The sequence below is a fragment of the Sturnira hondurensis genome, unplaced genomic scaffold, assembly GCF_014824575.4.
Source record: "Sturnira hondurensis isolate 20B ecotype Veracruz unplaced genomic scaffold, ASM1482457v3 Scaffold0006805, whole genome shotgun sequence".
Taxonomy (NCBI): Eukaryota; Metazoa; Chordata; class Mammalia; order Chiroptera; family Phyllostomidae; genus Sturnira; species Sturnira hondurensis.
Window position 1 is genome coordinate 1917817 of NW_028079436.1, and position 141005 is coordinate 2058821.

A 141005-nucleotide genomic window follows, 5' to 3' on the forward strand; every position below is an offset into this window, starting at 1 on the left:
TGATGTCCCCTCCCAGGCACTAAATAATACACGGGAATCCCTGCTGACTGGCTCAGCTTGAAGTTCACGTGCCCCCAAATATTCCCTCTACTTCTCAAAGGAAGGAAATGAAAGATATGGAAATGAAACTGGAGATAAGTTCAAATCACTCCTGTTTCTGCGTGCTTGGGCTGCATGGGGGGAAAAAAACCCATCCATCTCTATCTCCAACCCAGACCGGACCAGGACAGAGTAATGCCCTGAAAACCATGCTCAAAATAAATCAAGGACCAGCCTCACAAGATTTCAGGAAGGAACACACAGTTAAACTGAAAACTGTTAACTGGTGTTGAAGAAAAAAAAAACATAACAAACAGCCCGGAAATGTTTTTAGGAGTGTCTGTCAGCCCCCTCAGGGGCTGCCTTGTCCTCTGACACCTGCTTTACTAAAAACCAGCAGCCCAGCACCGGTGCCTCGTGAGTCAGAAGCAGAGCGAAACCGGACACAGAGGGCCTTGGTGGGACGCGTGGTGCTCAATGGCCACGCCATTAGCGGCCAGTGCCCTGTGGCCACCAGAGTGGGTGGTGGGGAAGCCGAAGCAGCAGCAGACAGGTGTCCCATGTCACTCAGACTCCCCCCCCCCCGCCCTACCTTGTCTCTCCTCCATGCCTCTACTTCCCCTCCCACCTGCTAAATAAAGACATCTGGAAAAAAGTCCTTATGCAGCCCTTCACCCAGACTAATTCCACATTATTTCGAATGAGACCTCAGAACCAACAGAGTTCTTTCTGATGCTTTTTAGAAAACAAAACCAAGGGAACTCAAGTGATATGAAGAATTAGATATAATACCTTTTGGTTTTTAACTTCCTATTAGATGGTAAAACTTTTTGCTTGCAATTCTACGCCTGCACAAAGCAACTGTTCCCTTAAATTTCAAACAACTGGAAGACAGACTACAAGTTCCCTGCAAAGAACACCTCACACTTCCCACAGACCACACATTTGTGGGACTGAAGGGCATGTCCTGGGTGGGCACCACCTTCCTGGATGACAAAGGGGACGGGCCCACAGTGCAGACAGGAAGGCCACTGCACTCACAGTGCAGAGGGTGACCCCCCGGACCCCCATGCCTTCTGTAACATTCTAGTAATATTTCTGGTTCCACTGGGATTGTTGCTTTTGTAAACAAACTATGAAAATCGACAAACTACCTCAAAATCCAGCATGTATGATTTACACCAACCCCTATATATTTTTTTAAAAACTAAGAAAAACGTGGGACAAGTAAGCATAAAACTCTGGTCAAGCCCTACACTCATCCACTGCAGGCATTCACTCACTCATGGGAGCAGAAGGGAGTCCATTTTCTCCTTTCCCTGCCGTGCAGAGCCGTCCAGAGCGTGCTGCCATCTGCAGGCAAAACACGAAAAAGCACACGCTGAGGCTTGCGTGGCCCAAGGGAAGCCCTTGCCTGGGGGCCCATCCCGGTGCAAAGGCCTGGAGAAGTCTCTCAGTTCTGTGTTTGGGATCCCACCGGAGAGTGGCAACAGACACAGTAAGAATTCCAAACGATCAGGAGCTCAAGGATTTCTGAACAGCAACAGCAAACTCTGACGCAGGGCCCACCCTGAGCCAGACGCTGCTCTAAATGGGTTGCACCCATTAGCTCACTCACTCCTCACAAAGACGGGTGAGTCTTTTAGGAGATCTCTGCCACTCTGCCTGGGGAAGGAGTTGGGTCAGATCGTCAAAATGGAGAACTTGCTAATACTGATTTCAAGCAGGGGTCAGGCGAGAAAGCTCCGTGAGAGATTCTGAGCATCCTGTGGGTCGTCCACTCCCCGGATATTTGTCAAGTGACTGTCTGGGCCCAGACCTTGCTCTGGAACAGAGGGGAACAGAGGGGTGAACCCAGAGACAAAGTCCCTGCTCTCGTGCTGCTGCCCTTCTGGAGGGAGGCGACATGAGACGAGGTGACAAATGCTCTGCAGAGGACAAAGCAGGATGAAGGGGAGAGACAGTGAGGACAAGGTTGTCTTGTCGTTCATTACGCATTCATTCCCGGGTTTCCCAAGTCCTTACTAACCGCCCAGCACAGCCAGGCGCTGTGCTGGGAGGCAGGGATGGGCAAAAGCAGGGGTGCTCCCTGCTCACACAGGAGAAGCACCTGTGAGTCAAATGATCACCTAAACAAGCGCAGCCGTTGACTTGTGGTGCGTGCGGTCGAGGAATGGCACGAGTCCCTCCGAGAGCAACCCAGGGAGGCCTGACCTTGTGTGAAGGCTCCGGAAAGCCTGGGATGGAGTGTGGGGAGAAGCATCCTTGGCAGAAAGCGCACCATGTGCAAAAGGCTGGATCTTGGACAGCGAGCCAGAGGTGGAGTGGGGAGCGAGGAGGCAGGGGGAGATGGACAAGGGCTCAGGCAGCTCTGGCATGGTACCCCCAGCCCAGACAGGTCCCCACCCTCTAAGAATGGCAGCACCACTCCAGGGGCCTGGCAGAGAGGCAGTGTGGCTGCATGTGTGTGCTTCTAAAGGATTACATCACAGGCTTGGCTGAAAAACGGCCCCACCAGGGATGTTGATGTTTGGATCGCTGGAAGCTGTGAATATGTCCCCTTACAAAGGGACTTGGCAGATATGATTAAGTTAAAAATCTTGAGTTGGAGGGATTATCCTGGAGTGTCCAGGACAGCCCAATGCCACCACAAGGGTCTTCACAAGAAGGAGACGAAGGGAAATATGATTACAGGAGGGGGGGTCCGAGTGACCCTGTGTGAGAAAGACTGGTGGGTTGGAAGGATGAGGAAGCAGCCCTGAGCCAAGGAATGCAGGAAGCCTCTAGAAGCTGGAGAAGTCTCGTTTGTTATAGCAGCTATAGGAGACCAATGCACACTGGGTTCTGTGAGGAAACACCCTGGAGGGAAGGGGAAGGGGAGGCAGGGACCAGCTGGAGGTCACTGCATGACCCAGGAAGGCGATAGGGGAGCCTGAACCACAGCCGCGGCGGTGAGGGTGGAGGAGATGGCGGAGGGGAGGAAGGGAGGAGCTAGCCAGTCAGAGGTCTTGCTGCAATCTGGCAAATGTTCCTGGAATGCACTACCAGGCTCCTTCCAGGCTCAGGACGACGTGGCTGGCTCATCCTGGGCAGAGCCCAGCACCCTTTGTAGACAGAGGAAGCTGTGCCCGGCTGGAAGACCACTCCTGGACCCACTTGATGGGGACCTGTGGACCCCATTCCCACAAAGGAGTGCAGGGGGTTCCAGGGACAAGCTCTAAGAAACAAGAGCCTGCCCGGGAATTTCCACTGGACAGAAGGCAGGACAGTTTTCTGCCAAGCGTTCGGCCTAGCAGTAGAAGTTTTTTCTTCCAAACAATGGATTTCGTAATCCTGGAAGTAAGGCATTCAAATTCAAATACACACATCTCCAGCCCAGGTGACGCATAACCGCAATGATATCCAACACGTCAAAATTTCCTGGTCAGTAGGATAATAAAGAAATGAAAGGAGGAGATTAAACGGGGAACTAGGAGACCCTCTCTCAGCATCTACTCCACTCCTGTCTAACAACCCAGACCTCCCCAGCAAGTGGAGTCCTGATCTGGCCCTGCCTAGTAGGGCTGTTGAGAAGGAAAGGCAATACGAATGGTTCCAGAGAATGTTAGATATATTCTCCCTATTTTTCTGCAAAAGTATAAACATACACCCACCAAGACCAAGTACTCTGGAGGCTACCGAGGGGTCACAAGGAAGGCTGAGGGCACTTTGCCCCCGTCCCCACGCCAGGTAGCTTTGCATCAGGCCTCAGTGGCCCAAGTGGGTTCCAGGAGCAGGTGAGGACCTAGCAGTGCCCACAGACGGCAAGTTCCAGGCAGTCCCGGCAAGGTTGGAACAGGTCAATTAAAAGGTAGATACATGTATGCCCACATTGTTTTTCTGGGGACAGAGTGCTGTGTGTTTATTATTGGAGAACACAAAAATCTCCTGAGTCCCAACCATCCAGAGAGAACTTATTAGGAAACATTTTCTTCCGATCTTTTTTCCAGTAATTTCAGTGTGTATGTATCTATACTTTCTTTTCTTTAAAAAATAGATTTTACTTATTTATTTTTAGATGGAAGGGAGGGGAAACGGTAGAGAAACATCCGTGTACCCCCTACTAGGGACCTGGCCTGCAACCCAGGCATGTGCCCCGACTGAGAATCGAACTGGTGACCATTTGGTTTGAAGTCCAGTGCTCAATGCACTGAGCCACACCAGCCAGGGCTATAGTTTCTTTTTAACCATATTAGGATACTGTGTATATTTTTATTTTGCAACCAGTTTTGTTTTGTCTAGCGGCATATCATTTTTCCGTGTCATTAAACATGCTTCTTTAATAGTTGGCGGTACTCCATCATGAAAAGGTATCAGAATCACTTAACCAATTCTTTACCGCCGGACAACGGAGTGGTTTCCAACTTTGTGACAGCAGAGGTCGCCCGGCGGGGAGCGGCCCCGCGGAGGAGCACCTCCACTTCCGGTTTGTGGCCGAAGCTCTGACGCTCCCTGGGGTGGCGGTTGACACGTTTCCGTCACCTGCACTCTGCCATTGCTAGTTTGCCGTCATGACGTACCCCGTGTCATGCTTCTCTTTAAATCAACTCATTTTCCCCTTAAATAAATGCGTTTTAAAAGCAAACTGTATTTACTATTGCAAATGGGATATGTCATAAATAAAGGGAACGGCAAAAGTAAATACAGTGGAAGACAAAGCAGTCTGGTAGAGATGCATTTAAGACACTGCCCTCCCTCTGCTCGGTCCTTTACATCAGAAGGCAGAGTAGGAAGATGTCGGGAGGTGTTAAAGACACGCTAGCACCAAAACGAGGTTCTTCTCCTCCCCTTGAGCAGAAGATGGAGAGCGGGAGTGACTTCTCGCGGAGGGAGTCACGGTTAGACGATGCTGCAATTGCGTCCCTCCCAAAACGACTGCACCGTCTGAGATGACCCAAGGTGGGAACGTGCCTCAGGAAGGACTAGTAGGGGCGGGGAATGATTGGGACAAGCAGTGTGGACACTGTAAAAAGCTGTGATGAAGACCATCCAAGTCAGTTTCACTGCCATTTTACCACGAGAGTGTCCTTTTGACTTCCCTTTCAAATAGTAAGTGTGGTAAAGAAAAACGTTCAAACGTTAAGCTCTTAAGCGTCACATATTCAGCAGCTGAAATTTCAGAGCTATTCCCGTTCTCCTCTCCTCAGTCTCTGATCCCCAGGCAGGGCCATTATGTGAAGCTTCAGCGAGTGCTAAGTCCACACCAAGCTGGTGTCGCACTTTTTAACCATGCTAAATAAAGTGAGCTCAGTCCAACATAACGAAGAGACTTCGGCATTTGCAAATAGTTCAGGATGTTTCTGTGCCAACAAAGGTCAAATGAGGATCAGAGTAGCAGGGATTCCAGAGCACGCTTTTGAGAAATCAGAGATCCAGAGGACATTACTCATGAGACACAAATCACTACGAATTTTCAGTAAGTCAATAAAAATGCTAAGAGAAACACGTGTTGAAGCCTTCTTATCCTGGTATGATAGGCAACTGCACAAACAGGTTATAGATTAATGCAATTGTTAAGAAAAGATTTTGAAAATAGAAAAGGAAAACTGTATTTTGAAGCATGAAGAGTTAATAAAAATGGGAAGCTTCTAGATTATTTCAATATTTCTGGGCAGGCACCCATGCGAGTATGTGCATGTGGGAGAAAGGTGGGGGAGGAGAAGATAATTAAAAACATGCTAAAAAGTTTCTTATGTTTGGAAGGAGGTTAGAAATTCTGATGAATTTTGTTATTTATAGGAAAATGTAAGTTTATCTATGCTTAAGGACTTCATGAGAGCTCTAGTAAGATACAGAATTCGAAGTCAGGGAGGAAGGAAGGAAGGAAGAAGGAAGGAAAAAAGGAAGGAAGAAAGGAAGGCAAAGATACTTGATAAATCCAGAAAAAGTCACAAGAAAAAAGGAAGAACTCATGATAACTATATGGCAAAACAAGATGGCAGAAAGAAGGCCACACTTATTAGTGATTAAAATAAGTATGAATGAATTATATTCCACTGTTAAAAAACCAAGACTTTCAATCTAACTGCCCACAGATGGGAAAACGAATACATAAATGATGATACTCCATTGTAGTGGGTGTGTGTGTACACCACAGGAAGAGGCCCGTGCCTTATATAGGTTAGAAAGTTGTAGGAAAATGTGCAAGCATAGAACAGAGTTCACAAAACACACCAGGCTGGGAACTGTGGTTGTCTATCAAGAGAGGGACTATAGGAAATGGGAGTGGGCTTTCTGATCTAACTTTGTAAGTGTCTACACTGCTTGAATCAGAAGCAGCATGTGACCAGAAAAACAAGGTAAAATGAAATAATAAATATAAGGGAAGAGTCAATGAAGTAGAGGATACAGAGGACAAAAAAATCAAGGTGATTAACAAAACCCAAAGTATTTCCTTCAAAAAAGACAAACCTCTAGGGATACTGGTCAAGAATAACTAACAGAAGCTCTGGCTGGTGTGGCTCAGTGGATCGAGCGCCAGCCAGCCTTCGAACCAGTTTGATTCCCAGTCAGGGCACAACCTTGGGTTGCAGGCCAGGTCCCCAGTAGGGGGCGCACGACAGGCAAGCACACATTGATGTTTCTCTCTCATTCTCCCTCCCCTCCCCTTTCTAAAGGTAAATAAATAAAATTTTAAAAAAATAGCTAACAGAAGATGGAAGAAAAAAAGACCGCAGAAAAAAGAGGAACTTACGAATATAGCAGACATTTAAAAACTTACAAAAGGATAACATAAATAACTATATGACAATACATTTTGAAACCAAAACATAGATGGAATGAACAAATTTCTAGAAAATGGCACAAAATGATAGAAAATGTGAATAACCATTTAAGAAATTGAAACAATTTTAAGAACCACCCTCCCCCGCACACACACACAAAGTCTCAGGCCCAGAAGGTTTTACAGGTGCCTTCTACCAACTTCTGAGGAACAGAAAATCTCTATCTGAAGTGTGTTGCCTCAGAAAAGAGAAAAAAGAGGAAATGCTGCTTCACTAGGGTTGCTCTAATTTTGAAATTTGGAATATGGACTGTTCAAAAAAAAAGAAAAATACAGGCCAGTTTCACTTATGAACATGGATGCTAAACACCTAAATATTGTCTAATTAAATCTAAAAGTATATTGAGAATATATCACGACAGGCCCTGGCTGGTGTGGCTCAGCGGATTGAGCACCGGCGTGTGAACCAAAGGCGTGTGAAACAGTTCGATTCCCAGTCAGGGCACACGCCTGAGTTGCCAGCCAGGTCCCCAGTAGGAGGCACAAGAGAGGCAACCGCACATTAATGTTTCTCTCCCTTTTCCTCCCTCCCTTCCCCTCTCTCTAAAGGTAAATAAATAAAATCTTTTAAAAATATATATCACGACAAAGTAAAAAAAATGAGTTCAAAGTCAGAATATCTCTTAATGTGTATCACTCCATTAACGGATTGTGGGAGAGGCTAGCGCTGTTCACCTCGGCTCTGTTCTCCTTCGCCTCCCGGTGTCACAGTTACAACTCCTAGCCACCTCACAACTAGGTGAGGCCATGTGACGATGGAATGCCGGTGCAAGTGATATTTGCCATCTCTGGCCAAGACAGAGGTTCCCATGAAGGACTCAGGTCCCAGGAGCAGAGGCTAGAAAGAGCCTGGGCTCCTGAGCCACTAAGCGCAGAGGAGCCCACCGCCTCGCCAGCACGGGCGACCTGCTGTGAGTGGCAAAGTATCTGTATCGGGTTAAGCCACTGAAATGCTGAAGCTGTGACAACAGCTCATATCATATACCCCTAATAACACACGGAAAACCGGGGAAGGGTCGCATGATCATCTCACCAGCTCCAGGAAGGGCATCTGACAAAGCTCAATGACTAATTCGTGATTTAAAAAAACCACAATAACAACGACTTTTACAGAAGCAGCATTAGGAGCCCAAGTATACCTGCCCCCTCTTTCCTGCAGGGCTGGGTCATTCACTGGTGTAGCCTCCACACTTTGTTATTATATTTTTTGTTAGAAAGTAATACATGGGATTGTATTTATTTTCCTTTTAGCTCAGATCCTAAGGAATAAGACTTCCTTTACTTAATAAAAGCTATCATCTACAGACCTATAGCTATATCATACTTAATACAGAAACTATATCTATTTTCTTTAAGGGACGGAACAAAACCAGGATGTCTGCTATCACCATCGCCACGTAATACAATTACAGAGGCACTAGCCCCTGTCAGGAAATAATAAAAAAGAAAAACAAACATAAAGCCAGAAGGAGGCAAAAGTTATCAGTGTTTGCAACTAGTGAAATTATTTACATAGAACTCAAGAGAACCCACAGAAAAACAATCAGTTGTATTTCTCCACACCAGTAGGAACTAATGCCCATCCAAAAAAGAGGGGAAATATGGGACAGCATAAGAGGCAACAGTGTAACAAAATAAGAAACCATTTATAATAGTAATATTATTCAATTGAGAAATGATCTTAAAAAAGAATGCCAGGAGTCCATGCAGAAAAATGTAAAACTCGATTAAAGTCCATAAAAGGAAGCATGAACACATGGAGAGGCAGACCACGTTCATGGGTGAGATGACCTGACATCGAAAGATACCAGTTCTTCCTGGGTCGATCTATGATTTCAATTAAATCCCGATCAAAATTTCAGAAGGACTTTTTGTTAACTTTCCAAATAGATTTTAAAGTGTTTACAGAAGAACAAGTCCATGACAAGCTAAGTAGAGCTTGAAAAAGATTAAAAGTACATTTTAAAATATATAACAAAGCCATTATAATAAAAAACAAAACCCAAGTGATTTAAGATGTAAATCTCTTCTCCTACTAAAGTCAGTAGGAGAAAATATAGAAAAAAAATTTTTTTACAGTCTTCAGGTAGCAAGGATTTCTGGAATAAGATACAAATACCACAAATTAAAAGTAGAAAAATGATAGATATGACTGCCTAAAGTTTAAAGATTTTTGTTGAAAAAAAGGGAAGTGACCCACAAAGCTGTAAAAGCTCTGAGATGAAAACACAGAATGACTCTTCATGAACTTGAGCTAGGTAAGGATTTCTTAGATACGACACCAAAAGCACAAGAAAGAAAAGAGGAGTTTGATCAGCTGGGCCTCAAAAAAACTGAATTTTGTTTCTTCAAAGGACATCATTAAGAAAGCGACAAGCCAATTCACAGAACGGGGGAAACTCTTGGTCACTCACACATCTGGTAAAGGACAGACGTCAAGACTACACAAGTGGGTGAAAGTAGATTTACAGTTGTAATACGGACAAATAACACAGCAATTAAGTCATAATAATACAAGAATAAACTCTGTGTCTTGCGTTCTCACAACTCAATAAGGGACAAATATTCTCATTTAAAAAATAGATTGGAATAAAACATTTCTCCAAAGAAGACAGACAGATGACTAGTAAGTGCTCAACGTCGTTAACCACCAGAGACGTGCACATCGAAGCCACGGTGTGCTGCTGTTTCACACCTGCTGGGGTGGCTATAGTCAAAAAACCCGTCAGCAAGCGCCCGGGAGGGTGCAGAGAAGTTGGAACCCTCGAGCCCCACTGGTAGGTTGTAAACTGTCACGGCAGCTTCAGAAAACAGTCTGGGAGTTTCTCGAAAGTTTAAGCAGAGTCACCACATGATTCAGCAATTCCACTTCTAGGTATATACCCAAGAGAAATGAAAATATATGTTCACATAAAAGTGCGTATGTAAATGCTCACAGAAGCATTACTTGTAACAGTCCCAAACTGAAAGCAACCAAAACGTCCATCCACTGATGAATAAATCTACAGAATGGTGTTTATCCATATGATCGACCGTGGCTGAGCGATGCGAATGAGCAAAGCACGTGCTGACACCCGTGCTGTCATGGGGGCAGACCTCCAAAGCACTGCACTAAGAGAAGGAGCCAGTCACCAAAAATCGCCTACCGTATAACCCCAAGTACATGAAATGCCAAGCAACAGGCAAATGTGTACAGAAAGTAGACTGGTGCTGGCCTAGGGCTGGGGAGGAGAATATTGAGGGATATTGGAGAGTGACTGCTGGTGGAGTAATAAAAATACTCTAAAATTAGATCATGGTGGTAGTTACACACTCTCTAAACAGACTACAAACCACTGCACTGCATACTTTACACGGATGAGTTTTATGCAATGTAAATTAATCTCAATCACACTATGACTACTAATAAAAGAAGCCCATAGATGAAGTTAACAGATGGGCGACAGGGGGAGAAGACTTACAACATCTACCTCTGACAAAGGATTAATATTTTATTATGTAAGGATATCAATGAGCAAGGAACAACATGAAAACCAGAGAGAAAAATACCAGAAACCTAAAAGAATAGAAAAGCGGATGCGCTGGCTAGTCAATCCATCCACGAGCGGCAAGGCAATTGGATGGGGAGCTCCGTGCAACGGAGGCGGAGCAGTGCTTGGACTACCAGTCAGCAACCACGAGGCAGGCAATGGTGAGTGGTGACAGGTGCTAGGGAAGGACTCTTCATAGACCCCCGGTGGGATGAAGCTGATGGGGCCATTCAGCAGCACAAAGTAGCAGTTTTAAGAAAAAGACATTGTGCAAATGTCCTAGAACCAGAAATCTCCCATCATCTATCTAACTGTCTGTCTATCAATCAATCAATCAATCAATCATCTCAGAGAAATTCTTGCACAAGACCGCATGGGGACAAACAGTGTTTGGTGCAGCACTGTTTATGGAAGCGAGGAGTCGAGAGGCCAGCCCAAACCTCGCTCAGACGGCTGGTTAAGGACTTGTGGTGTCCACTCGTGATAGGAAACTATGCAATAGCTAGGAGTCATGAACTGGATTTACACAGAGCCATGTGGTTGGACTCAAAAAACGTAATGCTGCAGGAAAAAACCAGGCAGGATGAGATGTATGGTTCCGAGCTATTTATTCAGGTAAGTACAACCAAAGCGAAACATGACAGTTTTCAAAGACGCACCCTTTCTGAGCAGATGTAAGGAAAGGCAGTCGGAAGAGCACGCAAACACGCCGGCACGGCTCCCTAAGCGTGTGTGCGCCTGGGGAGGAGGGTGTTGGCGGAGAAACGGATGGTAAAGGGAGGACATAACAGAATAAAAGAAAATGAGAGGCAGGCTGAGGAGGAGAAATAAAATCCCCTGCACTACTTTCTAGTGGAAAAATGTAATAGCAAAGGTCGCCCTGGGCTGGTGGAGGAGAGAAAGGCGTGGGAAAGACAGGGGCTTGCTAGGTCTGGGAGGGCTGAGTCATCCAGTTTTCAGGGAGCTGGAAGCAAGAAGCTGGGGTGGCGAAGAGGCAGGGGATGGGGTCCACTGTGCCACTCCCTCCTACCCAGAGATGGAACGGAAGAGAGTGTGGGGTGTAAAAAATAATTTTTCTCCCACCTTTCTAAGTTCTTCTGGCTGGACTAGTAATCAAACCAACACGAGACAGATTAATAGGAGAAAATGCCCGCATTTATTGTACTTGGGGGAGGGGTCCATAAGAGAGAAGACTGAGGATGCGCGGGGCAGTTGAGGCTTATATGCCTTTCTAGACTAGAGGGAGGAAGGCAGAGGTCTAGGATTTCAAAGGGAAAGGAGGCGATTCATAGGTAGATGACAAGGAGCAGATGTGTGGCCCACAAATTCTTCCTGGGCCACCCAGCATCAACGTGACACACAGGGCAGTCCCGCAAGCTGGCTCTGCTCGATTTCTGCCAGCCTGCCGCACTCAGTTCCCAAATGCCAAGGTGAATGCGTATACACACCAAGGTCAGTGGGCTAGGGCCCCTCCTGGAGCTGGCTCTCCTCTCTGAATTCCCGTGTGCAGAAAAGAATCGAAGGTTCTCTCAGAGTCTTTTCTTTCTTCAAAATAGCCATCTTAAAGTCAGTATCCCAAAAGGCATGCCTTGAGCTGACAGACTTTGGTCCCCCTCAAGGGGAAACAGAGAGAACTGTCCACGGCAGTTACATTTTAGCAGGAGGGAGAGAAAGGGACATTGGGGAATTCAGAAGAAAAGGAACCGAGCTCAGTGAAGGTGAGTCACCAAGTCAAAGAATCCGATTTTCTGGCTCCTGATAAAGGCGGTGTTTTCTAAAAGTAATGAACACTCACCACCCTCCAGAGGGAGGCAGCGGGGGACTCCACGTTTTAAAAATTAGAGCGTTGAGTCATCTTTGTTGAATTCAGATGGCTGTTTTCAAACGCACGAACATCCCAGTTTTGTTTCAGTGATGAGTCTTATGAGCAGATCCATGTGATTAAGCCGAATTCTTTCTCATTGAGACAAAAGTAGATTCGAAGGGGCCCTTGGCTACAGAAATCGGGCGCTACTCAAAGGCAAGGCAAGAGCCTCCTGATTTGTCACTTTGTTTTCACCACTCGGTGCCTCATCTGCTCTGAGCTTGTCCCACACGACAAGTGGAAAACTTATTTGAACAAATAATAAAGGAGAACTTCCCCAGTCTGGCAAAGCAAATGGACTTCCAGGAAGTCCAGGAAGCTCAGAGAGTCCCAAAGAAGTTGGACCCAAGAAGGAACACAGCAAGGCACATCAGAATTACATTAGCCAAGATGAAAATGAAGGAGAGAATCCTAGAAGCAGCAAGAGATAAGGGGACAGTCACCTACAAAGGAGCTACCATCAGACTGTCAGCGGATTTCTCAAAAGAGACCTTGCAATCAAGAAGGGGCTGGAAAGAAGTATTCCAAGTCATGAAAGGCAAGGACCTACATCCACCTCCTAGCGAGCCACCTGCTGACATACCTTCTGTCGCTAGGGAATGGGGAACACCCCAAGGGGATGGGGAACACCCCAAGGCTGTCTCTACAGCATGGAGAGGGCACCCACTTCCCTCATGCCACACGCGAGCAGTAGACATGACCAAGGGCAGACCAGAGCCCTCATCTTTTACCCTTCTGCTGGCCGACACAGTGGACAGAAAGTTTCCTGGTTTGGGCAGGACTGGGTTCCTGAGGACACCCATCCCTAGCCACCTATGCCAGCCCTGGGGCTGGGGTCCCTGCAGAAGGAGCCTGGGGCTTCACATGGGCCCGGCTCTGGAGAGGAGCAGCATCCTGGCCTAGCTGCTCTCCAAGCCTAGGACCAAGATGGGAGCTGCCAGACGCTTGGAGGGTACCCTAGGGGCGGCCAAGAGCACCAGATCTGAGAAACGCAGGAAGTCAACGGCAGGAGGGACAAGTTGGGTGGGGAAGAGGAGGGGTCTGACGGATAGATGAGAAGGTGAGAATGATGAGCACCTTTCTCCCGCTGAGCTCCGGTGAGGCATTTTACGTGCTTCCATCCTCTCACTTCGATTTTTCAATACCCGGGTTGGGGAACGTGTGCTGGGAGCCGGGAGGGGAGTTGGGTGTCCTTCAAAAAGGGAACCTGTGCTGGAAGCGGTGGCCTGCCTGGGCACAGTCCCACCTCGACCCCAGGCTGCCGGATCTTTGGCACGCTCGTCGGAGCTCCCCCCAGTCTTCCAGCTCAGGCCCGGCGGACCCGAGCCTCGAGAGCCCCAGCAGGCTGCATCGCAGGCCCTCCCAGCTCCGAAGCACGACCCCAGGCCGCTGGCCCCCGTCGCACGCCCGCCTGGCGCCCCGCCGGCCAGGTCCGCAAGGAGGAGCCCGCGAGGCGACGGCGAAGGGGCTGCGCTTACCTCTCGCGCCGCGCCCGGGCTCCGGGTCCCGGGCTCCGGGTCCCAGGCTCCAGTCCCGCCGCTAGCATCGGACCCTGCGCCCCTCGCCCCGACGGCAGCCGCGCCAGCCCTGGTCACGGCCACTTTCATTTTCCTCGACTATATCGGCAGGAAAACGAAAGCGAAAACGGCTGAGAGGCGGGCCCGAGCGCGGGCCGGGAGCCAGAGGCGGGGGCGCGGGGCTGCGCGCGGCAGGAGGGCGGTGGGGCCGGGCCCCGTCCACCCGTGGGCCGCGGCCCAGCAGCGGGCAGAGCAGGCCGGCGGCGAGCGGCCGGGCCCGCGAGCCTCGGTGCGTCGAGGCGGCCTCCCCTTGGTCCAGAGCCTCCTGGGCCTCGTGGCTGGCGGTAGCCGGGCCCCCGCTGCCGGCGCCCCTTCCTGGGTTTCTGGCTAAGGAGGTGGATCCAGGTTGGAGGCTCTGAGCGAACTGGGGTCGGTTTTTCTCGCAGACCCTAGGGGTCAGCTCGGCTCCTAGCCCAGGCATACGCCCTGGTCTCTCTGCCAAACTGGCGCAGGAGGTACCAGGACTCCTCATCCGGGGTCAGTGGAGAAATCGAAAGTCAATGATGTCAGTGAAATGGGGGATAAGAAAGACTGGAACAGCAAGCTTAAGGTTTGGACCTCCTGGTCTTAACGGTGCCCACTGATACCCCAGGTTTAGAGACTCCGGGGTTCAACCCCAGCTCTGTCCGTACTGGCTCTGTGATTTTGGGCAACATATTTACTCCCTCAGCCTTAGTTTCTCTCCCTGCAGGACGAGGATAATAACTCTACCTACCGCGGGGTTGCAGGAATTAAATGAAGCCATGTGAGGTGGGAAATACTTGGTGTTTTATCTTAGGCTCTAGGTGCGTTCTTTGAGGGCAGCGACCAAGTCATGGTTTTTCTGGATGCTTGGTATACATTCTCTTAATGGTCAGCGGATGAACTTGGAGGTCTCTGTGGTAACAGCAAGGAAAGTTTCCGTCCAAGTCTGGACTTCTTGACTTGGAAGGACTGAGGGGGCTCTGCAGCTTTTCTGGAAGGCACCTCACACCAGGCTTGACAAGCGGCCCACACAGCGAGGCCACAGGGCCAGGCTTTCACCAGAGCAGAGAGCGCCACTCCGGCGGGGGTCAGAGGGCGTCCCTGCAGCCCCCTGCGGCCTCCGCCTCTGAGGTCTGAAAACACTCCTGTAAGCATTTCTGCTTGGAGAGCACCGGTGATACTCCAGACTCCAAGCACTGTTTGCCGGGTGCGTGTTTGCTCGTGTTCATCAGACAGCAGTCCGACAACCACAGCAGAAAAACAAAAGCTGCGTAGTCAGCCAGAGGCACTTCGGTTTGCCTCTTTGTGATTCTGGCATGTTCCCCGCGTGATGGNGCGCCACTCCGGCGGGGGTCAGAGGGCGTCCCTGCAGCCCCCTGCGGCCTCCGCCTCTGAGGTCTGAAAACACTCCTGTAAGCATTTCTGCTTGGAGAGCACCGGTGATACTCCAGACTCCAAGCACTGTTTGCCGGGTGCGTGTTTGCTCGTGTTCATCAGACAGCAGTCTGACAACCACAGCAGAAAAACAAAAGCTGCGTAGTCAGCCAGAGGCACTTTGGTTTGCCTCTTTGTGATTCTGGCATGTTCCCCGCGTGATGGAAGCATGTGGCTGATGTGGAAGCTTCCCACGGTCCTGACAGTATTTTCCTTAAGAGCAGGTGGGGGTGTAGGGCAAGCCAAGAGATGGCCGTAGAAAAACGAAAGCCCATACTTCCCCTCTGGAAGATGATGGTTTTTCTCTGTAGTACGAAGGAAAAAGGAAAAAAAAAAGTCAAGGCAAGGCCTGGAGGCTCTTCCTTGTTACCGGACAATAATTCTTGACTCTAGGAGAGCAAAGTAGAGCCAAATCTGCTTTTGCACCAAAAAGTGTGTCTGGGAGATGAGGATCAGGAAAAGAGAGGGAGAGATGCAAGGAGATAAGGCCAGATCCTGGTTGCCCGTCACAGATGTCACACCGGTGAGCAGAGAGTGAGCACAAGGTGAGGGCAAGCCTGGAGTCTGTCCCCTCGGGGACTTCCCAAGGTCCAGGTTTCGACCTTGGCCTTGTGGGATCAGTGCTCCAGCTTTGATTAGAAGTCAACATTGTGTGTAATCAGAGGCCAACTTACTGATTTCATGAACTGTTTGCTAGCCGCTCTGCTAAGTGCATTGCATCATTGCTTTATTTAATTGTCCCTGCAATCACATGCTATACTGTGATGTTTTTTTCACTTGGGGAGTGGGGGGAAGTTGAAGGAAATTCCCAGTTAGTGTGTTTATGTAATGGCAGAGTCAGGGTCCAAATGAAGGCCACCGGACTCCAGAACCTGGAGCTGAACCATTCCTGTCAGAAGCAAACTGTCAGGAACTTTGGGCTCATCGGGTTGCCTGGTGAGTGCGCTCTGTTCTCGTTACTGTGCAGTGTGTAGCCTAATGGTCAGAGGGTAGTGGGCAAACTTGAAATTGGAATCAGAAGAGCGAATCATCTGATTTAAACATTTAATGAGATCAGCCTTGCGCAGCCTGGTGCGTCTTTTCCAGACCAAAGGTCAGACAAAGTGGTAGGAGGGTTGGTCACTCATTCCTGCTGGCCTGGCCGGCTCCTCTCCATGGGGTGATGCCCCGTGGGCCCTCCACCTGTGCTGCCTAGTGTCTCTTCATTTTGCTACCTTGGCTGCACCTCCTCAGGTGGATGCATTTCTCTTTTTAAAGATAGAGCAAGGCCTTACCAAGTGTGACAGTACTGTTTGGGTCCTTGAGTCCTTATATCTCTTTATGGAAGCACTTTGTATAGCTTTGTTCTGATTGGCTTGCTATATAACTTAACTTCCAAGGAGCAATGTTGTATTCCCAACTCTTTGGGAAAAATTCACTTTCTTTTCTTTTCTACTCTCCCTTACCTTCTAACTCTAGAATCAAATCTTATGCAAACAGCAAGTTCTGGAGCAAGCACTTTATCCAGGCTGAAATGCTCATTAGTGAAGACCCAATATTCCGAGGGCTAGGACGATCAGGCAACAGAGCAGGAGAGTGATATACATAAAGAGAGAAATCAAATTTGCTGATTAGAGAAGGAAACACCTAGTGTGTGATTCAAAAAAATTATTTTAAAAAGAAGTCAAATAAGTGCTTTATTTATTCAACAACTACTTTGTGACAGCTACAAAGTGCAGCCACTCTGCTAATGCTGTGATTCAATGAGCAGACACAGTCTCTGTCCTCAGGAAACCTGCCTTAGGGAGGCAGACAGTGCCGTAGTCAGTACTATTCTAGATGCTACAAAGTGGATTTGGTTCGATAAGAGGGAGTAAGAAAGAATTTGAACTTGCCTGGGCTCAGGTAAGTCTTCCCTGAAGAAGTGTTGTTTGGATTGGGAGCAAGAGAATGAGGATTAATGAACTGGGTAAAGGGGAAGGGGGTTGGAAAAGAGATAAATGGTGGTGGGGTGGGGGAAACAGCATGTGCCAAGGTCCTGAGGCAGCCAAGATCGTGGAGCACGGGGGAGCTGGAAACAGGCTGGATTTGAACCATTAATTCTATCTGATGCCTAAAGGTTAAATGGAGCACAGAGTCCACAGGAGGCTGGAGAGTAAGGCAAAAACTGTAACAGGCAGGGTCTTGAAGTTCACGCTAAGGACTTCGGTCTTATGAGCACTGATGTTTAGCTTTGTCCGCTGTGTGGCCCATGGGTTGAAACACAGTCACAGCCTGGGAGCAAGATGACGGTGGTAGTGGTGGAGAAGACGAGGGGAAGTGGACAGGTGAGAGAGAAACTTAGAGGGTGAAATGGGCAGAAGCATGCGATGGATTGAGTCTTAGAGACCAGGGAAGAGGGGTATCAGGCAGGACTCCCAGGGAGCACAATGAGTGAGTGGTGGTGGCAGCCCCGTGGGTCACAGGCCTCTCTCCAGGCGGCCTGCTACCAAGAACACAGCTGCCAGCAGCTGCCCCTTCCAACCCGCCGCTGTGCGAGCACGAGGCCACGCTTTCTGGCTGCTCCCAGCCAGTGGGTGAGCACAGTGGGGTACCAGAGCCAGGCCGTTTCTGCCCGAAGTGGGGCTTCTCCAACAGGCCGTCTGTCCACTGCGGGTCCCATCCGGGTGGCCAGCACCTTCTCAGACCTGCTGGGTGTCTGCTCAAGGGGGAACTACAATGACGATGCCCTTGACTGAGCTGCAGCATCTTGGGAGAGGACCACGTCTCAGCGGGCTTGGATTCTGCACGTGTTGGGTGGCGTGTCGGCGGGCAGAGAACCTCCACTTCAACTTTCCCATGCACGCTACATGTGTGTGCTTCATTCTGAAACTATCAGCTGTGTCGCCCGTGTGAGCGACTGCTTGGCCTTGCGAAATGCTTGTGGCATGGATAATTTCCAGACTTCAGTTCAGAACTGGGCCCCACCGCTATGTGCCTCTAGGAAGACAGGACCTACCAATAGCAAAACTATTCTTTAACTTTCTTGAGGAGGAGGCAAAAGTCAAAACATAGAAAGGGAGCGAGCAGTTGTTGTTGAACAACTGAAGGTGAGTCATTTTACTCTAGGGGCCCCCGTTTTCTGGGAAAGAAGAGTCGTCCCGGATAAACGGTCCTGAAGAAAAGCGGGCTCGCAGTTGGCAACGCCGATGGAAATCTCTGTAGTTCCCTAGGAAAAGAAGCCAGCACCCCTAAAGGCGCCTTTGCTCTGACCTGTCTCCCTGAGCAAGGTGCCCTTGGAGTGCCCTTGAAGAGCTGGGTGCCAGGAGAAGACCCTGCCACAGAGACCACGGGCAGAGCTGCTCAGGCCAACATGGGCTCGTCCCATCGATTCGGTTTTGAACAAAATCACCTGACACGGGGCTCTCTCATGGGTCAGCTCGGAGACCCAGACAGCCCGTGCCCACCCACACTCGAGTGTGGGGGCCAGCAGGACATGATTTACACGTTTCGTTCGCAGGCTTTCAGGAAGCCCAGGAACCACTGGTCTGTGTGGACTGAAAAAAAGAAAAATGCCCCGATCAGTGTGGCGCGGTTGGTTGGGGGTCGTCCAGTAAAGCAAAAGGTCGCTGGTTTGGTTCCTGGTCAGGACACGTGCTTGGGCTTCGGGTTTGGTTCCTGGTCGGGGTGCGTATGAGAGGCAACCAACCGATTGATGTTTCTCTCCCTCTTTTGCTGTCTTTCTTCCCCTCTCTCTGAAAATAAATAAAATATTTTTTTAAAAAGTAGGTGTGTGCATCATGAGGTATGTTTTTCTGAGAGCTTTGTCTCTCATTGAAGATTGAATGAGGGAACATATTTGTTAAAATTTAAAATTTGAGTGAAGTGTATCTTTTCATGTGCTTGTGTATCTTCTTTAGAGAATGTCTACTTGTGGGGGCGACTTTTCCCGCAAGTCCCCCTGTCTGCCACAGATGAAGTAAATAAGACATGATCTGCTTGGGGAGGAGAGGTGGCCCATCCCTCAAAAGGGAAGGGCCCCAAGCCCCTTCCTCCAGGGGCTTTTATTGGGTAGTAATGCACAGGAATACAGGGTGGCAAGGAACAAACAATAGATAACATTTCAAAGAAATCTGAGGGCTTAGTCTGAGTTGGAATCTGTCAGAAAGGGAGTTTTGCAAAAATTTTTAGGGTTTCCTGCTCAAACCCTTAACATATGAATGAAAGCACTCTTAGCAGAGCAGATTTCACAGGTTTTTCAGGAAGTCTTTGTGATGCCAGATTTTCCCCCAGGATCTGCTCTGGCAAGGCAAGGAGCTGCACCCCTCCCCATCAAGTATTCAGGCTTAAGGGGATTAGAGCCAGGAAGCACTTCCCCCAAAGGATGTGGGGACTCAGGCTGTGTCACATAGCCAGGGGGCATGGGTCTATTGCTTGCTCTTGGTTGCAGTCCCTCCGAGTCCTGTTATATGGCCTCCCAAGTGATCAGGTCTGGCTTAGGTTGCCCCTGCTGTGAGGAGACTTACCCGTCAACAACATAGACCAAGCTTTGGGGGCAGGGAGAGGAAACTGAGGCAGCATTTGCTACCAGAGACAAGCTTTGTCTCCTGTGGCTCACATTCCAGAGGTCACTCTCTCATTCTTAGCCACAGGGGGTAGAGTTACAATTCCTGAAACTAGGCAGAGCGGCCCACAACATTTTACACAAGTGTTTGGCTCATTTTTGTAAATTTTGAGTTGGAGGAGTTTTTTCTATGTGTTCAATAGAAACCCCTTATTACACACTCGCTCGTCCTGACAGCACTGCATGTGCGTGGCAGCCTGTGTACGTGTGTACAGTGTGGCCCACTCCCCCGCGTGTCCGTGGAGAGTTTCTCATGTGATACAGCTTCTGGGGTAACAGTGCCGGGCAGGTGTGTGGCTGCTGCCCTCTGGCTGACCTAGCAGAGACATGGTGTCCCCATGTCCCCGGTAGCTTCTTGCACAACCATCCTTTAGATCAGGCTCCTTCTTCCCAAGGTGAGACCTTCCGGGGCGGGTCTGTCCACGACTCTGGGAAGATGTGATTTCCTCTGAGAAACCTCTGATTTGGTTGTCCGAGGCCTCCTCTGTCAACCTCATTCAATTTTTTAAAAAAGATTTTATTTATTTATCTTTAGAGGGGAAGGGAAGGAGAGAGGGAGAGAAATATCAATGTATGGTTGCCTTTCATGCGTCCCCTGCTGGGAACTGGCCTGCAACCCAGGCATGTGCCCTGACTGGGAATCGAACCATGATCGTCTGAGCTACACCAGCCAGGGCTACGATCTCATTCGATTTTCGTGGAGATCAAGTGAGAACACAGATGTGCTTCCCTGAGGCCTTTTCGGTAGCACTACCAGGTGTTGCCACACTGTTGCTCGTGTCGTGGGTGTCGCATTGAGCCTCTGCATCAGCACAAAGCCCTTCAGGAAGCTGAACTCTGCGAAACGCCCAGGGAAAGGCTCACTGTGCTACTTACCACCCGACAGAGCCGGGCCCTCGGCCCAGCCCAGTCGCAGCATTGGGACTTGGTGGCAAGTGGAATAATTCTCTTTCTGCTCTTCGGGAGTTTATGAGAATGTGCCAGGAACTCCGATGGGGACAGGAACTAGTTCCTAAGTGTAGGAAAAGAGGAGGAGGTAATCCCTTCTTTTCACTTTGATCTGTGGTAGAATATTCTTTTCTTGTTTTTAATACGAATTGTTTCTCTACCTCCTTTGCTTTATCCTTGGTATTCCTATAGGCACCTGGCTAATTCTTACCGGGACTCACTGAGCCCCCCCCATAACTCACCACCATTCCCGCAACCCCCGATGATGCTTGTCTCTCTCTCCGAGGGGAGAGCCCTTGTCTGGACAGCAGTCAGTCATCCCCGAGTCATGGCTCCCAGGGGAACAAGCCACATGAGTCCAGGAGGCCGGGACGGAGGCCTCCCAGTTCCAGGTACGTGGCTCCCAACTGGGGTTACCATTCCCTTAATCAGAGCTCTAAACATTCAGGTAACATTGCCTTTGGCTCCCAGAAGGGCACAAATAACTGGAATCAGTGCTGCTGAGAACCAGAAACCATTCCTGCAACAGGAGAAAGGGCGGCCAGGCTGTGATTCATGTTCAGGGGCCGCTGTGGAACCGGGGGCCCAACACAGGCCCGGGTCTGCCTGTCGTTACGCATCATGCCAACTGGGTTCTCTCTCTGGCAGTGGAGCTGTTCACACAGATCTGTCCACACGTTCTAGCTCAAACTGCCCTGTGACACATCACGTGTGCGCGAGTGTGTGCGCCCCACCATTCGCTCTAGCCATTGTTGCAGACCAGCTCACCGCAGCTTTGACCATCGTACGCGGCCCGATGGTGCCTCACTCAGCTTGCCATGTCTTGGAACCTGTTTGGGGCTTAGGTATGTGCAGCCTGGGAACGAAGGGAGCTGACCTCTGTGGGACTGCCTTTAATGAATGGGGGATGCACGCGGGTATAGAAATGATCCCTCTTTTCCCCACACCGGGTGGTTTTGAGGTGGATTTCCTCAAGTTCCTCAGAACTTCTGGCTGCCTGGAGCTGTGCCCTCGGCACTGGCCAACCTGAAAAACGCATCCCTGTGCAGGGTCTTGCCCCTTCCCTGTTTCCTCCCCCGCCCCATCCTTTACTCCTGTTCCCCAGACTCTTGCTTCCATGTCACGGCACAGAGCGCCGTCCCAGCCCTGCTCTCCGTGGGGCCCAGACCGAGACGCACGTGTGAGCAGGCCGGCTTAGTCCTCGGTCGATCAACACGGTGCAGGCTTCTAACACGCGGGGGTTACTCTCAGCCTCAGAGACTCATTCCCAACCACTGCTAGAACTATCCCGAGGTGACCCAGAGAGAAGCCGGGTGATAGTGTGGCCTGGGTCACCAAACGGTGGAAATAAAAGTCGTGGGCAGTTGCTGTTATTTAAAAATTATTTTCTTTATTAAAACAACTTCATTTTCAAGGCACTTCAGGAGCTTTCCCAGACATGTGGATTGGAACCAGGTGGAGTGCGCGCTGCAGGAGTGCCACGGTAACCATAGTAACGGTCGGAAAAGGGAAGACGGTTACACCAAACACAAGTATCTCCTAATGTCACATGACTGAAGCGAGCAACTCGGAAGGACTGTGAACAGGATCTACCTTTCTTCTTCGTAATTCCCCCCGTGATTAGGTATCACAAGAGGAAGCCACACAACGATGTCTGTTTTGGGACTTGGAGAGGTGCCAGTGGCTGAAAGTGCCGAGGCCTTGCCTGGGAGGCAGCTGCAGACCATTATTACCCGAGTGGTTCTGGGTTGACAGAAAGAGACACAGACCAGGAGACTGACACCAGTCTCCCCCAAGTCTGTTCTGAAGGGCAAATAACTTAAGGAGAAGAAAACATTACAAATCAACAAGCAGACGTCATACGAACAAACAAAACCTCATTATCGTTTTGAGAGAGGAGACAAGTTTGCTTGTCTCTCTCTCTTCCTGATGTGTTTCCTTCAAACCACACGTGGAGACCGTGATAGCCAGGTTCGATTTGCCCGGCAGAAAACGGGAACAGTAGCTTCTGTGGTACATTTGTCTTGGGCCTGGACAAGCCCAGTGCTTTGATCAGATGTAAACAAGTCTACCCAGCAGTCACAATGAGTGGCCCCGGAGCTCACTCGGGGACACTGGCCTGTGTTCTATGCCTGCTCGGGCCCCTCTGCCTACAGGCTCCCCCGGCCCTGGGCTCCCCAGCCCTGGGCCCTCCTGCCCTGCAGCCCCAGCACTCCCCGTTACTGAGAAAGGGTGAGAAATCCAACTCCCTGTGAAATGATGTCTTTTCCTTTAAAGTGCACCGTTAGAGGGGAAGATTTGGGGGGTGGGATTAAGACCTTCTGTCTTATTGGGGGGCCTTTTCAGGGAGTCGGAGTTAAAATGTAAATTTAGCAGGCGCCTCTCGCGTTCTTCAGAATCCCACTGGTGCGAGTCCACTTCTTGGGCGGTGCCCCATCCCTTGCTGTGTCAGGGTGCTTCTGAAGCTGTCTGTTGACAGTCCCAGCATCACTGGAGGGAAGGTGGTGTTCCAGGACCACACTCGGCCTCTGAGTCCAGGTGCCAGTCTGCCAGCAGGTCAGACACAGGGACACCAGGATGAATAGCAGGGACCTTCGTCCCTGAAGGGCCCTGTGTCCACACAAACCACTTCTGACGGGATTCGGTCTTTCGTCTTTGCTGGCTTACCCCCTGGGGGGAGGGCTTTATAAGGCTGTGCTTTTAAGGACTATCGGGCTCTCTTCACCATCTTTTAATATCTTTGTGTGGTTTGAAGTTTGCTGGTATTTTATTCTATAAAAACAAGCAAAAAAAAAAGTTAGTAACAAATCTGGAAGAGACATCCTCCAGTCTCCAAACAAATAAACCAAACCTAGAACCGTGGCTATCTCTCGGAAGGGGAAAAAATCAGACAGCAGGTCCTGAAGGTCTTCTCTGACCGCACTGTCCCTGAACTGCTGCTGCTGTGGGGATGGGGATGGGGACTGACGTGGGGACGTGGTGGTCTGGGTCCGACCGGAGTGGGCAGAGTTCCACCTCCTCGCCATTGCTAAACCTCTGACAGCTTAGCGGGTCTATGGTGTTTCTGAGAGGTCATGGGGAACGCTCTGCCAGGCCCAGGCCCACCGCATAGGCATGGTGCAGGGGGAGGCTCCTTACCCTTTGACCCTCAGCATTTGGTCGATGGTGTCTGGCAGGGAGGTGCCGGAGCTCTCTGGGAGGAATAAGGTGAGGATGGCTGTCAGGACAGTCAGACTTCCCATGAGAATGTAGGGTAGGAAGCGGTCGTAGGCACCTAGGGCGAAGCAGACACAGCCCAAAGCCGGGGTGCGGTTAGACCTGGATGCCCTCTGGCCCTTTGGCTGCCAGGACTCTCTAAAGGGGGTCACCTGTCCTCTCAGCCTCTGCGTGTCCCACAGTCTGAGTTGCCAGACTGGAATCCAGCACCCAGACAGGTCTCAGCACCTGGGTCGGCACTGACATGCCCAAAGGCCCAATAGGGCCCCATAGGGCAGGGAAGGGGCACAGAGCCACGACAACTACCATCCCTATTTCCCAATGCCAGGTTTCCGAAGAACTCCAGACACCTGTCCAGGGACAGAAATAGCTCCTGCACCTCTCCAGGTGTGGTCCAACCCATTCGCTTTGCCCACAGGCCAAGCAAGATGTTTCTGCTTGTCAGATCTATAGAGGGTGCTGGCCAAGCATTCTGGGTACTCTCAAGCTGGGTGCGCCCCTGCCTAGAGATGTGCCAGTGAGGGGTGTGCGACACAGCAGCTGCCAGGAGAAACAAGCCTGGAGGAAGAGGAAATGGCGCCCTGCTATGGAAAATGGCGCAAGGCATGCATCTTCACTCGGCCTGAACCATTGAGCCACAGGCTCCGAGTCACAAGAAGTCTCAGGTTGTCAGACGTCTTGAATGGACATCTTTCCTTCTTCCCGTTCCTTTTAAACTCTGATTCCAAGAAGAGACTTCTCCAGTTACAGGCACTGCCTCCCTTAGTCGCTCTGCAGTTTCTTAGGATGGGGGGCTCCTGCTCTCTGATAGAAGGGGCGAGGCTAAACCAGGAACAAAGCCCCCTCCATCTCTCCCCTGGTTTCTAGCTAGTGCACAGGCTGTTTTTCACATGCAAGCACATGCCGCCCCCGCAGCCCCCACACCTGGATGAGAACCTCCTCCCCCAGGCACAGACCCAGAATCAGATGGGTCCCACCTGCTGTGCAGGCCTGTTGTCCTCTCCAGCTCACGGGGAAGCTCGGGAAGCTCGTGGCGCCTCCACCCGCCCCTCTCTCGTGCGCTCGCCCCACGGGACTCACCGAGGTAGATGAAGTAGGGAGACAGGATGCTGCCCAGGCGGGATGCAGTGGAGCTGACCCCCACACCCATGTTTCTGACCACAGTGGGGTACAGCTCGGCCGTGTACACGTAGGCCATGGAGAAGGCAGATGTGATTCCAAACTTGCCCACCATCACCAGGGTGGTAGATAGGTAGTATAAGTCTGGATGGGCAAAGGGAAGAAAGTAGGTGACGGCACCAACCCAGGGTGCACTGCAACTGGGAGTTGCAATTTTGGGGGGCAGGCAACTTCTATAACTCCGTGTTGTGGGTTGAGGAGCTACAGCCGAGGTGCCACTCCAAGTGGTTACTCCCGAGAGGAGGCTGGGATCTGCAGCTGTGTGGGGACACATGCTTCCCCTCTGCCTGAGGACCACCAGAGTGAGTCCCTCAAACCCCAGCAAGCCCGCATCTCGGGCCAGAAGTCACAACATGCTGCCATCAGGGGACGGAGAGCTGCAGGCACTGTGGGGCTAAATGAGGGCCTTGCATGGACGCGGAGCTTCATTCTCACTCGCTCCGTGCTTTTGTCCTGCTCAGACCTGACAGTTCACAGACCTGTGGACCCTGGAAACGCTCTGTCCTGCCTGCCAGCTGCAAGTGGCCTATGGGTCGCCCGGGGATTGGCCATGAACCTGCACACAGTCCTGTGCTCCCCCACCGTGCCACAGCGGGGGCTGTGCTGCCAGCCCTGGGGACCCACAAATGATCCTCAGAGGCCACCGAAGGCATGAGTACAGTGACAACTCTAGGTACCACAGGGAGTCCAACTGTTCTAGCAATTGTCACAGGGCTGCCTCCCCAGGCAGTCTTAAGAATCAAATCCTGTTAATGGCCTAGGCGACCCACTCTGGGACCTGGCCCCTCCCTTCATCTCTTTCCGGCTCGTTCTCTGTCTTGAACACTGGGCAAGCTCCCTGCTCCCTCAGGGCCGCTGCCTTTGCTGTCTCTTCAGCCCACAGGGCTCTGTTCCTAGCCTTTTCCACGGCGGCGTTCTAGAACCATCGCTCACCCGCCCTCCCCAGGACCACTGTCCGTGACCGCCCTCCATGTGCCAGCTCTCCCAGTCCTCCTTGTAAAACACAGTCTGCACCACACGAAGCTTTATTTACTCGTTCGCTGCCCGTGTTCTCAACCAGTGTGGCAGCTGCAGTGGCGCCCCGGGCTCCGCAGGGCTTCTCACTCCCGCGCCACTCACTGGCCACTCACTGGCCGAGCGCAGGGCAAGCCCACTCATTCCCTAGCTCCTCGTGGGATAAGCGAATGATCAAGGGCCAGGTTAGTAAGTGATGGAGATGGCTGTCTTTGCCTCCCCTTACCCTGCAGAGAAAAACAGGTATGCCCACACTAACTTGGGTCAGCAGGAAAACTGACCACCAGCCCGGTCTGGTAGCTCCCCCCACTTCCCCCAGGCCCAGGCCAGGAGGGCTGTCTTTCTCTTGATTTTTGGGCCAAGCAGGAGGTTACATAGGTGACTGCTGATGGCACGACCTTATGCCTTTTATTGACCGGGGGAGACAGCCTGCTAGAGACTGAGTGACTGGGCGAAGGCTGCAGACACACGCAGTCCCTACCTGGGGGCACCAGCTGCACAAAGAGGAGCACGATGCCGCCCAGGAAGAGGGCGGTGGCTACGGAGTAGCGCCGGGGCAGGTACCGCAGCAGCACCCAGGCCAGCGTGTACGCCGGGACTTCCACCACTGCCGACAGGAAGCAGTTCACGTAGATGTCGCCGTGCAAGTTAGGGGTGTCCAGGGAGAGCCCGAAATAGCCCACTGATATGGTCATCCTGAAACAGAGCGCAGAAGCTGGAGGAGCAGCGTCCGCCTGGCTGCCTCCCACCCGGGATGACTTTTCAGATACAAGTATCGCAGGAAATGCAAAACCATTCCTTCAGGAGGGCTGCAGGTTGAGGTGAGTCTTACCTCATAGAACAAAAGAGAACTCCCCCAGCCTGGTGTCAGCTCCAGGCCAGAGCACTTTCAGAGTGTCCCAAACATCAAAGAGACACGTATGAGTCAGAGTTACTTTGTTGGGAAAAAACAAAACAAACAAACGAAAAATTCAACTCCAACCTGCCCCTATGGGCTCTAGAAACCCTAAGCGGAAGCTCTCACGACACCCATTTCCTGGCTCTCTGCACATCCCCAAACCCAGCAACTGCAGAGCAGCTGGGGAATGAGTCAGGGAGCAGACAGCAGGTGGGGTGGGGCAGGGCTGGAGGGACAGGATTGGACAAGGAACAGTCGTGGGGCACAGCACCTGGAGAAAGAGCCAGAGCAGACCCTCCGTGGCACCCCACTAGGGAGAGGCTGGCCAGAGGCTGCAGCCTCCAGCACCACCATACTCTCAGAGGGGGCTGCAGGGTCGCTCATCTGCATGCCCCACCCTGGGGTCCCTGGCTGGTGCATGCCAGTAGGCACTCTCTCTGCAGACTGGGCTCCTCTGCAGGCTGAAACCACAGTTGTATGAGCAGGGGAAAGGCACGTGCAGGAGTTTCCAGGAAACGGGAGCCAGGGCGAGTCTGGTGCAGGCTGAATGCTGCCCTGTCTGCAGGCGGCTCCCGGGTGGGGCGCTGCCCTGTGGAATCCTGGGCCATTCCTTGGAAACAGGTGACTCATGGTAGTCCCTAGGGGCCAGATGGCCAGCTGCCCAGAGACTGGCTGACTAGTAACAAGGACTCTGAGGCGAAGTCTGCCTTCCTCACCAAGCAGCACCAGGTAGAGGCCTCTAGTCCCAAGGGTTCGTTCGGCTGCTGAACAAACGCTCTCCTGATACTTGGCTGCACTCCCTCTCTCTGCCAACTCAACTCCCTCTCTGACACTTGGTGAGATGCCTCACTCGTTAGAAGGAACCTGGCGAGGACATCCAGGCCGTGGCCCTGCTTCCAGGACAGTCTCCAAGCATCCTGGAAGGAGGGATCCTGGGCTTCCACATACAGTCCCAGAAAGTACTCACGGCCTCTGTAACTGAAAGAACATGGGGTCTTAGAGCCTTCTGGAAGACCTCGCCTATCGCCCTCAGCCACTGTCGGAGGCACAGGGGGATAGGACCCAGAGCGAGCAAGGGTTCTCCTCAGGACCTGGAAGGGTCCCCAACGGTCCCATATTGCCCCCCAAAAGCCCCACAGCAGATTTTGCGCTCCTCTTCTGAAATTCTATCCAGGATTGTGTCATGCCCATTTCTTGGACGGCAAGACACACCCCTTTCCCTTGCGGACAACATGGGCTTTTGGTGCTGGTCTTAGACACGCCTGCCCACTCGAGGCGTGCCAGCCACGGCCAGGGGCTGTGTGTGGCAGCCTCGGGCGGGTCCCACTTACGCACCACAGGATGATGGACATGACGGTGATCACACAGATGTTCCGAGTCCGCAGCAGATCCAGGATGTTGTGGGCCTGCTGCTCCTGGGAACCGAGGTCTTCAAGCTGCAGGACGGAGAAGCGGGGAGGCTCAGAGATCCAGTGACCTGCCCGGAACCCTGGCAGCTTCGCTTTATGCCCTCTGGGCTGGGGAGATCTTGTTTCTTTCTTGAAAAGAAGAGTCCACTGGCCTAACCTCGGGCAGCGGAAGGCTTCCCCTGGCCTTGTCAATGACAAATTAGTGATCAAGGGTGAGGAGGAAAAACAGGTGACCAGTGCCCTCAGGGGACGCAGCCAAGGTGAGGCCCAAGCTGACAGCTCCATCAGACAGCACCCGACAGTGGCCATGTTCCAGGGAGTCCTTGAGCACCAACCCCCCCACCCCCCCACCCCCCACCTCGGCTGGATCCCTGCCCTCTGGGTCGGAGGGAGACGGGGCTGTGGAGTCCTACTGATCTGCTGTGTTACAAGAATTAATGTTTTCAGTCTTCATATCATGTAGTTACTGGTCTACTTCCAAAAGCAAAAACATCTCAGATAGAAAAACAGGAAAATTGACCTCAGCTTCACCCGGAGTAACTTCCTATGAAATTCGGCACAGCCAAGGACATTAATAAACCACACGTCTAAACACACTGCTGTTTCTTTCTTAAGCAAACCCAGCTTTGGAGCTTGTTTTTCCCAAGTTAGCAGTTCAACGAAAGGTCAACTTTAGACTTAATGGATCCCTTGAAATAGCCTCATTTCCTCAAGGAGGCCAGTGGGACTCAAGGGCTCACCCGACAGACCCTCCACTGAAAAGCCACCAAACCTATCTCACTTCAGAGCTCTCTCTGCCATCTGCTCCTGCCCGGACTTTTGTGCACCAGAGCCCTTTCCAACCCGCGCCAGGAGACTGGCAGGGCTGGTGGTGGCCAGCGGCTTCTCTGCTGCGTGTACCTGGTCCCTCCTCTCCCAAGCCCCAGGGCTGCGTCTTGAGTCTCGAGCGTCTCTGACGAGCCTTTCGCACACACCCCAGCAGGAAGGCTGATGGCCGTTCTCACAGCCAGTCCTCTGCCTTCCTGCCAGACCAGACACACACTCCAGGACTGTATCAGCCAGCAGTTACAGCGTCTGACCACTTGGCACTGTCACAAGACTGAAGAGAACGAACGGCATGTTTCAGAGAGGGCGGAAGCTGAGACAGTAGGGAAGCAAGCCCCGGGCGTGCAGGCAGAGCCGGAGGTTGCTCATGGCGTGAGAACACGGTTTGCAGGGAGGGGTGGGGTAGGGCGAAGGCTTGGACATTGCAAAGGCCTGGCTCCAAGGTCACGCAACTAACCACAGGGTGGGGGTGGGGGGAGGAGACAGAGCACTTCTGACTCCAAATCTGTGTTTGCTTCACATTTTATCTGCATTATCTTTTTACAACAAAAAACTATGGTAGGAGAAACAGTGACTTCCCAAAATGCCAACTTTGTGGAAGGATACTGCTCATCAAGAGTGCTTATTATTAAAAGTGATGGTAAGACTATACAATTGCCTGGAAAAGAAGTGCAGAAGTATGAAAGCTTAAGATCCACAGGAAAGGTGAAGAGATTTAGGCAGTTGGCACCTTCTTGGCTTCTGAGATGCGACAGGGCCTGCCGAGGACAGCCTCAACGCGGGCAGGGAGAGGGCTGGGCGCCGTGTGAAGGGAGGGCTTCCGGCCTTTGTGCTGTGCCCTCAGACCACTCCCTGGGACCCTGCCACCCGCTCCCACCAGCTCCGGGCGGTGTTTACCTCATTCGGTTCGAAGATGGTGGAGGGGGCAACAATCCCGTTCATTTTGGCTGCCCTGCGGATGATCACCTCTGCTTCTTTAAATCGTCCCTGAGAGATGAGCCATCGGGGGGACTCAGGGATGAACCTGAAGTGCAAGGAGCAAGTCTCACGGAGGCATTCCTGCCCAACAGCCAGTGCAGCCTCAGCTGAAGCGGGAAATGAGGGCTCAGAACCAGAACTAGCTTTAGGGGGTATATGGTGTTTCCCAGCCAGAACCAAAGAGATGGTCCCCACTACACCCAGTGATGACCAGAAGGGCGAGCTTCGGAGTCTGCTGGAGTGCACGGATTTCGGAGGGGCGTGCCCAGCACTACGGGATTCAGCCCCTGGCTGGCCACCTCCTCATTTCCAAGGAATAGTAGTGCCACCTGCTGGACAATGAGGAGACCAGGCAAAATGGGCTCCTGAAGCATGGCTCCCGCCACTGGCTCTGCCGGGGCCCAGACTCGTGCCCACCAGTATCCCTGCTTGTCCCTGGCATCCACAGAAGTTTCTGCACTGGACTCTTAGCCTCTAGTTTTTCCTCATTCCCACCAGATTCATCCAACTGACTTGTCAGACTCTCCGCCTACNGTTGGCACCTTCTTGGCTTCTGAGATGCGACAGGGCCTGCCGAGGACAGCCTCAACGCGGGCAGGGAGAGGGCTGGGCGCCGTGTGAAGGGAGGGCTTCCGGCCTTTGTGCTGTGCCCTCAGACCACTCCCTGGGACCCTGCCACCCGCTCCCACCAGCTCCGGGCGGTGTTTACCTCATTCGGTTCGAAGATGGTGGAGGGGGCAACAATCCCGTTCATTTTGGCTGCCCTGCGGATGATCACCTCTGCTTCTTTAAATCGTCCCTGAGAGATGAGCCATCGGGGGGACTCAGGGATGAACCTGAAGTGCAAGGAGCAAGTCTCACGGAGGCATTCCTGCCCAACAGCCAGTGCAGCCTCAGCTGAAGCGGGAAATGAGGGCTCAGAACCAGAACTAGCTTTAGGGGGTATATGGTGTTTCCCAGCCAGAACCAAAGAGATGGTCCCCACTACACCCAGTGATGACCAGAAGGGCGAGCTTCGGAGTCTGCTGGAGTGCACGGATTTCGGAGGGGTGTGCCCAGCACTACGGGATTCAGCCCCTGGCTGGCCACCTCCTCATTTCCAAGGAATAGTAGTGCCACCTGCTGGACAATGAGGAGACCAGGCAAAATGGGCTCCTGAAGCGTGGCTCCCCCCACTGGCTCTGCCGGGGCCCAGACTCGTGCCCACCAGTATCCCTGCTTGTCCCTGGCATCCACAGAAGTTTCTGCACTGGACTCTTAGCCTCTAGTTTTTCCTCATTCCCACCAGATTCATCCAACTGACTTGTCAGACTCTCCGCCTACTCTCACAAGGCCCCCCGGGTGCTCTAGAGACTATGTGGAGCTTATTTTCTTCCTCACAGGGTAGCCCCCGCCCTTCGGTCACGGCCAGGACCCACGCTCGTGCTCTGAAGCATTCCCCGCCACACGTGGGGCAATGCCTTCCCCACCCCACCCACGGGGGCCACTCCCACCTCAGCCCCTCTGCCACACTCCCTCCCTGGTAAGGAATGGCGTCCCCCTTCCCAGTCCAACTCTTCTGCGTTGAAGCTTGGGCGGAGCTTGACTCCCTGTGTAGCCACCCTGGGGACGCTAGCTCCCCTTGCTCTTCCTCTTCTCCCAGCGCCCGTGTCAGGAGGTCCCGGCGGCAGCACACGGCCAGCAGTGGGGCTGCAGCTGCCTGTCCTCAGTCTGATCACTTCCTGCGACCACGGAGGACCCCATCGCCCGCCCGTTCCCGCTCCTTCCTCTCCCTGCACAACGATCTCCCCTCTCCCCGGCACAGGGCCGAACACAGGTCTGCTGATGTCTTGGGGTTTTGTTCTGTCTTTGGCTTTTCTGGGTGTGGAGAAAACATTCTGAAACAACTCATAAAGAATGGGTATTTCCTGTCTCAGAGATCCCACATAGGGATGGATATGTGGGTTGCTGCTGCCCCCTAGTGCAGGCTGGAGAGAAGATGTCCTGGTGCCACACTTACCACCAGAGCAGCGCACACAGCACCCCGGGCACGGTCAGCGCCAGCAGCAGCATCCGCCAGTCTCTGATGAAGTAAGCGAACAGTGGCAGCAGCATGTAGCCAATGGCGTAAAATATGCACACTCCTAATGTGGAGAATATGATACGCACTGACTTGCCGAGGATCTCCGTGCCTGTTCGAAACGAGGGAGGTGCTGTGTGAGTATTTCATTTACGCTGTTTCCTTATTAATCTTCTCTTCTATAAAGGCAAGAAAGCAGCAGCCAGGATTGTCTCTAAGTTTCAAAGCCCTTGTGAGGGATGGGATTCTGAAACTAGCCCAGGTGACTGCTTGCTGGGGGTGCCTTGCTGTGGCCTCTCGGTCACCTTTCGGTTGCTCCCGAAAATGCCATCACTTCCTGAAGCCATAGGCTAAAAATGCCACATCAGGCTTCAAAAGTTAATCCTCACACGGGGAAGAATTCATCAAAGGGGAGGTCACTGCCACAGCTGCCCAGGCTAACTGGTCTCCTCCAAGGAAAAAACATTCTGTCAAGTGTGAAGAGAAAAGAAATAATCCTTTCAAAAATACAATAAGCTAGAGTCAGGTTCCTGCACACAGGGGGACCGGTTGTTCTTCCAAGAGAACAGCTTGGAGCCCTGCAGCCTGAGCTCTGCACCGAAGCCCAGAGGTCCCACGTGGGAAGCCTGCTCCTCCTGATCCTTCCTGCCGGTGTTTTGCAGAAGAGGCAGTTTTCTTCCTCGGCCCTTGCTGCTCATAGGCGCCTCCTTCTTCCTTGGATACCTCAGCCCTGGGCAGTGGCAGGCCCTTTTCTGATGGAGGGTCTTGGGTGAGTTCTAGTAAAATGGCCGTCAAGTACCAGTGAGACCGAGGCCCCACGCCTCAGAGGCCAGGACAAAACTCGGGGCAGCGGTTAGGCTCTTGTGCTACGGGGCCCACAGCTGGGTAACAGCTGGGCTTGGTTTCCCTGCCTACAAACGGGGTTCTCCCAGAAGCCCTGGTTGGTGTTGCTAGAGGCCACTCCCCCTCAGAGAGTGGGGGACGGCTCGGCTGTCTCCCGGAAGTGGGTGGTGAGCGGCTGGTCAAACACAGGGTCGAGTACTCAGCTCCAACCAGATGGCCGTACCCAGGACAAACGCAGCCACGTAGTTGGAGATCTGGCCCATGCCTACAAGGAAAAACAGCACGGAAAACATCTCGAAGTTCTTGGAGAAGACCTGCAGGAAGCTGAAGCCCGTCTGCATGGCCATGGTCACGAACAACACGTTCTTCCGACCGAACCTGGGAAGGAAAGGGGAGCAACAGAACCGGCTGGGAGGAGGTGGCAGGAACACATTCCACCAGAAGGGGCTTTTCCCAGGACCATTTGGCAGGGGCGGGCAGGACAGAGCTGCCAGGGCCTCCGCTGGTGCAAGGACAGTCCCAGTCTCCTGGTCCCTATGCTGTTATCCACCCCATCCCTCCTCTTCAGGACCAACACGGGGCCTGGGCAAAGGCAGTGCCACAACTGTGTTCAAGTTCGCAAAGGATCACAACATACTTACGCTGCTTAAAGCCATACATTTATAATGCATTAAAAAAAAAAGAACTGGTTTACTTTGGAGAGTGGTGGAGAAACAATTCATGATAAATGAAAACTGGTAAATAAAGGGGATGAAACATTTGTCCTGTGTCAACTATATGACTAACCAATCATAGATGAGAAGAAGCATCATTTTATAAAAGTCTTCCAACCATTAAATGAAAAAGAAGTGATCAAACCATCATATTTTGCAGCCCCCGACCAGGGGGCAGATGTGGGCACTCTGTTTCGGTGGCTGTCACGCCAGCAGGAGACAACCGAACACTGCCGGGCTCCTCCTGTCTCACCTGAGAGACTGAACCTGCATCCGACCACATCTCTAGGTCTAGCTGCTAATTTGCAAGAAGTACAGAGAGAAGAGGAATCTGCTGGACCACACCATGAGTGGGCAACCAGTCGAGGCCAGCCGGGGGAATTCGAGAGGCGGACCAGCCCAGTGTCCTTCAAAACCAACTGAGAGGCAGAGGCAGGGAAGGCGGGCAAGCCCCTAGATTGAAGAGACTAAAACCCACAGGGAAGCCATTACAATAAAAGTCAGGCTGGTGGTTACGTGTGGGGTGAGGACATGCGGACACGGCTTCCCGGTGGCCAGTACAGGTCTATTTCTTAATCTGGTGGAAGTTACAAGGTTATTTTCCTGGAATAATTCATCAGGCCACACATTTGTTCTATGTGTTTTTTTTTGTATCTGTGTTCAATTTAAAATTTTTTTAAATGTTGGACTTTTTCGTGGTTTTTTTTTTTTTTTTTTTTTGGTGGTGGTGGTTGTTGTTTTAAAGACAGTGCCACAAATGGGGAAGAACGAGCCAGCCTAGTTCATTTAACCCACCAGGTTCAGCTTGAATCTGGCCAGGGCAGCGACATCCATTTCCACTTGATGAATGCCTATTTGAACATCTATTATGCACTAGGCACCGGGGATATATCTGCGTTAGAGAAAAGACACAGTTTCTGCCCTCAAGGAGCTTACAGTCTGTAGGTGGTGAGACAGACAGCGATCACATTTCAGTCAAATGCCCTGTTACTCAATGCTCAGGCCCCCATGAAGGCAGGGAACGAAGGGGCCTCACCCAGGTCCACGGGTACACAACCAAGGAAGCTGCCCTGGATGGGCAGTAAAGGCAAGGGGTATGGGAGTTCACAGAAGGTCTCCCTGATGGCGGGACACTGAAATGAGGTCCCCCCAAAAGTAGCTGTTGACAAGGGGCGAGCAGGGCACCGAACTTTCAATGGTGTTCACCGTACAGTGGGGAACCCAACGTGAATCACATTGCCATTTCTGATGTGTGCTCTGAAGGAAAGGTGTGAGGAACCAGCGTGGCGTAGACCAGGGACCCTGGGTCAGCCTGCAGGGTCCAGGAAGGCCACCGGGCGGGATGGGGGATGCTTCAGACCGAGAGGAGCACAAAGTGTGGCTGGGAGGGGCACGACAAACACCAGGGGGCAGCGTGGCTGGTGCTGGCCGGTCACCAGGAGACTGCAGGGTGGGTAGGAGCCGCCCTTGCAGCCAAGGCGAAGAGTCTGGTACTTCTACTCGGTGCACTGGGGTTGTTTTAGTTTTGGGAGTTTTTTGGGGGGCATTTACTAGGCAGAGGCCAGAGATGTTCTAGACACCCTAAAATGCCCAGAATAGCCCCTCACAACCAAAAATTCTCTGCCTCAAAGTGTCAACGTGGGGAAGCCCTGGTCTAGATGGAGACCGTGTTCTCCCCCACCCCCACTGTCATTTTCCTGTTACAGGAACACCCCACATGCCACCCAAGGGCAGCCTCTCACTGCAGGCAGGGAGCTGTAACCTCTACCCCTGCCCTCCCCACCCACGGGCTCCCGGGATGGCAGCAAAGAGTAAGACCAGGGAACACTGACACAGCCTCAGTCCCTTGGCAGTCCAAGGCTGGGGCCAGAAACACTCAGGCTTAAAGTATGTCAGCAAACGTCCAACATACACATGCCCGCAAAACCAGGAAATATCAGCCTACTTCTTCCCAGGGCTCTGCCTCTCCTAATTCCTGCACATAAAGGTAACTCAATATCATATAAAAGGCTTTGACAACCCAGGGCTATTTTGTTGCTCTTGAATTTCAGCCTTCCTCATATGTCAGAATGAAGGCGAAACCTTTGCTCTATATAAAAAGTTGCTAGTGGTATCCTAGACAACAGGTTAAGGTAATGAATCTTTGGCGCTTAGGTAATTTGTTTGGCTTAGGTTTTGGACTGGCTTACTTAGAGGTAATGAGAAGAGAAACTTCCCCCGCACAGAGCCCCGCACAGGGCCTTCCACGGGGTGCAGGCAACCTAGAGGGCTGGCACTGGGAGCTGGTGGCAGGGGCTACAGCCAGAACCACCCTGCTCACAGCTCTTGCATTTACTGGGCTCCAAAGATCCTGCCAAAAAGCAACCTGCTGACAGAATGTTTTTAGAGTTTTGAAAAAAACACTAAACTAGCACTTCCAAAGGCTAATGTAGTCCTTAACACACTCATTAATTTTGTTTCTGTCTCCTTGGGAGACCCCTGGAACTTAAACACCTTCCTGAGGCTGTTGGGGTCTTAGGCTAGCCCCCAAAGACCACCTAACCTGTGACACAGCCGACCCAGATTCAACTCTGATCCTGGGCTGACTGCTCTTTGTTTTTCCCTGCAGAGTGACTCCTGAGCCTTAGCTGCCACGCAGCCCTGGGAGGGGACCTCCCGCCATCACTCCTGGATGGACACCCCTTCTCACGCCGCATCCTCCCCAGGCAATCTCGTCCCTGTTTGGGGCTGTGACGAAGGCTCCATGAGCCGACAGTTCCCAAGTTCGCTTCTGAAGCCCCAACCCCTCACGGACCACCAAGTCCACACCTCCAACTACACACTCAATTCCCCGACTCAGGAGTCTCGTGGTCACCCCAAACTCGGTACATGCACACCAACCTCACCCTCTTCTCCCACAAACTCGGTCCTCTTCAGAGTTCTCTGCTTAGAGAAGGGTGTTGTCATCTCCTGGGCTGTAGGGGCCAGAGCCCTCCCTCTCCTCACCTCCCGCACCCAGCCCACAGCCACGTCCTGCTGACTTTGCCTGCCACCACCCAGCTGTTCCGCCTGCAGTCGCTCCAAGCTACCACCATTCCCCCGCATAAGCTATTGTGATCATTTCTTAATTAGTCTCTCCACAATCCTTCCTCCGTCAATCCTCTCTCCACAAAGTTATCAAATAACCTTTCAAATACTACAAATCTGATTATGTCACACTCCTGCTTTAAAAAGCTCTCAGTGGCTCCCCAGGGCTCTGTGACCAAAGCCCAAGCCCCTGACTCTCGTCAGCTAAGCCCACCTGCTCGTGTGTACGGGCCTCCGCCCGCCTCACCGCTTCGCCTCCGACCACTCTCCGTGCTCCACAGAGGATGTTTCTGCAGCCCTGACGTGCACCGTGCCTCTTCTTGAGTCTAGGCTTGAGTTTGTGCTGCTTTCGGCACCCGAAACACTCTTTCTTCTCTCCACCCCGGTAGCTGGTGAACTTGCACTTGTCTTTCAGCTCCTGGCGCGTGCTTCCCCTTCTTGGGGCAGCCTCTCCTGGCCTCCTCTGTCAGACCCTCTCTTCGCATCTGCACCTCGTTGTGTCCCTTACTGCCACCAAGGATAACAAGAGCTCCCCTCAATGAGCTATTAATGCATTCTGCCTCAGCAGAAGGTGAGTTCTGGGAGAGCTGGGCCCAGAACAAAACAGAGGACCAAGACTCTCTGGGGCCCAAGCCCAGCTCTGCCCCCGCTGCCCCTGTGACGCAGGGCGGGTTGCTGAGCTCCTCCGGGCTCATCTTCTCCGCTCATAAAATGAGAATGCTGATCTTTCTTCCTTCACAGGGTCACGGAGGTTAAGTTATTATTTAATGTGTACAGTGCTTCTCAGCGTGCATGGCACATATTAGGTGCTATGTGTGTGTTAATAAATATCAGTGATCGGCTGATACATGCTGCTAGATTAAGGATCTGCGCACACACAGACCTTGCCCGGGAAGGGGCAAGTGTCCACGGCTCGTCCAGACTCACCAATCAGTGGCCATGGCCTACTTAACTCAGTGCTTATTGGTGATGACAGAAATTGGTCCCTCCTTTTTTAAATTGCTGGGTGATACTCTGGAAAAAAACAATCCAGGGGAGAAATGCACATATTTCTCATGAGGAAAGACTCTCAGGTGAGGACAATAAGCCACAGACAGAAACGTGCCAAAGCGTCACCCCGAATCCGTGCTACAGGGTCAGATGGCTTTGTTCTCATGCAGCAAGACAATCCCGTCCTGAACTTCTCTCTTAGAGACCCCAACCAGCCGGGACAAAGCTGGGCGACACAGGGTGGCCAAGCACCTTGCTGAAGGTCACTCCCCTCACCACGGGCTTCTCCGACAGACCCTGCAGCTCTGGGGTAGAGAGATAATGAGATGACAGGCCCCTGAGAACCTCACAGAAACTGTACCTCTCTCCAGAAAAATGCTCACGCACAATTTCTAAAATTATTGCCTTTAATTTCAAGAGCACATGAACTCCCTAAGTCATGAATGGACATGGGCTAACGGCCTTGGAATTCTAGAAATAGCCTGCTTATGGGTGAAGCAGCATATTTCCTGCTTGTTGTGAAAGAAGTGCCCTAACCATAGGCCGAGGGAAGGGGCATCGACCCTCAGGGCCGAGTCCCGCCCACCCCGCCACCGCTGGCTACGGGCGTCTTCTCTCACTTCGCAGAGGGCAGTGGCTTTGGGAACACGGCAGAAGCTAGCGTGGTGCGCCTTAGGGTCTACAATACAGTGTGTGCGCACGCATGTGGTGTCCAGCTTTCCCATGCTTGGGGACATGAAAGAGTCATGCTCACTTGGCGCAGAAGTAACCCACAGCCTATTTCCTGGTCAAACCCAGCCGACCCAGCCTAGACACGCTCAGCTCGGGCCTTTGTGTTCAGCAGGAGTCGGGGAGAGGAGGTTGTGAGCTCTCTTTACTCGGCGTGGAGTCTGGACTGTAGGATGGGCTGCCCTTTCTTTCAACACCACAAGGCCCTGGGCTGAAAGGACACTACCATTTGAAGTCGGGTGCCAGGCGCATGCACACTCCCTGCTCAGTGCCAGGGTCCCCTGCCACTGCAGCAGATTGACACCCACCTTACCTGTCTGAGAGCTGCCCCGAAATGAAAGAGCCCACCAGCACGCCCACGAAAAACAAGGAGATGGAGAACGGGGCCTTCCAGTCGTCATTACACACCAGGTTCCACTGTAAGAGAAGCAAAGAGATGTCTCACTCACTTCTTTTAAAAATGCTCAAAATTTAAGCTTTCTTGGAAAATGCAATCAGAACATCCCGTATCCCCACAGTCTGTTTACCCGACTGTGTGGCTGTGTGAGTCCGTTCCAGCAGCCCTGGCCCATCTGAGCAGACATTCAGGGAGCAGGCACCCCCTCGCAGGGAGACTGGGCTCCCTCCCTGTCTGGCTTTTCATGGCTGTTGGCCCCATTGTTTTGCTTCTTCTCTGAGGAAGGGGGAGGCAGAGAGCAAGAACTCTGTCCATGTTCCAGTCTAGGAGAAGGAGAGGCCTCTCACGGTCACTCTGAAGAACTCAGGCAGGTGCAGGGCTGGGGACGGGCAGGGCGCCCTGCCCGTGGGGTTGGGTCATGGCCAGGACAGCACGGGAGTGGTTTGGGAGCAGGACTCTGGGTCAAGGCGTCCAGCAAGGAACCGAGGCCAGAGGCCTGAGGTGCACATTGGCTGCTGTTCCTCCAGCTCTGCTCAGGCACCCCCACCAGGGTCCTTCTGGGTCCTTCTGGTGAAATTTACAGCTGGGGGTCCCCAGTGACAGCCAAGAGCTCTAAGCTGGGAGTTAAGAAACCGGGTTTGAGCCTCTATTCTCCTGTTAACTGGTTACCCACCCCCAGACAAGAGCCCCCCCTCATTGTGCCTCAGTCTCCTCGTTGGTAAAACAAGGGTTGGGGTAGGGAACAGGCTGCACAGCTGGAGTGCTCAGGCACCCAAGGTGCAGTTCCATCTAGGGCTACCATGCAAAGAGGTCTGCAGACGTGGGGAAGCAGCTGGACAACTCAGATGTGAGGTTGCTCCGGCTGAACAAGGGGCCAAGAGGAGGATAGGCCGAGACAGGAAGCTTGGTGGTTCCCAGAAAAATGTTTCTCAGAACAGAGAGATGGTGCTCAGCAGTAACCAAGAAAGCTGCCTGCCAGAGAATTCAGACCCTAGCATGCCTGGCGCCAGGCTGCTGGCCTGCCCTCCACAGAGTCCGCAGGCTCCCCAGTGACACAGAGAAGCAGGGGTGTGTGTGGCTTCTAAGAACGAGGCATCTCCTCCAGGACAAATGCAGAAGGAAAATACGTCTGCTTCTCTGCCCTGCTGGACGGTGTGTGTGCATGGAGCCCCCGGCACCTCAGAGGGGCAGGGGCAGCCCTCAGGTTGGACATGAGGATCCCTGCAGCCAATGGTCAGGATCGCCCAGGCTGAGAACGGGGAGGGGGACCCGCCCCAGGGAAGAACAGAGGGTCTCCAATGCCTCCCACTGGGGAAGTTCAGGCCAGCAGGAGGCCGGAATCTCAGAGCACTAAGGCCCAAATGCTCAGCAACAGCAGCCTCAGTGGTGCTGGCACCCAGATAGCCCCATGGGATGTGGCTGCTGAAGCCAGGACAGCCCTCTGGCAGAGCTGAGGGACTCGGGGATGGGTGCTGGCCCCTGGGTGTTGGGTAGGGTGGCAGGCCGAGCTGCGCAGGCCCAGGTCATGGCCACTGCTGCTCTTGTATGCAGTGGGATCCATCCCCGCTAGCATACACTACTTCTGGGGCAACAAAGGTTTTTTTTTTTAAAGAATAAGGACTCAGTAGCTGTATCTCAATAGCTCTCTCATGAGGGTTGGAAATAATATAGCTGGGCTAGATGAGAAATCCTGCAGTGAGTTTGGGGGTATAGTCCCCCCAATCCACATCAGGTCTCCCGATACAGGCTTTTAGAGAAATCCAGGCTGGCGAGGAGACCAGGTGACCAGTGTTCACCTTGGGACAGGCTCCCAGATCACCCCTCCAGCTCTCACCGCTTCAGCCCTGCCACTTGGTCTGACCCTAATCTGGGTCCGTGTGTAGCTCCCTGGGGTGACTAGTCTCTCCATCCACCCCTGACAATTCCTGACGGCCCTCAGGGCCTGGATTTGGGCCCTCCAAAAGCAAATGTGGGCTAACACTTCCTTCTGTCCATAGGGAGGGGGGGTGCCTTTGTGTAGGGTCAGGAAAGGTAATAGGTTTCAAAAAAGGAACACAGCGGCAGGCACAAACCAAGTCCCACCTTGCCAGCCTATCCACTTACCTGTCACCCACCAGATGGCCTGCAGTGGGCTCCAGGACTTGGCTGGAATCCTCCGTAGGAGGGGCAGGATGAGAAGCCCAGAGAGTGCAGGCATGTACCCTGGGCCCGTTGTGTTTACAAAGGAATCCAGTATTCCTACACTGGGCTCCTGGCTCCCCGGCTGCAACTAAAGCAGCTCCAGCCCAGCTCAGGATGCCGCCACCTGGTGCACGGGATGAGCTGTATTGGCTGATGATCACAGGTATCAATTGAGAACTATGTCTGTGGGCTTAAGATTCAGGGCATGAGTCTAGCATTGTGACCCCTCAGCTGGGTGGGCCGTGGGGACCCCACCTGAATAAATCTGGGAGTGATTGTGACAAGGGGCCTAGATTTACTAACCTTCTTGACGAGAAATGGGCCGTTCATATCCGTGACAGCTTTTCATACTGCACATTGTAGTTGTGTGCGGTTTATTTATTTATTTATTTATTTATTTATAAAAGATTTTATTTATTTATGTTTAGAGGGGAAGGGAAGGAGAGAGGGAGAGAAATATCAATGTATGGTTGCCTCTTGTGCGTCCCCTGCTGGGAACTGGCCTGCAACCCAGGCATGTGCCCTGACTGGGAATCAAACCCGGTTTGTAGGCTCACACTCAATCCACTGAGCCAGGGCAGTGTGCGGTTTATTTTATGTCATGTCTACCTCCATGCAGTTGTCAAAATTTCTGGAGAGAGAGAGAGAGAAGTGTGTGTCTTGTACATAGTACGCAATCGGTGATGCTTCCTGGTTACGGAAAGGAGAGCAATGATGTCGTTTTCCAGAACTAAGTGTTCTCACCTGGGAGCTGGCTGGAAGGGAGAAGAGATGGGCCGAGACACTGGGCAGCAGCTCTTCCCCAGAACGTTCCCAGCCTGAGCGCCTCAGCAGTCAGACACACTGGTCGGCGCCATGGTTACTGGATGCCCTCTACCCTAACCACGGTCCATTCTGCTTCCTTCGGTGGCGACTGGCTGATCCCTGCCCCAGGGCTGTCAGGGCGAGGGGAAGAGGTATCTGCCTGGCAGAGCCCCACAGAGGGGAGGCTCAGTAGGTGTTTGGTATGCAGTAAGCAGCTGAAAAAGCTAAGGGCTGAGAAGCTTCGACGCTGCAGCACCCTTGGGGCCCGCCTGCCCAAAGCGGAGATGAACCCTGAACTTCGATCTCTAGAGAAGATTTTCTTTGCTTCCTCAGCCCCCGCCCTGAGTCAGCTGTCAGAACTTTGACCCAGGATTGGGCTTCTCAGACACCCAGAGAAGGGCTGATCCCGCGTGACTCGATGGGCCTGTCGGGATGGCACGTGCCCAGCGAGGGGCTGCTCTGGCTTGCCACGAGCTGCAAAGGGTCTGCGCTCCTCTTGGGTTTGAGAAGGTGGCAAGGGCACAGCAGCGCTGTACAAGCTGCAGGTCTGTTCCGACTTACCGCCCCCCAGAGTCAGCCCAGTTCCACCTCCCCAGCTGGCGGGGCCTTTCCTTCAGGTGACGCGGGCTGTGGACAACAGTGGGGGCTCTCCTACCACACGAGACTATCTATGTCTGACATCAGACTGCCAGGAGAGCTAGTCCAGAGAAAGAGGCTTTCTAGGACAACAGGGGGTGAGTCAGAGTCCTGACATGGGCTGGGCAGGGGGCTTCCAGGAAGCAGAGGTTAAGGGGACAAAGAGAACTGCCAGGCCTTGGCTTGAAGAGACCCCAACTCATGGGTGCAAAGGAACTTTTCTTTTCCGCAGGCTGGGCTACGCAGACACCAAAAAGCAGGTGGGCCAGGTAGGCTGAGAAATCACCCAGGTTCCCAGAGGAGGGGCAGCCCTGGGTCAAGAAGCACTCAGACTGGAGCAGCACGGCAAGGTAGGATGGCTGATTCCCCCACCGCAGGGATGACTAAGAAGTCAGAAAAGGGGCCAGCCTGGAAGCACGGCAGAGGGGCAGAGGGGCACTGTTCCTGGGAGGTAGAAGAACAACCTCTTCCACTTCCTGAATAGTGCCCCCTTCTTTCTGCGAGTCCAATGCCTGTCACAGACTCACACAGGGGCGAGCCCCAGTCCCCGGATGGGGGATTATGTTTCCTTTAAAATATTTCAGTCAGTGCTTTCCAACCACCCTCAAGTTTCCCTTCTATAGATGAAACTGTCCTTTTCCTCTTCAGTTCTCAAACTTTAGACAAAATTTCTTAAATTATTCACTAATCCATTCGACAGAAATTCTCCTGCGTACTCGCCCTCTGTATCGAGTATCAGGCCGGGACCCGCAGGAGATGCAAGGATGCAAATCTCCCACCAGCTTTAGTATTTACCTGTACACACTTTCATTTCAACAAAGGCAGAAATCACACAGGGGACACGAGGTTTTCATCTCCTGTTGAAAAATGTCACTAGGAATTCAATATCAGTGTCCTTATAACACTTCCACATTTGCTGTGGGGCAGAGGGCAGATCTGGGAGCATTTAGCAGGCGTGGGACTAGCTGCAGTGGTCAGCATGCCAGGCCTGGGTTGAAAAAAAATGAGCCTTAGAAAAACGGAGTCAGAATGTTAATGCAACAGCTTCCACCAGGGACTGTTTACCTAATGTCAAGTCAGGCATTCCAGCATCTCCAGACAAAGGGCTAAGTAAGGCATTAATCTAGCCTCCCAGTGAAGACTGACAACCTGTCAGTAGGTGAAAGGGCACAGAGCTCTTACGAAACTGCTTAGACGGTGAAATCCATAGGCCAAATATAAAAGTGGAAAAGCAGACATTGGCAGCAACACAGTTCAAGGACCCCCTGGCACAGCCAGCCTTTGGGAACTCATCAGCGCAGCTACCACCCTCGGCCAAGGGCAGGGTGAAGGCAGCGAAGCAAAAGCAGGTGCCGACTGTCAGCCAAGGGATCCCCGGGGTGGGGACATGCTTCTTCTGACTTCCTCCTTTCATGAGCAGCCAAAAGCAGAATTTGCAGGGACTCCCGTGTCATGGAGTAGGCTTCCCTCTGCGACCTCTGCCTGCCACCAGAGGGACAGTCTCTGCTTTCACAGCTCTTACTGGCTTTCAAGAAGATGACTTGCTTGAGTCTAGGACTGAGGATTTGTGATGATGGGAAATTGTCTGTAGACTCTTGGGCCACAAAACACACAGTCAGCTACCTCCATTCAGTGCCTCTTTTGATAACACTTCAGGACACTAGAATGATGTCTCTACCTGTGAGATCCCAGTGGGGCTCCCCTTCAGCCCCATCCCTCTGAACTCTAACCTCCATCTAGGTTGTTTCTTGCTGTTCCAGACTTTGCATCTGCTGAGCTCAACACCCCAGACTGATTGAGATGTCTCCTCTTCCAGGAAGCCTTCCCTAATCTGCAAATCCCCGATCCTGACACTCAGTGAACCTGTACACCCTGGTGCCTGTCAAGGAGGCTCCTTCATGGCCCTGCCTGCTTAGTTCTGCTGAGACCCCAGCGAGTTAGTGCCAGTATCTGAGTAAGACACAAAGCACATCCACACTCACTCATTAACATCCTGTTGTACAACTCTCAGCAGGGGATAGACAAAGCCACCCAAAACAAAAGTCTGAGGGGCCGGGGAATGAGAAATTCACTTTCTCCCCACTTCCTATGAACTAAGATTGTATGCTTTAGCTACAGCATTCTGGGTCAACAAGTCACCCTGAACAGATCTCCAGGTGCAGGGATCCTAACAGGTTGATAACTAGCCAAGAGCAAAAAGTAAACACTTCCTTAGAGGGCATGGTCAGACTATCATTTTGGGGTGAGGGTGGGTGGGGAAATAGTAACTGGAAAAAGAAAAAAAGAAACACTTGTATACACATGCTTCCCTTAATTTTAAAAGTTCAGGAAAGAAAAGATGAATTTCCTTTCTCTCTGACAGGTACCCAGAGGCTAGAAGAAAAACAGCGACAGTCCCTTAGCTCTGGCCCTGGCCCTGGCTCTGCTGAACACTCTCACCTCAACTGGAAGAAGTCTCTGACCACCCAGAGCCTTAAAGCACCTCGCAGGGGCCGCCAGGGCCTTCCTGGCTCCCTCTCCTAGATGGCCATCAGGGCAGATGGCCAGATTGACACCCTGCTGTCAAAGGGCATCTCTGACTGGACGTCAACATACAAAGCGTTCTGAGCCACCTGGCTGGAGGATGCATAATCATCGCTAGTTGTGTTGGGAGAACAGGAGTGGCAACATCAGCATGCACCTTGCGCGGGGTGGACTGCACGACCTCAAAGACTGTAAAGGTGCTCCCCACACCCGGGTCTTCGGCCCGGCACGGGGCTGGTACCCACCTCGGTCACGATGGTGGACAGGTAGACGTCCTGGCTGAACTCCCAGCCATCCAGGCAGCTCTCCTGCTCCAGCTGCTCCAGGTCCACATCGCGCACCGGCTCCAGTCCCAGCGCCGAGAAGTTGGCCATCGCCGCGAGCCGGTAGCGCCGGCAGCTGTGAGGCACCAGGTGGCCGTCCTGCAGCCGCAGCGGGATACTGTGGTTGCGCCAGGCGCTGCTCAGGTTCGCACTGTCCGGCACCCGGCAGTGGTGCTCTGGGGTTCCCGCCAGGAACACGATTGACATGCCATTGAAGCCGTTGGGGATGATGCTGGCGCTGAGCAGAAAGAAGATGATGCGCTGGAACGTTCCCCACTCGCCCAGGAAGGCGGTCACTTCGTCGTAGTCCCTCATGCCACCCGGAGCTGCCTGCGGCGCCGGGCGCGGAGCTGGAGGACTCGGCGGCGCGCAGACGCGGGGCGAGGAGGTCGTGTGTGCGTGCGCGCCGGGCCTCCGCCGCGCGACCGAGCGAGGGACGAACCGGGTGTCTGTCCGCCCAACTAGCAGGATCGCGAACTCCCCCCACGGTAGCGGCCGAGCCGCAGCCTCGGGTCTTATGTAGAGAGTGAGACGGCGGAAGGCTCTGGGCTGGGCGGCCAGGCCCGCCCCCGCCCTCCGCAGTGCGGCGCCGCCGGGGGCGGGGCTGGGGCTGCACGTGACGGCGGGTGGGCGGGCCCGACCGCCTTGTGCGCCGCGACCTCAGCCCCGAGGTTCCAGCGGGATGAGCCCTGGCTGCGGCTCTGAAGGCTGCGTCGCTCTGGGCCTCCGAGATCGAGCCAAATTTGCTGCCCCAGCGCGGAGCCGGCGGGAGGGAACGCGTTGGCAAGCGGACAGCGAGGCTCAATTACAGTATTAAAAATAACGCCTCCATCTCACAGTTTTTTGCCAAGGCCAACACGGGTACCGGGAACAGGCCCAGGGTCTCACTGTAGTTAGGACCGGTATCACCGCCCATCCCTGCGGGAGTTATGGGGATTATTTTCAAACCGAAACCGTTAATTACTTCAATGAAGAGGCTGGGAGCAATGACTTTGAATTCTAATTCAAGTGCTATTTCCTTGTTTTGCTCTGGGACAAGCCCTTTCGTTTTTCCTTTAACATGTGAGAACAAATGTGTATTTTTAACTTCAAGATTATCGATGACCCCAGCCCAGGATCAGCTGTACTCAGATTAGTTGTTTCTGCACGGACCTTAACTCAGGAGTTCACTTGCAATGAAAGAATAATTCTTAAAAAAAAAAAAAAGCAGCGAGGTGATTCTAAAGCTTCGCTCTGCGATAGAGTAAGTAGCTACATTCGTAATTCCACCATAGCAACAATGGAGACAAATTACCCTCCCTGGAAATAGGGTCTTCCCCAGGAAATGGGAAAAGTGGAGCAGCTCTGACAAAATCCTAAGATGATACATAGTTTGACTCTGAGCGTGAAGACAAAGCAACACAGGTGACCACGAAAAAAAAAAGGAGATGACACAGGATTCCAACAAATGAACCACAATATGATCCTGAAAAAAGGCAACAGAGATCAGGCCTGGGTTGATGCACGGAGAAGAGGCTTACCCTGGGTTTGGAATACAGAGCCCACAACAACAGACAGGGATGCTGCCTTGAATTGTGCTGCCTGCCCGACCACACTGAGTCTTGATCGTCAAAGGCACGCAGCGTACACAACTCAACCCAGAGCAGTGTTTGTGATGACCTTGTTCCGTCAACCAACAGGAGGTTCTAAGACACAAAACCCCAGAGAACCGAGGAAAGAGGGAGGCCACGAGACCAAGAGGTCTAACCGCGAAGATGCTGCCAGAGCAGGCAGAGACCGAAGCAGGAGAAACCGGTCACCCAGTGGCTACACCAAATGTGCCACTGACGTGGCAGCAAGGACGACGTCTTTCACGTGTTCAGCGTTTTAGCAAGCCGTCCCGGAACAGCTGAGTTGGCATTTAATTGTCCAATACTATATAGAAGGCAAATATGGACAGTTATTTTTCTCCTGCCTATTCACATCAAGTGACATTCTGAGGGGTTAGTTGGGGAAGCAGTGTTTCATTCTTTTTGAAAGATAGTAGTTAACCACTTTCATCCCTCCCCTTCTTTAAAAAATAATTTCCCCTAGCTCTGTTGGGACTGATTATTTACCACCACCACCCTTTTAAATTAGTATAGACATCTTCTATTTTTTCCCACTTATCCTGCCACGAATTCATAGGGAGTAAGTTCCCTCAGCTCAGGGTTCTCTCTGTGGGTTCTCACACAGTGCGCTCCTCCGGGGGCAGCAGACCAGCACTTCAGCTGGACCCAGGGACCCTTCTCTTTGGCTTCCTTCTTTTTCTGATCATTTTCCTTCACATGTGTCAGGAAGCTGTCTCAGCTCTCAGACTGCTTAATATGCTCAAAATGGACAGTAAGTAGCTTGGCAAGACTCTTGCCCTTAACATGTTTGTTTACAACAGCGCCCACCGCATGCGGGTGACACTTCAGACCCTCAGTTTCTCCATGGCAACGCCTGTGGGGCAGTCCCTTCAGAACAGTGTCCCTTCCTTCTTGCCTACAATGTTGCCTTGCTTGTAAATTGGCATGTATGTGGCCAAAGGGACAACTCCATGTTTCCGAGAGGCCTAGAGAGCACTCAGCAGGTGCCTCCCCTCTTTCCCTGTGTCGTGGTCATTTTGGTGAATGACTGGAAGACGGTGGTTCCAGCTGAATAAAAAAAAACTATTCATTCCCTTTTTGATGGACTTGGCAAACTTGGGGCTTTTTATTAATGAAAACTCTTTAGAATTAAAAAAAAGTAAAAAGAAATGGGTGAAATGAATTTTAATAGTATATTTATTTAACTCAATATATCAGAACATTATGACTTTATCATGTAATCAATATAAAAATGGAGACATTTTACATTCCTGTATTTAAAAAAATCATCGATACATATTTAAACCATATTGTATATAATATTGTAATACTATATATATATATATATATATATATATATAATCTTAAGAAGCCGGTGTGTGATTCCTCAGCACATTTCAGTTTGGATTAGCCACACTCTCAGTGCTCAGTAGCCACGTGTAGCTGGAGGCTCTCTTATTGGGCAGCACTGTTTGAAGGCCTTTAAGAATTACAGCTGCACCCTGGCTGGTGTAGCTCAGTGGATTGAGCTCGGGCCTACAAAGCAGCCAAAGTATCGTGGTTTGATTCCCAGTCAGGGCACATGCCTGGGTTGAAGGCCAGTTCCTAGCAGGGGACACACGAGAGGCAACCATACACATATTTCTCTCCCTCTCTCCTTCCCTTCCCCTCTAAATATAAATAAATAAAATCCTTTAAAAAAAGAATTATACTCAGTGGATTGAGCACGGGCCTGCGAACCAGACAATCGAAGTTCAATTCCCAGTCAGGGCACATTCCTGGGTTGCAGGCCATTTCCCAGCAGGGGATGCACGAGAGGCAACCATACATTGATGTTTCTCTTCCTCTCTCCTTCCCTTCCCCTCTAAAAATAAATAAATAAAGATTAAAAAATTAAAAAAAAGAATTACAGCTGCTAAATTTAACAGTGCAGCCTATTTCTTTTTAATAGCAATAGGGACTTAGCGATAGAGAATTAACGGTGCATTTAAAACGTAGTCTGTTGGATAAGCACTTCAGTGGTGATTACGTTCTAAATTGAAACTAGAAAAAGAATGGGAAGCTAGCTTTGCTGGCATGTTTTACACAAGGACATATACCATTCCCATAAAGCACAGGAAAATTTTAAAAACTCAGGATAAAAATGTTAACACAGGCACTGCTCATTTCATGCACACTTGCTGTTCCGTATTCCAGCTTCCCGAAGATGGTGTGTGTTGCATCCACCAACCGCGAGAACAAACGTCGGAGACTTTCAGGGTTTCAAAGATGTTACTTTATTGGCAAAGTTTAACCTGCACAGGGGCGAACTCTCAAAGTGTCTGGAGACACAATGCCCGCAGGGGCTGCAAAGGAGAGTTGCGCCTAGCGCTTACAGCTAAGTCCTTATATAGAGGCAAGCAAGCAAGCGTTGCACAGAAGCAGATGTGGCGGTTGGCTATTGGCTTACAGCGCCCGCGCGGGAACAGGGTGGGGACTGACTCCACTGAAAGGAAAATTATGAAACTAAACAGATGGCAATCAATTTACAGGATGTTTGCTAGGGACGCAGGCTCCTTGGGGCTGAGACTATTTTTCTTGTTCCCAACAGTGTGCTGGGCCTTCAGAAATGTACTCGGTTCTTTCTAATGTTTTATCTCAAGGAACAGTCCTTTTCTGGAACTAAGTGAAAAGGAAAACCAAGCTTCTTAAACATAAACCCATTCCTCATATCAGCTCTCCAAATTGTTTTAATATTTCAAAATAAATGAAGGTATCTCAGAGAAGATTGCTGAGCTGGGTACTGACCGATGAAGAAAGTGAGGACATATAGTCAACCTGCTAAATTACTGAAATCAAGCAGGTTGAGGCATGAGGAAATGATTCTAGTCTTGTCCTAACAGCCGGGGAACTTAAAGGCTTTGAACTTTCTACTCCTGAATCAATGCCTGGATATACCTCTGGACATCAGACCGACCTCCAGATAACCCTGTGAAGGACTCCTGGGCAAACAGGTCATCAACATCCATTATCCCGATGCCCTGACTTCTGATCAATAGCCATCCTGGGCCAATCCCGGATCAACCAGTAATTCCTAATGATGTACTTTTTACTACAAGAACCTTTAACTTTTCTTCCTTCTTTGGCCCGCTTCTGTTTTTTTGTTTTGTTTTGTTTTGTTTTGTTTTCCTAGCTGTGTTACCATTTCCAAACCCTAGGACTTTTGAATAAACATCATTTATTTTTTAGCCAAAGCCTCCAGATTCTTTTTGAGTTCCTTTGACAAAACCAAACAAGTTGAAAAAATTTAAAAAAACCTTATTTTAAGAAATATCAGTTGGGCATCAGAAAACACTCTGAAAGGGTTTGAAAATAATTCAATAGTCTTCCAGGGGAAAAAAAGCAGATCTTAAGGAAAAGAAACGAAAACCATTTGTCATAGACGGCTTGTCCCCATACACAAAACAGAGCACCCTGGGAAAGGGCTTTCCAGTTCTTGGTGAGGCAGTAATTACTACATATCTGAGTAGTGTTATTTAAATCACATCTTTGAAAAGAGAGACTGAACTCTGAATCTGAGAGAATCAGGTTACCTGAAGCCCTTTAATCTTCAAGATTCTGAATTAGAGCGCTCTTATTTTATATATAAGAGAAAATAAAACATATATATGGCAGAGAGCAGATCCAGGGTTAGAACGCTGGAATTAATGGAGTAAAACTCTGCAGATGTGGTAGCCGGTCTTGAAGACAGCACCCAATGATCCCTGCCTCCTGGTGTCCACACCCTGTTGTAGGTCCTTCCCATTTGTACCTGGATTGGGGACCATTGGCATGCAGCAGAAGGGATATTTGGTCACTTTAGTGATTGTATGGTAAAAGATTTCCAACTTGAATGCCCCGCCCCCCCCCACACTTTCTCTTTCTGTTTCTTTGGGAGAAGCAAGCTGCTATGTCGTAAGAGGCCCAGGCGGTGGCACGAAATGAAGAACCCTGCCAACAGCCAGTGTGGTGCTGAGTTGACCACCAGGCAGGCGTGACTGTCGGTGGCCACTTCAGCATCAGTTGAGTCACTAGATGACCATGGCCCCAGCCAGCAGCTTGACTGCGACCCCGTGACAGTCCCTGAGCCAGTACTGCCTGCTAGGAAGCTCCCCGACTCCCGACCCTCAGGAGGTGTGTGTTGGGAACAAGAAAAATAGTCTCAGCCCCAAGGAGCCTGCGTCCCTAGCAGACACCCTGTAAGTTGATTGCCATCTGTTTAGTTTCAAAATTTTCCTTTCAGTTGAGTCAGACCCCACCCTGTTCCCGCGTGTGGGCTCTGTAAGCCAATAGCTAACCGCCACATCTGCTTCTGTGCAACGCTTGCTTGATGGCCTCTATATAAGGACTTAGCTGTAAGCACTGCGCGAGACCCTCGTTTGCAGCCCCTGCGGGCACCGTGTCTCCAGACACTTTGAGAGTTCGCCCCTGTGCAGGTTAAACTTTGCCAATAAAGTAACATCTTTGAAACCCTGAAAGTCTCCAACATTTGTTCTTGCGGTTGGTGGATGCAACACTGTGAGGTTTAATAAACGTTTCCTGTCCTACGCTACTAAATTTGGGGCTGATTTTTTTACGCAGCAATAAATCACTAATATACAGATGGTTAAACAATATGCTGAATTAATATTGACTATAATTATTAGTTTTATTTTGATTACTGACCCCTGAAGGAGCACTGTATGAACTCAGTGTTCTGCATAGATTCGGGTGTGCCCGTAGGTTATGCGGGCTGGAGCGGTCAGCGCCTACTCGCCTGAGGAAGAGAAAACTTCTCAAAGGAAGAACCCCTCCTTTGGGAGAAGGGCAGGGGGTCCGGACTAAATCCAATATTATAGCTTCCGCATCAGAGTGGAGGACGATGCCGAGGGTGTGGTCTGCCCAGTCCCTGCTGTTGATCTCACAGATTTTATGGAAAGGGGGCCTTGGGTACGATCTGAAATAGCTATTTTTGCTAGGATCTCTGTGAGACACTGTTTTGTCTCGGCCCCGGAACATTGGAGCGTGGCCCAAGTATGGAGGAACCGGAGTCTATCCCCACCTTATCCAACGACATTTCTAGTGGCATGGCGTCGCCCATGCCCGACAGGACTCGGGGCGCAGAGTGTGGCTGCAGCCGAGTTTGGCACGGCAGGTGGGTATGCAGCCCTTTCGTGTTCTTTCCCACGTGTCCACTGCAGACATATTTCAAAAAAAAAAGAAAAGAAAAGAAAGAAAGGTCTCCATTCATGAGCCCAACTGTGGTTTCAGGTTTGACTAGGAGGGAGATTGGGGTTGCACAGACACAGGGGCCAGGGAAATCACGTTTGTGCTGTTCTGTGATTCCGCATTTGAGCCCCAGTCGGCCTGGTCCTGGACGCATGAAGAGAGCGGCCCTTGACACGTTCCGCAGACTAGAAAAGTTAGGTAATCGAATACCCTGAACANAAGAAAGGTCTCCATTCATGAGCCCAACTGTGGTTTCAGGTTTGACTAGGAGGGAGATTGGGGTTGCACAGACACAGGGGCCAGGGAAATCACGTTTGTGCTGTTCTGTGATCCCGCATTTGAGCCCCAGTCGGCCTGGTCCTGGACGCATGAAGAGAGCGGCCCTTGACACGTTCCGCAGACTAGAAAAGTTAGGTAATCGAATACCCTGAACAATTTTTTAAGGACTTAGATGTGTAGATTTTTACTTTGAATAGGTGTAATTTCCAATATGAAACCCCACAGTCTGGCTTCAAGAGATACAGGAGAGTTTTAAAATTGCATATAAATAATTACGCGTTGCTACCAACTTGAGCAGCAGTAGGGATGCATACCCTGAGGGAGTAGTGAGCCCTCGAAGGTGTGTCCACAAACACTGAGATATGAAATGCAATATGCTGCTTGCATTTTAAAGACTGGTTATCACATTCTAGAATAGATGGAAAAGACACGGGTGGTAGCTAATGTTAGAAATATGTGTTCCCAAAAGGGCTTTATGTATTTACGTGATGTAGAAGAAAAAATTGGGTTACTATTGTTATTTACTTTTCATTCATTCAATACATATTTGCATAGACGGTTATCTGCCCAGCACTGTTCTGGGTTCTAGGAATTGAGAAAAGAGACTATTTGTTCTCCCGAAGCTCGCATTTTAGTCGTGGGATGGAGACACCAGCAATAAACTTGAAAAAAATAAATACAAATTTTAAATACAGTTGTAACTCAGAGATATTGCAGGTTCAGTTCCAAACCACTGCAATATAGCAAGTAGTGAAATAGAATGAGTTGTCATCTTTTTGCTGGTGGCAGGTCCTGCCTACCATTTGTTAAAAAAAATGCAACATCTGTGAAGAGCAATAAAGCAAAATGCAACAAAACGAGGTGTGCCTGTGGTGGAAGGGCCACGACGAGAGAAAGGAGGATGGTGGGGTAAAGAACGACGACAGTGGGTGGCTAATTTAGGTTGGAGATGAGCGGATACTTTTCTAAGAAGGTGGCATCTGCGTTGACATGCAAGGGCTGGTAAGAATCCTATCTCTCAAAAATCTGGGAAGAGAGTGTACCAGGCAGAGGTGCGGCAAGCGCAAAGACTGTGAATTAAGGGCGATGGCACGGGGTGGCCAAGTTGCAGGGGAAAGGCCAGCACGATCACAGAGAAGGGCAACGGGACGTGAGGTCAGAGAGACACTGGCGGGCTAGATCATCCCGTGTCCTGTCGGCAGTGGAAAGTGTTTTTGGTTTGTTGGTTTGGTTTTTGTTCACTTATATTGGAACTACAAGTGGCAAGGAGTCTGAATTTGATTCCAGGTGCAAGAAGAAACCGTAAGAGTGCGTCTAGGCAGAGGCAGGATATGGTGTGAGTTCCCGCGGGAAAGGAGCACTCGGCTGCCGTGTGGAGAGTTAGCTGGAAAGGGCGCAGACAGGTCGACGGGCCAGCGCTACAGTGGTCTCTGTGGAAGAGATAAACGGATGAATTCAGAACACACTTTGAAAGCCAAAGGTGACGTGGCATTCTGCTGGATATGGGCCTAAGGGGAGGAAAAAGTAAGGACGCCTCCTGGATTTGGGGACAAGACAACTTGGTGGCTTTGGTGCCAGCACTTGAAAGGAGGAAATTGGGAGGAGTGGGCGTTTGGGATATTAAATGTTCCCTTCAGTGAAAAAAGGCATATTGGGATAAAAGACACATAATATAAAAGTTGTCATCTCGTCCGTTTTTGCGTGTGTCGCTCAGTGGCATGAACCACCCTTGCCCAGCTGCGCAGCCATCGCCACTGTCCCTCTCCGGAACTCTTCATCTTGCAGAACCGAAGCCGTGTCCCTGTGGACCAGCAACTCTGCACTTCCCACTCCCTCCCAGCCCCTAGCAGTTGCTCTGCTGCTGTCCTGAGGAGTCTGACCACTCTCGGCGCCTTCTATGCATGGGCCATGCGGTGTTTGTCCTTTCCTGGCTAGTCTAGTTCCTCAGCAGAGGGCCATCCAGGTTCATTCGTGCCGTAGCTCCATCCGAATCCCCTTCCTGTCTAGTGGCCCCGAGGGATGTTGCAGTGTCTGCACGCCAGCTTGTGTTTCCACTCATCCGTTTTTTATTGTGGATGATGTTGCTATGAACACGAGCTCACAACTATCTCTTCAAGCCCCTGCTTGCTGTTCCTTTGGGGATGTGCCCAGAGGAATGACTGCATCATGAAGCAATTCTGTGTTGCATTTTTTTTAGGAACTGCCATGGTATTTTCCACTGGGACAGTACCATTTTATATTTCCAACGACAGCCCACGAAGGTTCCTGTTTCTCCACATTTTCACTAACACTTGCTATTTTCTGTTTTTACAGCGGCCGCCCTGATGAGAACTTTTGGTTTCCATTTCCCTAATAACAGTGATGCTGAAGATCATTTCACGAGCTTCGCGGCGGTGTGTGTGTGTGAGTGAGCATGTGTATGTGTACTTTTTCTCCTCAGCTCAGGTTGTTTGGCTGTCCTCGCTGAGTGGTAGTTGTTCTTCATTCTGGGTGTTAACCCCAGCAGCAGTGTGAGCTGTGAGTGTTTCCCCCCGCTCCGTGGGCTGCCTTTTCACTCTACTGACTGTGCCCCTTTTTGTGCAAAAGTTTTAAACTTTCACGTGGTTCAATTTATCTATTTTTTCTTTTGCTGCTGGTGTGAGAGTTTTATTTAAAGCTTAAAAATAAACATATATTTAAATATATTGCTATTTTAAAATATATAAATTTGGAGGCAGCGGGGTATATGAGACTGAAGGTCATAGGAGAGGCCAGCCTAGAATATGAATTAGGGATTAGCCACAGGTGGGTGACACAGGGGCCACATTCCAATGCTGACAGGCTCAGGGGAGGCCTGCATGGTGGGCCTTAGAAAGTCAGAAAGTGAGCACACAGGATGGTCCGAACACAAAAGTTCTTAACTCAAAGCAGGTCCTAGGCTGGTAGCTTCCTTGACAAAGGTCATTCTTCACCTTCTGTGCACCTGTCTACTGTGTTTCTGTATCTAAGATAAAGCACCTATGGATGTCAGAGTCGTCTTCTTCCCAGACCCTTCAGGGCACGATCCCCAACCAGGGCACGGACCACAGAGCTCTCATTGTCGTCTCGTTCCCCAGATGCTGTGTCCATGTGCTGTGACTCTACCAGTCAAAACCGTTTTGTGGTTTTGCAGATTCTGTTTCCCATGAGACTATCTCCTAAGCCAGTCTTAGGAAGCAGGAGGCTTAGTCCCGTGCTCAAAAAGAGCACAATGAGGCGGCTCATTGAACTGGCTGTGAGCTATAGCCGCCGCCATCACAGCGAGGACCTGCATCGGCTCCTTCCCTTCTTCAAGGCCCACGGGCCACAGGAGCCAGGGCCTACTTGGTCTCCTGCAAAATACGGTTAACACCAGCCATCAGCTCCTCTCAAAGGAGTGTATCAAATTTTCTGGCTAGGAATGCTGCATTCAATTATAGCAGCACACAAGTTCACTTTCAGAAATGACTATAATTTGGAATGTGCTGACTCACATATACACACACATATATGCGCGCGCATGCGCGTGCACACATGCACTGTTGTCACCTGAGAGTTGTGTTGCTACAATGATACTCTTTTTATTTGGAGAGCTGAGTTGTATGTTTGGAACTGAGTGTTAATCTTTATATGCACTGACCAGTCCTAAACCAACATATTTTCAAGCAATCTTATAAACCCATTTCATCAAATGAATTAGTAAGGAGGACTGCCTAGAAATGGTTAGTTTAAAAGAATAAGGAGATTATCTGGAAGAGGGGTCCAGAACTTGCTCTATGACAAGCATTTCTCAACAGCAGGGTCCATTCACGCCGCAGTCGGTCCACGTCATCAGGGAAGACTTCAGCTGCCTCCGGGTCTTGTGAGTCCATTTTCCAGTTCACCGGGTTGCGGGAACATTTTTATCAGAATGAAGGTATTAGAACTTTGGGGTTTTCTTCACTGTTCATGGAATCTCTTGTTTTTCCCCCAAAATATGAACCTGAAAATAAGATAGGTGCTAAAGAAAATTAAGTATTCAAGACTTTCTTCTCTAAAGGCTGGCCCGACACTGCAAAACGTTTCTAGTCAATGAACTAATAATTATTGTAACTGTCATACCAACCTCAGAGGTCTAGATCTAATATTTTATGATTTTGAATATCTGGAGTCACTTTCTTAAGTAAACATAAACAAAACCCAGAATTTAGTTTCCCCATGGAAAGGATGGATTAGTAAGAATGAAGTTCTTGGCGAGTTAACGTGGATATAGAAACAGTTGTATCGTTACAAGAAAACAACTCATCAACAACGGGCACTTTCCTCACGCTCGATCAGGGACTGGAATCCATCCCCGTGACAAAGACCCTCTCTCGTGGACGGGCGTGAAAACACGGCATCTCATACACGCTGGCAGTAGCCATAAGAACTGTTCCCCATCTAACGGATGGGCATACTGGAGTGTAGCGAAAATTCAGTTTGCCCAAAGTTAAATTTCCCCACATTTCTGCACATGTGGGATTTGAAGCCAGACAGTTTCATTGTAGAACCTCAATTTCTTCTACCATGCCACCTATCTTTTAAATCTTTGCCAATCTGTGGTGCCATGGAAAGATATTTGGTTTTTGTCCCCATTCCCAATATAGAGCTCATAAATCTGTAATTTCCTGGGAGATAAGGGTAATAGGGGCATCCTGTCTTTTGGGCACATGAAGTAACTCTTGGATGGGCTCCCCTACATGAGTTCAAGATGGCAGCTGGTTGCCCTCAAAACCAAGCCTTGATCAATTGGAAGCCTGGAACTTTCACCCTATTTCCCAACCTTCATGGGGGAGTAGAGGGCTGGGGATTAGACTAATAATTGACTCTGCCTATGTCCATGTGATGATATCTCCATAACATCCACTAAACCCTGGGGTTTGGAGAATCTCTGAATTGGCGAGTGCACCCATGTGCGGGGCTGGGGCCACCTCCCAACTCTACGGGACAGGAGCTTCTGCTCTCCGGGCCCTTCCGAGCCTCACCCCTTGCACCTCTCCAACTGGCTCTTCATTTGTATCCTTTACGATAAACCAGTGATAATACGGCAGTGTTTTCCTGAATTTTGTGAGTCCTTCTAGCGAATTACTGAACTTTGCTCAGGAAGGGGTTTGTGGAAGCACCAACTCTGTTGCCAAGCTGGACAGGAGTGTGGATTGCTTGGGCACCTGATACTGGGGACAGGAATCTGAGTGAAGGCAGTCTTGGGGGACTAACCCCTCAGACCTGTGAAATCTGATGCAAACTCCAGGTAGTTAGTGTTAGAAATGAATTAAATTATAGGCCAGTTGGTGCCAGAACTGATTGGTATCAGGAGGAAAAACCCACACAGTCTCATAAGCCAAAAACGATGATACTGAGGTGTTATGTCTGCCACTGAAATCTCTTTGTCTGTAAACTGCCTGTTCATGACCTTTGCTAGCTTTCCTACTGGTTGTCTTTCTTTCCTACTAATCGCTAAGAGCTTTATGTTTATTAGGTGTAAGTAGCCCTGAGTTCTTTTTTTAATTTTATTTTTTTAAGATTTTATTTATGTATCTTTAGAGGGGAAGGGGAGAAGAGAGGGAGAGAAATATCAATGTATGGTTGCCTCTCGTGTATACATTGGCTTGCATTCCCTGCTGGGAATTGGCTTGCAACCCAGGCATGTGCTCTGACTGGGAATCAAACTGTGATCCTTTGCTTCACAGGCCCACGCTCAATCCACTGAGCTACACCAGCCAAGGCAGCCCTGAGTTCGTATTGCATGTTGCAAATATTTTCCTACTGGCTTGTTGACCTTTGTCTTTTTTTATGGCTTCTTTTTTTGCTGTGCCAACAATTTCTAAAATTACATAATCAGATATATCAATCTTTTCCTTTATGGCTTTTTGCTTTTCATAACATGCTCAGAAAGGCCTCCTCCAAAGTTATAAAAATCTTTATGCTTCCTTTTATGATGTTTATGATTTTACATTTCTTAGACCTCAATTTTTAATCTTTCTGGAATTTATATGGATGCATTTTGAAGTAAGACTCAAGTTTTTAGTTACCCAAAATGGCTAGTTGAGTGTTCTCACAACTGGTACGGAATAATCTAACTCTCCCCCACTGCCTTGGAATGGCTACTTGTCATCACATGCTGAATTCTCATGGTTTCTTGGGTTTAATTCTGAACTCTATCCCAGTGATTTCTATTCCTACACCACTAGCACACTGTTTTCGCCATCACTGCTCAATAATATGCTTTATTTTATTCTCCACTTATTACTCTTCTTTTTAAGGAACCTCCTAGCCACTCTTGCATGCTTATTCTTTGTGAGGAAGTTTGGTATCATTTTTTCAAGTTCCACGTACCATTTCACTTTCTGCATCTCCTCTAAGGTCTCTGGTAGAGTTACTCCGAAACTTGCAGGGAAAAACAGAATGATGGTTCCAATCAGGATGGTCAGGCTGCCCATGAGGATGTAGGGCAGAAGTCTATTGTAAGCTCCTATAAGGCATGGGACATCGCTTGGACGCAGGGACTCTCCAGGCCTTCTCGAGAATCACCGTGTAAAGGTGGCAGGCAGTGTTTGACAGCAGTTTTGAATAGGAACATTTTCAGGAGTTAAAAAGTATGCAAGTCACACCATTCGTCTTTGGCAGATGGCACTGCCCCAGCATTTCCATCGTGATTCGCCTACTTGATTTTGCATGGTCAGAAGGTCTTTCCTGTCAACTGGTATTCTCTAGGCTACTATTTAACCACGTGTGACAGATGTTCCTTCAATAGAAATCTTTGCCTAGCAAAGTTCACCTCTGAAGGAGGAGGAAACTGGAGGTAGGGGGATGGGAATACACCAAGGGGAAAGAGGTCAACGGGGATGTTGCAGGGACAGGTACGGGCCAGCATGACTGGCGTGACCTTTGCTTTAGCCCCAACCAGGAGACTGTGGTGGAAAGCCATGACTCTTTATGGAGTCATGAGACTCTATAAAGAACAATCTAAGTGATGTGTTCCACCCAATTTAAATCCATAAATGTCAGACACTATGAAAGCAGTGCTTTGGCTTCTTTTTGCAGCGTATTCATAAGTCTCGGTTTTCTACGTAACTGGAAGAACTGGAAGAACCCCTCCAATTCTGCTGGGGCCACTCAGCAGAACAACAGACCCCATTTTGCTGCCCATCTGCATACAGAGATTACAGAGCAACAACACACCCCAAAATTTTATTTGACAAAAAACATTGATCTTGAAACTTTTCTGAGGCCTCTGTGTCACTAACAGGAGTAGTGACTGTGGAATCGGAAGTTTTATCCCAGACTCCTCCGTTTTCTACATACCAGTGGTCCACTATGAGACTACAGGAGCATAATTTGGAAGTACAGGGAAGAACAAAGGGGAAACGACTCCATTCCACACAATAATGTGTTTCCTTGGGTCTTATTCAGGGCAGCTGTGCAGAGATGTTTAAGGCAGGAAAATGTTTCTCTGAGGATTGCGTACACCTTTTCTGAGAATTCGTGTGTTCTTTGGGGATGTGTGTGTGTGTGTGTGTGTGTGTGTGGTGTTTGCACTAGTAGGTAACCAATGGGTGCCCAGGAACAACAAGGAGGTGTGCATCCACCTTTCATCAGTAGGGTCCTTAATGAGGAGGATTAGGTTTGGAGAGCCAGATAGTGCGCCCACTGGACATCCCCCTAAGGTATCTCTGGGGTATTATTTCAGCTTGGTAAATTGGATGATATAAAAAGTAAAATTTCCTGCATTGCAAAAAAATCATAAAGTCAAAATATAAACTAGGAAAAATGTTAATTATTCATTGATTTTTTAAGAGAGGGAGAGGAGCGGGGAGAGAGAGAGAGAGAAGGGGAGAGAGGGAAACATTAATTTATTGGTGCACTCATCCAAGCATCAATCAGTTGACTCTTGTGTGCACCCTGATGGCGGGACTGGTCACACAAGGTTGGTGAATTGGGATGCCGCTCTAACTGGCTAAGGTACCAGGGCAACTAGGAAAAATGTGTACAGTGTATACACAAAAGGCTACTTTTTTCCCCCCAATTACAAAGACCTCTCACAAATCAAAGACAAAAAGTTGGGGGAAAAAGCCGTGAGAAAGATAGGCAAAACATGCAAACAGTCAGGACACTGAGAAATAGATAGAATGTCAATAAATATATAAAAAATGTTCAACCTCGTTATAATGAAAGAAATGGAAGTGAAGCAAGAATACCCACTTTTCATGTCACAGATGACCAATGATTAAAAAACTGGATTACCCCCACTGCTGGCGAAGATACGGAGACACAGCCCCGTTTCCTGTGTAGAAAGTCGGGTTGTGAATTGGCTCCGTATCTAGAGGCTAACTCGGCAGCATCCCTAACATTTTAAAATTGCTCCAGCAATCTACTGATCCAAGTACACCCAGTCAAACAGACAAAGGGTGCAGGGGCACAGGAAAATGTTCACGGTAGTATTTTTTTGTAATATCAAAACCCTGGACATTGCCTCAATGTCCATCCATTGAACCTAATTAACTAAATCATGTATATACATACAGTGGAAGACTAGACACTAACTAGAAAGAAGGTATGAGAACTATATATACCAATAAAGATAGTCTGATACTATGTTAAGTTTAAAAAGTTGTGAAATAATACAGATGCAATTTTTTCTGATATATATATATATATATGTCAGAATATATATATATCAAAATGTCTGAAGGGCTTCCCACCAATCTGTTAATACTAATTACTTCTAGGGCTGTGATTTGGGGAGCTGAGAGAGAAGAGAGTACTTTCCCCAGTACTTTCTATGCTCTCTGAATTTTTCACCATGAAAATATATTACGTTTAGATTTTAAAAAAAGAACACATGGCTAAGATGCCTCTCACCCAGGTACGCAAAGTAGGGAGCGATGCTGCTGCCCTCCCTGGAAGCCACGGACGTGACCCCCACGGCCATGTTTCTGACCAGCATTGGGTGAGCTCGGCGGTGAAGACACACAGCACGGAGAGGGAGGAGGTGACCCTGAACTTCCCTAACATCGCCAGGCTGACGGACAAGAAGTTGTAATCTGGAAGAGAGACCCTGTGCACACAGAGGCGCTTTTAGAAGTGATGCGGTCTCAACTCAGTTGCTTTTATTTTCCTCTTTGCTTGAATGAGCTTGTTTTTTGGTTTTGGTTTTGGTTTTTTGCAATGTAAAGCTATTCCCCAAACAACACATTCTCTGCAATGTCTTAATCACTGACATGGACAAAGATGGAGAGAGAGGGGTCGCTTTGCTCCTCACTCTACTGTTATTCTAGAAAATGTGTGCATTCAGAGACCTGTGTCTGCTTTTATCTGTTACAGGACTTTCACAGTAAATTGTCAGCATGTTGCTACAGTTCAGTTTCACTTTCAAAGAGAAGGACCAATCCTTTCTATCCCACTTATTATTATTAAGAAATACATACTTCTGTGTATAATGCTGTGTGTCAACACCTGTCGCCTTAATGTTCTAATAACATGAGAAAGTTAGACACAGGGAAGAGGGAAGCGGGTCCCTTTATGTACTCTCTAACTGGAATATTACAGACCCCCCAAATCACTGAGCCTATATGGGGGCTGGCATGGACTACCAACTCTAATACTCAAGTATACACCTCAAGAAAAGGTTTGAAAGTATCAGGAAACTGGGAATTAGGGTTGTGACTTCAAGAAAGAGGTTTGAGGGTTTAGGTGAGTGTCTCGGTGACTGAGGTGCCTGGGAGCGTGAGTTTTCCTCTGCGGGCAATGATTTCCGAGTCTCCAAGGCTGACCCATCCGTTTGAGGGGTGTTTGTGTGAACACCGGGAATCACATCGTTATCAGTCACTTGGCTAATGGACTCAGGAATGGCATGTGGCATAGAGGCTACGTGAGTAGGGAATGGTGACCAGTAGTCAGTCCAAGCCCAGGTGTAGATCCTTTCCATTAGGCTGTTAACACTGGTTAACTTCTCACCTGCAGGTACCAATTGGATGAGGAGAAGTACGCCTCCTCCGAAGAACAGCATGCCAGCTATGATGTAACCCTGGGCAGGGTTCGCAGCAGCAGCCAGGCTGCGATGTACGCTGGAACCTCCATCAAGGCAGAGGGGAAGCAGTTCAGGTAGGCATCGCCGTGGAAACTAGGGGAGTTGAGAGACAGAGCGAAATAACCCACTGAGGTTAGCATCCTAAAAGACAGAACAGAAAAACAGAATGACAAGAGAATGGCCTGAATTACTCTAAACTTTCCTAATGGCCAAGAAGTGGTCTAGATTCTGTTTTCCTATAAGGAGCCACTAACCACTCATGGCTGTTTAAATGTAAATAAATGTATTTACTTTTATTTAAATAACATTAAATAAAAATCAAAGAGTCAGTTCCTCTGGTGCGCTAGCCACACTCCAGCTGCTGAGTAGCCACACGTGTCTAGTGGCCACTATAGTGGACAACACAGGTAAAGCCATTTTCATTGCTGCAGAACCTTCCATTGGACAGTGGGGGTCCAGCTGCACCAATATGCAACCATACCGACCCTGGTCCAGTTAGTCTTACACTTCACTATTTCCAGAACACTATGTACACCCTCACTGCCTGTGAGGTGGTATTTGAAGAAAGAATGTATGTCAGTTATGTCAATGAACATAAAATCCAGACTTCGCTCTTATCAAAAGACAGGAAGGAGAAGGAGGAGAAGAGGAAGAAGGGAAGGAGGGAATACTGTGCAATCCACTTACTGTAAATTCCAACAGATCTACTAAAACTTGCTTTAGGGAGAAGAACAAAAGTCTCATGATGCTTCCAAGTATCACAAAGTGCACATCCCACGTCCTGTCATCACAGTTGACATCCGCACAAAAGCTTCTCTGTGGAAAAAGTACTCCCTGTGCAGAATTTGCTTATTATTTGCATGAAAAGCAGAGGGTATCTGACAAATCTTTCTGGGACACTGTTGGATATTTTTATACACACTTAACTAGGTTGGGGAGCACAGCGGCTAATCCAAAACGCAGCCAAAAATTAGACTGCATTGCTCTAGGAATCGTAGTGATTTTCCCATTTGGTGGTAAGAGCAGTTCCAATAAAGACCCAGTGACTCTGCTGACAGGTGAGAACTAAGGAGGGAAGCCAGGGGCCTGGATACACTTGCTTAACTCAGTCATAAGCTCTGTCGCTGCTTTTCTCGACCTGCAGAGCAGGACGGTCCCGTAAGCAGACGAGCTGCGGCCTGAACCTGCTAGCTCTGAAGGTGACTTTTGCTGCTGCCGTCACGGGGTAGGCACTTCCTTTTTTTCTTCTTCCTCATTTCTCGGCAGATCCATTATTGAACTCAGTGTAGACGCTGATTCACCATTTCAATGTCTTGTTAGCTTGCAGTTGGCAAGTATGAAAAGCTTGTCAAAACTCACATATGGGCAGCAGGGGTTCAGGTTATTCTAACCTCGCTGTCCATTGCCAGCAAAGCTTCAGGAAGCTGGAGCTGAATTAGCATATCCGCCTCAGGCACCAGGGACAGTATGAGCCTTATTTATATATTTTTTATCCTCATCTGAGGACTGGAGAAGGAGGAAGGGTGTGAGAAAGAGAGAGAGGGAATATCATCTATGCGAGAGAGAAACATTGATCAGCTGCCTGCTGTATGTGCCCGGACCAGGGAATCAAACCTGAAAACCCTTGGGTGCACATCCTCGCTGTGCACCAACCTTAGTGGTTCCAACCAATGGAGCCACCCGGCCAGGACACATCCTTAATCAGTCTTAATCCCAGTAACTTTAGGAGGGGAGGGACCCTTTCCTCGTGGGCTTCCTGCAAACTTAAATATTTTCCCCTGTGACTTTTCTTTTTCAATGTCCAGCCCCATGAATTGAATTGAGGCATCTCCAATTAACTTAAAATTTTATAACTTTTATTTGTCTTAGGCAGACCCAGGCCTCGCCCTGATGTTCCTTTGAGTTAAAGCAAATTGGCCGAGTCTTACCAGCCTTCCAGGTCAGCAATGACTTACCACAGCAGCGAAGACATGATGGTTATGGTGCCAATGTTCCTAGTCTCGAACAGGTCCATATGAGGGCTTTCTGTTGCTTCAGGGGTTTTAGCTCCCGTAGCTAAAATAATGCAAATAACCAGGAGACTAAGAGGTAGTGAGGAAGTGTCTTTGGCTGTGACAATGTAGAAAAAAACTTAACGCGTGTAACTCTCACTTCACCTTGAATACGCTCAGAAGTCTGGAATTTGAGGGGAAGGGCATCTACATATATGAGCTTTATTCTAATACTTTAAAATGTCTGTGGCCCATTTCAGACAGAAACCTTTTAAATATATAACAATGGCTCCGCTGTCCCTTTCTAGAAAGCCTGTTAATGCAGCCTGGCCCTGACTCGTGCTCCTTGCTCTGGGTCCCGAATCACCCTGAGCTCTCAGGACCGGAATGACCCTGGGCCGTGCCTGGTGCAGCACCGCGCGGATCCAAACTGCCTTGAGGGCCCTCTCTGCTTCTACACTTTTCTTGCTGACGTCTCCGTGTCAGAACAGACTTGGGTGAACTCTGGGACCTTGGTGAAGTTACTAGTTATCCTCTCTGAGCCCCCATTTACTCCTCTGTAAAATAATTGGGAGAAGATCAAATGAAATCATGTACATAAAGCTTAGCATAGTGCTTGAGCTATGGACACTGTCCCGCACCATGGAGACAAAGGTGCTGGCTGGCAGTGGGGAGTGGCCGTTTCTTCCTGCTGACAGTGGGCTTCCCTCCTTTACTCCTAGTTTACCTGTTAACTCAACCTGTGTGAGGAACCTAGCTAACCAAGCTTATGCGTATTGAAAGTAAAAGCACCACAGGCTCTGAGGTGGGGAATCTCCCTGGGATGAAGTGCAAGGACTTCGTGGCCCCGGGGATGCACGTGCGTGCAATGGGGCTGGAGAGAAGGCTCTGTGAGGAAAGCAGTGAGGCCGCTGGCCTTGCCTCTGCAGTGGGTGTTCCCCCAGATAGCAGCGCCCTTCTTTGGGGAAGACTCAGACAGGCCTATGACCTTGTTTTTCCTACACTGTCGGAGGTGTGCTGCTCTCTGTGATGACAGCAAAGCCAAGGCCCTGCTTAGCTGGAGGGAAGCTGCAGGGCACAGGGAGCAATGCCATGCACAGAGGGGGCTCGCAGGTCAGGCCTGTGCTAACACTTGGTGCTTTCACAGGGCCCTTGTGAAAATGCAGATTGCCAGGTCCCACCACAAACCTGCTTTACCAGACTCTTTCCTGGGGCCTAGAGGCCTGGGAATCTGTATTTTAAGCCCCTTTGTGTGCTTGTGATAAGCAGCCATGTTCTTGTCCTTCTCAGGACAAGAACAGTCTTGTATCCAGGGCTTATGCTTGGCCTTGAAGGGCCAGCATTTGGACCAGGCCCCAAAAGCAGGTAGAAAGTGCTCCAGACAGGAAGTCAGAGGAGCTTGGGATTGCTGGCCAGGACGATACTACTTTAGGTTCTTTCCTGTCCAAGTTAACGCATTGCCCCTTCCATCAGATAAGAAAGCCAAGGTAAGTGCATGCACAAGAGAGACCTGGCGAGACTTCTAGCTGTGTGAGCCTGGGCAAATTCCTTTGCCTCTCTATACCTCAGTTTCCCCTCCTGAGAAATGGGCTCACAGGTAGCGCAAACATGAAATAAGCTGAACATGGTGCCTGGCACCTGGTAGGATCTCTCTTCATCAGTACCCTGTGCTGGCTACATTTACTGATCCCCAGCCCTGCAGGTCCTCTGAAAGAGGACCCCACCTGGGGGATAAGCAGGGAAGATGACTGGCCTCAGGAAAGCACAAGCCCTCGTCCTCGCTGTGATGCGGTTCAGGTGCAGCGTGCCTCGTGGCAGGAGGAAAGGTGCTGTCGGAGCACATGTTTGAACACTGGACCTCATTCTTGTGTATCTATGACTCTCTCCCTCGCATGTCTCATGGCTGCGTTTATCCACATAGTTCCAATCTCTGCGACTAGACTGTAAGTTCCTCAAAGACAGGAATGTGAATGCAGAGCCAATAAATCCCAGGAAATATCCAGCACAGCCCTGAGATGCAGAAGTGTTAGACACTTTCAATATTATTTTTGCATCCAGTTAAACTGACTAAAGTTAAGAATGAATGCAAAATGAGAATTCTTGGTCTTAAGAGCGAAGGATGAAGCGATGTTTGTCCCGGCAGCCCTCTGAGATCTTGGGTTCATGGCCGCTGGAATTAATCCTCCAGCCACCACCAGTGAGTATCTGCTTCTGTCAAAGGCCCTGGAGGCCAGGGATGGAGGAGGCCCTGGGGTGGAGTGTGGGCATGCCCACCACCCTCCACAGAGCCCTGCAGACTTGCATGCTGTCGCTGTGGCCACCATCCTCACGTCCTGAGCAGCCCCTGCCCTTCTCTTAGCCAGGAATGCCCTGCCCCATTCTCTCCCTGGTTCGGACCTGCCTCTTCAGCCCTGAGTCGCTCAGCTTTCTCTCTCTCTTCTGTCCCAGTGTCCACTCCTTGGCTACATAGTATTTCCTCCCTCATGTCACCACCGTGTATCTTTCATCTAATCCTCTGGATGCTCTCAGTGACATTCCACTCTCCTTAAGCACAGGAACTGTGTCTACTGCTGGTTTCCTCTGGGGGCCAGTACGGGGCATGGCTGAGAACACTGTGAGCCCTCTCTGTTAGAAAGGGTCGCTGCTTCCACAGTGTATCAGCTTTTCCTTGAGGCCTCCTGCCCGCAGGGAGAGTCTTCAGGCCTTAAAGCTCTAGACATGACACAGCGAGACAAAAGACACACAGCTTCTTCAGCAGGCTTTGGTAAGAGCCAGGGCTCACTGCGAGTGCGTGGTGGAATGTCCCTCAAACACATTTCTCCATGAAATTGGGACCTTCAAAAATCACCAGTATATAGCTGCAACCATGGTATAGAGTGATACCAATAAAAAGTTGGAAATGCCCTGGCTGGTATAGCTTAGTGGATTGAGTGCGGGCCTGTGAAAGGATCACGGTTCAATTCCCAGTCAGGGCACATGCCTGGATTGCAGGCCAGTTCCCAGTGAGGGACACATGAGAGGCAACCACACAATGATGTTTCTCCCCCACACTTTCTCCTTCCCTTCCCGTCTCTCTGAAAATAAATAAAATATTTTTTAAAAAGTTGGAAATAAACTTGCAAAAGGGAAGAGAACTGACATGTAGTTAATACTTGCTCTCTGCTAAGCAGTTTACACATATCATCGCACTTAGTTCACACACAGCCCTGTGAGGTGGGTTTTATCTCAGAATTCAGTCATCGTTCATGGACAAAGCCTGGGCCGCGGTGGGTGAAGCATATTGAACTAAGTTTAAATGCCATAAAACCAGGAATGTGCAGTTGACCTCAAAGGGAAATGTTTGCAGATGCTTACTTCCCTCCGCAGGATTAAAAATCACCCTGGCACAGCCACGCTGTTCATTTTTGCAGCTTTTTGGAGGATTGTCTCAGCCTCTCCGAATCTCCTCTGGGATATCAGCCACCAAGGAGATTCAGGAATAAACCTAGAATTCATTGTTAGCGGTTTAGAATTTTCCACAATGGCAGGGTTTTGCGACTATTAACAACAAGTTGGCCCCCGAAAGAATTTCTATTTTGTAAAATTCTAGTTTGTCTTTTTAAAGGAAATCAGGGGAGTGAGGCCTTGTGTGACTTCTGTTGATTATAAGAATAAATAAAAGCGCCTTCGAGTTTCCAAGTTCTGATCAAATCCCAAGACTAATCATCAGCTTCGCTGGAAGCCAGGCGCAGACCAGACCACGAGGGCCACCATCCGCAGTGCGTATGGCTCAGCCAGGGCAGCTGGAGAGGGCCGTCCGAGACCTCACAGCCAAGGGTGGCTCTTGGGAGAAGCACAGCCTAATGTCTTCCACGTGTCCATCCCGGGGAGACTCCCGGGTGCCCCAGCCGGAGATGCTCTCAAGTTTACTGTGGAAAGGACGGCTTCTGCTGCGGTCCGAGGAACAGGGGGGTGCGGGGACACCAGCCTGTGGGTGGTTCTCGTGAGTGGCAGCAGATTCGCAGCGAGCACTCAAACCAGTTTTGGGGAGACACCCAATGTTTTTTTTTTTAATAAATGTCTAGAAAGTTAATTTTTTAAATTATACAATCTTTCTGCATTTTAACTGATGGTCAAACACAGTTGATGTCTTCTCTTTGCTCATTTTTCTTTTTTTTCTATTTCTATTTCTTTCTGTCATGCACATATTTATTTACATTTTTAAATTCTTTCCTAATTTTTGTGTCTTACAATCGCTTAGCCATTCTTCTGCCAGCTCGTGTTTTCCTTACCTATTTCTCAGTACTTAGTGATCCTAGAAAGCAAGTTCCACGTAGCAGACTTGGAGCCTCCCTATGATTAAATGGGCCCCTCCAGAGCCTCGGTATGGGTACGAGTGCTCTCAGAACGAACCACCGCTCGCCCAGTGGCCACGCCCGGCTCCCCGCCCCAGCCTGCTCGCACCGTGGTGGAAAACTGCGCCGGGTCTGCGCTGGTCCAGACATGCCCTCACTGGGCCCCCGAGGCGGCTGTGATGACGTGAGGTCACTGACCGTCTGTAGTCAGGGCTGGTTGGTCCAGGACAGTAGCCACTGACCACATGTGGCTTTGAGCTAGTGTGATGAGTGTGACTGAGGAAACAAATTTCCAGTTTTATTTACTTTAATTTTAATTTTAAAAGTAGCATGTGGCTCGTGGCTACCATCACAGTGTGGGATGAGATGTCTCCCTACACAGTCACTGTGTGTGTCCTGGGCGCTTCTGCTTCCGAGCAGTATCCTTCCCCAGCCAGGCTGTTCTGTGCAATGTCCTGCCTTCCTCACTGTGGGCCCTGAGGGCCATCACTGCGTCGGGGGTGATGGCAGCTTGATATCGCAAGACGCTCCCCACGTTACATCTGTCGGCTCCTCTCCCACCCTGAACCCATACTCCGTACTCCACTCGTGCTTGAGACCTTCTTACCGCCATGAAGGGCTTCCCTTCTAGAGGGAACTTGGGGTGTAAAACATTCCACGCCTCTTGCAGTGACTCTCTGTAGGTTCCCCTCCCATTTCCAGCCCACCTACTCAGGCCAGCTGTAGGCTTAGCTGTAGAATGGCCCCGGCCTTTCAGTTCATGGAGAATCAAGTGTAGCCCATTCTAACAAACGGGGCTGCCCATGACCGGCTCTCTGTAGTTTTAAGCCAGAGGGAACAGGGCAGGGTGTGGCTGGAGGGCCTCTGTCCCACACTGAGCAAACGGCGGGGAGCCCAGCAGCCCAGGCATCCCCCACATCATCCCAGCCCAGGGGACGGGGGAGCATTGCTTTGGGAAGGCCCGCCCACGAGGATGAGATGTTTGGAATGAAGCGATTTTGTTCTTAGAGGAAAATGATAAGACTGTTGTTTTAACCTTTCAGGGCGAGGGTGGTGCTGGCCCCGGGCTGCGGGCTGCGGGCGGCCTCTCCCTGGGCGGTGCTGGCCCGGACGGTGTGTCCACGGCCAGGAGCGCTCCCAGCCCAGCCATGTGCAGCGGAGAAAAGAACTCCCCCTAGGGCAGGAGGGAGCGGCTCTCCGGGATGGGCCTTCTCGGCTGGAAACTCAGGAGCTTACCCATCAGAGTTCATCCTTGATGGGCTACTTGGTCCCAAGGCAAAGAGCCAAAGCCCACAAATTAAAATCCCAACTAATCTCTTCTAGTCGATTAGAACCCTTCTGTTTTCATTCTTTCTCTCTCTCTCTCTCTGATAGAATTATACTATTATAAGTTTGATTAGAACATATTTTAAAAGTACTGGTCTTTTATGCCAAAGGTACATCTAGAGCCAGGGAACATCAATGACTAAAATTATTCATCTGAAGAGGCAGAATGTAACCTACAAATAAGCTTATCTTGTGTCTTCAGAGCCTCTTGGGTGGGCCACCAACACCATTTATACTAGATTCAGCCAGCCAGGAGGTTGTGGGGAGGGTGTGATGATGACGACGACGAGGAGGAGGAGGAGGATGACGGTGACTCTCATTCCAGAAACCTCCCTGATCTTGTAGGGCTGGGGTGCCTGCTCCCCTCGGAGGTGGGGCTGTGTCGATATGCCACGCGCTCCTTCACCAGTAGCTTCCCTGACCCTCAGACCGGGTCCCAGAGGAAACCTCCGAATCTGCATCATAGCTAATCTTTAACATGCTGCCTCTCAAATTCCAGGGCCGTAAGGAGAAAAAAAAGGCTCCCTCCCCTCCTACATTTCCATGCCAAAAATAGACGGTAAACCATAGCTGTCTTAGAGGTCGTGAAAGGACAGTAGCTTGGAGTGGGTCCAACCTCAGCCATCAGCTCTAACAAGGCCAAGACTACCCGTCAGCCTCTATGGCTGCCTGACACTCACAGCAAGATAAGAACCTTCTAGGCCACTTCCCAGGCAGTGTGTTGAAAGGACAGGGCCACCACGAATGTGGACCTGTGAGTTCCAAAAAATGATCCAAGAAATGTTCACTGTGGTGTGTAAGTGGGTAGAAACCAAACAGTTCAGTAAAACCAGTCCCTGCCTGGAGATTGACTTTGGTATCATAAAAGCAAACCAAAAAGAATTAGAGAGAGAGCAAGCCAGAGCCCGTGATGGAAGGCATCCCCTTTCTTCTTGCTCAAATGTGAGAAACCAAAGAAATGAAGAATCCCAAAAAAGACGGCATAGATGAGACCTCATTGCCCTTTCCTTAATCTGTTCTGTCACTCGAAATCTCCCACGTACCACAGTGCGTGGAACTGGGGCTGTGTCAGCGGTTTGGGGGTTCCCATACGGATGTGTCAAAACTGGGTTGGAGGGTGGAGGGAGGAGAGAAAATTTCTGGAACAACTCATTAAACGAAAGTAATTCTCCTGCCCTTCCAGACCAAGCTGACGAACAGGCACAGCTCAGATGCCCGAGGACAGGAACGAGGTTGGCTGAGTCCGTAAGGAGAAAGAGGTTTCCTAGAGAGAAAAGTGTCGAAAGAGCAGGGGAATGGAGTTCAAAACAACAAGACTCCGGAGGACCGTCTCCACAAATGGAAGCAACCACCAACAGCAGACAAGAGTGGGGAGAGCCTGGGGCCAGAGGGCTCTGGGTCTCCCGAGAAAGGCGCTTTGTGGGACGGCGGAGAATTAAACCCCAGCTCTCAGGCCGGCCTCAGCCAGCGCCAGGGAGACGGCACTTGGTCAGCCCCAGGCTCTGGGTCCCAGACTGCGCTGCCCTGCAGCAGGAGGCTGTCTGGGGCACAGCCAGACTCACCACCACAGTGGGACACACAGCACCCCTGGCACAGTCAGCGCCAGCAGTAGCATCCGCCAGTCTCTGATGAAGTAAGCGAACAGTGGCAGCAGCATGTAGCCAAAGGTGTAAAATGTGCATACTCCTAATGTGGAGAATATGATACCCACTGACTTGCCGAGGATCTCCATGCCTGTTTGAAATAAGGGAGGAACATTAGCATTTTAACTTACTTTAATATTGGCGTTTTACATCATTACCTGGCAGAGTTCCAACTGTAGTCACTCAGGAAGGGGAAAGGTGTTTGCCTCGTGGTCAGGGTGGAGGAAGGTGGGAAGGGACTTGAGACTTAATGCCTTGTGGAAGGTAAGTTTTCATGAGATTCTAAAGGAGCTATAGGTTTTTTCTTTAAAGATCATTTTATGTCACAGAAACAGCAGCCCAGCCCCAAGAGGCGACCTCTTTGAGGAGTGCCACATTTCTAAAACATGAGCCCCAGGGCGGGGGGCAGAGAGGTGTTCCAGGAGACAGTGGGGGCTCTTTGGAGGGGCTCCGTGGGGTCACAGTGCATTAGCCTTTCCCATAATTCTCTGCAGGACAGACATGGACCCTGGCCTGTGGGGAAACCGTGGAGCAGTCACAGTTCCTGGGTGGGGACACTCTTTGAGTCCTGGGATCCAGCTGGCCCTGTAGGTGCACAGAGCAGGCCCCAGTGCCCAGGGGCCGGATTGCCCTGAAGCCACATCAGTGCCAGGGATCCGCCCCAGGCAGACTGAGCCTCTTAGACCGAGAAAAGAAGGCAGTGTTCTGCTGGCCTGCTGCTGGCAGCCCCGGAGCTGGCCACACACCCACGGAACTCCGCAGAGCTTTCCCAGACACCACAATGGCCCAAGACTGCTCAGCGTGCGGGGCCCTGTTTGGGGGAAGGACACGCAGGTGGCTGTGGGTCCTGAGCTGCTTGGCACCACAACGGCTGGCTCAGCACTGTTCTTCCAGAGGCGTGCCCGCCCTTCAGAATCCAAGAACAGGCTTCTTCTGTTGTCACAGAGCTCCGGGCCCTTTCTACAGAGTCCACTCCTGGTCCCCGGTGCGGAGACCTGGGCTATGGCAACCACTCTGCCTTTTGTTTGAGGTCTTGCCGCCACAATGGAGAAGGAGCCCAGGAAATACAAAGCGGACCATTCAAACGCCATTCAGATTGGCTTTCAAGAGAGATTTTCTCAATCATGTTTACACGCCTTGGTACAGGCTAAGGAATAAAGGGCTAATTCCAGAGAAGCAGTAAAATGACCACTTTGGCTGGTCTCTCACACTTACCGCCTACCTGTTCCTATCCCCACCCCACCCCCCCATCACTCAGCATGACTGAGCCATGTGCCTCAGTGGCTCCCTCTGCAACAGCCATTTCTGAAACCAGACTGATCCAAGCTGCCAGTCCTGAGTCCCTCCCATCCTAGACTGAGGACACAAGACCACCCCCCCCCACCCCCCCGCCAGGGCATCTCTCAGCCTCTAAGTTCATTTCCAAGGATCAGGCCTGGCCTCTTTGAGGACTGTGAATATTATTTCCAGATTGTTCTTACCCGGTTAATGGCTTTCCTACTCGTCCACAGGAAGACTGCCCCTGCCATAATTTCTAGACTCTGCCTGTAGCAGCTGTGATTCGGGGTTGGATGGGGGTACTGTATTCCTAAACAGAGACTCAGAGTGAAGCGGCAGAAGACTGGGTTGTGGAAAACAAAAAGCACACAGGACTGTGTGAGAACCTCTCGGAATCGTGAGGCCCAGGGAGCTCCCTCCTGGCCCCGTCACCCTGATAAGGGAGAGCAGTTTGCTGCTGGGCTCCTGCCTAATCTCCCTCCCTGAGGGCAGGTCAGGCCAAAACAGAGTTGTTCTCACTTTGCTGAGTCATCACTGGGGACAGAAGCTTCGTAAATCTAGCTCTCTGCCTGTGTGGGGGGGGGCAGCACGGATGGCACCGACCTGAGTGGTGCTGGTTAGCACGCCTTCCTGATCTTTGACTTTGGAGAATCACCTTCCTCCACCGTCATCATCATCGTCATTGTCATCTTCATAGGTAGCATTTTTTTTTGAGTAGGCACTGTGTGGCAGGTCCCAGACTAAGGGTTCGCCTGTATTATGTGTTTAAAATTTCACCACAATTATAGAAGAATATTACTTCTATTTTGTATGTAATCAGCTGAGACTTAAAGCGCTGGAACGAATTGCCTAAATTCACACGTAATAAATGGGATGGTCAGGAGTGAAGTCTGACATGTTTGACCTATGGGTAATGTCTCAAAAAAAGTCACCTGAAGGCAAAGCCTTGGCCCCATCAAGAAGTCTTTCAACTGAGGTTCTAGTGGAGACGCGCATGGGAGATGGGTGAGGCTGTACGTCGTATCCCCTTTCCAGGTGTGAGGACTTGCATTTTCTTTGCCTGGGCTGCTCTTTAAACCAGCTGGAGACCCACCAGCCTGAGGAACGCCGAGAGAGGAGCCTGGTTCCTGAGGGCCTTCGCCGGCCTGACGCTGTGGGAAGCTTCCCTCGTGGTTGGCTGGCCATGCGATGGGTGCGGGGGATGGGGCTCAGGCTGTGCTGGCTGGGGCTCCTGTCCCGGCCTCTTCTACCCGCAAGGCTTTTGCTCCCAGGGCAAAGCCCAGTTGGTCTTAGTCTGGTTGGGTCTCTGAGAGTCTCTGGGGAGTAAAACTCTGACATCTAAGCCAAAGGAGCAAGTCCTGTTCACTCCCTGCCTGTCGCCACCAATGGAATCTGAGTGCCCCCTCATGAGGGAGTGACTCAGAGAGGGCCAGGGTCATTTCTACACCGAGCGGGGCCTTCTGTGGTCATCAGTCATGGATGCAGTCAGGGCCACTGAATCCATTCCACAGGGCGAGGAAACAACCTGAATGTCCACCCGCTGCTGAGTGGACGGACAAGCTGCGGTATGTCCATACAGTGGGAAGTTGATTCCAGCTACACCACAGACAGACCTTGAAAATGCTCAGTGGAGGAAGTCAGTCACAGAGGCCTCATTTTGCGTGATTCCATTGATAAGGAGTGTCCAGGACAGACAAACCCCCAGAGACAGAAAGTATGTTAGTGGCTCTATGTCCCCCAGACATAAAGGGCCAGGGAACAAGGGGAGTGGGGACGGCCCCCTGACGGGGGCCTGGGTGTCTTCTGGAAGTGAGGAAACCATTCTGAAGTTAAACAAGAGTTGATAGCTGTACAACTTTATGAGTACGCCAATAAGCACTGAACTTTAACCTTTAAAAGAGTATTATGATGTGAAAATTATATCTCCGTTTGAAAACATTTAAAAATATGTGGCTGATAAAGGTTACATAATGAAGGTAGTTCAAGTTTTATTTTGCCTGAGTGTCCTGGTAGCCCAGGTCACAAGGGAGGATGCAATCCCAGCATCCTTATCGAAAGGAAGGACACATCTGCACAGCAGGGGAAGTGGAGCTTGGAACAGTCGGGCACCCTGGCGCCAATGCCGCCCAGGAGGCTGATGTCAGGAGCCCGGGAACCACTGACTTAGTGAGTCAGTCAGGACCGGAGGCAGTTAGTGTGTGAAATAGATGCAAGCAGCTCCTTATGAGGGATGCTGCTGGCGTTTTACCCAGAAGCCCGTGGGCAGGTTGAGGGCCTTATTTCTGGGAAAAGGCAGGAGATTGTGCCGGCAGCTGGAGTGCAGAAAGGGTCAGTGTCCTTGGTCCTGAGTGTTATTACCTCCTAACCCAGCGGCCCTCAGGTGGCGGCCCCACTTCCAGGTGTGGCCACTCTCTGTCCCCGTGGGCAGCACTGCTCCCTCTGTCCCTCTCTTGGTCTCCCAGGACTCTGGCAGGCTCATTGAAAAGCAGAGCAAGGAGTGGACCCACTTTGGCACCGCTTAGCAAAAGGGGTAAGCCAGCTTCCTGTAGGACTGTGGAGACCCTGAAACCTGGGGGTCCTCACTGTACAGTTTTGCTAGCTCTGCCCGAGAGCCAGAGGGCAAAGTCAAGGCCTGGACAGAACCTGGAGGCCCAGACCCGGGGTGTGGGATCCTAAACTTAGTCAGAACCAGGAACTCACTGCGTCGGCCCCCAAACGCCAGAGGGCGCTGCTGTGCCGCTGCAGGGGATCATCGCGCCTCAGCCGTCCCTGCCGCTGGACCCATCGCCCCTCCGCTCCCTGGGCGCTGAGCCCAGCTGGTCCAGCAGGAGGGTGGTTTTAGTGACTCTCTAAAGAAGGTTCAGACCTGACACAAAAAGTCCCCTACCAGGACACGGGGTCAGCAGCTTCCCCCAGAGCATGGTAGAGTAAAACTACAGCCAGAGAGGCTTCCAAGGCACCCTACAGCAGCTTGGCCCCAGGCTGATAGGCGCCTGCTGCACCCAGCACCCTGCCTGGCTGGAACACCGGGGCTCTGACTGATCTTCTATGATCTTACTTCTCCCCGTCCCCGCCCCTCCCCCCAGCCCACCAGCCCTCCCACTGCTCAGCACCAGCAGCAGGGCAGGGACCCGGTTGCAGGGTCAGGGCCAGCTGGGCAGGGCTTGCCTGCAGGGGACTTAGGGTGGTTTGTCCTCATTCACCCTGACTGGGGAGGCTCTATGGCCCTGGAGGCACCCCGTGCCACTGGAAAGGCCGGTCTCAACACTGATGCCCAGCGGAACCTGAAGGACTCCACACTCAGCACCTGGCTGCCCATCCACCAACTGGGCTTCCCGGCTTCACCACAGCTCTCTGCCTTTCACCTCAGATGGTCCTTTCCATCTCCCTAAAGGGGTGTGCTGGCCTCTGGCAGCGCCCTCTGTTTTGTGGGGCCTGTTGAGTCTTTGGTGTGTCTCTGGCCCAAGCAGAGCCATACATTGAGTTTCAGGTATCGGAAGGGTCACCAGAAGGAAGATGGATTCTGGGGGACATAGACCATGAGAATGATAGGCTTTGCTGTGCCCCCAAATCCTGTGTCCTGAGGGCCAACAGGCAGCAGGAGGTTGCAGCTTCTGTCCCAAATCCCTCTAATCGCTCCAGGTTCCAGCACCACTGTCCCGAAGCTCTCTGTGTCCTCTACACAAATGACCTCCCTCACAGAGAACTTGCCCACTCCTTCCCCTACAGAGGCCCCTCACGCTGCAGCCTGTGGAGAGCGTGCTATCTGCCAGGTCCACGTGGCTTCGGCACGCTCTCGGCCCTCCTCTCTGCAGACACTGAGGCTGGGCCCATGGCAAGGGGTTCTTCACAAATGATTAAAGGAGTGGAATTTGAATAATTCCCTCTTGGCAACCTGACAAAGGTTGCACGCGTCCTCAGCTAAGAAAACACGGTATCTCCAGAGCCAGCGAGTCATCCGGACTTCTAGAGGCGATCAGGATCATCTCACCGGATCCAGACCTGAGGCGAGAAGCATCACTAGCCTTTCATTAAAAGGGCACTGCTAATAACGACACTATGACCATGTGGACAAACTGGGACAGCACCCAGCCCACGAGGATGTTACCACATAGACTTACGGGATTTGGTGTCTGTGGTCCCAGAGGTGCCCTTCAATTCCCCTTCTCTCACCTGTTCAGAGAGAGCAGGTGGGCTCAGGGAGCATGTTGGGGACTCTTACTTCTGTGGACTCCCTCACTCACTTTCCTGGATCACCTCCTTTCCCCCAAGGAAAAGCTGGTGAGGGCCCTGGGGCCTTCTCATGGCCCTTAGCTGGTGGGTCCCCCTCATGTAGCCTGTTGTTTCCAAAGCAAGGGTGCTGCCCGGAGACAGGACTCCTATTAGCAACTCAGTGGGTCCTGATAGGCCCTCGGGATGGGCTCTGACTCGGGGTGAGAGCAGATCTGCCCAGTGATGGCGGGCTGGCCCTGAACTCCTGTCTGATGCCTGCGTACTGGCCACACCAGCTATCCCAGGTCCCTCCCTGGGCCATGCACAGCTGCCAGGAACACTTTCCTGCCCTGTCCAAGGCAGATGTCTTGAGTTTTCACAGCTCAGCTCACCCACATCCCTGGGCTTCCCTTCCGTGAAGACCCCCCATTCACCTCCTCTGTCAAGCCCTGTGCTCCCGAAAGGTTTCTCATTTGTTACGTGGCTGGTTCCCACCACCACACTTCAGGACCCGGCACAGAGCTAGTGCCCCATGAGCATCTGCTTTGCCCGTGGCTGGATCGGAGAGGAGCATGTGGGTACAGTTACCCTCACCCCCTACGTGTTTGGGGCTGGTCACATGTTGGAAGCACGGCTCATGGGTTGAGGTGCTTCCTTCTGTGCTGAGTAAAAGCACTCCCTGTGTCCCCTTCAGTGCCCCTCCCTCTTCCGGGGCCTCTCAGAGAGTTGGAAGGAGAAGTCCCAATGATGAGAAGCCATTCCTACCCAGTATGAAGGCCACCACGTAGTTGGAGATCTGGCCCATGCCAACGATGACAAACAACACAGTGAACATCTCCCAGTGGATGGAGAAAATCTGCAAGAAGCTGAAGCCAGTCGGCACCACCATGGTGGGGAAGAGAACGCTTTTCCTGCCAAACCTGCAGAGCACACACAGCACAGTCAAGGCACGCGGCAGTCACAGTACAATGCACGGCACACGCCGGTCACAGCGGCACTGTGGACACGGCTGCAGTGCAGTCAGGCATCGCTGCAGGCTTCCTTATTTTCAGGGCTAAGACAGACTTCTCTTCCTGCCGTTCATATCTGCCCAGGTTCTTCCTTGGTGAGGCCTTACGCATCCATGTGCCCCGGAGTTACCCCTTGGGATTCTAAGCCTCCCGTGGGAGCACCATATCTCAAAAGCACAGAGCAGGGGACATGTGGAAATCTCCGTAGAACAGGCCACAGGTAGAAGCTGTCACCACATTCCCAGAAGGTGGATTGGGTGCAGAGTACGGGCCCATCTGATACCAGCAGCGTGGGAATTCTGCCAATCCACCACGAGACTCCTTCCATGCAGTGGTCTTCAACCCCGGCTGCCCTTGGACTCACCTTCAAAATCACCGCTGCTTGCACCCACCTCCCGAGATCCTTATTGTCTGGGATGCAGTTTGGATATTGGGATTTAAACAATTTTTCCAGGTGAGTCTAATGTGCAACCAATATCGCAAACCACTGCTCTGTGGAATGTGTATCTTCCAGCAATATCCATCAGTGACCCTGTAGTTGGCTTAAGTTGCAGTTTCACCTTCTGATAGTGACCAATGGGCAGAATGGAGCACATGTGTGAGCCGTCTTCTGCTCCATTTTCCAAACTCAGGTCTCAGGCTGTTGAGCTTGGGGTCCCGCTGGGCTTGGTAACTGGAGGAGGGAGCTTCACCCCCTGGGGAGTCTCCCCCAGCACTGGCATTTAGCACTCCCATTCTGGTCCCCACAAAATACCCAGGGGCCAGTGAGGCCCTTCTCCCTGAGCCGTGCTGCGGCCTCCTCCAGACTGGGGGCTCTGGGTCAGCTCTGTGGCCCCCAGGACTGGTCAGGGACCTGACCTGCAGCTGAGGTGGGTGCACGGTTAGCAAGCGGCGCTTGCTGCCTGGCCCCTACTGGCTGATGGCTGCTTGTGAACGTAGCACATCACCAGAGAGTCGGGGTGGGGTGGAAGGAGTGGTGACGGCAGCGTGCCTTTTCCTAGGGGGTCGGTGATGGGAGGACTCCACTTTCTGGTGGGTGCAGGAAAGGAGCTGAGGGCAGGAAGAAAGGAGACATCATGACTCCTCCTGTCACTGATTCATTGGCATGAGGGGCCCCCCTTTCTCTGGAGAAGAAAAGGAGAAGCCTTCTCCCACCCTTCCTTCCTCCCAGCCTCCTTACCTGTGTGACAGCTGCCCAGATACGAAGGAACTCAGGAGGATGCCCACGAAGGAGCCCAGGAGCACACCCATGAAGAAGAGGGAGGAGGTAAGGGGCATCTTCCAGTCTTCCTCACACACCAGGTTCCACTGCCGGGGAGCATAGCACGATACATGAGCCCAGCTCACCCGCAGGCCCAGCCCCAGGGCATGTGAGCAGCAGCCAGGACAGGCTGGCCTTGGCTCAAAGGGCCAAGGAGCCTCGCAGCCCTGGGGTGGACTGCTGACTACCTCTTCCTGGGCAGCCACTCTCCTCCCTGAGACGACGCCCTTTCCCCTTCTGAGAGGGACAGCGACGCCGCTGGCTCTGCTCACTTTGCACAGCGAGAAGTGAGCTGAGGCTCCGGCTGCGACGGGTGCCAGGCCCTCAGCTGCAAAGCAGCATGAGGCAGAGGTGGCATGTCTGCGTCAGAAGGCATTGGAGGTGTCACAGACTCCTGAGGGGCAGGACGGGGGCAAGGTCACTTGGTCCAGGTGTAAAGTTTTCCATTTTGTTGAAAAGGGCAAGTGGTCCCAGCGGGGTCTGGGATTATGTGCTCTGAGTAGACTCCTCCGGAGACCCTGGCGCTCCCTGGTCCGTTTATAACAGAAGCCAAGCTTGGGACCCCATTTGGGCACCATCCGGGACCCCACTGAGCTGCGGTACCTTCTCTCCCATCTACACTCCTGCATCCTCCTGCCCAGGAGGGTGGGGCCTCTCATTCCCTGAAGCCCACAGGCTGTAATCCTAACAAGAATCTGCTGGTTGCTCCATAAAATGAGACTTTCTACCAGACTTCCAGTTCCTCCCAGCTCTTAAATCAATTCAGCAAGATCTCAAAGGAGGTTGCAAAATTGTCAACATGTTCAATGCACTTTTATTTACTTATTTTTAAAAAGATTTTATTTATTTATTTTTAGAGAGAGGGGAAGAAAGGGAGAAAGAGAGGGAGAGAAACATCCATGGGTGGTTGCCTCTCACACACCCCCTACTGGGGACCTGGCCCGCAACCCAGGCCTGTGCCCTGACTGGGAATTGAACCTCGACCCTTCCGTTCGCAGGCTGGCACCCCCTCCACTGAGCCACACCAGCCAGGGCTATATACATATATACGTATATATATATATATATGTGTGTGTGTGTATATGTATTTTTTAAAGATAAACAGGTGCCCATGAACATGGGTCAGGACGTTGTTGTGTGTGGCCAGATAACCAGCTCAGAGGGAAGAACCCCTGCCTCCCACCCCGTCCTCCCCATCCCAGCACCACTCGGTGATGGTGCCACTTCCATGGTGTTGGCAAAGCAATTCAGTTCTTAATCCTCACAAGTTCCCAAAACAGATTTTTTAAATCGCCCCCTGAGGATATCTTTATCAACAAGAGGAGAGTAAGAGAGAGAGAGAGAGAGAATAAAGTGAGAGAGAAACATGGATTGGTTGCCTCCTGTACTCGTCCCGAATGGGCATCAAACCCGCAACCTCGTGGGACATGGGAGGATGCTGTAACCAGCTGAGCTGCCCGGTCAGGGCTGAAATGGACTTTAACACAAATTCACATATTTCCATGGCACCTGGTTCTGCAGCAGAGAGGTGTGTGTAAGGATGCATGAAAGAGAAAGGTGTGAAACAAAAAGCCAAGGGAACTGGGCAAACCGAGAGCACAGGGGAGGAGGGCCTGCACAACAACCAAGTGCGGGGTGGCTGGCCACCAGCTGTCCTACCCAGGGCTCTGCCTCCGTGCCGGGGAGGCCCTGACCTTGGGCTCTGAGCGTCCCAGCCACTCAGCGCTCAGGACCGCATTGCAATGACAAACTCATTCTGCAGAAGTTCAGTGCTCCTGAGTATCGAGACCTGAGAGAAGCCCCTCCTAGACGCTTTCTTCCACAGAGGGGTTGCTCTGTGAAGTTGAAGCCAATGTGCTTAAATGTTGGGAACTGCTCTGCCTGGTTTCAGAAGCTGTAACCCCTCATGGCTAAGGCTGAGTGATAGACCTTGGGACCTTACGCCAGTAAGGGGACAAAGCTTATCTTCCTGGCAGGGGCACCACCTCTGCCCCCTTTACTTCACCCTACTTGGTCCAGAGTGGATGACCAGTTAGCCAATGATGGGCAAGATTCCTCAAGAGAGGGACAACCAAAGACAGGCATGGTCACAAAGGGGCCCTCAGGGAAGGACTTGGGGGGCTATAGAAAAAGGGGGTGATGGACCCTCACCCCTCAGCTTTGACATAGCCTGAGTCCTCGTTCTGTCTGCAAGAAGCCGCTTAATCTCTTGGCTGCCTTACTTCCCCTGCCAGACTTAAGCCTGAAACAATGCTGGAGGTGGGTGCAGCCCTGTGCTGGAAAGGGCAGGTTCCCCAGGGTGATCAGGCCTAAGAAAGAATACATAAAATCCTGTGAAACATGCTTTGCTAAGAATGTTCTCAGTTTTCTGATAAGGGTCCAAGCATGAAATGAGTTTGTTCCCCAAAGTTTTATAGCCCTTTAACTAACAGACCCTGACTCAGAGTAAGCCCTTGTAGTTCTTCATATGTTATCTATTGTTGGATCCTTACTGCCTGACAATGATTGATGAGCTTTACCTGTGTTCCTGTGTAAACTGAACCCAATAAAAGCCCACTGAGGAACAGGCTCCTGGCCCTTCTCCTTTGAGAGATTGATCACCTTTCCTCCCCAAGCAGATCGTGTCTTGGTAGACTTATTGTCATCTGTGGCGGCCAGAGGGACCCTGCAGGTGGAGCCCCTCCACACTTGAGGACACCCCTGTCCTAAATAAAGGCAGCAGCCAGGTTCCTGAGGCAGCCTCTCCTGGTGCCGCTGGTGCTGGCCATGGGTGGGACATCCAGGTACAGCTGAAGAGAAGAAAACCAATGTGGCCCAGGAACTGGGCTCTCCGCCCTTCAGGCACGATTGAGGAGAAATCTGAGACCATGCCCAGAGTAGGGTTGCGTCACCTGGGGACGCCTGAATGGGGCTCAGGGAAAGGTCACAACCCCTCCAGAATTGTGTGGCAAGATTCATGGGCCTGGCCAGCCCAGGGACTGGGGACGGTAAATAGGACATGTACCTGAATGAATGGCAACCTACTTCCCAAACTCACTGGCCAGTGTCAGAAAAGGCTTGGGATCTGTTCCAACACCCAGCAAGATGAGCAATGGAGACTCCAGAGCCTCCTGATGTGGACTGTGACCCATTTTGCAGAGGAGTAAAGTGAGGGTCTGAGACTGGCGTTTGTCGGGAGCCATAGCAAGTAAAAGGGCATGTGGGTTACCAGCTCAGGTCTCTGAACTCAAACTTGTAGATGTCTCCAGCTTTGGACATGAACTCCAAAGGCCAGACAAAATGAACTTATTAAATTTCTTCCCCTACACTTCATCAAGGAGTGTGCCCGCAGGACGAGGGGTAGGAGGCCTCCCCCAGAGCCCCCATCTCCGACTGGGCCCAGATCTCAAGCTCGGCAGAAGTATCCGAGGGTCCATTGTCGACCTTCACCATTCTGTCTGCTGTGGAGCAAAAAAGCCCCTTAGAAGATAATGTGGTCTCTCTCTCCTTCATGGTTTTTTGAACTTTTTCTCTCAGGACCCTGCCTTAGAGGAGGACAAATAAGATGTGAAGACAGAGAAAGAAATAAGGAAGGACGTCAGGTGTGGCGCTGGACATTGCATGAGCGAAGGTCGTGGGCAGGACTGGCCACGTAATTTGCAGGCGGCATGCAAAAGTGAAAAGGTGGAAACCCCCTTGTTCAAAAATTAAGAATTTCAAGATGTCGCTATCAGAACTTTAAAAGCAGTCATGGGGCCTGTGTGACTGCACAGGTTGCTTGCCCATGAAGTTCGCTCAAGCAGCGGCTCAGGCTTGGTCCCTTTGGGGACTGGAGCAGGGGACAGCATCCTGAGTTGGGGTGCTGGGAAGGGTGAGGTGTGGGCCAGCTCGCCATTGTGTCTTCACTGGAGGCCGTGCAGCCCCGGCTCGAGGCCCTTATCCCTCTGGGAAGAGCAGCTCAAGAAGCCCCGTTGACGGCTTGTTGCACAGGAGGCTACAGTATGTGGTGCGTACATGGAGGGCTGCCTGCCCGGGCCCCTGTAGGCTGCCTTCTCCCTTCAGGGGTCCCGCTCCTGCCTGCATGCAGGGGAAGGCAGCTGGACCTCTCGGATCCCTGTGGTTGGCTCCATGGTTGCCTCTCCTGGGCAGTTGCTGTGCCCGAGGAGTCTTTTTGGAAGCTGCAAAGGGCCTGCTAATAGGAGACAGGATTGGCAGACAAAGTTGCAGCTGGGGCCGGCGGAGCTGCAGTCTGGTAAATCAGTCTGAAGAGGGGCCCCTCTCTCCACGGGCTATTCTTGGGCAGGACAGGTCCTGCCTGTCCCCAGCACTGTGAGACCTGAGGGGTGTGTCTTGTGGGCCCAAGGTCAAGGCCCCAAGGACGTCTCCGTGTTTGACAGTGACATGACAAGCTCAGTGGGAGACAGTCTTCTTTCTGAGATAGCCCTGTGCCCTGGGTCTCTGGGCACGTGTGCACCCGTACACACAGACACATCTTCATGGCCAGCTTGGAGGCTGATGGGTGGCCCAGTGAGTTGGCATTCCTCTGGACCTGTGATTTCAGGTCACACCCTAACATTTCTGAAACGTAACCCCACACACACCCTGGACAGAGTGGATTGTGGGAACCGACTGGCCCATGCTGAGCAGGGTGGGGTCCCCCAGGGTGTCCTCCCAAGGCAACTGTGTCCTTCTCATCCTCAGGGGCTCAGACCAAGATTTCTCAACAGAGCAGAGCAAACTCCCTGTGGCTGGACCATCTGGCCTTCAGCTCCGCTTTAAGAAATAAACACCCAGGTCACCAGGTAAAAAGGGGCAGGAGATCATTCTTGCCGGAGAGGGGTGTGCCTCTCACCCCTCCCCACAGTAATAATGGGAACAAGGACTAGAGCAGGTTGAGCACTCACTGTGTGCATGGTGTGGCCTCACGGGACCTCAGAGCTGCCACGTGAAGTGGGCACTCTCTTTATTCCCACGTACAACTGAGGAAATGAAGGCATAGAGCATGGAATAACCAGCCCATGTTCTTATGGATCGGTAAAGGGACTTGCTTAATCGTTTATCCAGCTGTTACTGAACAGCTGCTCTGGGCCTGGCTCTCTGTGGGGCACAAAACAGACATGGTCCCAGCCTCCACAAAATTCAAGGTGAAGCATACTTTGTAGGACGGAACAGGCCTGCACATGGGCATGCATGAGCCTAGCAGGCTGGGGCCGGGAAGTGGAGTGGAGAAGAGGCGACCCTTCCTCATTCTCCTCCAGATGGATGGAGTGCTAAAACCTGAGCCTACTCACGTCACTATTTGAGGTAACTAACGCTTGCCCGTGGTACAGACTTAACACATTGTTAACAAACAAATGTTGCCCTGGCTGGTGTAGCTCAGTGGATTGAGTGGGGGCTGCAAACCAGAGTCACGGTTCGATTCTCAGTCAGGGCGCACGCCTGGGTTGCGGGCCCAGTCCCCAGTGGGGGCCATGTGAGAGGCAACTACATATTGATGTTTCTCTCTCTCTCTTTCTCCTTCCCTTCCCCTCTCTCTAAAAATTAAACAAAGAAATAAAATATTAAAAACAGTTTTGTTAAAAAAAACACAAATGTTGAGCAATTAGGAGTAATGGTAAATAAGTTTGGAAAATGTGTGGTATCATACAGTGTCCTTTGAAAATCACCCTCAACCTTGAACTCTTCAGGCAGCCAAAGTTTTTGCCTTTACCACAGCCATGAAGGACCACGAAGAGCTGTGCAGAACTGAGAACTCTGGGAGGCAGCTTGATGCTGAGCAAGGGATGCGGGCTGTCTTGGGTGCTGTCCACAGCCATGAGACTTTGGACTGCCCACTCACCCGTCAGCCTGCTTTTTTGTCTTCAAAGGGGAGACAGTAATACTCCTTTGTGGGGAGGCTGTGAGCACTGGACAGGAAATGTTTAAGTAGAGCGTCTGACACAGTGCCTGACACATTACCAGGCCTCATTACCCGGCAGTCCCCTTTCCACTGACTTCATACCTTTGTCCTAGGCAAAATAATGACTCAGAATGAACAGCAGGAATGAATAAGCAGAGCAGGTTACAGTTAAACCTGAGGGAGCAAAAGAGATCCTTAGAAACAAGGGCTTTGTATTCCGTGACCTTTTATAATAAGGTACAAAATCTCTCTATCAGTGGCCTGCAATCTGAGATGAGTGTAAATGAGAAATTCACATTAATCCATGTAATAATGAAAATTCAATTGCATCACTTTATAGTTATTTTTCATTCCAGGGGGTGGAGGAAATAAGTAGTAGTTAGTTAGTAACAGAATATACGCCACCCCAATTTTTTTTATGACTTAGTTGTGGTTTAAAGCTGGAAATTTCTTGACTATTGGGGAAAAAGAAGCTGGCTATTTCATTCTTTTGGATTATAACAGCTATACTGAGACCTAATTCACATGCCACAAAATTCACTCTTTGAATGGGCACATTTCCGAGGTGTTCAGTACAGCCACAGGGTTGTACAAACGTCGGCACTGACTAATTTTAGAATGCGTCACCACCCAGCGCCTGGCAACCGCTTGGACACTATCCATCTCCATGGGTTTTCCAGTTCCGGACATTTCATGCAAATGGAGTCTACAACACGTGGTCTTTTGTGACTGGCTTTGGTCACTGAGTAGAATGTTTCCAAGGTCCATCCACGTTGTGTGGCACGTGCCACTGCGTCACCCTCTGTATGGTGGAATGATCTACTAGTGCATGGAAATGCGTTTCATTTAGCCCTTCATGGGCTGAGAGTCTGGGTTGTTCCTACTTTGGGGCTGTTATGAATGATACTGTTAGGAACGTTTGTGCGTAAGATTTTGCAATGGACATATGTGTTTATTTTTATTGTTTTTGGAATATGTGTAGTGTGGTTGCCGAGTCCTGTGATAAGCCTACATTTAACCTTTTGAGAGACCCAGACTTTTTTCTAAAGCGGCTGCACCATTTTACAATTCCAATAGCAATGAAGGAGGGTTTCAATTTCTCCCCGTTCTCACCAACATTTGTTATTGTCCTGTGTGTATTTAATTCTGGCCATCCCAGTGGGTGTCAAGTACCTCATTGTAGTTTTGATTTGCATTTCCCTAACAATTAATAACATTGAGCATCTTTTGTGTTGACTCTGTAGTAGGTCAATTTGCAGAGTGTTGTCGCCTTAATATTAAATCTTCTGCTTCCTGAACAAAACATGCAATCTTTTCCCATTTATTTGGTTCTTGAATTTTTTCAAACATGCTTCCAGAGCATGTTTTTTCAGAGCCTACTTTATATTTTTTCAAAAAAATTTTATTTGTGAAGAACCTCCTTCAGTATTTTTGTAAGGAAGTACTGGGAGCAAAACTTTCTCTCTGTTTTTGTTTATCTGGGGATATATTTAATTTTCAACAGCCTGTTGCTAGAGATGAGATTCTTGGTTAATATCATTTTTCTTTTGCACTGTGAATATGTTATCCTATCCCACTGCCTTCTGGTCTCCATGGTTTCTGATGAGGAGTCAAACATAAATCTTATTGGGGTTTCCTTGTAGATGACAAATCATATTTTTCCTGCTGCTTAAAGAAGTTTCCCAGACTTCCGGTCAAGATGGAGGCATAGGTAGACACGCTTCACCTCCTCGCGTAACCATAGAAAGAATTACGACCAGATCTCAAAAACACACAGAATCTTCAGAAAATCGAGCTGTGTGGCAGTCTAACAACCCAAAATTTAAAGAAGCCACATCCGTCTAGACGGGTGGGAAGGTCGGAGCTGTGGCGACGGGGCAGAGAGGTGGAGGCAACGGACATGGACTAGGGGGGTCTCACATTCACATGTGGTGGATAAAAATCAGGAGGAACACCTTGGGAACGAGCAATCCCAGCCCCAGGCCAGACCGCACGGCCCAGGGTTCCAGAGCTGGGAAGATAACTAAATCCCCATTACCTCTGGCTATAAAACCAGTGGGGGTTGAAGAGGTAGAAAAATCTGCCAGATTTTCAAGCTTAAACAGCTGGCATGAATTTAAAACTATGTAAACCCCAGGCAGCAGCTAGAAGGGCACCAATCACATAAGGGAGGCAGGTGACGTGACCTGAAATGGGGCAAGTGCCGGGCAGACCTCCAGAAGCCAGGCAACAGCACTGTCCCCTCTCTGAGCCACCCCCACCCTGCCCCCTGCCCTCAACAGGGCCACAAAGCAGTGAAGCGGGTTGCTCTGCCCCACACAATTTACAGGTGTCTTTCTCTATACTAGACCACACTACTAAGACAGGGAGTCAAAGCAGCTCTACCTAAAACACCAAAACAAACACAGGGAGGCTACCAAATTGAGAAGACCAAAATATATATATATATATATATATATATATATATATATATATATATATAGTCCAAATGAAAGAACAGAACAAAACCCCAGAAAAAGATCTAAGCAAAACGGAGACAGACTATCTAATCTAATCCTCTAATCTCCTGGCTGCATTCCCCGAGAGCTCAGCCTCTGCACCTTGGATCCCAGGAGATTGAGGTGGACTAAACCCTAAAATGTTTTCAGTATCTTTCTTCGTATTAGAGGTAAATAAAAAGCAACCAGAGGTGGAGAGGCCTTGGAGAAGGGTTCTATGGTCATCGGGAGGCTTACCCAAAGCCAAGACCCAGGAAGTTTGAGTGGGATGATAGGGGTGGGGGTGGAGCACCTGAGGGAAGGAGAAGGGGCACTCGGGGACCTGCCTCTCCTCTTGCGGCCCAATGTGGAGCACATCACCGCTCTCCCAGGCTCCACTCTGGGAATGTGAGCGAATGGAATGGGGCCTGGGCCACCGTGAGGCCTCCCTACAGTTTGGCGGACACAGAGCAGGAACCACTAGCCTCGGGCTATCTATGCCAAGTGCAAGGGCGTGTGAGTCAACCCAGCCTCCCCCCAGAGCCTCCGTCGTCTGTGCACCATCTCTGTTCCACACAGGGATCCTTGCCTCTCTCTGGGGGCTCCAGAAACATGCTTACCACCCCACCAAGGTTTCAGACAAGACAGGCCTGCTTGAGCCCTGAATGTAAATCCAGTTTGGCTCATCCCAGGGGAGAGACTTCAGTCCTTTCAGAGGCCTGGGGCATTTGCTGCTGCTCCTATCAGCTCTGCTAAAGCCTGGTTTTTGACAACACCCGCCCCACCTCCGAGACTGTGTGAGGTCTCAGCTGCCCACAACGAGGGGCAGACAAAGTCTGTTTATCCAGAAACTGGGCAGGAGGTGTGGATGAAACAGCCTCTGGACAAAAGCACGTTCTGAGATCCTGGTGGCCATTGTCAGAGGAACAGAGCTGAGAGGCCACAGGCAGACTGTTTGGGGTGTGACTGCTGTCAAAGAAACAGGGAATCACATTCAGGCCAGAGCTAGGGAGTGCCCCTGGGCCTCCTTTATTTGTTCTCTGGCAAGCTCTTTCTGAAGCACTGACTGGAAATAAAAGTCTTGCTGGTGTTGGCTGGAGGCACAGGTCCCCACACCTCATCCCCTTTGGAATCTGCCAGAGGTCAGGTCTTGTTACCGAACAAGGGTCCGAGGGGGGGCGGCAATTCTTGACCCACTGAGGGATACCAAAAACTACTTCAGAAAAGAGAGGCCCCTCCCCAGGACGGTACACTAATATCTACTGGGCTCTTCTGTCCGCCGCCAATTGGAAAGACATCTCTCAATGCTAGAGAGTTGTGAAAAGGAAACAAAATGTTTATTTAATGCTATTCAGGCCTAATGCCTTCCTTAAAATATTAAAGTCTTTAAGGGTATACACCTACACACACACACACACAGCGCTCCCTTCTCCCACTGTCCCAACTCCGGGTACCGTAAATCAGGAAAAGAGCACACGTCCGTTTTTTTTCAGGTTGCTGGCACTGTGAGCTGTGTCGCCTGCCTGTCCAGGCAGGATCTCCAATTAATCCAAAGTCATGTGGCACCTTTCACTGGCAAGAGTTCTTTGTACCAAGTTCCAGTCAAAGTCTTTCCTGGTTTCCAGACCACTCAGTCAAAGGGAGCACGCCAAAGCTGTGTGGGCCTCTTCTACCAAAGCCGCACTCCACCAAAAGCGCGCGTCTTTCTTCTTCACCTGGCCGCAGGGATCTCCATTCTGGCAAAGCTGCGTGGTTTTCCCTTTCACCTGGCCAAGAGGGGGTCTGCACCCTGCTGAGACCCGTGTGACTCTCTCTCTCCTAATGGCTACAGGGGGTCCTCACTCTGCTGAAATCTCGTGTCTCTCCCCCTAATGGCTGCCATGTCTGGGTTTAAATCCCCCCGTGCCCATCTTCCTCTGTACCCCTATTTCCGACTCCTCCCACTATCAGTTACACCTGCCAGTATTTCTGTATTATTATAAGTTTACTGGGCTGCCATTGTTAGTCTGGGCAGGTATGGTCCCATGTCCTAGAGCCAATCTCCTCCAAGCCCCCACGCAGGCGCTGTAACTCAGGGGATCTGCACCCCAGTCACATCTTGGGGGGAAGTGACTTCATTCCCCTAGCTCCAAGCATGGCCGCAGCCATTTAACATATCCAAGTGACCCGCCAAAGGCTATAGATATGTTAAATGACCAGGCCATGGATTAGCTGCAGGGCTGTGGCTTTACAAAACAGCCCTGCATGTTCCTGGTCTATGTATCCCTTCCCCCAACTCACACCTGTTGGGGGAAGGGGTGAGGACACCTTATACGTCTCTCCAATATTCCTATACACTTTGAGTTCTGGACACTATTCCAAATCTTTCCTGGGCCCCCCCCCTTTGGCTGCACCCTGTATCACACACACACACACACACACACACAGTGCTCCCTTCTCCCACTGTCCCAACTCCGGGTACCGTAAATCAGGAACAGAGCACACGTCCGTTTTTCTCCAGGCCGCTGGCACGTGAGCTGTGTCGCCTGTCCAGGCAGGATCTCCAATTAATCCAAAGTCATGTGGCACCTTCCACTGGCAAGAGTTCTTTATACCAAGTTCCAGTCAAAGTCTCTCCTGCTTTCCAGGCCACTCAGCCAAAGGGGGCGCCCCAAAGCTGCGTAGGCCTCTTCTACCAAAGCCGCACTCCACCAAAAGTGCACGTCTTTCTTCTTCGCCTGGCCACAAGGATCTCCATTCTGGCAAAGCTGAGTGGTCTTCCCTTTCACCTGGCCAAGAGGGGGTCTGCACTCTGCTGAAACCATGTGGCTCTCTCTCCTAATGGCTACAGGGGTCTACATCTTTCCAAAACAGCGTGGCTCTCCCCCTCACCTGGCCAAGAGGGGGTCCTCACTCTGCTAACGCCACATGGCTCTCGCCACATGGCTCTCTTGCAGGCACTCTCTCTGAGCATCAGCTCCCAATTACATCCTGGGTAGCAGCCACTCACTTCTCCCTCGCCCAAAACTTGGCCACAGCTATTTAACATATCTATGAAACCAGTTAAAGGTTATAGATATGTTAAATGACCATTCCAGAGGTTAGCTGCAAAACTGTTGCTATGCAAAACAGCTCTCAGTGGCCCTGCTCCATTCGTCCCTTCCCCCAGCTGACACCTGGGTGGGGTGAGGACATCTTAATAATATTTCCTCCAATATTCCTATACACTTTGAGTTCTGGACACCATTCCAAATCTTTTCTGGGCCCCCCCTTGGCTGCACCCTGTATCAGTCTGAGTATAAACTTGGTGAACATTCAGGCTATGTTGATAGCAAAGCTGCCGGTCTCTGCAATGGCTAGCAGTATCTCAAGGCAGCCTGCATGGGTGACAGAAAGAAAACTGCCTAAATCTGCTTATGGCTCAAAGTTTCCATCTTTGCCGGAGCCCAGCCAGGCCTGGCCAGGCCCCAGGGGAGGGACGTCCCTGTGTGCTGCCGAGTGCACTCCCGGGCCAGACGCCAGGCTCAGTCTGTCTCATCCTCCCCTCCTTTCTTGCTCCCGATGCCTCCCATCAGTGTCCTGTCAGCAGAGGTGATGCCCCCACATTCCCACCTCCTAACTTAGGACTGTGAGTGGAAATCAGTGTGTCCTGCTCTGTCAGTGCCCTGACCCCAGGTACCAGAAAAGACACACAAGGCTAGTGCCTCCAGAGGAGGTGCAGGCCCTTTGCTGGAGACTCCATCACCCTTCAACACCAGCCGCTCCACCCACGGGTTTCTAGGGGAGACACCCGGCTGCTAGAGAGGTTACAAGTCTGTCTGGGGAAGAAGTAGCCCCGCCTTAGGCCACCGGCGGCTTGCCGAAGGGTGGTTCTTGCCGAAACCGGGCTCTGCCAGGGCCTCTGGAGCATGGGGCCTGGCTCAGAGGTGACTGCCTCGTTTTCCCAGCCCACAGACTGAAGAGGGTCCATGGAAAAAAGAGGGTATGTGTGAGGCAGAGGCCGGCCCGTGATTAGACCCTGGCCAGAAGCTAGGCTCAGCCTGCAGCCCTTCTCGGGCATCTAGTCCTGGAGAGCAGGGCCCTCCCTGCTCCTTCAGCCTCGGGGCTGGAGGCCTCTGAGCTTCTCACACACGGGGCTTGGCTCTCTGGGCCCATAGCACTGAAGGGCTCTGCAGAGGGTGCTGCCCGTGGAGACGACTCTCGCTGCTGTCGTTGGTCTCAGTGAGACGGACTCCATCGTCTGACAGTCTGAGATGCTCAGGCTCCTTGTTCCCCCCAGCCAGAGCTTCAGTCTCAGTGTGTCGGGCCAGCTTCCACGGGTTCCTGTTCCTTCTGCTTGTGCGGTGACTGGTGCGCCTCCCCCCGGGGCCACGCACAGTCCTCCCCTAGTCTGGCTCCAGAGACCGGTGAAGGACCCTTGCCTGACTTTTATACTCTTTATCTTGAAAGTGAAGAACAATTGGGGTCAAGCTGGCACCACTGAGGCCACAGAATGAATAGGGAGAATATTAGATCATAACTCATGGAACAACAGAAATAGGTGTGATATAAGTAATAACTATATAGATAAATACTACATGGGAGTAAAGGGGGAGTTCTTCTTTTCGGCTCCCGATTGCTCCACTGGAAGGAACGCGGAAGATGCTAGATCACCACTCGGCAAGTGCCGCAGAAAAAGTTGTTTCAGTCAAAGTCCTGTGACGGGTGCTGTAATCAGTGCGTGAAAGTCGGAGGAGAAACAGGAGATGCTTTGTACAGCCTTAGAGCATCTCTCCCGAGGTACTTACTAACGATAAAGGGGAAAAGAGTAGCTGTGCAGTGGAGCCCCAGCAGACACTGACGTAACCAAGTGACCGTGAGGCAGGAGACAGCTTAGGAAGAACTCTGAGACTGCGATGCTGTTGCTGGCCAGCATGTAGCATCCTTGGAAACACCTTTCCAAGGCAACACCTTTCACCACGTAGGTAGAATAAATAGTACACTGAGACAAGGAGGAGGAAGGAGACAGGCCTCACACGCTAACTCAGCAGTCCTCAGCCTGGTCTGATAATACTGCCAGGTGTTCCAACATCCCACGAAACACAGTGTTAGCAAGAAAGAAGGGAAGTCCTTGAAATTCTATGTAGCATTTCGACTATCTGGGCAAGAAAGCCTTAAAACTGCTCTCATCCCTTGGCCTGACTGTGGGAGAGGGTCCCCGGTGCCCCCCAAAAAGAGCCCATAAACGACTTTGGGAAGTGCCCCAATTTTAATTAACTGCCTCCTGTCATGTATTTGTTTTACAACAAGATGAGCAAATGGGGTCTGGAGCAAGATAAGGATTCAGGCTAATAGACCCCCACACATACCTCGCTTTGGGTAGTCACATCCCCCCAGGAAAGTTGGCACCGCATTTACCCGTTAATCAATATGTGACTTCTCCTGTCCCACCAACTATGAGTCCTGAGAACAAGGGACGTGCGCTCTGTCTCTCAGGGTGGCTGGGTGTGCTCTTGGCTCTCGGGCCACTGGGCCTCGGGCCTCCTGGCCTCAGGCTGCCTAGGGGCTTGCCAGCCTAGTCTTCAGCCGCTCTTGCTTATGTTGCCCTGTTTTGCCCTGAAACTTTGCCTTTCACCCCCTACTCTACCCAATCCTGTTCTCTTCCATGGGAACAGGCCATAATAAACGGATTACCTACTACTAGCTTTGCTGATATGTAATTCTTTACATGCATCAGCAAGGAGAACCAGGTCTCTCCCACCGACAAGCAGAGTTAGCATCACCAGAAATAAATCACGTTGAGATCACGTGCCCGCTGCTGTGAGTCCTGAGGACACACCCCTTCTATGGTATTCTTACCAAAACACTCAGAAACTCAATCTTATCATGAGACAAACCGCACACATCCACACTGAGGGACCCTCCTCAGAGTAACTGTTGGGTTCATAGAAAGTGTCAAGGCCACGAAACATGAGGAAAGACAGAGGAACTGCCCCAGACTGGAGACGAAAGAGCCATTATAACCCAACATGGGGCAAAGCCCTGGACTGGATCCTCATTCAGAAAGAGGACATTAGTGGGAAAACTGTTGAAATTCGAACAGGATCTAAAATTTAGTTAACAATACGGTAACCCATGTTAATTTCCTGGTTTGAATGCATGAATCATGGTTATTAAATTGTGAACATTACAGGCACCTGTGTGGAGGGTCCATGTGAATCCTCTGCTATTTCCACTAGATCAAAGATCACTTCAAAATAAAGTTTAATAGAACGTGATTCTTATTTCTGGCACAGGACAAGTAAATCAAACATTTCCAACAGCCCCGCGAAAGGAAAGCACCCCGGACAAACAGAGGAAGACGCATCCCCTGTGCCGCGAGGCCACCTCTCACCTACCCACTCAGCCACTGATGGACCCCTGGGTTACGCCTACTTGTTGGCTACTTTGAATAATGTTGTACGGCCACGGGCGTACAAATATCTCTCCAAGTCCCTGCTGCCAATTCTTTTTTTAAAAGATTTTATTTATTTATCTTTAGAGAGGAAGGGAAGGAGAGAAGGAGAGAAATATCAATGTGTGGTTGCTTCTTGTGAGTCCCCTGCAACCCAGGGAACTGGCCTGAAACCCAGGCATGTACCCTGACTGGGAATCGAACCGCGATCGTGTGGTTGGCAGCCAATTCTTTTTGCATGTATACCAAGAAGTGGTGTTGCCTGATCACAGGGTAAGCCTATTTTTAATTTTTGAGGAACCGTGTCTGTGTTCCTCAGTGCCTGCGCCAGGCTGCCTTCCGCCAGCAGTGCCCAAGGATTCCGGTTCCTCCACATCCTGCCAATGCTTATTTTCTGTTTTTTTGTTTTTTTTTAATAACAGCCAGCCATTCTAATGGGTGCGAGGTGATATCTCGTCGTGGTTTCGATTTGCCTTTGTAGTCCCCTAATAATCAGTGGCGTTGAGCACCTTTTCACACACCTGCATCTGCTCGTACAGGTGAGGAAAGGGAGGCTTCGAGGCTCGATGTGACAGGCTGAAGTCAGCCGGGCACTTAGCGCTGGAATCAGAACCGATGCCCCAGGGCTCTTCCTGTGCCACCAGCTCCCTGGGGAGAGTCACCCTGGGGCCTCTCCCACCTTCCTCCCAACCTCCGTCTGCCTTTTATTTGAATCCCACCACTCAAAAAGGAAGCAAGGAAGGGAAAGGCTGATGAGAAAAAAACAAACTCTGTCCTGTGTGTGTGTGTGTGTGTGGTGACGTGCATCCCCACAGCAGGGACAACAGGCTGGCTGTGGACCTGGACTGGCGGCTGCCCACCCCGACACCTGAGGTGGACAAAACCAGCAAGGAGGGGCAAAGAGACTGACCGACGCAGCTGTCAGGGAGGGCTGCGGCCAGTGGGGCCAGCTCCAGCTTAGCCGCTGACGACACTTCCAGGAACTGAGGTGGAATGAGCTGGGCCCCAGCTGTAGGTGGCCCTGAACCAGGCTGTGGGTGGGGGTTGGGCCAGCGCTAGGAGGCCCTCCTCAGCAATCAAAGCCAGAGAAGCAAGGCCAGCTCAGGGCCCAAGCGAGGCATGGCACCGAGGCCCATGGGAGCCTGAGGTTGTCCCCAGGCTGAACCCACTTTGCACAGGTCCTGTAGATTCCACAGCCACCACTCCTGGCTGGCCACTGGTCTCTTCCAAGGCCACTCCCATGGCTTCCTCACTAATCTTCTCGCTTTTCATAACAGCTACAGTGAGCTCTTTCTAAAAACACAAACCTGGACGGGTTACCCTTGTGTAGAACCCTTTCTATTCTCAGAATAAAGTCAACTCCTCTACACTCCGACAAGACCCACTGTGAACTGGCCTCTGTAGGCATTTCTGGTTTCACCTGTCATCCTCTGACCTCCAGCCACCCTGGTCTAAGAAATTCCGCTCCTAGAATCTGTCATGTTCATTGCCTGGATAAGCCCTGCTCATATTTCCAGACTCTGCTCAAATTTTATCCTCCCTCTTCTGCTTCTTGGAGTATTTCTTCACCCTGTTATCCCCACAGAGAGGGTAATATATTTGCCCCAGGCCACACAGCAAGCCAGTCAGGATTTGAATTCAGGCTCCAGAACCCTGTTACTAACCGAGATTGGTGTTAGCCCTCTCTGGAACATGGCCGGTGTTCCCCCCATGGGCATCTAAGCTTTGAAATGCCTAAGCCCGGTGCTCAGAACAAAGCCAGCCACATGTCTGAGGATTGCCACATTGTGCTGAGGTAAGGGGACAAACAGAGGCCACCCTCACAATTTTCTTGGGAGGAACATAGAGCAGAGGAGGGGCCAGGAGCTGGAGAATCCTTCCTGCAGGATTGGTAACAGGAAACCAGTCTGTGAGGATGCCCTCCTCAGAAGGAATGTGCCCCTGACCCAGCATCTCCTGGCTGTTACCAGATACAAGGCAGGAAACAAAGGGGGTGAAGTATGCGTCTATCTGGATTTCTGGAACTTGGAAAACCTGCCACCAAACCATTTAGGATGCCAAGGAGCTAACGGCATAAGCTGGGGCCCCTGTCCACACTGGGTCCTGTGCTCAGGGGTGTCCGTGTGTCCGTCTCTTCATGTCTGCTCGGGGACCACGGTGACTCCCCTCCGGTTCCCTGCACTCAGCTGGCATCAGCAGGACCTTTGCTCCGGAGAAACTGGAGACTCCGGGCAGGGCCCCAAGCCGCACTGCAGGCCTATGGCAGGGCAGTAGGCCCCTGATTCGTCCAGAAGCCTGTAGCCAGGAACAGACAGACCTGCACCTTTGTGTCTGCACTTGGGCTCAGCAGCGTCCGCCACACCCCTCCTCCTGCCTATGGCAGAGCTTGACCCAGCCTGCACATCTGGAAAACCTGTGACTGGGCTCCCCTGGGACAGCATCTTGAAAACAACTTCATCTGTTGTGAAACTCTGAAAGGAAAAGACAGTTGGCGATAATACTGCCTTCTCCATCCTCTCCACGCCGGACAGAGAGGTCAAGAATGAGCTTAATATGAACCCCGCTCTCTTGGGCTGCACACCTGTGTTAGAAGCATAACCCGGTGGCGGGCCAGCCAGAGGGGGGGCGGTCCCCAGGGGGACTGACACAGACCGAAGGCTGCTCACACACCCACCTCGGTCACAATGGTGGACAGGTAGACGTCCTGGATGAACTCCCAGCCATCCAGGCAGCTCTCCTGCTCCAGCTGCTCTAGGTCCACATCACGCACCGGCTCATTGACAACTCATTGTCCCAGCGCCCAGAAGTTGGCGATCGCCGCGAGCTGGTAGCGCGGGCAGCTGTGAGGCACCTGGCGGCCGTCCTGCAGCCGCAGGGGGATACTGTGGTTGCGCCAGGCGCTGCTCAGGTTCGCACTGTCAGGCACCCGGCAGTGGTGCTCCGGGGTTCCCGCCAGGAACACGATTGACATGCCATTGAAACCCTTGGGGATGATGCTGGCACTGAGCAGAAAGAAGATGAGGCACTGGAACGTTCCCCACTCGTCCCGGAAGGCGGTCACCTCGTCGTTGTCCCGCACGCTTCCCTTCCCGACGATAAGAGCGTTCCCCGCGCAGGTCGCGCAGCCGAGGGCGTTACCGGAGCGCGTCAGAGCGCCCTCTCCCGGGGGGAGGCCGGCCTCGGAAACCGGGACGCGCCGCGGGGGTCGCTTCCCGGGAAACGTGCTGCAGACTTGGGACCGTTCGCGGGATCTGGACGCAAAGTTGGAGACACCGCAGAAACTCGGGACCACACCCGCATCGCCGCTGGGGCTGGGGAGGGCAGGGCGGTGATGCTGGGGTGGGACTCTCGGACAGGCCCCGCCTCGTATCTCGGCTCCTCGCCGCCCAAGTCCCCGCTGGGGACTCTTCGGGGGCTTGGAGCACAGCGAGGCCACCTGCGTGTGGGGGAGGAAGCTCTGCTACAGAGCCCTCCGCGTCGCCCGCCACCCCAAAGAGCTGAGCGGCCCCGCGCAAGCCTCGGAGCCCGGCCTCACCCGGGAGAGCGGGCGAAAGGGAGGGGCTGGGGTTGGAGAGCAAGGTCTTTGAGAGGTCGGCTCGCGGCCCTCTCCTCGGCCTCCGCCCCTAGCCCTGGGCACCGGTTTCTCTGCAGTCCCTTCCAATCCGGAGTCGGAGGTCAGCTGGCCTCCGGCGGGCTGGGCGTGGACGTGAGTCAATGGAACGGGTGCTCCGCGGAAACCTGTGCGGGGACAGCGCTGCGGGGACAGCGCGCCCTCTCCTCTGGCACGCGCGCCGCGCTCGGGTCCGGCGTCAGCTAACGGCTCCCACTCCCCAGCAGTGCTAGCTGGGTTTGGTCACCAGCCAGTGGCACCCGGGGAAGAGCCTAGGACAGCCCGAAGCTTCACCTTGAAAAAGGGTAAACAGGCCCAGAGCTCGGAAGAGATGGTCAAGGTCACATTGCGTCAGAGAGTGGCTGGGACGAAGGGAGGTCGGGGGCAAGGGTCATCCCAGGGTCTCCAGAGAATTCAGCGCGGAGCCTGGCCCACTGTGAGAGCACGTAAGTGCTCTCACATTAATGGAGACGCTGATGTCACTATTCCTGGATTCTGCTTCTGATCCCTTCACTTTCTCCACGTCCTCAGGGCTCTTTATGGGGCAGCTGCCAGAGCCTTCTGGGACTGGAAGGCCTCCCGCAGGCAGAATGGACCGCCCCCAGTACAGGAACTGGCAAGCAGATCCAGTCTGGCGCCCAGATCTTTTTGCCCAGATCGAGCCAGTAACCAGAGCAGGGACCGCGGCTGCTCGGCGTCCAGGGCGAAGACCCCTCTGCTGTTGTGTGAGCGAGCTCGCCTGGGGCTGCCCACGGCGTCCTGAGGCCCACGGATTTGACGGGCTGGAGGGCGCCCCTGTTTGGAGATTTTGTAGGAGTGTGTTTGTTTCTCCAGGCTCTGGTTAAGAGGACGAGGGACATTTCTGCCTCCTTTTTTGTAGTCTCCTCTTAGCCTGGCATCTCACTCCTTTGGCACCTCAGTGTAATTGTCTGTATTATTGCAGACAACTCATTGTCAGGCCATGCCTCCTGATGTGCCGGGGCAGCTCTGATTGATGCCCAGTAATCCAGTGCAATTATTAATAGCGCTTCGCTTTACTTTTAAAAACATCCTTCATATATATGTGTATATATAATATATATACTATATATAGCATGTATGTATATGTATATATATTATGTCCTCAAATAACATTTCATTCGATGCCACTTTGTTATAATGTTGATGAGGGAAAAAAGTCAATTCCTGGCCCAGGCCACTGTCTGTGAGGTGTTTTCACGTCTGCCCAAGTCTGCGTGAGTTTTCTCCAGGTCCTTCGGCTTCCTCCCACATCCCAAAGATGGGCGTGTAAGGTGAATTCACGTGTCTCAGTCACCTCAGTCTGAGTGTGTGTGTGTGCACATGTGCGTGGCCCTGTGATGGAAGGGTGTCCGTCCAGGGTGAGTTCTGGCCTCACATCCTGAGTTTCTGGAACAGTCTCTGGCCACCCATGACCCTGACCTGGAAGAAGTGGGTTGGAAAATAATGCTTCCTTGTTTTCACTAGTTTTTCTTAGGCGTATGTATAGCTCACATTTACTTCCGTGTTTACTATTAGAAGTGTTTGGGTCTTTATTTAGAAGTTTGGTGTTGGTTTTTGTGGCCAGAGATATGTTGTGGAAAGTTAACTCTTGTTTATAGTAATTAGCCTATGGTAAAGCTGGTTTCTTTACATGTGGTTTTCCTTCAAGTCAAAGTTTCCAAGACCCTACCAATGATATTAAGTGAGTACTCACCGTCATGTGGTCACTACCGTACTTAGCTACTTAGCTGGGATTTCATCCCTTCTCTCCCCACCCCCTAAAAAAGCAAAGCCTGACACGGCTTATGTGGGGGTAGTTGATCCTAAGTAGTAACCCTAGGGAAAGGGGCGAGGGCCTGGGGGAGCCAAGAGGGAAGGAGGCAAAGCCAACAAATGCCAGGCTGTGAGCTGGCCGTTGGCCACGGGCAGGGTCAGTGCTGGGCTGAGATGTAGCAGAGCTGGAGGCCAACGGAAAAAATGAGCAACACTGACCCTCCCTTTCCTTAAAAGGTTTATGCTTCGTTCATATGCATTTTCATATTGATTTTGGGTTTTTCAAAGACATGAAAATATTATTAACCTTGATTATTGAGTTTCTCGGTGACCCCTTCAGTTTTTCCCTGGAGGTGGGTGCGCCTCTCATTTTGCCTGCCTTAGCCGTGTCCCAATCCTCGCTGCTGTGGGTGACTGGCATTCGATCCCACTGGGCCCTTACAAGAGCTGCAGAGAATGAGGAGGTATTTGCCTCCTAGTTCTGGCTCCATCAGTCAACTTCCCTGCACTTCCAGGTTGAACATGGGTGAGAGCCAAACAGTATCATCCAAATAAACTCTTTGCCATCCATTGCCCACGAGTATATGGAAATCCACGCCTCAGGCCATTTTTGCCCTCATACAGCGTGAGTGCCCAAGGGCACCCCTTGCAGCTGGGCCCACAGGAGAATTTCCCTTGACCATTGTCCTTTAGGGATGCCCCTAAGCAGGGCTGTGATGCAGTAACAATCCATTTTGGGGCTATTACCAAAGCAACCGGTCTGTGAGTCAGGCCTGAGAGTGTTTTTCCTGCACCAGCTGGTGACAGAGAGCCGTCCCACATGATTGTGGCTTTGAGTTAAGGGACAAGAGTTGGCACGGCTAAGGTGCGTGGCAGAGGAATCTTGAGGGTCCTGTTCATTGACTTCCGTGAGCCTGGTGCACCTGCTCAGTCCTGATCCTGCCTCTGTCGTTTCTATTATAAGGTGGATTGCTGATGCGCCTGTTTAATCTTATGACTGGTTGGAATCTGACAACCCCCACCCCATACTGGACAGCTCTGGTTTCACAGACCCTTGATGTTCCATTGCCATAGCTACTTTTTGGAAAAGGCGAAAAGCTCTCTGCTGCCGAAGGCATGACCTTGCTCTGGAATCCTGGAGATCTACATCGAAACTCTTAGGGTTTATCAGAGACTCTACCCAGCATCCTCATCACCACCAACACCTCTAGCACCAGCCTTCTGCTGGGTTATACGGACCAAATGGCAAGGAACCTTGTCCTGTACTTGGACTCACTGTAGAGCTCTCTTGCTCTGGGCTTCACTGGCATCCAATAGGCGCGTCACAGTGATGTTCCCACCAAGCATTACATCCTTCTATCCGTGGTGGAGGGACAGGGTACAACAACTAGTCTTTACATTACGGGGGATGACCTGGCAGCCTCCAGACTACTGGACCCCTAGAAACTTAGCCAACTTGCTTCAAAATAATATGAGATGGAAGAAATGAGTGAGGATATAGATCAAATAAGATTGGCTATGATGGTGGTTTTAGGGCAGGGTTGTTAAACTCATTTTTACCGGCGGCCACATCAGCCTCGCAGTTGCCTTCAAAGGACTGAATGTAATTTTAGGACTGTATACATGTAACTTAGCTGGGTAGAAACAAGGTGCTGGGCTGGATAAAACAAGGTGGAGGGCTGGATTCGGCCCACGGACCTTGTGTTTGCCACCTGTGCTCTAGGGGTTCATTTTATTAGTTTGGCTACTCTTACACACATTTAAGTCATTGCAGAACAAAAAGGTAAGAAAAAAGTTCATTAGGAGAGTCGGGCCTGAGTCTTTGCACTTTTTATCTGCTGCCTTCTTGCATATGGGTCCCTTACTAGGGCATCTGGAGGACTCAGTCAAACTAGCATTATGCCCTCCATACACAAAACCGTCACGATGTTCTGTGGCACAGGTGCAAACCCAAGGCCCGTGGGCCAAGCCCGGCCCCCAACCTTGTTATATCCAGCCTGGCACCTTGTTTCTACCCGGCAGCAGCGCCGAGCTCCTTGCCCCTAGTTAAGGAGTAGTGACATGTATACAGTCCTAAAATTACATTCCGCCCTTTGAAGGCAACTGCAAGGCTGATGGGCCCCTGGAGAATGTGAGTGTGACACCCCTGTTGTATGGAATGGCAAGATAATCAAAGTCACTAAATACTACGTTGCAAAAGAGAGCAGGAGAATTCACGTGGCCCCGAGACAAGAAAGTACATACTACTCTTCATCCCACACCAAACCATGCAGCTGTCGACGTTGGTGCTAATCTCCCAGGATGTGGTTTTACTTCTGAGTGAAGAAGTTGGTAAAAAATGTGAGGGGTTACAGCTTCCATTTGGCCTCTCCTACCATAAAGGCTCTTATTTAATGGGATGGGGGTAAATGTTAGGATCTCGCCAGCTCAAAGTGTTTGGATCCCAGTCAAGCACTTAGGGACCAGGAACTGCAGTGTGCATCTTTAGACCCATTAGACCTGCTTGTACAAGAACTCATTCACCACCTGGCTCTCATGAGCCTCCACTCTAACTGGGTGTCTTCTGTCCTCTGGTGTCACTGTCAGCCTTTGTCCAAAGCCTGAGTCCAAAGTCTTTGTGTTGCCTCAAATTCACGTGTTGAAGCCCTAACTCTCAATGCAATGGTATTTGCACATGAAGCTTTGGGAAACAATTAGGGTTAGATGAGGTCATGGGAGTGGGGCCCTAATGATGGGATCGGTGTCCTTAAGAAGAGACACCAGCCCTGGCTGGCGTAGCTCAGTGGATGGAGCGTCAGCCTGCAAAGCAAAGGGTCACTGGTTAGATTCCCAGTCAGGACACATGCCTGGGTTGTGGGCCAGGTCCCTGGTGGAGGGTGCATGAGAGGCAATCACACATTGATGTTTTTCTCCCACCCTTCCCCTCTTTCTAAAAATAAAATAAAAATTTTTTTAAAAGAGAAGAGACGTCACAGAGCTTGCAAGAAGGTGGTCATCTATAAGCCAAGAAGACTCTCTCTAGGAACCGATTCAGCCAGCAACTTGACTTTGGACTAACTGGCCTTCAAAATCGTGAGAAGTAAATTTCTATCATCAAAGCCACCCAGTCTGAGGTATTTTGTTATGGAAGCCTGGGCAGACTAAGAGAGCCACCAACACTTTGTGGGGAAGTAATTATCACATATACTTAGGACAGCCCAGGAGAGTTCTTCCTTATGGAGACTTGGCCTCTTTTTCGATCGGTAGGCTCAGAGCCTGTGAAGTGGCCTGGGTCTGGGGAGTTTATGGAGAAATGCTACTTTCCACTGGGGCAGCTGACGTCAGGCTTCTGCTCCCTAGCTCTTGATTTTGGGGTTGAGGTTGCCGTACACGTAACACCCAGTCCTCCGCCCAGTTATTTAATCCCTAGGAATACCACAGTCTATTAGCCATCACTACTGATGCCATGGCTCGATGCAGTCAGGTTGCCACTTCGGTTTATATTATATCCACCCTCCCTCTGTTGATTCAGCGTCGCCACCCAGCCCCTGCTGTCCTGGAGTCCTACCATGTGCACTGACACTAAGCATCCTTTACCCGTGTTTTGTGTTGGCTCAGAGGAAGGAGTGTCCTCTGGATTTGCCTTGGGAATATAAACTGGTGATAGGTTCTCCGGTCCAGGCTGATACATACAATCTAGCATTCTCACTCCCCTGCGCGTTCTGACTCCTTTGATATGCTGTCAAGAAAGTTCTGGCCACCTCATTTCTCTAGGCCCTAACCGTATCCAAGTTTCTCAAAGAGTCACCTCAGAAGCATAGGAAGATGATTTTATGTGTCCTCACTTGAATGTTAACCTAGAGTGATGAGGGTTCCAGGTTAATAAATTCCCACACACTACCGCAGTGCCAACTAGAACAAAAGTCCTATCACTTTTTCAACGCATGTGCTGTTTCCTCGTGCTTCAGGAACTGTGTTTCAAGCCACTTAGGCTGTGCTGAGAACTAAGTGTAGGTGTGAGTCTGGAGGCAATGAGGGGAGAAAGGGGAGGATCTTAAGCAGGATAGATAAGCAGTGTCTTCGGAGCCACTTGCCCCCCCAGGAGTCTCAGCAGGGATTCCTGGGCAGGAGAAGCTGCTCTCCTATAGCAAGGGGGAGAGACTTAAGGCTGCTAGCCTGGAAGGTCCAGGGGAATTCACTCAGCCTACCCAAATGTGTCTGTTCTGTGTTTCAGGGTTCTATGCATTTCCAATCATGGCCATGCCTCTTTCATAAGAGACCCGTCAGAGCTATGCACGCAGCCTTTGCTGGTGGCTCTCCTACTGTTCAAATGAAATCAGTTAAGTCCTGGGCTGGAGTTCTAGCGCCGTCTGCCCCATGGCTGCAGGACATGGGGCATGGAGGCCTCCTGTCTCACACACACAGTGTGCCTGCAGTTTATAGTTGGCTGACGCGGGCATATCATTTCTTTGTAAGGCTTCTAAAGCACTTAACAGAAGCTAGTTGGCTCCACGACCCAACAGTCACCATTGTCCCCATGAGCCTTACGGTCACCCTGTCCGAGGAGCCACAACCGGGCTTTCTCATCCTTGGCATTATTGGTGTGTTACTCTAGATAATTCTCTGCCGTGGGAGTTGTCCTACGCATTTGAGCTGTACCTCTAGCCTCTATCTACCAGACGCCAGTAGCGCTCTCCCCTAGTCGTGATAAAAATGCCTCCAGTCACTGCTACGTGTCCCCAGGGAGACACAATCTCCCCTGGTTAAAACACACTGACACGGAAGCAATGTTCTGTTCCTGCTGGAGTCATGTTCCAACCTATCATGGGGAAGAATTTTGATAACTGCCTGCGAGAGATTGTCTCTATCCTATTGACCAATAGCAGTGGGGGCCTTATCTCTATCAGGAAAGTCGTGTTCGAGTGACTTTTCTAGAATCCCTTCCTTGTGCCCTGACCCAAGTGGCTTGACTGGTTGAGTGGCCAGTTCAGCAAATCCCCTGGAGCTGGGATGCCTGGAGGTTGGGATCTCTATCTGTTGGAGCTAGTTCCTAAGACTGTTATACGAACGTGCTGTCCACATACCAGTTACACATCGGCCAGAGTCGACACTGACAGAAACAATACCAACGGGATGTCAGGGCGGAACAGTCCAATCCAGCCCTTCTGCACACCTCTTCTAGCCCCGAGAGCTCAGAGTCAACACTGGGGAGCAAGCGGGTCCACAGGCCACCTCCTGGCAAGGAAACAGTCCAATCTGGCCCTGACACTTGCTCACGTGAGCCCTAAATCAGGGATGGGAAAAAGCACAGGGATGAGATTGGGAAGGTCGGCTGAGGCAAAACCGTCCCTGACCTTACAAAGTCTTAATTGTTACGTGGCTTTAGATTTCATTCTGAGGCCATGGCAGTCAGAGGGAAAACCTGATGCGATTTCTGTTTTTAGAAAGATCCCTCTGGTGGCCAAGGTGAGAATGCAAAGGAGGAAAGAGGGTGGAAGCAGAAACATAAGGGAGGAGACCATCCAAGACGGTGACGGCAGTAGTGGCCAAGAAAGAGATGAATTCTGGAGCTGGTAAGGAGGTGACAAGGATAGGCCTTGATGAGCAACTGGATGTGAGCTGAGGGATGAGGGGAAGGCAGGGAAGATGCCGAAAATGGGGAGTTGGGTGGGTGAGTGGTTGGTGGTGTTTTTCTCTGAGATGGAAGCGTAGGAGTAAAAGTGGGTTGGAGAGCAGATGAGGAGGTGGGCTTGGGATATCTTCAGTTTGGGGTGTGGCTGGGACACCCACGTAGGGAGGCCCAGTCAGTCAGAAGTGGGGGTCAGAGATGCGTCTTTGGGAGGGGTCAGGACTGCAGAGTTCCTGAGGCCTTGGGCTGAGTTCTCCAAGGCCGAGGTCGCTAGAGAGCAGAGCCAGCCAGGGTTTCTGGTTGGACGCAGCCTCCGAAACTTGACAGCAAAGCTGCACAGCCTGTGGGGATCAGCAGGATCTCCTGCGGAGGTGGCTCTGGGGACCAGGTGGTTGACAAACCAAAGTGGAGTCCTAGTGGGGCAAGAGCCACCCCTTGGCTGGGCCTGGGTGGCCTCTGCTCTCTGTCCTTCCAGCCCAAATCCTGTGGATCCAGATGCGACTGTGGAAGGAGGGTGGGGCATCTGGAAAGCAGCCCAACAGCACAAGGCACTCTAGAGAAGGAACATTTGAGGAGGAAAGCAGGAGGTGTGCCAGCGCCTTGAGGAGGCTGGTACCTTGGCGACAGTCAGGAGAGGGGACAGGAACACAGGCTGAGAAGGAGGTGTACCCAGCGTGAGGTAGGAGGGCAGGGCTGAGGGGTAAGAGACCACACCTGCCAGGGCAGGCTCCAGCGACCAGAGGCAGAGAGCTCTGGGGGCCTCTCCAAGCAGGTTCCTTCCTCCTTTATCTCTAGTCTGTACCATCTCTTTGTCTATCTCCTCTGCCTCCATCTTTATCCCCTGCCCCATCCCTATCTCTCCCTCAATCTCTCACTCTCTGTCCCTACCTCTCTTCTCCATCGCCACCTCCATCATCTTGGCAGCTGCAGGAACTCAGAGGAGCTGGAGAGCAGCCAGGATAGGCATTTGGCAGAGATTAAGATGTGGTCTTGGGAACAAATCAAGCAGGTGTGGGAGTGGGTCTGTGCATGTCAGAGTTTATGACTAGGTATTGTGGGAACTGCATTGTCCATGCTCAGACCCAAAGCTTCAAGGGTCATCTTGATTCAGCTTGGCTCCCACCATCCCATCTCCCACAGAGGACCGGGAGCCCAGCTCCATGTGAGACAAGGACAGGTCAGTGACCTTCAGAAGTGGCCTGGCCAGAGTCACCAGACCACTGGTGAGGCAGACATGGCTCTCCTGGGAAGGTGAGTACGTGAGGTTGCCCTGGGTACCCTTTGAGATGAGCTAACCAGTGTGTGATCTTCCTGGGCCCAATCATGAAATGGGTATACTAATTGTATTTCCTTTCAGGTTGATGTGAGGATTAAAGAAGAATAACATCAGTTCACCAAGGGACTTGCTGGTGAATGCCTGGGACACATGGGTTCCTGTCACAGTTGTTATTTAACCCGTGTCCCTCCCTCTGAGTCTGTGGCTGTGGCTGGCTTCGGGAGAAAATGAACCTCAGGTCCCAGAAAACCACCGAGAGTCCTTCCGTGGCTGCTGTCATCAGCGATGGGCTGCCGGGTGGTGTTTGGTTCTGAGCTCGGCTCACCGAGCTGACGGGGAAGACACACCTGCTCATGGGGTGCTGGGCAGTTGCGTTTCTGAGCCCTCACAGCTGAGGCCAACCCCGGGAACAGGCTTCTGGTAGCCTCTCCTGGGATTTCTAGCCTATGGCTTCAGCCACAAATGGTCCCTGTTGGATGGGAACAAAGATGAAAGTTGGTTTCTCTAGGGACCCAAGTAGAGTTTCCCACTGGTGGTGGGAACCGGAGGACAGTCCTTGCTTGTCAGAGAGACCACTTGACCACCCTCAACCCCTTTTAACTTTCTGCTTCCCTTTAGGGGTGCTGAGGAATATTGTGTGGGAAAATGGTAAATCATGAAATTACCCTGAGTTGCGAGGAATCTGGGGCCCAAGGCTACAAAGCTGTAATCTTGGGTAAGAATGAGCTGTCGGAATGGAGCTGCAGTGCAGGTGAGCTGGGCAGGGAGACCCAGAGGCAGAGGAGCTGGCAAGGCGCTCCCCAGGTGGGCTGGGGGACTCTCTGAGCCCACAGCCTGGTCCTCTGGGCATCACAGCGCAGCTCGCAACTCCTCTCCCCTTTGCCCAACTCTGCAGTTTGTCAGCTGTGAGCTTAGGGTCAGGCTACCGTGCCTGCCCTTTACAGGGGCTGGGTCTTGGGCCAGGAAGAGAGGAGGATTGGCATGATGCACCCTGTGGCTCTCTCCTGCCCTCACCCTTACCCTTGATTCTCAAGGAGGAAGGCGGGGCAATAAGAGTGTCACACCCAGAGTTTAGAGAAAGGACTCAGTTTTCGTTCCAAGCTCCTTGAAAGGTCAAGGGAGGCCACAAGAATCTAGAAGAGAGCTTGATGAAGCTGAATCTGCAGATCAGTGTGAGTTATGGGGACAGGGCTGTCAGCAGAGGTCAGCAGGGGCTGCATGTCCTGGGGCCTGCGGGCAGGGACTGGGAGTTTAGACTTTGTCCTGAGAGCAATGGGCAGCCAGGAGTTTTAATAGAGAGGAGTGACAGACTCAGAACAGCATTGTAAAAAGCTCCCTCTGCTGTTGGGTGGACAGGGGACTGAGTGGCCAGACAGGAGACAGGAAGGCCAGCTAGGAGGCTATTGCAGCACCCAGGGAGGAGAATGTGGGGGGCCAGACTGGGGCTGTAGGAAACTGTAGGTCTGGGGGCTGAGGGGAGTGGGCTAGTTAGGGATTAGTGAGGATGAATGCAGTCACGCCTACTAACTGGTCCCCCTGCTCCCACCTTTGCCCCTCACAGCCTATTCATACAGCAGCCTGGTTGATTCTGGTTAAAACATAAAAGTCCAGGTTATGCCACTCCTCTGGCTTCTCATCTCATAGTGAAATCCAAAGTCCTTCCTGTGATTTACAAGGCCAACATGGTCAGCCTGCCTGTCCCCACATCCCTCCGATCTCATCTACTGCACCTAGCCACCTCACTGACACCTCTGCTGCCGTTTCTTCAGGCCATTTCTTCACTGTTCCTAGGACGGGCAAGCACACACCCCCTTTCCCTGCCCTACTCCGCGCCTTTGTATTCCCTGCTCCCTCTGCCTGGGCTGCAGTTTCTTCTGACGCCCACACAGAGGCTTCCTCACCACCTCAGGTCTCACTGTATTTGTGAGGTCTTTCTAAATTCCTCACATGAAGGGATCATTTATTTTCTCCGGTGATGACCTAATTTTTTCCTTTATGGCACTGCTTACAATCTGTACTTATTTACTCAAAATGTTTTCATAGGAGGTAGTACCATGCCTGGAACACAGTAAAATCTTAGTAAAAAAGTAATTGAATGAGTGGGTTGAGGTTGCCTGGGGGGGGGGGGTAGGCAGCTGTCCTCAAGGAAAAAGGTGGTAGAAGGCAAGGAAGCCCAGGCTGTGGCTGTGTGTGCGCTGGCCCCAGGGCTCCTGCACCTCTCAGTGCCGGGACTAGCTCTGGGCAGGACAGAGGTAGGTCTAGGCCAGGCTCTGCCCCAGCTGCTGACAGGTTGTGGAGGGGATGGAGTGGAGGGCATGTGGATGGGAACTACTGCCTCTGCCTGGGGATGGGGAGACCAAAGCTTGGCTCTAGGGAAAGGGACAGTGGAGCTGGGCCTTGAAGAGTGAGGAGGGGTTTGCTGGATGAAGAAGAATAAAGGTATGTTGAGCTTGAGAGAAGGCCTGAGGCACAGGAAAAGACAGGACAGCTCAGAAAATGGTGAACTGCCTAGTGCAGCAGGGGAAGTGAGGCCAAAGAGGTCAGCAGCCTGAGGTCAGAGGGGTTTCAAATGCTAGGCCTATAACTGATCAATCCAGACCGTCAACCTCAGGGCCCTGGGGGCCATGGAGGGGTCCATGAAGCAAGGGAGTGAGAGAATCCTCCCGCTGAAGTCTCTGGTGAAGGCTCTGGAGGTGAGGGCCTGAGAGAGAGGCAGGTTTGGGAACAATGAGAGCTCAGCCTGGCGGGGTGGGCTGGGGCACTCTGAGTTGGGGAACCTGATCTGTCTCTCCTCCTTCCCCATCTCAGGTCCAGGACCCTGATTCACAGAGAGAATGTCCCACAGGGACCCTGTCCCAAGGTTTTCATGTCCATCCCATTTGTGCTCTGTCAGGGCCCCTGCGCAGAGATGTTTGGGGCATTGGGCAGAGACTGAGTAGTGAACCACAGGGAAGACGAACCAGCCTGACAGCTCTGGGCGCCACTCCTGTCATCTCCTGTCTCCCCACCCGACGCCTCCCCTGGGTGCCTGCGTGGACAAGGGCTGCTCCGGTGGCCGCAGCCCTGTGAGGGTCAAGCTGTTGGTCTTGGGGGTGCCGATGGTGCCATGGAGCTTAAGGACCTCTCAACTTCGGTGGCTGTTCCCGTGGGAGGAGGGGGTGACTGTGCATCCCGGGATCAAGGGGAGTCCCGGCGGCAGGTGACTCTACGGCAGCGGATGCGAATGGGGCGGCGGAGTCTGCGGATTTGGGTCTGAGAGCCCGCTGGAGGCCGGTGCCCGTAGGTCCCTTGTATCTCCACTGGTTCCTGCGTCTCCTGGCTTCCCAGGCTCCCCGTCCTCCCCGCCTATGACAAGGTAAGGCCGGAACCCCGCAGCGGGCATCGTGGGGTGCCCGCGGAAGGGCTCATCCTCCCACTGTCCAAGCGTACTCGGACACAGCCCGGAAGATCGTGAGTACGCATGCGTGCGCCAGCGCGTGCGCGTCGCCGGGAGGGGCGGGGCTTCGCTGCACAGTGTGTGACCCCGGGAGGGGCAGCGGGGTGCAAGGTCGGGGAGGCTGCGATCACCCGCAGAACCAGGCCCAGGATTCCAGGCCCTGCTTCTCGCTGCACAGCTTAGGGGCCCCTGCGTAATGCCCTGGGCTGTGCTCCCTCAGGGAGGGGCGGGAGCGGCGGGAGCGGCGGGAGCGGCGGGAGGAGCTTTTGGAAATAATTCTAGGAGCAAATTAAAGCAGGAACACGAGGTCTACAGGAAGAAAACGGAAATAAGCATGGATGAGACTGCATACTCGACACCCGAATAAATGGGCTGGTAAGCCCAGATCACAGTATTCCCCGGGGTGAAAGGACTCTATGCCAGTTCTCAGGGAGTCTCTAGATCCAGGGCGACCCCAGCCATGCATGGTTCAGAGGTTGGTTTGCTTGTTTTCCCACAGCCTGACATACTGAGTCTAAACCTGACCACTGAGTACACACGTAGAATAGCCTTGACACGTCTGTAAACGAGGAACAAGTTCTTTGTTAAACGGCGGTAATTAAATCAGTGTGGTATTGTCACTGAAATAGGAAAATAGATTAGTGGGGTAACTGATTCTTACAAAAAGATTCTTACAAGAATGTGAAAAGTTCCTATTTATTCCTAAAGTTTAAATGACGATCAGAAAAAAGAGTGAAGGGTTTAGAGCATTTCACAAGTACTCTTGGAGAAGACCATTCTGTTCCCCCCTGATTGCTCAGCGCCCAACAATAAACACAATGTATTTGAGTGAATGTTCCTCTTGGAATTATTAGACCAAAGCAACTTAAAGCAACTACAGACCGCGTTTTACTTAGGTTGGCAAAAGTGGGGAAAATAATGTCCTGTGTTGCAAGAGCACGAGGAAATGAGTACGGCCGTATGCTGACGGTGAGAGTGTGAACTGATGACTGTCTTCTGCGGTTTGTGACAGTACAGAATTGACAATAGCACAAGCGCGTGTATTCGGGCTCACTGAATAAACCAGCACCAAATAAACGAGGCTGCTTCTAGTCTGGAGGAGAGTTGCACGTGACCTGGAGTCTGGGAGCGTCCTCGGGTGCGAGCAGCGAGGCTCACCAGCTCTGGCAGCATTAACACTTTTAAAGAGAGTGAGTCTGTACCGGCGTGCATGCTACCGAGTGGTGCGAAGCTCGAGGCTGCCGCACACGGTGTAATGACCAGCCTCTGGGCTTTGGAGACCTAATCTCTTGAAGGGTACGGCTCCAGCCCAGTGTTCTTTCTGAAACACTCCTCTTTACCCACCTCCATCCTGCTCCGCCCCCTGCCACCCCCCGCCCCCCCCCAACACACACACACTAGGCGCTCCCTGGTGGTGAGAGAGGGGAAGGGGAAAGAAAAAAGGAGGGAAAGGGAGAAATACCAGGAGAGTTGGGGAGAGTGCAGGGAGACACACTGCCCATAGAGTCCCAACCTCTGCAGTCATACACATACCCCTTGGGGCAGTCCCTCTTGTGGCTGCTAGGGGCTGCCCGCGCTCATGCTGATGGCCAGACCGGGCATTTCCTGTCTGTGCTCACCCTGGTCACACCTTTGCACACACAGTTCCTCACCCTGTGTAACTCTTCCTCCTTATTTCTTAGTTCTCAGATGACACCTTCTCTGTCTCCACCAAGGTCACAGCTCTTGGCGTGGCGTCACCATACAGCACCCCAGACGTTGCCTCTTTGAATAGAACTGCCCCTAGTGATTCACTCCCCCATCCACCCAGGCTGTGGCTTCCTTGGACTGCCCAGTGCCCGTCTTGCTCGTCGTTGCACCCAGTGCCCAGGACATGCTTGGAACCTGAACAGAGGGAGCCCTTGGAAGCCATCGCCTGCGCTGGAGGGAGACAGGCCGAGGCACTGCTGCGGTTGAGCCCAGGTAGAGGGAGTTTATTAGAGGGGCAAACAGATATTTACACGAGCTGTGCAGGCCATTAAAAGAAGCAGAGGCAGGGAGGGGGTGTTCCAGGAGCAGCTCAGACGAGTTCCACCTTGGCATTGGGGTACACTGCCACGACGTCATAGCCCTCCGGGGGCTTGACCCTCGCCTTGGCATGGCTCTCGCAGTACAGCCGCTCGTCCAGAAAGAAGTAACCGCGCTGCTTGAGGTTCAGGCCGCAGTCGCTGCACATGAAGCACTCAGGGTGGTACAGCTTGTCCCGCGCCTTGACGATGGTGCCCCTGTTGGGAGACCAGCAGAGGACAGAGTCGGGCAGCAGATTTTCGAGCACGCGCAGTCCAGGGAGTGTCGGGGAGAAGCGCGGCCGCGTGGGGAAGGCAGAGGTGGGTACTCACACGATGCCGTGGCCGCAGCGTGTGCACTCCGGCAGCCCCTGCAGGCCACTCAGCGGGGCTCCCAGCTTGCCTGCCGTAGGCTTGAGGTTCCGGGGACTGCCAGTCCCGGGCCGATCCCCTGAAAGCCAGAGCGCGGGTGGCATGAGCCAGGTGTGGGCGAGTGGAGATCGAAAAAGGTAAAAACCGCACTTCTGCGGGGTGTGGGGTTGAGCCGGGCTTCCGGGGGCACACAGACTGGGGAGGGGGTTTGGAGGGCGTGGGGAAATGGCTGCTACAGGGGCGGCGCCGCGAGGGGTGTGGGACCACGAGGAGCAGACCAGGGAGGGACGGGTGGCTGGGCGGCAGGACCTGGGGTCGCGAAGGCGCCGCTTGGGGGCGGTAGGGGGACGGCCCCGGGGCCCTCAAGAAGTGGGAAGACACGGGGGAAGGGGAGGGCGTCTTACCGCCCTCGCCGGCCTCCAGCATGCCCTGCAAGTAGCGGAAGGAGCCTGACTGCTTGGGCTCCGCGGCAGCCTGGGGCTCGGCGGGCTCCCGCAGCATCCGGTACACTTCGGAGCCCAAGTCGACGCCACCGTCTCTGCTCCTCAGGAGGCCTCTGGCTGGGTCAGTGCTGGTCGAAAGAGATGCGCGAAGGGACAGGGTTGCAGTGCCAGCCTTCACTCTGCCCGCTCAGGGGTCTGGCGAAAGTTTCATGGGTCAGAATGCAGGCAGCTGCAACCCACGGATCAAGCGTCAGGGTCAGGGTGGGACCTCGTGAGATGTGAGGGATCAGGGCTTAAAAGGGGATTTAGGTGTGGGTGCAAAAGTCACATTTCCGGTACTACCTGTGGGGTGGAGACACATGCAGGCTGCTCATCTGGGCCAGCAGGGCTGCCTCACTGCTGCTGCCATTGTGAGGGGCCAGGAGGTGAGGTGACTGCCCATAAGGAGATCGGCCATTTTCTGGGCCAATGCCCGTGGCTGAGGGCCGCCTGCTGGTGGCTGGACTGCCATCCTGTGAGAAAGAGAGAGGCCTGAGGCTCGGGGAGACCCTCTGGGGTAGGGCCTCTGGCCATTCCTAGTAGACCTACTCCCTACCCTACTATGCTGGGCCTTCTTGGATGCCTCCCGGCTACCCCTGCTCTGACATCTCTGGGTGATGGTGCCCAGCCAGGGAGGGGGTCTGTGGGGAAGGGCTGAGCCTTGGGTCTGGTTCACCGCTCCCCCAAATGCCCATGGAAAGTCAGACACAAAAACTGAGGGCCTGAGGCTCAGCCTTGGCTCCAGAGCCCTGCGTAGTTCCGACCACTAGGGGCATCCTGAGTGGCTCTGTAAGGCCAGCACGGCTGGAGCACAGTGAACGGCTTCCTTGTAGAGGTGGTCCTGGGGCCAACCCCCACTACCTGCCAGAACTGGCCTGATCCTGGATGGGTCAGTGGCTAGGAACAAAAAGGTAACTCCTGTCCTGAAGCCAGGAAGGGTCATCAAACATTGTGTGCCCACGGGCCTTCCGAGGGGGACAGCTGAGGTTCCAGTGTGCCATTGCGTCGTCAGCCCCCTCTAGGCTTCCATCTCTATCCCCATTCCCTGCTTCCCAGGCCAAATTGGTGGCCTTCTGCAGGCATAGCAGATGGGGGGCAGAGGCAGGGCCAGGATTCAGGGCTCCCCAGCCCACTACTGCACGGCCAGACCAATGCCATGGCTGAAACCTTTTGGGGAGGAGTGCCCTCAACATGCCTCCTCAGCCCATAAGGAGAGGGGGATCTCTGTGGGTGTGGGTCTCAAAGGTGGTCTCTCTGGGGGTCCCTGTCCCTGCAGAGTCTGGGGCTGTGCAGGCGCGTGTTCATGGGCACACAGCAATGGGAACACAGGCACACACACTCTCACAAGTGTGTTTACAGACATACAAATGCGCAAGGACAACACACACCAGCCCCACCTACATAACCTAGTCACACACACTCAGAGCCAGTGCTGGTCACCCTGGGGATGACCACTGTGGCCTCCATGGCTGGAATGAGATTGGTGGCCACAACAGCCTGACTGAAGGGTGGGGCCCAATCCTCCAGGCCATGAAGGTGGTCTCGGCCTCAGCCTGCAAGGTGACATATAAATTTCCCCTTTGCTCTGCCGTGGGGACAGGGACACTAGGTGAAGAGGAAAGGATGCCTAGCCTGGGGGGGAACGAGCCTGACTTGAGCTCAAGCTGCCTCCAGCACTGTGGCATTGTCAAGGCCGCAGGGTTTTGCTGGACTGTCCCTGCTTTCGGCAGGCTTGGAGCTGGGCAGGAGCTTGGGGAATGAGAAGGTGGGCCAGCAGCCGAATGGGGGTGATACCACACAACCCCCACCCCAACGGACGAAGGAGAGGGTCTTGCACCACCCAGGTGGGCCCCCATCAAGGGTGGGATAGCAGCAGTAAAACTTTCATTCCCTCCAGACCCAACATGAGCCCCTGGGAAATCTGATCACTCCAGTACTTGTGTCTGGGGGCAAGCAGGCAGACAAGGCTGGCCTGGCCTCTAATGGGGACCAGATGGGCCATGGGGGCAGGGCTGGGCCTAGTACAGAGCAGGCTTCAACAGGAAGGGGAAGCCAGAGGGACCTGGGGGGGGGAAGGAGGCCCTCACTCACGCCCACCCAGCAGGGTGTGAGGCTATGGCAGGGTCTGAACTCAGTGGATAGGGTATAGTGACCTTGGTCTTGATTCGAGTCCCAGCTCTCTCACTCATTAAGTGACCAAATCACTTCACCTTTGAACCTCTGTTTCTTCATCTGTGCAATGGAGCATGTGATGAGCTCTATGTCATAAGTTCCTTGTGGGGATACAATGAGATGGTTGCATACAAGGCGCTTAGCGTAGCGCCTGCCACACAGCAAACACTTGTTGGATAAACAGCTGTCATGGGCATTCCTGAGTCCCGTCCCTGGGCCCCCCTCTCTGTGGTGGTGCACCTGGTCCCGCGTGCTTGCGCACTCTGAGTACCTGCCAGCTGCTGATTTGGTTGTCGAAGCCTCAGCTGGGTTAGTGAGCAAGACGGGGGAAACTGCCTCCTTGCTCATCAGCTCCCACGTGACTGTGGTCAGAATGTGGGACACTCACCTTGGACAGAGGTGGGTGCTGAGTTGATGGCACCTTCCAGAAGCCAAGCTCCAGCCCTCTGCTAGTCTGGAGAGAACAGGCTGAGTGTGCAAGGGCTGCCTGCTGCACCTGGCTAGCCTTGCCCCATCACCTGGTTCTCATCTTAAATGCCACTCCCCCGCAGGAAAACGTTCCTTATCACCATCCTTTCTCCACTCTGGACTGAGCCAAGTGCCTCCTGTGCTCCCACGTGAGGCCTGAGAGGAGAATCTCCTATAACCCTACGCAGAAGGTCGGCCCGAAGCTCCCGTTGCCCCTGTCGCACCCCACGTGGGATTGGTACCAGGGCATCTTGTGCTGTCTTAGGGCCAACTGTGGTTTTCTGCTGTTCCGTTGGCCCTGACTGGGCCCACCCCCGCCCCCCTGCAGGCAGAGGGTGGGAACAGTGTGGGACAATGGGCTCTGTGTCTGGTTACTTTGGATACAGCTTTGCAGGGGCTGGGTGGGGGAGTTTCTTTCGCCACCCATGGAGCTCCTGACCTTTTAAGTACAAAGGCAGACAGCAGCCCTGTTGCCCTGTTGCCTGTGGAAAATCCCTTTGCTTCTAGCCTCAGCAGCCTGGTCCTAGGAAAGGTCGTGGGGGCAGGGGGAGTTGCTCTGCAGCCCTTGGCCCCCCAGGCCCGCTGGCCCTGAGCCTCTCCTAGAGGCCAAACAGAGCAAGCTGAGGCCCCCTTGCCCTACCCATCCTGGCACGAGCCTCACGTAGGGGGCCTGTGCTGTGCTGCTCCCCTCTGCCTGGCCCAAGTCAGGTGTGGCTGACTTGTCATGTGTCCTCCCCATTGTCCTGCCCCTCTGCTCCTACGGGCCCTGGATTCATGTGACTACCAGAGCGAGCTTCTGAGACATAGGTGTGGCCATGAATCTCTGCAAGAACAGCTGAGGTTCTGGAGAGAGCAAACCAAGAGCCTCTTTGTGACCCTGCCCTATCACCTCACCCCTTGCCTCTCCCCTCCCACCCCCTGAGACCTTTCTTCCCTCTGACCTATGGTATACAGACTCACCTTTGGGCCTTTGTATATGCTTCCTGGCACATGGGTTCTTTCCAAGCTTTTCCCTGCCTTATTCTTCCTCCTTTGGGTCTTGGCTTGGATACCCCCTCCTCCAGGAAGCCCTCTTTGATCCCTTGATAGAGTCACATGGACTCCTTAGACCCCTGGCTTCTGCCATCCCAGAACCGGTGTCTCCCCCCTTCCAGAACAGGTGCTCCCTGGTGTGTGATAAGCACCTGACCTCACCAGCAAGGGAAAGGTAGGGAACAAATGTCAGGGTAAGCTGGGGACTGGGATAGATGGTGAGGGACCGGCCACAGCAGATCCTCTCCTCTGATACAGCGAGGCCTCCAGGGTAAGAGTGGACGGAGCAGGCCCAGCAGGCTATGGCTCCACGTGCTGGGGTTCACGGTTCTAGCTCCACCACACACCAGCCCAAACTAGGTGACATGGGGATGTTGAGTCGGCTCTGGATACCTCAGTCTTGCCAACCAGCTGTCCCGTAAGCGCATGGCGCAAAAAGGCCACGGAGCAACCTGGATCCCCTCACTCTCCTTGAGGACAGCACCGTGGCTGAGATTCTTGTCATACACGAAGAGGTGACTGAGCAGGTAGGCCTCCAGCCTGAGGTCTGCTAGACGCAGTCACAGGATGGCCAGGAGGAAACTCCAGCCTTGGACAGGGCAAGGAACTGCCTGACTTTCTAAGGTCAGCCCTGTGGCTCTGGCCAGGTGGGTACCTAAGGCTAGGATGAAACAGAAGAGCACTGCATTGCCTGAGGTCACTCCACAGCCTAGTGACATCCTCCCAGTCTGGCATCACTGGGCACCAGAGTGAAACCCAGCTGGGTGGGTGGCAGCCCTGAGCCAAGGCCTGGCCCAGTCCCTCCCCACCACGGACACCTTAGTGCCAGATCCAGGGCTGCCTGGAGTACAGACAGAGCCCCCAGCAGGTGCCCATCAGCTGGGGAACGTGGGATGGGGCTGGGCAGGGCCCAGAGAAGGCTTCCGCTTCAGTCTAGCCTGGGTAACCGAGAGCCTCGGTGAGGACATCAGTGCAGTTAAACCTGTGGTCCAGGCCTGGCCCCTCTTCCTGGGCATACTTGGGAGAGGCATACCTTGGAGCCTTTACATACCTGGGCCTCGGGCTCGATGTGGATCCTGTGTGCCTGAGCTTTGCTGTCCTCTGGGGTACCGGGCCAGCTCCTGCCTTCAGGCCTGCGACAGGAATTATGATAGTCAGATATTTCTGCTTACTATACCTGGGAACTAAGACCCAGAGGCGCTGGGTTCTGGGCTGAGACACCCAGGACCAGGCCTGGCACCTCTGTATGGAGAATATGAAGGACATCACCCCAGTGCTTTCCCCTGTGCCCACATGGTGGCCACTGTGGCAAGGAGACTCTCGAGTTGCCAACCGCCTGGGATGGGGCTGTGTGTCCCAGGTGCTCCCTCCCTCTCTGGTCTGACTCCCAGAGAGGAAGCTGCAGCGTTTCCACTCTGCTACCCTCCCTGTGGCCTACCTAAATAAGCTCAGCCGGCAGAAGGCCCCTCCTGGCAGGGTAAGCCAGGCCCCTCACGTCCATCTGCCATCTTCTCACCCCTCTCACCCATGGGCTCTGGGGGAGGCCTAACGGAGGAGGCTCCGAGGGGTGCGCCTCCCTCCTGCTGATGCAGGCAGAGTCGTCACCAATGTCTGCCCGGCCCAGATGGGAAACAGGCCATTAGGAAATTCCTGCTTCACCATAGAAACCAGAAGCCAAACACCACTCAGTGGGGAGAAAAACATCATAAACCTGCCATGAGCAGGGCAGGCGGGCAGGCGGGCGGGTGGAGAGGCCACAGGCCGGGGCTGGCCTGCCACTCAGTAGCCCTGTGGGGAGGCAGGCCGGTGGGGGTGGTGTGTGGACTTTGGGCTGGCCAGTGGGTATGAAGGGAGGCTAGGTAGACTAAAGGGGAATAATGTCCCCGCTTCACCCCAAAAGGCCTCCTGGGGTTTCTTGACCTCTCCCCAGGGGCCAGCAGCTCAACCCTACCTCTCCCCCAGGCAGCAAAGGGTTTTTAACACTTTCTGCACACGTAGTCCACACCCGCTCTGCGCTTCCTCTCCTTTGCCTATTCCGCTCTCCCCGCAGCCTTCTGGGGGTCTGCAGCAGGGACCTCTGCTGCCCCTGGGGCAACACGGCACTCCTGGCCTCTGGCTCCAGGCCTCTCAGCCAGGCTACCGGGAGACCACCCCAACTCGGTTCTCACAAGGCCTCCTCCCACAGAGAGCGCCAGGGTACGCCTGGCAGGAGCACAGTGGCCACCTGCCTCCTTCCCCAGTGTTCTGCCCAGAAGAGAAATGCAGGTCTGAGTTCCGAAGGTCAGAGGGCACACAGTCCCCGGAGTCATAGGGTGGCTCCGGGCATCAGATTAGAATGAAGGGCTCATTCATGTGTCTGACTGCACGGCCAAGCCCTCACTTCAGGCTGTGCAGGTGCCCCCACCTGCTATCGTTAGGCAAAATGACAGCCAAAGGTGGGCTGTGCAAAAGCCTCTGCACCACACACAGTGGGCCAGAGAGTCCCCACCAGAGGCTCCAGGGCGGGAGCTGATGCTGGGCCAGTCCTGGCCCTATGGAGCATGCCTAGGGAGTGTGGATTAGCTTGAGCTGTAGGACACCTGGCTTTGAGTTCCAGACAAATAGGCATGGCAGGGAATCTGGGCCTCTACTTCGTTTCCCAACCTCTGGAAAAGCCTGCGGAGGGCAAAACAAAAGCCCTCCTCCGGATGCCAGGGAGGGCAGCTGGGCTGGGTGGAGCCCATGTTGGGGGCCCCCTGGGGCCCAAGGGCAGCATAGGTCCTGGGAGGACAGTGAACAGAGTTGGGGGCCTTGCAGGTTAGAAGGTGCCCAGGAGAAGAGAGACTGACCTGGAGGATCTATGTGGCCCCTGTTCTTGATCCCCTGGTGTGATCACTGGGGGCGGGGCTGGGGGACTGGGCCCCAGGTTTTTGCCCTGACAAGCAAACTCGGTATGCCACCGTTGCTCAGTCCCCAGATCACAAGACAGCCCCGTTTTGGAGCTGAGGGGGTGAAGGGCTCTGAAATGAAATCACTTGTTGGAGGATTCCCACGTGCAGAGCCGGGCCAGGAACTGTGGCAGCAGAGTGTGCTCGCACCTGCTCCATGGCCAGGCAGCACGTCGGGCTGAAACGCCCAGAGCGGAACAGGTCAGAGGACCCCTGGCTCCATCCACACTGGGCTCGGAACAAATGACCAGGGAAGGAAGGAAGGAAGGGGGCCCTCCACCCTGCCCCCACCCTACCACCTTCCCTGACATCACTGCCTCTGGGAACCTCCTGACTCTCGCCCTCTGTGAGCCTCTCCCCCGCAACATCCCCCACCCCTGTCATCCCCGGCCCCAGTACCACCAGGGCTTCCCTTATTCAGCCAGAAGAGTCAAGGCTAGAGGTGAGTCAGGGCCCAGGAACCCAGCCAAGTGGGGCGGCTCCAGAGGCCACTTGTGGCCAGAGCAGTGCCGAGGCTTCCACCGCCAGCCTGTGCCTCAGTCTGGGAGCGGGTGACAGATGTGACCCTGCTGCATAGAGGAGGAGGCCCAGGCCCACAGAGGTCATCTGGGAAGCCTAAGGTCCCAGAGCCTGGAGATGGACCAGCTCTGCTGCAGTCCCCACGCTGGGGCCTCCGCACTACAGCTCGGGGTGGGGTGGTGCACACGACCTGGACTTACAGCTGGAGCCACTTAGCATGGAGAGCACAGCCAGGGGCCCTGACCCAGTCTGGACACCGGCCTGGGCCAGACACAAAAGGGGACTACTTCAGAAGCCTTCCCACCGTGTGTAACGGCTGCAGGCCGATGGGTCACCCCCTCCCAGCCGTCTCTAAGCCCGGTCAGCTGTGCTGTGGTTTGCAGAGGCTTCTCCCACGCAGGTCCAGAGCGGGCTGTGGAAAGTCCCTGTTAACAGTGAATGTGGCGCCGCTCAGCACTTCTGTCTGACTTCCCCACATCCAAGCAAGACGGGGGCGGAAAGATCCCACTCGGCCACGACCCAGCCAACTGCCACAAGAGCTGGACAAAGACCCAGAGCCTGACTGATCTTCCACCCTAGACCATCTGAACAGCACACATGGGGTATGGTGACTCCCCACTTTCACCCCCACGAGGGGCTGTGTCACATTACACAGCTCGTGGCATCCAGATGTCACCAGGGCAGAGGCGTGGGCCACAGCGGGGACAGCTGAGGCACCGCAGCTACAGGGCTGGCAGGAGTGCTATGCAGTACCCAGACGCAAAGGAGCCTTTGGGAGTGAGAAAGGTGGGGGGCCAAATTTGCTTCCCAACTCCCTCACCGTGAGACCCAAAGCCCCCTCTAATCCTTCTGAGTCCCAGTTGCCCCATCTGCAGATTGAGGACTGTATTAGGTTTTACTTTAACAAGTTGGTTTGAGGCTCCAATGAATAAGAAGCTTCTTTGAAATGGTCATCATGCTGGTCACATGGGGGGGAAGGGATTGAAGTCATTCCTCCAGAGGCTGCCCAAGGTCTTATTTCAGCCTGGATTTGGGACTGGAGACCCACTGCCACAAATCCCCCACCACATGCCCAGCCCTGAGTTAAGAGGGGGCTTCCTCCCTTCTTAAGCTACCGCCCATACCCAGCGCCTGCCAGGCCCTCCTCCTCAGGACAGGGGTGCCCAGCAGCTGAGGTAGCGAGGCTGTGAGGCCCAGCTCACTCAGCCTGCTGCCCACCCATCACTTACTCTCCCCTTAAATCGGCCCCGCTGGCCCTGCCCGTACCTGCTCACGGAGAGTGTAAGGCGGTCGTGGCAGCCCTTGATGCGGTTCTGCGCCTCCAGGTGTGTCATGAGCTCCGTGCTCTCGCCGTTGATGGCCTGGATCAGGTCTCCGGGGCACAGGGCCGCCAGTGCAGCCTTGCTGCCAGCATGGACCTATGGGCGGATAAGCCAGATGGCTGGACACTGGTCACTGTGTGGCCCTGCTGCAGGCTTTGCTCTTGACCCCTCCAACCACTGGAAACTAGTCAGTGTGGCCCTGCTTCCAACAAGACCGGTGGGTGGGCAGGCCAAGAGACTGGCTGAACGCCCATGTGACTCTGGGCAGACACGGGTGATATTACTGCTGCAGCCTGCGTGTCTGCCTGAGTATATGCCAGGGACACGCAGGGATACGCGTGCTCCTTAATACACACAAAGCACGGACATGTCACAGATACCCTGCATAGATGGTGCCCCCCCCCACGCCTGCCAGATCACACAGTGGCCCCTCGACATTCAAACCTTCAGTGACCTTGGCTTCCTTCCTGTTTCCTTTCATCCTCACCCCACAGCCACCCCCACCCAGGCACACTCTAGCTAAACCACCTGAGTGTCCGGGGGTACTCACAGGCACCAGGTCTCTCTCACCCCCACACGTCTGCAGGTGCTGTTCTCTCTACCTGCAACATTCATTCTTTCCTTTGACCCCACATCCTCATTACCTGCTTCCTCCCCCTCATCCTTCCGGTCTCAGCAGAGAGGCCGTCTCCCCGGGAAGCCCCCACTCTGGCCTCTCACTGTACCTGGCGCAGTCCCTGTACCTCTCTGTTCCATGAAGGTTGTTAGCACCCCACCCCAGGTCTGGGGCATCACCTCCCCGGCACGTCAGGGCCATCTACATTGCCACGCTACAACTACGTTCTGGTTGGCAGCCTGCACTCCTGGGTCACAACTTCACCTCAACTTCCTCTTCAGGACAGGCACGCAGGCCACCCAGGGTCACCACTGACCCCAGAGGGTTGAGTGTTGTCCACAGCTGGAGCCTCTTACAATGCTGGTCCCCAGAGGAGGGGCCCTTTGAGGCTGGGGCTGGGCTCATGGGGAGGCCTGAGGAGGTGGCCCAGGGAACCCTTCGCCCGGTCCGCAGTCCTGGCACAGCCTTTGGAAACAGACACTAGGCACCCTCATTCTTACCCCATCTCTCCAGCAGCGCCCAGCTGTGGCTCAAGAGCTGCCAGTCACCTGTTCCTACTGGGGCGGGGGCAGGGGGGTCGGAGTTTCTGGAAACCTGGCCAGGTTCAGCTCAGCTAGTGCTCAGTAGTGAGGGAACAGAGCTGAGGCGCCAGCAGCTGCTTGGCTTTAGTCCTGGTGTGGGCATTGCCCGAGCTGACCTGCCCTCCTCCTGCCCTCCTCCTCAGCTGACCCTGAAATAGGCTGCCCCAAGGAATGTTCTGGAGCACGACACCTACAGCCATCTGCCACCATTAATGCTCACTCACAGGCCTGGGTACCTACACAGGCCTGTCCTCCCTGGCAGGGGGCCCACTGGGCTCCATTCCACCCTCCGCTCAAGGCTCTGTCCCAGGTCCTTCTCCTTCACGGATACACATATGTGCTCTGTGACATGGCCGGGGCTCAGTGCTTTGCCCATAACTGGCTCGTGGCAACCTCTCACGCCCCTGGTGAGACAGAGGCATTGTCCTCCCTGATTACAGACAAAGAAAGAGAGGCTTAGGGGGAGGGGCAGCTCACCCCAGTCCCCACCCTGGAGACGAGTCCTCTTCCTCAGGGGGGCCAATAGCTGCAGGATGACTCAGCCAGCACAAGGGTTCATTCAGGCTCCTGTGGGTGGGGAAGTTCTCGAAAGCAGAGGTGGCTAAACTCCTGCCGGCTCAGCTAGCCTGGAGAGTTCTGGTCAGACAGGGCACAAGGCCAGGAAACGGTGACTCTCCCGACCCACTTTTCTTGCATTGTCTCATTAACCCTGAAGGCCAGCCCATTTGCTAGGTGAGATAACTGAGGTCCAGAGAAGGGCAGAAGGACCCTTGATTGATTAATGGGAGTTAGGATTTCAATCCAGGCCCATTGGCTCCAAGAACTATGCTCATAACTACTGTGTCCTTTTCTGCAAAAAGGGAGGGAAGGAGAGAGTGTCCCAGGTAGAAGGGTCATCGTGTATAACGGCTTAACTGGGAGAGAGAGTAAAAGCAGGCTTGCGACTTAAGCATTGTTAGCGAGGGGAGAGAGAGTGAAAGAGATAAAGTCAGAGAAGGAGCAGAGGCCAGGCCTGTGGGCTCTGTAGGCCCAGGTAAGAAGCTGCCGTTTTTCCTTAGTAGGTGGGAACCATGGAGGGTTCTAAGGGGAGTCACAGGACAGAGTTGAATTCAAGCCCACCCCTCTGGCTGCTGAGTACAGGATAAACAGACAAAAGGAAGCGAGGCAGGGAGCAGTGAGTCAGCTGGGAGGCTAGGGCATGAACCAGCCCCTCACCTGTAGCCACTATGACATCCCCAGCCCCTGCTCCACTCCGCCCAGCCTAGAGGCTGTGATGGCCAGGAGCCAGAGAGTCAGTGCCATGTCATTCCATGCAGTCACAGCAAGCTCCAGACGGGCCTGGACTCCTGTCCCTGCTCTGCTTCTCTAGGCACACCACCTTAGCCTCTCTGAGCCTCAGTGTCCCCATCTGTAATGTGAGGCCAGAGGGAGTTCTTCCTTCTAAGCACTACTGTGAGGACAATCTGGGATCATCAGGGCAAAAAGCTTCCGTGGGGTGTTGGGCACACAGTGATGTTCATTCCAGGCACTGGTTGCTGGGGAGCTGGGACCAACACCCTGCAGGGTGTGGTCTGGAACGCTGTGGATGCGCTGGAGCCAGCAATCACTGTAGTGTGCAGGGAAGGAGCCCCGGACAATTTACTGGAGGTCATGTAGGCTGAGGTTGCAAGGTCCCAGCTCTGCTAGTCAGCCAGCCTCCTTCCTGTCTGAGTGTGGCTATCCCTGCCCAGTGGGAGAGGCCCTGGAGGCATGGGAGGGTTGTCTCAAACCCCTGCGTGGGGAGATGAGTGGGGACTCCCACTCATCTGCAGTGTCTGCGGACCTGCCCTTGAGGTATCTGCTGGGCACGCTGGGGCCTGTGCCTCCCCAGCCCTGTAAATCTCCTCAGATCCCACCCAAACCCAGGCTCAGCCATCCTGGCTCCTCAGGCCTGAGCTGCTGCCCTGTGACTTTGAGGGACAAGGTGGGCTGGTACTTCCAGGCAAACCATTTCTTGGTCTGGTCTGCCTGTTGGCCAGGGGCCTGCATCACTATCAGCTGCAAACAAGGCCGCCGCCGCTGTGACTTGTGGAGGCCTTTCCTCTGCAAGCAGGCAGCCGCGTGGGCAACAGATGTGTCTGCTCCCTGCCGCCTGTGGCCGTCAGCCGCCGCCACTGAGCCTGTCAGCGGCCTCACGCCCAGGGTGCCTGGCCCACCGGCTGGCCTAGCGCCCTCACCAGCCTGTCTCTGCAGTCACACAGCATGACACACCCGGCAGATGCAGATGCTCACATGCACACCCCCTGAAGGGCTCCCTATGGAAAATGGGAGGTGAAAGGCTCCCGGACGTGTTAGGGCCTTGCTCACTCAGCCCCAGGGGCCTGGCAGTGTGGGGTGAGGGCGGATGTGGGAAGCCTCCCCGGACAGCTGGGCCTGCCTGTCACCCTGGCCCCCAGAAACTGGATTCTGTGATCCCACGCTCCCCTGGGTGACCACCCCACTCCCAAGAACTGGACAGTTGTCTGAAGGTCCAGCTAGCTTGGTCCAGGCCCCATGGCGAGAGATGGCAGCAGGGTGAGGGAAGGTGGTCTCAGGTAGCCTGACACAGGCCTCCGAAAGGCTGAAGCAGGTGTTGGGGAGCAAGGAATGGCTCTCAGATGTTCCCAGGTCCCCTCCTCTCTTCTGTCTAGACTGGGCCTGGGTTTTCTCCTCTTCTCTCCTCTAGGCTGGGACCCCCATGGGCTGAGTCTGAGTCCCCTGTTCTGGCCCTGCAAACTATGGGACCCCAAGGCTGGGCCAGGATCCCATCTCCCCTAGAATGGGCACCCCCTCTGCCAGGGCCTGAGTCCTGTCCTCTGCTTCTCTGTTCTCAGATTAACCTCAGCCCAGGGCTGTGCCCCCTTCCCCACTTTCCTTCCTCCTCTGTCCTGAGCCCGGGACAGTACACGGTCCTGGGATCTGGAGGAACTGGGCTGAGGCTACTCTGGCCCCTGGCCTGATGGGAAGAGGTCTCACAAGCTTACACTCAAGTGTCTCTTTCCCCTGCTTACTTCCCCTCAGGTCAACTGAGGTCACTGATGACAGACTGACAAAACCAGAGTGGGCAAGTGAATGGATCTTTCTCTTTTCAGATTCAGGGAGGATCCAGCTCTTCTGGACTGAACCCTTGGTAAGGGGAGGGAACTCCCCATCATTCTGCCCCAGACCTTCAGGGTGGGTTCAGTCTGAGCTGTGTTTCTGAGCTTCTGTAGGTCTGTCTAGATCCCTGGCCCATGCCTGCTGTCCTTCCCTGGCCTGTAGCGACTCCCCCAAAATAAGGCCAGCAAGGGAGGCTGGTGTGTGAGCCCTTGGGGTGTTCCTCCAAGGGATGGGGCAGGCAGGCCTAGGGGGAGGGAGAAGAGGGGGTTGAGGCGGCACTGCCTGGCCTGGACGCCTCCTCTCCATTCTGTGAATTACCCAGGTAAACCCTTAGCCTTCGAGCCCCAGGAACGTCGGGGATACGGGTCCCGGGTGGATCTCGAGGACCGGGTCACCGATCCAGCACCTCCCCGCCGCCCCGTGGCTACTGGACTCACCCGCGAGATCGTGAGGGGCGCGCTGAAGTCCCGGCCTCCTACCAGGCGGAAGCCCCAGGGCGAAGGGCCACGCAGGGTCACGGAGTGGGGCATCGCTGGCCGGAGCCGCAGCGGGAGCCAGAGCCGGACACTAAGGAGCCGCCGCTGCCGCCGCCGCCGCCGCCGCCTGGACGCTGCGCCCCGCCCCCGGCCCGCCCGGCCCGGACCCCCCTCCGCCAGGCCCCCGCCCCCGCGCCCCGCGCTCCCGGATTGGCCCCGCGGCGGTCCCGACCCTCCCACTTCGGGGGGCTTTGGAGACCCGCCCCTCAGCCCTGGCGCCTCCCGCCTCGCACCCCCTCCGGGCTCTTGGAGACCCCGGCCCGGCCGGCCCCGACGTCCGGGTCCTGCCGCGGCTTGCGCGGTGCGGGCCGTGGACCCGAGCCGGGCTGTGGAAGCTCGGGCGCAGCCCCTTTGAAGTAGCTCCTTCGGGGCGGCGCCGGCCCAGGGAGGGATGGGGTGGGGGGGCAGTGGCGGCGCAGATGGGGGATGGGGCCGCGCCTCACTCAGAAACCTCCTCAAAGTCCTGGCAGACAGACCTGCGCCTCCACCACTGGGGCGGCGAGTCCTCCCAACGGCGAGCACTGTCGGGGAGCCCTGCGCCTGAGCGGGGGACACTCAGACCCAGCGTGACAGCCCGCACTGCCCAGCACGGGGGTGGGCGCGGAGCAGGACTACTCTGGAAGAGGTGGCCCCTGACTTGTCCTTGTCCCCACGACGCCGAGACCTTCTCCAGCACAGTCCTCTCTCCTCCTCCTCCTCCGCAAGGAGCCGTGTTTCCCTGGGAAAGGAGCAGCCAGGCTGACTGGGGCAGCGGCTGGGCCCCCGGGAGGGGGGTGAATGCCCGAGGGGAGTGGACTTGGGGGCAGCCCTTCACCTGGGGCCCTTCCTGGTCTTCTCCCCACTCCCTGCCATCGGACTCCAGGGACGCCCTTGAACAGCCTTGGCAGGTGCCTGGCTTGCCAGGGTGCCGCCCACCGCCCTCCGGCTCTTCTGGACACCGTGGGCCTGGCTACTGCGGGGCAAGCACTGTTTGGTCTCCAGACACTGGGGATGTCCCTAATTTAGCCATTCTCAGCAACCCTGTGTCCCCTCTTGGCCAATTTCCGGTAAGGGCTCCGTCCTCAGGAGCCTAACAGGCTGTGGGGTGAGGCGTGTCTGGAAGACTCCAGCACTCCCAGGGAAAACGGCTGCTCCTGGGGCGCAGATCTAGGGCAGCCCAAGGAAGGGGGCACCCTCTGGTGTGCTGCTGTCTGTTGAGCTTGCAGAGAAATGGGAGGGGTGTGTGCAGCAGTGGTGTGTGTGTGTGTGTGTGAGGGGGGTCCATACCCCAGGGCATCAGCCATTGGGCACCCAGCACTGTGAGTGGCAAAGGTATCTGGGGTCCACATGGGCACAGCAGAAGGTCCAGTTGGAGGGATGGTCTCTGGATGGTCTCCTCTCAGAGGCCCTTCGGCCAGAGGATCCTAGGACTCGGGTGTCACTGAGCGACTTGGGAGTCGCGTCACTGACTTGTATAGGGTGGGCGGGGGGAGGGGGAGTTGCTGTTCCAGAATCTGGTACGTGAACTTGCTCATTTTGTTGTACAGTTTCTGGGGCAGTTCCAGGGTCCACGCTAGTCATCCTGCACAGTAGGCTCTCCAAAAAATTTTTATTTATTTATTTTTAGAGAGGAAGGAAGGGAGAAAGAGAAGATGAGCAACATCTTGATCAGTTGCCTCTCATACACGCCCCAACTGGAGGATCAAAGGAGCAACCCAGGCATGTGCCCTGGCTGGGAACTGAACCAGCGAACTTTCGCTTTGTGGGATGATGCCCAACCAACTGAGCCACACGGGTCAGGGCCCCACAGTAGGTTCTCGATGGCACCTGTACTTGAAGACAGCAGAGGTCCACTTCGGATAGGCCTGGGCTGGGCGGGACTCCTGGATTCCATGGAGCCCTTCCCAGGGTCCATGTTGTAAGCTCAGTGCTTAGGGACTGTGCCTCCAACCCGTTCCAATGCTTCCTCCAGGAAGTCCTCAGAATCTTCTTATTGCTCTCAATGGCCTTGCGGCTAGAGGACTGCTGCATTGCTGAATCCTTAGCTCGCTGGGGCACCAAGCTGGTACAGGCAGGTACAGGCCTGGGCGCCCTCTCCAAGGTGAGGTGGAGTAGCTCGGTCGTGCCTCACTCTGCCCCAGTGGCCACCCTGCTCAGCCCACAGCCCCAGACATCTGTGCTGCTGGGTATAACCGGCCACTTGTTACTTAAATTCTTTTTCTGTGCACCACATACTGAGTCCCCTCCACACACCTCGGCTGTGCCTGCCCTGGGCTGGGATCAACAGATCCATGGGGGCAGGGCTGTGTCTGTCTTATTTCTTCAAGTTTCCCCAGCACTCAGCACAGAGCCTGGCACACAGAGGCATTACAAAGAACGTGTGCCATGAACAATGTTATCACTGCTATGGGATTATTATCTCAGCTCAGCGCTTGGCCACAGCCCAGAGAGAGGCAGTCAGGGCATGAGGGGGCTTTAGCTCCTGCTGCCGTGGACACCACTCTCAAGGGTCCTGTCTTTCAGGGGAGTCCCAAGGGGATCCGGGCACCATGCCCAGGGACTCTGTGCCCGGCCAAGTCTGTCCAAGGTCAGAAGAAGCCACAGTGCTTTGTCCTCAATGGGTTGGCAGGTTCTAGCAGGAGCAGGCGCCCTTGAGGGGTGGATTTGAGGCGGAGCCTCGGGGAAGGAGAGGGAAGGGCTGGGACAGGAACAACCTCAGGTGGAGGCTCTGGCCAACTCAGTGGACAGCCCGGAAGTGGGAGCAGCCTTGGGTGAGGGTGGGGTGAAGTTGGTGGAGAGCCCTTGAGGGCACCTTCCTGTGAGATGCTAGGGGCTGGCCTGAGATCTCAAACCCTGACCTGTCCCCACCTGGCCTGGGGGCCAGAAGCCTCTGGGTGGAGTCTGCTCCATTAGGGCTCTGCCGCCAGGGACCTCCATGAAGGCTCAGCACCCTCCTCCCAGACAATAGCCTGCATTCCAAGGACATTGGGGTCCCTGATGGACATCCTCTCTTCATGGGACACCCCAGGGCCCCTGGGGGCAGCCAGAGGGGAACCTGAGTAGCCCCTGTTGTGTTGTGGCCTCTCGGACCGGCTCCAGGGATCTGGCCACCTGGGGATCTGCTACCCAAGAGACCTGCTAGTCAAGGGTAGGAGCCTGTGAATCTTCGGGATGGAGAGAACAGCAGTCGGGGGCAGGGTTGAGTGGGGTGGGGCTGCGGGGCCTCCTGCAGGGCTAGGACACAGCCCTGCAGTGACAGGGAGACACAGCAGGTGTGAGGCAGGGTTTGAGGGGCTCTGAAAGGGGTGGAGGCAGCCAGGGGTGTGAACCCCAGGCCACATCCAAATGGAAGGTCTGGGGTAGTGCAGCCTGTGAGTAAGATGAGGGCTGAGGCCACACATACCCTGGGACCAGGGACTCAAGGAGGCAACAGACCTGGCCTCTGAGCTGGGCTGGGTGCAGCCAAACACACAGGGGAGGGCATGCCTGTGGAAGGGAGTTTCCTCCCAGCTCAGGTTTCATCCCATTTGATCCCTCAACAAACATTTATTGAGTGCACGCTGTATGTCTAGGCCTGATTAACTAGTCTGGGAGTTGTGGTGGGGACTCCCTGTGCTGCTGTGGCCTCGCATCCTCTGGGCTGAGACGCTAGGAGCTCTAGGGGGTGCCAGTCCCTGAGGGTCCCAACAGGGACAAAGCTGATTATGACAAGTGGAACCGAGTCACTAGCCCTGAGCCAACTCCAGAGCAGACACAAGCACAACCAATTCTCCTCGGGAAAGTGGACCTCAGGGCGGAGAAGCGACCACTCCAAGCTCCAGTAGCTTCTCAGAGGTGAATCTAAGCTTCTAAACAGGGTCAGACCTTATGCTGGTGGCCTTATGCCGTGCCCCTTGCACCAGGGACTAGATGTGTCTCAGTCACACCTGCAGCCCCAACAGATCCACTTTGTCTTTGTTTTCACAGAGAAAACCTGTCTGCCCTGGGACGCAACAGAAGGGCTGCCAGGCAGCAGGGTGGAGGTTGGTTTACTCAGCTGGGCCCAGGGAGGCCCTGGCCCTGACCCTGGGAGCGGAGGGTGTGGGGAGGAGTGACATCTCACACAAAGGGAAGCGGCAGACGGGAGGGACAGCCTGGGTGGCTCATCCCAGTCCAGGTAGGGAAGTGACAGAAGAGGCGGTGGTGATGAGACCCATGTGACCGAGGGCTGGGCACCCGGGGGCTCAGGGAGGCAGCTTACCAGGCACCATGCTCTCCCCACTGCCTCAAGGACACCCATTCTTTCCCTCCCTCCCACTTCTCTTCCAGGCCGGAGGGTGTAGGCAGCCGGCTTTAGATCCCTCAGCTGCCCGTAGCCCCCGATGGAAGCCCAACCCAGAGGTCCTCAGGGTTCCAGCTTCCCCTGATCCTTGAAGGCTTTTCTTGCAGAGAAGGTGCCTCCTTCCACAGATCAGCTCCTCCAAGCAGAGAAGCAAAGGGATGGGGAGCAACTGCACTCTGTGCTCATCCCGCACCCTGGACTGTCAGGTCCCCGCCTGCCCCTCGCCGTGCTCTGGGTCAAGCCGGGCACAGGACCCTCTCTTCTCAGCCCAGGAAGGGACGCGTGTCCACAGGTGCAGGTGTGGCTCTACCAAAAGCACGGGGACAACAGAGAGGACACGAGCATGGGAGGCAGCCCAGGAGTCCAGTTCCCCGGGCTCCTCAGACTCTCAGTGCCGCTCACCTACCAGCGTGGGACTCACTGCCTGGGCCCGGATGTCTGCCCAGCCCAGACTGCCCAGTCCCCCCACACACGGACCCCTACATTCAGCAGCTGCCTGGCGAGGACACCCTGGTGTCCTGGCTGAGGAACCTTTCCTCTCCCTGACACTAGAGCCGCCATCCAGGGCCACTCAGAGGGCCGGGGACATCTAGGCCATCTCTATACTTCCAGGCTCTCAGCAAAATGCAAACAGAAGAGAGGTGAACATAGTGTTTTAAGAGTTATGATATATGCACCCCCCAAAATCCCCCCAAATCCAATTTAAAAATGGACAGAGGTCCTGAATAAACACTTCTCCAAAGAGGACATACAGATGGACAACAGACATTTGGAAAGATGATCAACATCACTAATTATCAGAGAAATGAGGTCAATTAAAACCACAATGAGATATCACTTCACACCTGTCAGAATGGCCATCATCAAACAAGTGTTGGCAAGGGTGTGGAGGAAAGGGGACCCTGGGGCACTGCTGGTGGGAATGTGGATTGGTGCGGCCACTGTGGACAGCAGTGTGGAGGGTCCTTTAAAAATTACAAATGGAACTGCCTTATGACTCAGCAATTCTACTTTGGGGTATGTATCTGAAGAAACCAGAAACACTACTTGGAAAGAACGTGTGCAGCCCTCTGTTCATTGCAGCGTTATTGACAATAGCCGAGATCTGGAAGCAGCCCAAGTGCCCATCCGTAGATGAGTGGCTAAAAAAAGCAGTGGCACATTTACACAATGAAATATTACTCGGCAATAAAAAAAGAATGAAATCTTGCCATTTGTGACAATGTGGATGGGCCTAGAGGGTGTTATGCTGAGCAAAGTAAGTCAGACGGCGAAAGACAGGTACTATAGGATTCCCCTTGTATGTGGAATCTAAAGGACAGAATAAATGAACAAACAAAGCCGAAACTCAGACACAGAACAGGTTGAAGTTTGCCAGAAGGGAGGGGGTGGAGGGACTGGGTGAGAAAGGTAAAGGGACTAAGAATACAGATCAGTAGTTACAAAGCACTCATAAACCAAAGTATAGGTAAAGTGAAGCTTAAACAATACAGTCAGTAATATTGTACTAACTGTGTGGTGTCAGGTGAGTACAGCAAATATCAGGGGCAGCACTTAGTGAAGTGTACAATTAATTGCATGTCCACTGTGTCATACACTGGAGGCTAATACAAAATAATATTGAATGTAAGGTAGTAAAAATAAAGATATCTATTCTAAATAAAAGAATTTGCATCTGCACTGTTGGAGCTTTCCTTTTTCATATATGAGCCCTTTTGAAATCATATAACTGGTTTCCATTCTGTAGAAAATGCTGACACGTTGGCCTCAGAAATATCCGTTTTTTAATCCTAGTTCCTCGCCCTGGCTTATGTGGCTCTGTGGATTGAATGCTGGCCTGTGAACCACGGGTGGAAGGTTTGATTCACAGCCAGGGAGCTCGTCTGGATTGTGAGCCAGGCCCCGAGTAGGGGGTATGCTAGAGGCAACCACACATTGATATTTTTCTTCCCCTCTTTGTACCTCCCTTCTCTCTAAAAATAAACAAAATTTTTAAAAAATCACTGTGTGTACCTGACAGGTCACCTAACACTCCTGCGCCCTGGTCCTCAGTGAGACGAGACAGACAACACTGACTTCTGGATTGGCAGAGTAAACCACAGCCCCGGATGCATCTTCGGGGGGGGGGTTTAGAAACAGTAGCAGTTGAGCTAGTGGCTCACCCATTCAGCAACATTGAAGCGCCTTCTAAGAGCCGAGCACTGGGTGAGGCACAGAGAATGCGGCCGACCTCACGGAGCCCTAGTCTTCGCGGAGACAAGTCTTTTCGGTGGTTGGTGTTCGGGTCCGTGGAGCTGGGGGGATGGACCGCAGCTTGTTTCTAGGCCATGGGTTCCCCCTCGGCGTCATTACCTTTCCCGACAGAGCGCTCTGATGAGACCGCGTGCCCCCCCCCCCCCCCNCCCCCCCCCCCCCGCGTCTCCCAGCCTGTGAGTGAGAACTCAGTGCGGGTGCAGTCAGCCTCCTGCCTGGGGGTCCTCAGCGCGGGGTAGGAAGGTGCAGCGTGGGCGGGCGTGGGGAGCAGCAGGCCGCCGTCTTGGTGCGGAGCGGGTGCCGATGCTGACGCAGTTGTCGTCTTCTCACCGTCTTGCCTCCTTGTCATTAAGGTAGGGATGTCATACCATGTTGACGTCCTGCTTTAGGGAAAGTCCTAAGGAGACATTCTCAACACCTGTGCCATTTTCATAAATAATTGTATCCCTACACCTGTTGGCTGGGTAAGGCAACAGAGCCAAAGCCGCTTCCTCTCACTGAAAATTGGAACACACTCAGTCGGCCATGTTTCTGTTCTTCCACAGCAGAAAGTGTGCAAGGAGCTGGCAAGTGTGAGTCTCTGGCAAGTGAGAAAAGCAGAGATTTAAATGCACAATTTCCAAAATGAAGCTTCACTCATTGCATTGTAACTGATTGAAATTGTATAAAATTTTGTTTAGTAAAGATGTGTCTTAAATTACTGGACAAGTATGGGAATAAATATTACATGTGTATCAATTTTGATTAAATTAAACTTTCAAGTGCACAAGGGAAACTTTGATACTTAAAGTCATGCTATTGCTGTTTTTAATAAGCAAAACTGTATCCCTTATATTTCTCTCATGTAAATTTAGAATTACATATGTGTTAACATATTTGAGGTTCAGAATTATATTTCTAAAAATACTCAGTAAGAAAGAATATGTATGTATGTGCATACATGTATGCATGTATAACATATATGTAACACATATATTATGTTTTCCCCTGAATGGTGTTATTCTGTATTTTTTACTATTTAAGTATCTTTATGACTTTATGTATTTTGCAGGGTCATATTCCAACAACAATAAGCATGCCCATTTTTATTATGATGAAAATACTAAAAAATAAATAAATATACATATACACGAAATATTTATGTTTATAAATTACTCTAATTTAAATTCATTTTATATTAATATTTTCAAAAATGTGGACCCTCAAGTAACCTCAAAAACAGGCTGGGAATCACCTGATCTAGTTTCCCAAATATACTACTTCTACAACTTTCTGCTTTTTTGCCAAATCTGCGTGTGACCTACATCAAGTATATTTTAAATCTTATCTTTTTACTTCAAAAGATTAAAAAGGCAGATAACTGTAAATGAAAAACAATAAAATAACTAAAAAAACAAAAGATGAATTTAAAATGAAAATTTATATAGTATTTCCACCTGAAAAAAATTATCAAGGAGGAAAGAAAAGTATAAAATAAATATATTTAACATAATATTTAATTCCAACTGAATACTAATGCTTATTCAAAGGTTATGATCCTGAGGTTTCCTTATTTTAAGAGGAAGAATACCAGGAGTCTGAGGGGGTTAAAGACAACCTAGCACCAAACTGAGTTTCTCTTTGTAATAATCAAAAACACTGAAGTAGAATCAGAAGGGAATTTACATGATGACAGTGTGAGTCTGTGTCAATCTTGACGCCCTTGCTGCTCACGAACACTTCTTGTGCTATTGCGTCTCCCAGGCTGTGGGGACCTGTGGTCTAAGCCGGCGCGGGCAGATGAGTGAGTATGAGCGCTTCTGAAAGACTCCAAGCTGCAGCGCCCACCATTCCATTCTCGATGCTTCACAGGGATTATCAAGGTGGCCATACATCCCAGTCCCTCCCATCCAAGTTCACACTCTAGTCCCCGCATGATCCTTATTATTACATCCCTTTTCCACTCCAATGCGTCCTGAGTTGGGACAATCCACTGTAGAGGCAGCAGGTGGATGGTTCACCTGTCCATCACTTTCTGAGCCCCTACTCTGGACCTGGCTCTGGGGTAATGACTGGAATATAAAGGTGAGTAAGGCAGTTCCCAGCCCCCAAGAACTCAGGAAGGGAGGATCGGGGCAAGGAGGGGAAGGGACCACTTAATGCCGACACCAAGTGATGTGCTGTTCAGACCACAGGGCAGGAGGACAAGTGAATGAAAGGAACACGGCAGGTTCCTCGATGCAAAGGGCCAGCAGATCAGCTACTCGGTGACGTAAGAACCAGTGAACCAGCTCCACAGAGACAGGTGGGTCTTTCCCGTTTAAAACAATGTATTGACCTGCATGTCTACCTGTTCAGGGAACTGGGGTGAAAAGGATTGAAGTGAAAACACACAAACAGTTTCTGGCTTATATTTCTTCAGTGGTTGTAAGAAAACCTGCCCTTCCTGGTGAACCTTGTAACAGGTAGAGATAGATAAAAATGGTTGTGGAGGAAGAATATTCTCCACAACTGAGTAGATTTAAAACTTAAATCGGATCATATTACTTCCTTACTTAAAACCCTTCCTGGGTTGATCATTGTTCCCAGAGTCAAACCCACACCCCTTCCCGAGGCCCAGGAGTCTGCCCTTCATCTGCAGCCCCACCTCCTGCTGCTCTCACTCCAGCTCACTCAGCTCCAGCCGCCTGGGCCTTGGCTGTTCCCTGTGCCTGGAGCGCTCTTCATCCAGAGATTTACTAGTCTGACTTGTATGGAGGGACAGGCCCCCTGAGACTGACAGCAGCCCAGAGGGAAGCAGCAAAGCCAAGAGGTCAGGGGAGGGGTTTCTGCTGATGTCACAGAGCAGCCAGGCTATGGCCTGTGTGACAATAGAGACTCTGCCTGCTTCACCCACACTGTGCCCTGGAGTCTGGAACAGACCCAGTGTGTTGGGCGCAGGCCTTTTCTCCACAAAACCACATCTGTTACTGGTGGGAGTTTCCCTAATAAAGTCCAAGTACTGCACCACTACACGCTTCTCCAACTACAGGATGCCCCGCACCCAATTCTGTGCAGAGAATAAAAACAGAGTGTCCAATACCTCTTTCTGTAGTGTCAAGTTTATTTCAATGGAAGAACCAAATACTTTAATAAGAACCCCCACAAACATGGGAGCAAAAGGAGAGCAGGGGAGGGAAGAAGGGTCCTGGGAAAAAATAGTCCAGAGAAGGTGGGTGGACCTGCAAGGAGGTCGGGCCTCTCTTCCTGACTCCCCAGGGGGCTCCAGGCCATTTAAGGATTTTATTTATCTTTAGAGGGGAAGAGAAGGAGAAAGGGAGAGAAATATCAATGTATGGTTGCTTCTCATATGTCCCCTGCTGGGAACTGGCCTGCAACCCAGGCCTGTGCCCTGACTGGGAATCGAACCTCGATCCTCTGGTTTGCAGGCCCATATTCAACCCACTGAGCTACACCAGCCAGGGCTATCCAGGCTGTACTTTTTAAGAAGATGCTTCTGAAGGCCACAGAGATGCTATGAATCCCGCGCAGGAATGCTGCAGCGGTTTGCACATGCCCATTGTCCTCGGGACTCAGTCCTCTCACCTGCACACACAGCGTGTGTGTCTGGCAGTGCTCTCACCCACAGCTGTCTGTGTGCCACCTCTGGCTGGTCTCCCGCACCAGTGACTGGCCTCTTTGGAGGTCAGTACCTTCAGGCTCAGCATTTAAAATGTAGGGAATGTGGGCCCGCTGGTGTAGCTCAGTGGGTTGAATGTCATCTTGCAAGTCACAGGGTCCATATTTGGATTCCGGGGCAGAGCACATACCCGGCCAGGCCCCTGGTTGGGCCCCAGGGTCCTCAGGATCTTCTTAAAATGTACCTGCTGTAGGCCATCCACAATTTTTACACATTACGTTGGCATAACTCTTCTCTTAGTGGACAGGCTACAACAAATACATTTTAACAAGAACCTGAGGACTCTCTGAGCCACCCCCTTTCAGCCATGGCAGGGGCGAGAGGCAGAGCTTAAGGTCCCACCACCCAGTTCTGAAACATTTTAGCAGGAGCTGTTGCTGCTGCTGTGGGTGGTGGGGGAGCCCCCAGGGCCACACTGGAGGGCTGGGCTGGGGGTGGCAGTTCCAGACTCTGGGCCAGAGAGGGGAGTTGTGGTCCTTGCTTCTAGGGCTGGTGAGTGAGCCGAGGAGCTGGAGTGCAGGCTGGGTGCCGGGAAGGGGGACATCCTCATTTCCACTCTGGGTGGGGGCCCTTCCTTCCTGACATCCTTGCCACCTGGAGAAGGGCTGGAGCTTGAGTCCAGGCTGGGTGCAGGGCTGGTGGAGGGGATGGAAGTCTCAACCCCTTCGCTACAGAAAGTGCTGGTTTTGGGGTCAGAGGTAAAGGGCCTCACCTTTATGGTGCGGCCTGGCATCTTGTCTGTCTTCATCCTGAGGATCAGGTATGTTCCCATGGCCCTGTCGTATTTATTTTGTGTCAATGACTCCTGTACTCCTCACTTCTTGAAGCCCATTTCCTTTATTATTTTGGTGACCTGGAGGTCAATGTCCCCCCAGGGCGGCTCACTGTAGGGCCTCATTTCCTCGTCCTCACCCATGTTCACCCAGGTGTCTTTCATGATGTCCTCTAGGGTGGGTCTCTGGCTGGGGTCAATAGTCAACATTTTGTGTAACAGGTCTTGAACGTCCACTGACATGAAATCTGGTAAATGCAGCTTTTTACTGTGTATTTCTTTTGTTACTTCCCCAGCGATGTCCCCCACAAACAGCTCATCCCCCGTCACCACATGGTAGAGGATGACCCCCAGACTCCAGACATCCACCTTGGGGCCATCATACACCTGATGCTCTAAAATCTCCGGCGCCGTGTATGAGAAGGTGCCACAGATGGTTGTCAGTTTACAATTAGTAAAGTCTCTGCTGAAACCGAATTTGGCTACCTTGATATTGAGGTCCTCATCTAGAAGGATGTTCTCTAACTTCAGATCACCAGGAACGATGCCCTTCTTTTTTTTTTAAAAAGATTTTTATTTATTTATGTATCTTTAGAGGGGAAGGAGAGAGGGAGAGAAACATCAATGTATGGTTGCCTTTCATGCGTCCCCTGCTGGGAGTTGGCCTGCAGGGAACTGGCCTGCAACCCAGGCATGTGCCCTGACTGGGAACTGAACCACGATCCACTGGTTCACAGGCCTGTGCTCAATCCACTGAGCCACACCAGCCAGGGCCTTCTGATGACAGTAGTGAAGGGCTGAAATCATTTGTCTGAACATGGGTTGCACTTGGTGCCCAGTTCTGTGGCTGCCCTTCTCCAGGTGATTAGACAGGTCCCCTCCACTGGGGTGTTCCATGAAAAATGTATCATTGTCCCCAGTGGTGATCACCTCAAATAGTGCAGTGATATTTGGGTGATGTAAGGTGTTAAGAGATTTTATTTCCTCAAACTCTCTGGTCAAACCCCACTGGCTAAGGCTTTTGAAGGCCACCTTGGTCCCAGTGAGGCAGTGCCAGGCCAGTTTAACCTCTGCAAATGATCCTTGGCCAGTTGATTTCAGGGGTATATGATCACCAGTATGGTACTTCTTATTGCCAAAGGTGGCTGCAAAGTCATTAGACATGCTGATGTCTAAATTAAAAATCAAATAATATATTAAATAAAATAAGGTAAAAAATAAACAAAGATTTAAGAAAAATAAAATATAAGGAAAATAAAAATAACAGAAATATCAAAGGAATAAAAATAAAATCAAAATCAAAATAGCAAATGCAAGTTAAAAACTTAAAAAATAAAAATAAAAAGAATTGCATGAACAAATTATAAAATAAATATATAAAAACAGAACTTATATATAAATAATGTATAAAACATATAAGTAATATATAAATAATATAAAATATACAGATAATATATAAACAAAATATAGAAATAAAAATGTAAAAAATAATATCAATTAAACTGAGAAAACTCAAATGGAAAAAACTTTTCAAAAAGCCAAACAAAATAAAAAGAACAAAGAAAAAAGAAAATGGAAAATTAAAAAAATGAACAAAGCAAAAAACAAGAAAAGGAGAAAGTTTGTCCAAGTCCAACAGGTCACCTCCAACAGCTTCCTGGGCTCCAATGGACAAAGACCTCCGCCAGCCAGGAGCTTATATAGGAGCAGAGGGTCAGTGACCCATCACCATGGGGTCTTGTGAGGTCAGAGCAGGAAGTGGGTCAGTGGTGGCTGCAGATAAACTACAGTGGTTTTCTCACCTTTTGGTCTCATGACAGTTTTACTCTGGAAAAAAAATGAAAGCATCCCCAAAGAGGTTTTGGTTTTTTTTTACAATGTGGGATATTAAAGATTGATATTTACTTTATTAGAAATGACAATCTGTAAGATGAAAAAATAAAACAAATCTGGCTTATTCTCAGGTTCTAGGTCTCCATTCAAATACCACCTGTTTGGAGAGGGCTACCCTGACCCACCTGTCCTACCGCCTCACCCAGCCCATCACGTCTGTCATCTTCTGAGCTCTGACCGCAGGGTACCTGATTCTTGTCACTGTCTGTCCTTTCCGTGAAGGGAGAGGCATGAAGGACCACTGCAGTGGTCCCTGTGTCCAGCACAGTGAGTGGCAATGAAATAAATATTGAATAAATATTTGGTCACTGGATTAATAGGAGAATTTGAGGGAACAAAAGAAAATATGGCCAACTCTCCATTTAATCAAAGGGAGTCATAAAGTATCTTTAAAAATTCATGTGTTCCCTCACTCAGCTTCTGGGGCAGACAAGATATGAAGAAGACAGCCTGAAACTGGATTTCCAGGTCTGTGGGCACTTGGTGAGCCTGAGGTAAAGCCATCTGGTAGGGGCCTTGCTGTAAGATTAAAGAAGATGATTCCTCCCTCCAGAGGTACTTGCCAAAGGAGGCAATGACTTGGGATGTGCAGTGAGGCTGCAAGGTACCTTTCCACTTGGGACATCCATTTGCACATTCCACAAGGATGTCTCAGGGGACTTTGAGTAACCATGTAGGTAAATGCCTGTGTTACCGAAAGGAACCATCTCTGGGGAGAGGAGTGATGATGAGGCTGGTTAATTTACATGTGTGACAACTCTTGGGAGCCTCTGGGTGGAAGGACTTCTGCAGAGGCACAGAGGTGAGGTGACATGCTGGGTCCAAGTCTGCCCTTTTATGGCAGCACAGAGGGAGCAGGCAAGACACTCGGGGGGAATCTCTGGCATGTTATATTGAGACTCATCCTCAAGGAAAGCGCCCTACTTCAGAACATCAAGTGTTTTAATCACGTGTGTAAGTTATTATTCTAGTCATTACTTTCCTTCAATATTGCTCTCCTAAAGTCTCAGCTTTGCATACAGGGTGTCTTTAAACAGGAATTTGACTGTGAGGTAAATTTGCCTCTACAACAATTCAATTATTTAACTTTTACCTTCAGTCTGTGACACTCGGTTCCTAAGCATGACGGTCTCTGTGGCTGAGCTGTTTGGGACCAAATCGGGTCATTTATCAATTCTAGACACATGGTTACAAGTTACAGTCAGACATCAGGATAAGCTCAGGAAGGAGCTTTCAGCGTCTGTGTTCATCAGGGACATCGGTCTACACTTTTCTTTCTTTGCAGTGCCCTTATCTGATTTTAAAATTAGGATAATGCTGGCCTCATAGAATGAGTGTGGGAGCCTTCTCTTGGCTTAAATTTTAGGAAATAGTTTGAGAAGGAGAGGAGTTAGTTCTTCTTGGAATGTTTGGGACCCAGATGGGGTTATTTCATCAGTTCTGGACAGACGTTCACGAGTGACAGTTGGAGATTACAATAAGTTCAGGAAGGAGAAGAGAGAATTTAACTAAAGCTGCCAGTGTATGAATTAATTACATCCATGTATAGAAATGGTATTGGTAGTTACTTAGGAAGTAATATCAATAGAACAGCATAGTTTCTCAGGATAATGATCTTTCTCAGTAATATAAGTACAGACTCGATGATTAGATTTTTAACATAAAACCATCAAGGCAAAAGCCAAGCTTAAAAAAAAGAAAAAGAAACCACCACCATCTTTTCAATGTGCCC

At 52.1% G+C, this 141005-nt stretch overlaps 3 protein-coding genes and 1 pseudogene across 8 annotated transcripts; 1 reads left to right on the forward strand and 3 right to left on the reverse strand.

The window, feature by feature from the left end:
- Nucleotides 1–22131: 22131 nt before the first annotated feature.
- On the reverse strand, nucleotides 22132–46056 carry SLC22A5 (solute carrier family 22 member 5). Of its 4 annotated transcripts, XM_037050499.1 has the most exons (11): nucleotides 45467–46055; nucleotides 38994–39097; nucleotides 33406–33560; nucleotides 32280–32451; nucleotides 30990–31116; nucleotides 28404–28504; nucleotides 26652–26866; nucleotides 25058–25240; nucleotides 24130–24327; nucleotides 23900–24035; nucleotides 22132–23533 (listed from the first exon to the last, which is right to left on the reverse strand). In XM_037050499.1, exons 1-11 carry the CDS (start codon nucleotides 45857–45859, stop codon nucleotides 23446–23448), a joined length of 1872 nt encoding a protein of 623 aa, XP_036906394.1. In that variant the 5' UTR covers nucleotides 45860–46055; the 3' UTR covers nucleotides 22132–23445. The 4 variants fall into 4 exon arrangements, with proteins under 4 accessions (XP_036906394.1, XP_036906396.1, XP_036906395.1 ...); XM_037050501.1 differs by lacking the exon at nucleotides 33406–33560 and having other exon boundaries at nucleotides 32280–32342; nucleotides 45467–46056; XM_037050500.1 differs by lacking the exon at nucleotides 24130–24327.
- A 170-nt stretch (nucleotides 46057–46226) lies between these two features.
- On the forward strand, nucleotides 46227–47980 carry LOC118990134 (E2F-associated phosphoprotein-like; annotated as a pseudogene).
- Nucleotides 47981–56231: 8251 nt separating this feature from the next.
- Nucleotides 56232–99835, reverse strand: LOC118990135 (solute carrier family 22 member 4-like). The gene is given in 14 exon segments (XM_037050540.1): nucleotides 56232–56619; nucleotides 58993–59125; nucleotides 61516–61605; nucleotides 61608–61697; nucleotides 62611–62679; nucleotides 62682–62824; nucleotides 64639–64696; nucleotides 64699–64738; nucleotides 68062–68158; nucleotides 71897–72068; nucleotides 78233–78387; nucleotides 79658–79785; nucleotides 97180–97965; nucleotides 99830–99835. Coding segments are annotated over 14 exon segments (2046 nt in total). The 3' UTR covers nucleotides 56232–56540.
- A 12320-nt stretch (nucleotides 99836–112155) lies between these two features.
- PDLIM4 (PDZ and LIM domain 4) lies at nucleotides 112156–126470 on the reverse strand. 3 transcript variants are annotated; one of them, XM_037050503.1, is made up of 7 exons: nucleotides 126299–126469; nucleotides 121492–121643; nucleotides 117831–117912; nucleotides 113411–113580; nucleotides 113030–113196; nucleotides 112587–112704; nucleotides 112156–112472 (listed from the first exon to the last, which is right to left on the reverse strand). In XM_037050503.1, exons 1-7 carry the CDS (start codon nucleotides 126389–126391, stop codon nucleotides 112268–112270), a joined length of 987 nt encoding a protein of 328 aa, XP_036906398.1. In that variant the 5' UTR covers nucleotides 126392–126469; the 3' UTR covers nucleotides 112156–112267. The 3 variants fall into 3 exon arrangements, with proteins under 3 accessions (XP_036906398.1, XP_036906399.1, XP_036906400.1); XM_037050504.1 differs by lacking the exon at nucleotides 126299–126469 and adding an exon at nucleotides 123222–126256; XM_037050505.1 differs by lacking the exon at nucleotides 112587–112704 and having other exon boundaries at nucleotides 112402–112472; nucleotides 126299–126470.
- Between the last annotated feature and the right edge of the window lie 14535 nt (nucleotides 126471–141005).

Coding starts and splice junctions, on each gene's coding strand:
- SLC22A5 (XM_037050499.1), bottom strand. CDS start 45,859: ATGAGGGACTACGACGAAGTGACCGCCTTCCTGGGCGAGTGGGGAACG. Junction 33,561..38,993: donor TCGGGGCAGCTCTCAGACAG/GTAAGGTGGGTG, acceptor TTTCCTTCCCAG/GTTCGGTCGGAAGAACGTGT. Junction 32,452..33,405: donor CGTGGCTGCGTTTGTCCTGG/GTACGGCCATCT, acceptor CGTTTCGAACAG/GCACGGAGATCCTCGGCAAG.
- PDLIM4 (XM_037050503.1), bottom strand. CDS start 126,391: ATGCCCCACTCCGTGACCCTGCGTGGCCCTTCGCCCTGGGGCTTCCGC. Junction 113,581..117,830: donor ACATCGAGCCCGAGGCCCAG/GTATGTAAAGGC, acceptor TCTTTCTCACAG/GATGGCAGTCCAGCCACCAG. Junction 112,473..112,586: donor CGCTGCGGCCACGGCATCGT/GTGAGTACCCAC, acceptor GTCTCCCAACAG/GGGCACCATCGTCAAGGCGC.